At 37.1% G+C, this 133719-nt stretch overlaps 1 protein-coding gene across 1 annotated transcript; it reads left to right on the top strand.

Annotated features, from left to right (window-relative positions):
- Positions 1 to 16700: 16700 nt before the first annotated feature.
- Positions 16701 to 96141, top strand: LOC121856058 (choline kinase alpha-like). Its single transcript, XM_042351335.1, has 4 exons — positions 16701 to 17086; positions 44253 to 44350; positions 84550 to 84748; positions 94625 to 96141. The coding sequence occupies exons 1-4, from the start codon at positions 16820 to 16822 to the stop codon at positions 94727 to 94729; spliced, it is 669 nt and encodes a 222-aa protein (XP_042207269.1). The 5' UTR covers positions 16701 to 16819; the 3' UTR covers positions 94730 to 96141.
- The last annotated feature ends 37578 nt before the right edge of the window (positions 96142 to 133719 follow it).

The raw sequence follows: 133719 nt of genomic DNA, 5'->3' as shown, positions 1-133719 counted from the left end.
GGGAATTTTAACTGGGTGACTATTTGAATATAACAACATATTTTTTGAATTAAATACAATTTTTAGATAAAATGTTTTCTAGGTAATTATGAGTCTTTTTGTCCAAATATATATATTTATAGTTCAAAATATTCTGGTCTTACAAGGAATCCATAAATGCTTTATATTATCCAACTTTAGTTTGGAGGTATTATTTATTAAATTTAGTGGTTATCCTAATATCTCCTTGGGATGGTTGGTGGGGTGGGGGAGGAGGAATTCAAATCGACCTCGACCATCTGGTTACCCGGTGAAGAATTATTTTTTTAACTGAAGATATTTGTTTTAGCTCTTAAAATTCATACAATTACCCGGTCAGAATAGTAATTTACATTGCTGAAATTCTTATAATTTGGTGATCATTTTGAATATAAACAACATATTTTTTGCATTAAAACATACAATTTTTAGATAAAATGTTTAATCTGGAGTAAGTATGTTATCTTTGTCCAAAATATATGACATTTATTCAAAATATTCTGGTCTACATGAATCCAGCAATTATGATTATCTGAAAAAGGTTATTTTATACTGAATGGAGGATTGGTGGGGGTTAACTGACCACGGGTTGGAAGAGGGGGAGGCAAGGTGGTACTTTGATGACAGATAGTGTTGAAGAATATATTTTTTATTAACTGTAGATAGGTTTGTTTTAGCTTCATAAAATTCATATTAATTAGTTCCACAGAATATAATTTACATTGCTGGAATTTTTATATTTGTGATCATTTTGAATATAAACAACATATTTTTGCATTAAACATACAATTTTAGATAAAAATGTTTAATCTGAGTAAGTATAGTTATTTTGAAAATATATGACATTTATATTCAAAATATTCCTGGTCTTACAAGGAATCCAGCAATGTCAATTATATTTTCCTAACTTTAGTTTGAGGTTATCCCACACATCTCTTGGGATGGTTGGTGGGGTGGGGGAGGAGGGACCAACCGACCATCTGTTAGCTGGTTGTGTACTGTAGTGTGAGAGGGAGGAGTTGAGTCCATTATTTCATGGACATTAATTTATGATTGTGAGCTTTTTTACTACAACAGTTATTTGGTCGCTGCAAGTGGAGCTTGGGGGTCGGGCTGGTTTCTATTGGAATTAATCCCATATGTTCCTGGTATTCACTTAACACGTTTTTACTTAAAGCGTGATTCTTCTGTTCAATTGATCGCTAAGGGGGTACCACTGTATATATATATATATATATATATATATATATATATATATATATATATATATATATATATATATATATATATATATATATATATATATATATATATATATATATATATTTATATATATATATATATATATATATATATATATATATATATATATATATATATATATACACAGTGAACCTCACTTTACGTGGTCAATTGAACCTATCGGAGGTTCAAGGTAACGGTGAGAAACGCGTAGTGAACAACAATATATGGGATTAAATGAAATAAAGACCGGTTGACTCAAACTCATTTTTCCTAATACAATACTCTATGTTCTAGTAAAATATCTTAATTTTATGATGGTACATGCACACAATTAATACTTAAGAGAAATAGAGAAATACAGTCGTTAGTTAATGTCCATTCAAATAATGGACCTAACTCCTATCTTCACACTCCTGGCTCTTCCTCTCTGAGAAATGTTTGGGGAAAACCACTAGATTTTAAGGTATAGTAATAATAATACCTCAAACTAAAGTTAGGATAATATAATTGACATTGCTGATTCCTTGTAAGACCAGGAATATTTTGAATATAGAATGTCATATATTTTGGTAAAAAAGGTAACATATTTACTCAGAGTAAACAAAATACTTAAAGTAGATTCAAATTTGTATGTCTAATGCAAAAATCTATGATGTTTATATTCAAATGATCATCAAATTGTAAGAATTCCAGCAATGTAAATTATATTCTGGCCGGATAATTTGTATGAATTTTATGAGCTAAATAAAAATTATATCACTGTGAGGTATATCTATCGTGAATGTGAGCATTCAGCTCTGCAGGGCACCGTAACGCGATGTGGGATCATAGTGAGGGTTGACTGTATATATATATATATATATATATATACACAGTCAACTCACATTACGCTGTCCTCGGATTCCGCGTTCACTGCTAACGTGCGTTCTGCCGAACCTAACATGCTACATTCGCTGCGCGTACCCCTTTATGAGGAGAGGTGCTGGCAAGCCGCTGCCATTTTTGGATCCAAACTCCCGCCATCCGCCATGTTGTGTAAGAGGCTAAAATGGTGGCGCGCATAAGGTCGCCTATCAATAAAACATTACCAGTTTTTCACTCCGCCACCACTACAGCCGCCCAAGTCAGTGATAGTGATAATTATAGTGAGGATATGGACTTATATGAACTTTGGGGTTTGACAAAGAGGCCCTGCAAGCTCTGTGGTGATAGTGATACAATTGATACAAGTGATACAGGTGAGGCCAATAATCTGCCTCTGCCTCGGACCAACCGACCATCCTCGCATGCCCAGCCATTTTTCTACTAATGTAAGTGTTAAAACCTAATATTATTGATATTTCTTATTATTAATTGTGTGCATGCCATCATAGTTAAGATAATATTTTTACTACAAATATAGTTGTGTGTCGCCGTGGGGAGTTTGGGGCCTCGCCCGATTCCTCTATTTCACTAATCCCATATGTTATGTTATTCACTTGATGCTGCTCACTTTCCATGTACCGGTTGCCATTAGCAGCTTAGGTGACATTATCCAAGAATTGTGTATATATATATATATATATTTATATATATATTTATTTATATATATATATATATTATTATTATAGCATATATATATATATATATATATATATATATATATATATATATATGTATATATATATATATATATATATATATATATATATATATATATATATATATATATATATATATATATATATATATATATATATATATATATATATATATATATATATATATATATATATATATATATATATATATATATATATATATATATGCAAGCAAACAATGCAGGTGCTCGTTAGGTTTTGATAATCAGAAGCATCAGTTTTCGTTTTCTTTATTCAGTGAGTGCAGACCAGGTCTGTACCACCCCAAGATGAATTACACCTAGCATTCTGGGAACTTTCTTATCGCATACATACATACATATATATATATATATATATATATATATATATATATATATATATATATATATATATATATATATATATATATATATATATATATATATATATATATATATATATATATATATATATATATCAGACTAAAGTTAGCATAATATAATTTGCATTGCTGAAATCCTTACAAGACAGAGATTAATTTGAATATAAATGTCATATATTTTGCTGAAGAGATAAAAAATATAGTACATTAGTGTACAATACTGTAGTACATTTTATAAAAAGTTTTTCAACTGTATTTTTGAGTATATTTACATAAATTTCTTCATTTATTTTCACCCATATACATTCACACACCATACTAAAATAAATGTAAAATAAATTAGTGCAATGCAGGACTGCACATGTACTAATTTGATTACGGTACTAAAATTGTTATGTCTAGTGCGAAATACAACATGTTTATATTCAAATAAATCAGTATCTTACAAGAATCCCAGCTATGTTAAATATATTTTCGTAGGTCATATCACTGGCATTTTAAAATGAGAGAAGCTTAGTAGGACTGTTAAATAAACACACAGAGACCTTCGCCTCAAACTTATCACCTCAACCCCCCCACCACGCCCCCCCCCAGCCCCTCGCTGGGTGGTGGAGCCGTCAGTCCCCCCCCCCCCTCCAGCCAGGCTTTCAGGCTTACAGTTTTTATCTTATATAATATCTCAGACTAAAGTTAGGAGATTATAATTTGCATTGCTGGAATCCTTGCAAGGCAGCCAATAATATGAATATAAACGTCATATATTTTGCTCAAGAGATAAAAATTGTTGTACATTAGTGTACAGTACTGTAGTACATTTTATAAAAAAGTTTTCAACTGTATTTTTGGGTAGATTTACATAGATTTCTTAGTGCAAAGCTGGAGTGCACATGTACTAATTTGATTACTGTACTAAAATTGTTTTGTCTAGTGCAAATTATACCATGTTTATATTCAAATTAATCAGTATGTTACAAGAATCCCAGCTATGTTAATTATATTTACCCAGGTCATTTCACTGGCTTTTTATAAGAGAGAAGCTTAGTCACCTAAGAACTGATAAATATACACGCGTTAGACCTGGGCCTGTGCCAACTGTCAAACGTACTACCTCCCCTCCCCCCACGCCCCCTCGCTCGCTCCTTCCCTCTCTCTCCCATCTGCCCGGCGTTGCTGGAATCCTTGTAAAAGAGTGAATAATTTTAATATAAACGTCATGTATTTTGCACAAGAGATAAAAATTAATCACCTGTATCACATTACAGTAGTGATTTAAGAGTAAAAGTGTATATGTACGTATATAGTATTCCACATACACGTAAGTATAAATAAAAAGTTTATGTGATGATCGGACAACGTCCATTTTGGTTAACGTCACGTTTCCAAGAACGTATCTAGGACGTTAACCGGCGCATGACTATATATATATATATATATATATATATATATATATATATATATATATATATATATATATATATATATATATATATATATATATATATATATATATATGTGTGTGTAACCGGTCGGAATTTAATGGACTTTATTTTCTCACTTGACTTGGGGTTTATTAAAGATTATAAGATGGTAATGGCAGTGGAAGCGCCCCTTGAGAAAAATTCCGAACCAGCACAAGAACACTTAAATCTACTAAACAAAATGAATTGTCCGTGACCCGTGGAAGGATAGCGTCTGTGACTGGGATGAATGAGACACACTGTAAAATTTAGACACTTATATTCCCTCCAACACTACAAACACAATCAAATGATGGTACACCAATATGCGCACCTCTTAACTTAAACTTAAAACACTACTCTGGGGAATAAAAGTTATACATGATATAGAAATTATTAGAAACACAGGCAACAATAAATTTGAAGTATTAAGAAATGTTGCTTGCACACATGAAACAGGCCTTAAGGGCTTTCACAAAATAATATCAGTCATTTAGGAAATGGTATTAAAAATTAGAAATTAAATACTCTACAATGAATAGGCCTTAAGGGCACTCAACAAAATTATATCACCCCAACAGATGCACTCTTCCTAACCTAACTTAAACACTACTCTGGGGAACAAAAGTTATACCTGATATCAGAATTATGGAGAAAATTTAGATGCACTAAAAGAATCAAACCCCAGTATCACTCTGGTTCCACTAAATGACACAAACATTCAAAAAACACTACTATCAAAATTATTTAAGAAATATTAAACTACACACGTCAAGATAATATCAGTCTGAGAAATGGTATTAACTACACCCGTAATAAGGGAGATAAGATGTTCCTCTAGGTATCTCCTAGAGTCCTAGACTCGGGGTCTCAGTGTGTGACCATTAATTTACTCAGATAGCTTCAGTGTACTCCCAGTGCGTCCATGGGCAGGAAGAGAGAACGCCAGCAGGTGTCTATGGCCAGTAGGTAACACTTCTAGCTGACCGAGGACACGTGGTGTTGTGCACCCGAGTGGTAAGAACTGATCACCCACTGCTGATGCTGGTCCTGTGTCGTTTTAGTTGTCGGGAGCACTCGTTCACTCAAGAGATCCTTTGCTACCCCGCTAAACAGAGACAGGCCTACACTGATCGGTCCAATGGCGACAATCGCCACCCTCAATCATCAACGGCAGTCTCAGTCAACTCCGGTCAACTCCGGTCAACTCCAGTCAACTCCAGTCAAGTGGGTTCTGACGGAAACCCTGAAATGAACTCATTGTTAGTTCTAGTTTACTTTACCACTGCCCTATCTAACCCTGTCTGAGATCGAATGAGACTTACTTGTTATACTGCCATAGCGCAGCACAGGTGACTAGGCCACGTGACTATTTCTGTGACAGACGGGCAGGGACGTCTTGTCTGCCTAACTGCTCCCCGCGACTGAGGCCCAGCCAGCGTAGCGTCCTCTCAAGGCGTTAGCTTATGCCTACGTGACATATTTTCCGCCTAACTAATAACTCCTTGGGACACCCGTAACATTATTCAGACTGATAAACGATCTATAATAATTTCAAATTCAATAATAGTCCCTTACTTCATGAATCGCATCATTATTAATTCGGTAAATTACATTTAATATCATATAGGCCTAGTTCCGCAATCTCTCGCTATGAGCAGGCAGCGCTCTCTCCCCTCAGATGACCTTGAACGCTCAGTATCGCTAATGGCGGGGCATTTGAAATTACTCAGAAATTTCTGAATATTACATATATATATATATGCTGATAACCACAAGGAAAGAAGAAAACACGAAGTTCCCAAGCGCTTTCGTGTAATTCACATCTTCAGGGGTGAGTACAGACTAGAGAGAGTAATACAAATCAAGGTGTATATATACAGAGGAGGGTGAGACCAGGTCCACAATGGTCAGGTATTAGGTAATGACCCTACTAATCTTTGAATAGCACACAACGGTTGGTGGTCAGGTCAGATGGTCAAGTGACCCGGTCTTCTCACCTGATCACAAATCTTCTTAATTACAACATATTCTAAACTCATAAATAATCCTCTCAACACTGTCAACACCCAGTTCAACAAAAAACTGAAGTCCCTATTGAGAGGCAAAGCTACTCTCATTAAACATCTTACTTCAACGTCCCCTCCACTGCCATACATGTACGGTGTAATCAAGACCCACAAGCCCAATAACCCAGCAAGACCCATCATTAGCTCAGTTGGGTCAATCTCTTATAAACTATCTAAATGGTTAGTTTCTTTACTAAATCCCCTAGTTGGCAACATTTCTAACTCCAATATCAAGAATAATATAGATCTGGTTGATAAACTCAATAACTTACACATTAATCATGATTTTAAACTGGTCAGCTTTGATGTAACGTCACTCTTTACAAAGGTCCCAGTTGATGATTTACTAGAGTTCCTCATAGATTCCCTAGATAACATTTCACTGCCCGTCTCGAAAGACGACTTCATCGAACTCATCAAACTATGTATTAAGGATTGCAAATTCGAATTCAATGGGGAATATTATGCTCAAAAATTTGGTATGGCAATGGGTAATCCACTCTCACCTGTATTAAGCAACCTATATATGGAATTCTTTGAAAAGAAACTATTAAGTAATATTTTACCACCCTCAGCAGTCTGGTTTAGATATGTTGATGATGTATTATGTCTCTGGCCATGTAATGAGGACCTAAAAGCTTTCCTACCACAACTTAACAACTTAGCCTCCTCGATCAAATTCACTGTGGAATTTGAGCAAGACTGTAAATTGCCATTCCTAGACTGTCTGATACACAGAATAGGTAACACTTTTAAGTTCAGTATTTATAGAAAACCAACTAATGTGTGTTCATACATTCATTATTATTCTGCCCACTATAATAAAGTCAAACAGTCAGTATTTTCAACAATGTTTTTACGTGCCTTGAGAATTTGCAGTCCGGAATTCATCGATGAGGAATACAAATATATATATAATATTGGCTCAAACCTTAAATACCCTAGATCTTTCATAGACAAATGCCTAAACATTACTAAGAAAACTTTTTATAGAACTGATCCCAAGCCCACCCATGACCATAAGAATATCTTAATATTACCATTTCACAAAAATTTCTCACACATTCCTGCACAGCTAAAAACCTGGAACGTCAATGTGGCATTTAAAAACTCATGCACTGTTAAACAAATGTTAATCAAGAACTCCCCAACAACACAATTGGTTGCATTTATAAAGTTCCTTCCAAGGAATGTAATATGTTTTACTTAGGCCAGACAGGTAAAGATCTTGCAACTAGAATTAAACAACACAAATACAGTGTTAGGACAGGCCAGGAATCCAATGCTCTGTTTGTTCATTTGAGGGATAACAAGCATTGCATTGACTGGGATAATGCCTCCTCAATATTAACATGTAATTCAATTGATAGTAGGAACATCATAGAATCTAGTCTTATTAAACATACCGAAGCATTCAACATGAATTTGAGTAACGGCATGTACAAGCTGGACAATTTTGTAATTACGAAGATTTGTGATCAGGTGAGAAGGCCTGGTCACTTGACCATCTGACCTGACCACCAACCGCTGTGTGCTATTTAAAGATTAGTAGGGTCATTACCTAATACCTGACCATTGTGGACCTGGTCTCACCCTCCTCTGTATATATACACCTTGATTTGTATTGCTCTCTCTAGTCTGTACTCACCCCTGAAGATGTGAATTACACGAAAGCGCTTGGGAACTTCGTGTTTTCTTCTTTCCTTGCGGTTTTCAGCATATACCTAGATCACGCGCACCTACAGTGATTTACTTGCATATATATATATATATATATATATATATATATATATATATATATATATATATATATATATATATATATATATATATATATATATATATATATATATATATATATATATATATATATATATATATATATATATATATATATATATATATATATATACACAGAGCTAGACCCCGACTTACGACGGGGTTAGGGACCCAAATCTAGTTCAGAAGTCCATAAAAAATCTACAATGAAATACATTTCAGTAAAAGTAATAAATAATGTGGAATGGATACAGTACAGTGAAAGTAATAAATAATAAGGAATGGATACAGTGTGACTGAGCACTTACCTTTAATGTAGTCAGCTGAATGCACATGGGGCCCCATAATTTTCTAATTATACATGGAGACTACATTAACTGGAAACGTTTCAGGTATAAATATTAGTGCATATGTTTGAATTTAAATAAAATCTACTGATGCGTAAGTCCCGACCGGTCGTAAGTCCACGTAGTCGTAAGTCGGGGTCTAGGTGTATATATATATATATATATATATATATATATATATATATATATATATATATATATATATATATATATATATATATATATATATATATATATATATATAAGTAAATCACTGTAGGTGCGCGTGATCTAAGTATATGCTGATAACCACAAGGAAAGAAGAAAACATGAAGTTCCCAAGCACTTTTGTGTAATTCACATCTTCAGGGGTGAGTACAGACTAAAGAAAAGTACAAAACAAGGTGTATATATACAGAGGAGGGTGAGACCAGGTCCACAATGGTCAGGTATTAGGTAATGACCCTACTAATCTTTAAATAGCACCCCAATGGTCGGTAGTCAGGTCAGAGGGTAAGGTGACCCAACCTTCTCACCTGGTTACAAATCTTCTTAATTACAAAATTGTCCAGTTTGTACATGCCATTACTCAAATTCATGTTGAATGCTTCGGTATGTTTAATGAGACTAGATTCTATGACGTTCCTACTATCAATTGAATTGCAAGGTAATATTGAGGAGGCATTATCCCAGTCAATGCAATGCTTGTTATCCCTCAAATGAAGAAACAGAGCATTGGATTCCTGGCCTGTCCTAACACTATATTTATGTTGTTTAAGTCTAGTTACAAGATCTTTACCTGTCTGGCCTAAGTAAAACATATTACATTCCTTGCAAGGAACTTTATAAATGCAACCAATTGTGTTGCTGGGGGAGTTCTTGATTAACATTTGTTTAACAGTGCATGAGTTTTTAAGTGCCACATTGACGTTCCAGGTTTTTAGTTGTAAAGGAATGTGTGAGAAATTTTTGGTTGATAAACTCAATAACTTACACACTAATTTTGATTTTAAAATCGTCAGTTTTGATGTAACATCACTCTTTACAAAGGTCCCAGTTGATGATTTACTAGAGTTCCTCATAGATTCCCTGGATAATATTTCATTGCCCGTCTCGAAAAACGACTTCATCGAACTCATCAAACCATCCTCCTCCTTCGCTCCACTACCCACCACACACTCGCTCTATCACCTCTGCACATCGGTGAGTACCAATACAAACTTAGTACTGTAGTTCTATATACTATTTTATATAGAAAAGGCAATGATTTTCTGTATATGTAACTTTTTTCATAGGGCAAACGGAGGCTCAGGAACATAACTCCCATATTTATCTATTTCTTATGGGGAAAATTGATCCGCATAACGTTGTTTCGTATAACGTCGCGTTTTCAGGAACGTAACCCCGATGTTAAGCGAGGACGCCCCGTACCTCTTATGTATGTTTTAAGTAATGTTATTTAATGTTAATATATGGAACAATAGAAGTAGCTAACCACTAATGGTAAAGAAATACCCGGTAATGCAAGATGATTGGGAACGCCAACGTATGTATGTGTGTACATGTGAAAACATATCGTCAATTCTCTACAAGAGAATATGAAAGCAAAACTTATTTGCTGTTCATATATGTTTTAAATAATACTTATGAATGTAAAACCAAAATTCTACTCGCCAATGGTGAGTTATTACTCAGATGACGAAGTCATCGGGTTCAACTCTGGCTTAAGCTGTAGCTTTCCATAAAGCTGTTGCTGAAACTGTTACTGAACCTGAAGTTGTTGTTGAAGCTGCTTATGATGCTGAATTTGATGGTGTAGCTGAAGTTGATGGTTTATGCCTTCGAATAATAAAGCTGTTGAAAGAACCTTGCAGAGCTGCTTTCTTTTCTCATTATACATCTTTATGTAGAGGTCATTTGCATTTTTCATGTCCCTGTTAATTTTAATGCTTTGTTTTGTTAATGGATCCACTTCAGAAAATATGTTCATTGCTTGCTCCATATAGTATCCACAGACCTCTCACCTTTTTCATATCGTTTTAACACATCTAGTTTCTTGGCTAAGCTTATACACTTTCTATTAGCTTTTGAACCAACACTACCATCACTTGCTCTCTTGCTCATGTTGAATAGGGACTCAAAAATGCCGTAAGAAACCTGAGAAAGTTTTTCTCCTTTTCTGTCAGATGTGTGAAAACAAAGGGCCCGCCAGCTGCAATTAATTATACTAGTGATGCTGGCGTCACCACTAACAAGCCCGGCAGCCTCGTGCGCAAGGAGTGTTTTTTTTGTTTGTTATTTATTTGTCTACCGTATATCACGGCCTATAAGGCGGCGGGGTGCATAAGACGCCCCCCCCCAAATTTCCATTTAAAAAGTAGCTTTTGAGCTCTATTTGCTGTATAAGACCAGTACCCCAAATGTGACACTTACCCACTGACTCAGTAGTCCTTTACCAACCATCCTTGATTTTTTAAAATAAGGCCAATTCACTTCAAGTAATGTCATCAAATTATACCCGCTGGTGTAGTGTAAACACTAGTGACGTCACTGAAGCGTCTGCTATTTACCGATAACTGGAACTAATGTCGGTATCGAGTAAAATTTTTCCATTTACTTGAAATGGATTTACCGATTTATTTGTTTATTTATTTATTTATTTATAATATACTGTAACATATTAAACACACTGCAAGTATTTTCTTTCATTTATACGCTTGCTTCACACGAGACGATCGGTGGTGGGAGTGTTCCCTCGTCTCGGTGGTGTGGCTGTGTTCCGACTATTTATACAACAGGTGGTTCAACAGCAACCACCGTATTCTAATTGTGGTGTTTCATTAGGATTTGAGTGAAAAAGGTTACCAGTATGTACTTACTACATACATTTATTACACAAATATATATATATATATATATATATATATATATATATATATATATATATATATATATATATATATATATATATATATATATATATATATATATATATATATATATATATATATATATATATATATATATATATATATATATATATATATACTATGTACAAAAAATGAATGTTCAATGAATTATTTATGGTGCATTAGGGTACTGGCCACTTCAGACGGGCTATAAATAGCCTTGTTATCTCCCCTCCATCTCACCCTGAGCCAGAGGGATGCGTCTTGGTAAATAACATGTTTGCTTATTTTCCATTTACTTGAAATAGATTTACCGAATTATTTGTTTATTTATTTATTTATAATATACTGTAATATATTAAACACACTGTTGGTAATTAAATTTGATGTTTATTTTCAGTTTGTCTAATTTATCATGTATCAAATTAATATTACTAGAAATTGTGTAGGTAGTAGGCAGCTACCAAACAGGGAGGTACTACTGCCTGGGAAGATATTGGAAGCATAATGTGTTGTCTAATGGTAGACCCTGCTGCCATATGGCATCACGAAAATTGTGACCAAGTCCCAGGTTGCTGACCTGACTTTCTGCCTCATTTACACAATTGCAGTTTCAATTGTTCCTCTTACTTTGACAACACAACATACATACAGTATATTATTTCTCAGTTTTGATCTTTTTTTTAATTTTTGTATTTATTTATAGTTAGTTACTTAAAATAAGGCCAATTCACTTCAAGTAATGGCATCAAATATTACCAGCTGGTGTAGTGTAAACACTAGTGACGTCACTTGAGCGTCTGTAATTAACCGTCGATAGTTTCAAGAATTAATGCACTCATTTACTGAATATTCTTTGTAAAAAAATAAAATTTAAATCAATTATTTATAGGAGATAAATATTATTATGAGTAAATATACCGATACCGATATGCATTACTGACCACCTCCACGGCTAAAAATAGCGCAATCTCGCGGTCACTTTCCCTTTCTTGTCTCCTCACTGGCAAATGGGGGGGGGGGCGTGGGGAGGGGTGTGTGATGATAGCTGTGTTTATTACAGGGTATGTTAGACAGGTTTATAATAAATTTTTATTATTTTAATATACCGGTAATCTTAATTTGAATCCAGCTTGCCAAACGTAAGTTTCAATATAAAATAATTAGTGGTAAGACCTTGTGAGTGGCTTACGATGTTTTCATCACCACTCTTGACACACTAAACCACAATATTTAAGAGGTAAGAATTTTAAACTTGGTGGTTTAGACGACCCCCTAACTTTGGGCAGATTTTTTTAATGTTCAAATTTCGTCTTATAGGCCGTGATATATGGTATTTATTTTGTTTTTTATAATACAGTATTACCCCACTTTACGCGGTTTCACTTTACGCGATTTCTCATATACGCGGTGCCTCGCCAGAACCAACTTTCACTTTCCTCGGTTCATCTACCCATATATAAGCGCGAAGTATAATTTTTTTTTTATTGAGCTCATAAAATTCATACAAATTATCCGGCCAGAATATAATTTACATTGCTGGAATTCTTACAATTTGATGATCATTTTGAATGTAAACATCATAGATTTTGCATTAGACATACAAATTTTAGATCTAATGTTTACTCTGAGTAAATATGTTATATTTTGTGCAAAATATGACATTTGTATTCAAAATATTCCTGGTCTTGCAAGGAATCCAGCAATGTCAATTATATTATCCTAACTTTAGTCTGAGGTATTATTTATTACCAAAAAGGTGAATATTCTAGTTTTCCCACACATTTATCTGGTAGGGAGGGACGACCGACCATCTGGCACGGTGTGAAGAATATTTTTTTTTTTATTAACTGAAGATATTTGTTTTAGCTCATAAAATTCATACAAATTACCCGGCCAGAATATAATTTACATTGCTGGAATTCTTACAATTTGATGATCATTTTGAATATAAACATCATAGATTTTGCATTAGACATACAAATTTTAGATCTAATGTTTACTCTGAGTAAATATGTTATCTTTTGTGCAAAATATATGACATTTATATTCAAAATGTTCCTGGTCTTACAAGGAATCCAGCAATGTCAATTATATTATCCTAACTTTAGTCTGAGGTATTATTTGTTACTAAAAGTTAAAATTAGTTTTTTCACCCAACATTTCTCTGGTAGGGAGGGAAGGTGGGGGTGGGGGGGAGGGTTGGGACCGACCGACCATCTGGCGCGGTTGGAAGAGGGGGGAGGCAAGTTGGGGTACTTTGATTGACAGATAGTGTCGTGAAGAATATTTTTTTTTTTATTAACTGAAGATATTTGTTTTAGCTCATAAAATTCATACAAATTACTGGACCAGAATATAATTTACATTGCTGGAATTCTTACAATATGATGATCATTTTGAATATAAACATCATGGATTTTGCATTAGACATACAAATTTTAGATCTAATGTAATAATTTGGTTTACACAAAGCAAGTATTTTATCTTTTGTGCAAAATATATGAAGTTTACATTCAAAATATTCCCTGACCTGCAAGGAATCCAGAAATGTCAATTATATTATCCTAACTTTAGTCTGAGGTATTATTTATTACTAAACGTTAAAATCTAGTGTTTCACCCAATCATTTCTCAGAGAGGTAGGGGCCAGTGAGCTGGGAAGAGGGGGGGGGGATTTGAGTCTATTATTTGAATGGACATTAACCTGGCGACTGTATTTCTCTTAAATATTAATTGTGTGAGCATACCATCATAAAATTTAGCTGTTATTTTTACTACAACATAGGTATTGTGTCGGAAAAAGTGGAGTTTGGGGGTCGGGCCAGTCTCTATTGGAATTAATCCCATATGTTCTGTTGTTCCATTTACTCGGATTTCACTTTCCGCGGTACCCTGTGGGTTCAATTGACCGCATAAATCGGGGTACTACTGTACATATATTTATTTGAATTTGTTTTTTTTTCTTCTAATTTTGTCGTAAATATGAAGAAAATAATAGCGTAAATTGAATTGGGTCCTAAATTAACCAGGGTCTTAAATTTGAATCGTCGTTAGTAGAACCGCCGTAATCGGAGGCTTTACTGTAAAGGCAAAATCCTCTTACAAATAATTAGAAACAAATGTACAGTATATTTAAAATTTTCGAGTCTACCGTCAAGTCTACTCCGTGCTTTATTAATAAAAAAGCACGGAGTGGACTTGAGGGTAGACTCAATATTTGTAATACATTTCTTTCTGATTGTATATATGTACAGTATTGTATTGTATATATATGTGTGTGTGTGTGTGTGTGTGTGTGTGTGTGTGTGTGTGTGTGTGTATAGACACACACACACAAAAACATACAAATAATTAATAATGGGAAAATCCTCTCACAAATAATCACAAACAAATGTACACGTATATTTATATTGCTTAGTCTACCCTCAAATCTACTCCGTGCTTTGTTATTAATAAAGCACAGATTAAACTTGAGGGTAGACTCAACATTTTTAATATACATTTGTTGTGATTATTTGTGAGAGGATTTTCCCATTATTAATTTTTGTATGTTTTTGTGTGTGTGTGTGTCTACACAGACACACACACACACACACATATATACAATACAGGTAACAGAAATAATTGTCCTAAGGGCAAACACATATATGGAATATACATTTCTTTGTACAGTAGTAAAAAATACCCCCCCCCCCCTCTCCCCAATCAGCAAATGTTATTTGCTGATTTCGCGATTCACAGCCATTTTGAGAATCTAACCCACACCAATTTGAAGGGCCTACTGTATTACCCAAGCGTTTCGGTCTTCCCACCCACGCACCAACCATGTGAAGATGCGGCTAAACATGGTGCAATCTTTCATAACACTGGGAACCCTTGTCCCCCAGGCCCTGAGCAGAAAGGTTTGGAGTGATTTTCTTCCATTTTCTCAGATTTTCTGGTAATTGCTCATTATTTTGATATTTGCTCTCAGACCCAAAAATAAAAATTTGAGACAGATTTTCCATATTTATTTATTTTTATTTTTCAGAAAATGCTCCTAATTTTCAACCTCAGAATTTGTTCCCAAACCCGAAATTTAGGGAATTTTCCGGAAAAATTCCGAGCAAATTTCAATTCCGGCTATTGGAGAGTACCGGGTTTGAGGGATTCCAGCTAATGGAGATACTGTAATGGTCATACTGTACTGTACTTGTTAATAATATTTAAAGAAACTGTTAATTTTTCCAAGCCTAAATTGTTATTTCTTTCCTTGTGACTTTATTTCCCTTCATCCAAAATCCGAATCCCCTCACAAAATCCTGGATCCGCCACCCAAAATTGGAGGTCCTGGAATCTAAGATGTGTCAAACTGTCAACCAAGTCATGTTGATGCAGTATGAGAATTCCTAGGAAAGCTTTACTTGGTTATAAAATGGAATTTCAAGATGAGTCTCCCATTTTGCTGAGACCATAAAGAACTGTGGATGCAGTCTAGTTGTTGGAATCACTTCTTAAGTTTCTGGCTTTAATTGGACAGATTATGTAGGACATTTATGTAACAGCTTCCAAAAAAATTATTTTTCTTTTAGGCAACAGATTTTGTGAAATTCAAACACTAAGAAGAAACTATTTTTTTTTCTTTTGGCCCCTTCTTAATTCTTTGGGCCTTCATCCTAGTGTTAAATTTCTCAGCCCGGAAAACCAAATTTGGAAGACATCCTTCCCTCTGTCCAACTCATGATATCAATACTCATCCACTCTTATGTAGTAGTACAGTACAGTACTCTTTATCTGGACCTTTTATCATACAGTACAGTACAGTATATCTGAGCTTCACATTGTACAATTATGTTTTTAAATGTATAATGACAATAGTGTATAATTTGTATGCAATGTAAATAGTATTGAAAGAGTTTGGTTATTTATATATTATATCTTTCTTTCAGATGGCTGAAATCAGGTCAAGAATTTCTTTGCAAAACACCCAGTATTGATGGAGTTGATAGCAGCATAATTGAGGGACTGCAGAAGATTAATTACCATAATGAAATGGAGTATTTAAAACAAGTGGTGGCAAAGGTTCAATCTCCTGTGGTGTTTGCACATAATGACATGCAAGAGGGCAACATTTTATTGAAAACACATACCAAGTCTAATGAAGACCGTATATGCCTCATTGACTTTGAATATTGTTCGTACAATTACCGAGGATTTGATCTTGCAAACCATTTCTGTGAATGGATGTATAATTACAAGTTTCCCGTCCATCCATATTTCACTGTGGCAAAGGATAATTTCCCCCCAAAAGACAAACAGGTATTGTATGTGTGGTTTTTGATGATCCTTTGTCTTACAGCAATTGATTTGTATTTGACGTGATATCCTCTTTGCCACTTGTCAGTTGGGCTGGTGGTATGTGATCTGCTGTGCATTATTACAAAATATAATAGTTCCTGATCCAGCTCAAGGGATTCATTCCTGGAAGACCTAATTTTTGATAGATTCTTGTTCAACAGAGTTAAAAACCTTTGGGAAATAATTGGGATGGGGGTAGAAGGTAAATTCAGAACATTGTAACAGAAAATATTGTATAATCATATTGTCAATATCAACTTGAAAAATATCACATAATGAACTGAACAAAAATTAAAACACTAAACACTAATATAATATATAGGCAGACCCTGGGTATGAACGTCCAACTTACGAACATCCGCCAATACAAACAAGGTTAAAATTTAAATTTACAGTATTTTATTTACATGATGACTTATTTTTTACTATTATTTATTATAATTTGTCATTCTATTTCTTCTTTTCTCTTAAATTAAGTGATTTTTAGATGTATATAAGGACTTACGCTATGACTGCTCTACGAAACCTCAGTTACCCAGAGAGATTGGTGTGCCTGAAACTACCGAGCTTATACAGCAAGCCCTTCAAATTTGTGGGAGTTAGGTTTTCTAAATGGCCACAAATCGCCAAATCCGCGAATAACATTTGCTGACTGGGGGTGGGGGGGGTGGGTGTTACATTTTTTCTTGTGTACAGTGAACCCTCACTTTACGCGGTTAATTCAACCCACGGTGGCCCGCGTAAAGTGAGAAACGCGTAAAGTGAACAACATAACATATGGGATTAATTGAAATAGAGACCGGGCCGACCCCCAAACTCCACTTTTTCAGACACAATACCTACGTTGTAGTAAAAATAACTTCTTAATTTTATGATGGTATGCACACACAATTAATAATTAAGAGAAATATCAATAATATTAGGTTTTTTAACACTTACATTAGTAGAAAAGATGGCTGGGCACACGGGATGGGGGGTTGGTTCGAGGCAGAGGGCAGATTATTGGCCCTCACCTGTATCACTTGTATCAATTGTATCACTATCCACCACAGAGGCTTGCAGGGCCTCTTTGTCAAACCCCTCAAAGTCCATATAAGTCCATATCCTCACTATCATTATCACTATCACTGACTTGGGCCGGCTGTGGTGGGTGGCGGGTGAAGAACTCGGTAATGTTTTGATGACTGGGCGACCTCGTGCGCACCCTGCTCACGCCGCTTACACAACATGGCGAATGGTCGGGAGATGGCGGGAGGTTTGGATCCAAATATGGCGCGGCTCGCCAGCCGCTCTCCTCGTAAAGGGGTACACGCACCGCTGAATGTGAGCATTACGGTTTCGGCAGGGTACCGCGTAAACGTGGAAACGCGTAATGTGGGACCGCGTAAAGCGAGGGTTGACTGTACAAATAAATGTTTATTCCCTTATGTGTTTGCCCCTTGGACAATTATTTATTTTACTTGTATTGTACAGCTCCTCCCCGACTTATGACGGGGTTAGGGACCCAAATCCAGATCGTAAGTCGGAATGGTCGTAAGTCGGAAATGCAAAAAATAATACATATAAAATTCAAAATGAAATACAGTACAGTAAAAGTAATCAATAATGAAAAATGGATACAGTATTACTGTGCACTTACCTTTAATGTAGTCAGCTGAATGCACACGGGGCCCCCATAATTTTCTATTTACAGGTATACATGGAGACTTTATTAATTGGATGAAGCAGAGGAGGAGACAGGGCTGGGTGGGTCATCAATGTCGCTTTCTTCAGAAAGGTTTATGTACGAGGGAAACTTGCTGGTTGAAGGTATTGGATCATCTTTAGGGAGTGAAGAGGCAGCACTGGTGGGGTGTGAGGAGACAACAATGGGGGACTTCTTAAAATAGATGTCCAATTTAGACTACACAGTTTGCTTTTTCTTTTCATTATAAATCCCCCTGTAGCAAGCAAGTGCATCTTGGACCATTCTGTCAACTTTGGCAAAACGCTCAACATTTTGATCCATGCCGTCAAACATTTGCATCCCCTTATTAATTGTAGCAAATGCCTCTGCCATTTGCTTCACTGAAAAATTTTTGGGGGGTGGTTCTTCGTCTACATTTAGACTCTCTTCTTCCTCTGCATTTTTCTGTGCTTCCATTTCGATAAGATCCTCGTTACTTAGCTCTTCTGCTACACTTTCAACCAACTGCTCATCATCTTCATTATCAATTTCTAACTCAAGCTGTTTACCCAACTCCACTATCTTGTTACTAATCTCAGAAATTACTTAATTTTCATTAAATCCTCTGAAACTGTTCACATATCTTTAAAGGACTTTCTTCCATATTTCATTCATGCACTGTTCTGTAACCTCATCCCATGCTGCAATAATGTTGTTTATACAGTGGTCCCTCGGTTAACGAGCACAATCCGTTCCAGCAGGTTGCTCGTTAACCGAAAATCTCGTGAACCGAAACCATTGTTTCAATGGGTTTTTGGGTAATTGATTCCAGCTCACCAAAAATTGCCTAAATTCAACAAAAATGTTAGAAATTGACACTTACTTTGAGGTGTGTATGTAGGAGGCTCCTGGATGATGATGCTGATGTGAATTTGTAGTGGGAGGTGGAGAAGGAAGAAGAGAGGAAAGTGGAGGTGGAGGAGAAGCATTTTACTGCTTCTTGGAAGGTGAGTCACCTTCCATGAAAATGTCAGGAACCTCTGGACTGACAAATTCTCCACCATGAACATCCTCTCCTTCTTGAAGTGGAAGGTTGAGGGCTAGCATCATCCTCTCTCCTTCTTGAAGTGGAAGGCTGAGGGATAGCATCTTGTTCCCTCTGCCTTTTACTGAAGAAAGTGTCAATTGTGGTCTGTGGGGCATCTCTCCTCTCACCATTAACTTATGTTTAAAGGAGACCATTGAGTCCTCAACATGACACAAAGTTAGTTCAGTTTTTTCCACATCTGGGTGCTTTGAAGCCAGTTCCCTGAACTTCTCCCAGTAGTAAATCACATCTTTCAACTCTTTAGTTGACATATGGTCATCACTTTCAATTTCCTCCTCACCATTGTCAGCCTCTAACATCTCATCCAGTTGCTTCAAGTCATCAGAAGTAGGTTCCTGCTCATGAGACATCACAAGCTCTTCGACATCATCCTCTTCCACTTCAAGGCCCAATGACTGACCAGTGGACACAATCTCCTGGTCCAACTCTGTGTCATCTTGACATCCCTCAAAATCATGGACTACTGATGACCACAGTGCTTTCCATTGGCTGTATGATTGATGTAGTGTTGGGAGGCAAGTTCAGGGTCATGACCAGGAGCATTATCCATGAGGAGAAGAGCCTTTAAAGGGAGTTTATTGGTGGTTAGGTAGCTCTTGACAGAAGGGCAAAACACCTCAACTGCCCATTCATTAAAGAACTGTCTTGTCACCCATGCCTTACGGTTGGACTTCCAATAAACTCTAAGCTTTGCTCTTACTACTTTCTGTTGCTTGAACACCCTGGGGTTTTCAGAGTGGTAGACGAGCATAGGCTTCAGTCGGAAATCCCCTGAAGCATTGGCACCAAGCAATAGAGTGAGACGGTCTTTCATGGGTTTATGCCCAGGTAAAGAGGCTTCATCTCTGGTGATGAATGTTCTTTTGGGCATCTTTTTCAAGAACAGCCCAGTTTCGTCCACATTGAACACTTGCTGTGGAAGATAATTTTCTTCTTCCATCAGTTCTTTAAATTCCACTAAAAACTTTGCTGCCCCTTCCTTATCAGCACTAGCAGCTTCACCATGCCTAACAACACTGAAAATGTCACTTCTTTTCTTAAATTTTTTGAACCAGCCTCTGCTGGCCCAAAAATCTTCAAATTCTGTTCCTGAAGAACCAGGTTGATCTGTCTTTAAATGTTCGTAAATCTCCCTGGCTCTTTCACAAATGAATTCAGTAGAAACTGAATTACCTTTCATCTGTTATTCCCTAATTCAGATGAGAAGTAACCTCTCAGTTTCTGCAATTAGGGATCTACTTTTAAACACTCTGGTAGATTTGTCTCTCACTTTCACTTCTTTAAATTTGTCTTTCTGTGCAAGAATTGTCGACACAGTTGATGTTGACATGCCATGTTCTTTGCTTAGTGCATTTGTTCAAATGCCTTCTTCATGTTTTTTCATAATTTCCTGCATGGTTTGGATTGAAATCGCTTTTCTTGATCTCTTTGGCCCCATGCTGGATTCAAACAATTTCACCATGTGATTTTTAAGTTTAAACTAGCTGTAAATAAAGAATATTTTCTTTAAAATAACACTGCACTGCGCTATATATTGTCAATATGTAAAATAAATTTCAAAATGACCAATAATTTGCTTGGAAACACAGAAAAAAGCATTTAGTTGAAGAGAGTCTCAAGCAAGATGTTACCTCCACTGAAAACAGAGAGAGACTAACACTTGTTTGGTGTGTTAAGAGGATGGATGGCACGCCACAAACTAGTGACTTTACCTTCAATTATGTTCAATAATTGTTAAAATGACTAAAAAATTTAATATTAAACTTTTAAAATTATTGAATAGTATAAGCTTCTTGATATTTACTATCATCGTAAGGAATTGAAGCTCTAGAACCGATTACTGTATTGGCGGACTATACTGCAGCTGGTTGACCGCCAAGTGCAAGCGAAAACATGTTGAGGTCGGCTCGTAAGAAACTCCTTAATCAAGGGAATGCTCGTTAACCGAAGTTAAGAATCTTATGGGAGGTAACTCGTTAACCGAAATCTCGTTAACCGAGGCGCTCGTGAACCCGAGGGATCACTGTACATGTCAAAATGTTGTAGTCCTTCCAAACCTGTCTGAGCGTTTCCTCACCTTCAGTAGCAGCAACAGCCTGAGCGAAGGTCGTACATAAATAATTAGCTTTAAAAGCTGCAATAGCACCTTGATCCATGGGTTGGATGATAGAGGTAGTGTTAGGTGGAATGTACACTACCTTAACAGCAGGGTGCATGTCGTCCAGGTGTGGTTGATGGCCCGGAGTATTATCCAAAATTAACAAAATCTTGAATGCAATCCCTTGTTGCAGACAATACTCCTTGGCTCGAGGAATGAAACAATTCATGAACCAATCCTCAATCAGTACTTGGGTCATCCAGGCTCTCTTGTTACTGCGATAAAACACTGGCAGTGTGTGCTTGCTGACATGTTTAAAAGCCCTGGGGTTCTCTGAATGATAAATCATGAAGGGCTTTATCTTGAAACCAGCTACATCCCCCCCAACAGAAGTGTAATTCGGTCCTTGAATGCCTTGAATCCTGGAATTGTTTTCGCCTCTTTGTGGATGTATGTCCATTCAGGCATGCGCTTCCATAATAATCAAGTTTCATCCACATTGAATATTTGCTCAGACAAATAATTTCCTTCCACGATGACACGATCTATCTCCTTAAAAGCTTCGGCAGCAACAACATGAGCACTAGCTGCCTCTCCACTCACCTTAACATTATGTAAACTGTAGCAGTTCTTAAATCTGTTAAACCACCCATGACTTGCTGTGAAGGTTTGCTTGCACTCATCTCCTGCCTGTTCCTTCAGGCTTTTGAAAAGGCTTCTTGCCTTAGCCTGTAGGGTTAGAAGGCTTAAGGGTACATGCTTTTGTATCTGGTCTTCTATCCATATCACAAGTAATTTATCCTTTTCGTGAATGGGACCTTGTCTTTTCTTCGTTATTATAGTTCCCTTTATAGGTGCTGATCCTTTCACTACCTCACAAATACGTTTACGTTTCTTGTCCTTCAAAATAGTAGATATGGTTGAGTGAAATTGTCACTACAGTTTTTCCATTTTCATTCTGCATTATTATCTTCATTTTCATCTCAAAAGTAATTGCCTGTCTCCTTTTCTTCTGAGCACTACCAGCACTCTCACGTGTATGCTTTCCAGTCATTCTAAAGTCAATTAAATACAAAAATAATGTCAGTACACAGCGCGATCAGTTGCAGATACAACGACAGCCAAACACCAACTAAGCGCTCTACGGCGTGGGTGCTGTAGCTACGAGGCGACCCAAGCCACGCGACTCTGGTACAGGACGGAAACGTTTCGGTATAGAAAATGCACACGTCATTTGAAAAAGTTTTTGGTACCGACTGCGGCGGTCGTATGTGCGGATGGTCGTTACGGACTGAGGCAGGTCGTAAGTGCGGGTGGTCATAGGTCGAGTAGGTCGTAAGTCGGGTAGGAGCTGTGTATGTATATATATATATATATATATATATATATATATATATATATATATATATATATATATATATATAGTGGTATGCTATAACGAACGGATTCTACTACGAATATTCCTATAACGAACGGTTTTACCTATAAAATTGAGAATGCTATAACTAACGCAACTCCTACAACGAACGCGGATGAATACGGGACTATTTCGTCTGGCGCATGAATATTGTTGTACCACGGCTCACAGCAAGAGCGTCAAGCGCCATATTGGTTCATTGTGTAGTCAGTGCACCACTGAGCTTGTTGAAATTTCGACTTTTGATGTGGAAATTCGTGTTATTTTTATAACTACTTTGTTATACAAGTGTACAATTGTAACAATGAATCGTCAAAAGCGGGTGAGAAAGCTAATAACCCTTGAAACTAAGAAAGAAATTATAAATAAACAGACACAGTGCCTGTGAGACAGTCACCAAAGAGGGCTAGGAATGATGACTCCTCTTCCACCTCCTCCATAATTCTCTCCATAATTCTCTCCTTAATCCTACATAATAATATAAATATATATATTACAATATATATATATATATATATATATATATATATATATATATATATATATATATATATATATATATATACACACACATTGACACACACACACACATTAGTATTATTCTCTCGCTTAACGCGCTTTCACTTAACGCGTTTTCGCATATACGCGGTGCCTTGCCAAAGCTGAACTTTCACTTAATGCGGCGCAACGCATTTTTCACATAACGCGGTGAGTGTCCGGCTCGAGAGCTATTTTTAGATTCGCACCACCCCCCACCCGCCACCCTGCCTGACTGCCTGTTTTAGCTCATAAAATTCATACAAATTACCCAGCCAGAATATAATTTACATTGCTGGAATTCTTATAATTTGGTGATCATTTTGAATATAAACAACATATATTTTGCATTAAACATACAATTTTTAGATAAAAATTGTTCTCTAGGTAATTATGTTATCTTTTGTCCAAAATATATGACATTTATATTCAAAATATTCCTGGTCTTACAAGGAATCCAGCAATGTCAATTATATTATCCTAACTTTAGTTTGAGGTATTATTTATTAAAATTTAGTGGTTATCCCACACATCTCCTTGGGACGGTTGGTGGGGGGTGGGGGGGAGGGAGGGACCGACCGACCGACCATCTGTTACCCCGTGAAGAATTATTTTTTTTTTTATTAACTGAAGATATTTGTTTTAGCTCATAAAATTCATACAAATTACCCGGTCAGAATATAATTTACATTGCTGGAATTCTTATAATTTGGTGATCATTTTGAATATAAACAACATATATTTTGCATTAAACATACAATTTTTAGATAAAAATTGTTCTCTAGGTAATTATGTTATCTTTTGTCCAAAATATATGACATTTATATTCAAAATATTCCTGGTCTTACAAGGAATCCAGCAATGTCAATTATATTATCCTAACTTTAATCTGAGGTATTATTTAATACTAAATGTTAAAAACTCTTGAATGGAGGATTGGTGGGGGGTGGGGGGAGGGTTGGGACTGACCACGCGGTTGGAAGAGGGGGGGAAGGCAAGGTGGGGTACTTTGATTGACAGATAGTGTCGAAGAATATTTTTTTTTTTTTATTAACTGAAGATATTTGTTTTAGCTCATAAAATTCATACAAATTATCCGGCCAGAATATAATTTACATTGCTGGAATTCTTACAATTTGATGATCATTTTGAATATAAACATCATAGATTTTGCATTAGACATACAAATTTTAGATATAATGTTTACTCTTGAGTAAATATGTTATCTTTTGTGCAAAATATATGATATTTATATTCAAAATATTCCTGGTCTTACAAGGAATCCAGCAATGTCAATTATATTATCCTAACTTTAGTCTGATTTATTATTTATTACTAAAAAGGTAAACAGTCTGGTATTCCCACACATTTATCTAGTAGGGACGTTGGTGGGGGGTGTGGGGGAGGGAGGGAGGGACCTGCGACCGACCATCTGTTACCGTGTGAAGAATATTTTTTTTTTTATTAACTGAAGATTTTTATTTTAGCTCATAAAATTCATACAAATTACCCGGCCAGAATATAATTTACATTGCTGGAATTCTTACAATTTGGTGATCATTTTGAATATAAACATCATATATTTTGCATTAGACATAAAATTTTTAGATAAAATGTTTAATCTGAGTAAGTATGTTATCTTTTGTGCATAATATATGACGTTTATATTCAAAATATTCCTGGTCTTACAAGGAATCCAGCAATGTCAATTATATTATCCTAACTTTAATCTGAGGTATTATTTAATACAAAATGTTAAAATCTAAATTTTTCACCCAACATCTCTTGAAGGGAGGATTGGTGGGGGGTGGGGGGGAGGGTTGGGACTGACCGCGCGGTTGGAAGAGGGGGGGAGGCAAGGTGGGGTACTTTGATTGACAGATAGTGTCGTGAAGAATATATTTTTTTTTTTATTAACTGAAGATATTTGTTTTAGCTCATAAAATTCATACAAATTACCCGGCCAGAATATAATTTACATTGCTGGAATTCTTACAATTTGATGATCATTTTGAATATAAACATCATAGATTTTGCATTAGACATACAAATTTTAGATAAAATGTTTAATCTGAGTAAGTATGTTATCTTTTGTGAAAAATATGACATTTATATTCAAAATATTCCTGGTCTTACAAGGAATCCAGCAATGTCAATTATATTATTCTAACTTTAGTTTGAGGTATTATTAATTACTATACCTGGTTTTCCCCCCAAAATTTCTCAGAGAGGGAAGAGCCAGCAGTGTAGTGTGAGAGGGGGAGGGAGTCGTGTCCATTATTTGAATGGACATTAACTTGACTGTATTTCTCTATTTCTCTTAAGTATTAATTGTGTGCATGTACCATCATAAAATTAATATGTTATTTTTACTAGAACATAGGTATTGTGTTGGAAAAAGTGGAGTTTGGGGGTCAGCTGGTCTCTATTTCATTTAATCCCATATGTTATGTTATTCACTTTACGCGTTTCTCACTTTCCGCGGTACCCTGTGGGTTACATTAACCGCGTAAAGTGAGGGTTGACTGTATATATATATATATACACACACACATGTACATACACACACACAGTGGTCCCTCGGTTAACGAGCACAATTCGTTCCAGAAGGTTGCTCGTTAACCGAAACCATTGTTTCAATGGGTTTTTGGGTAATTGGTTCCAGCTCACCGAAAATTACATACAAACGAAAATTAATTGCAGTAAAGTACTTACATTGAGGTGTGCATGTAGAAGGTCTTGGTTGATGATGATGACGATGATGGGAATTAGAATGGGGGTGGAGGAGAAGGGAGAAGAGAAGTCATTGGGGTGGAAGAGAAGTCACCCCATGCTGCCATTTCACCCATAAAATTTTAGTTCACTTGGTGTAATTCAAGATTATTTTCTTTAAATCAACATTGCGCTATATATTATCAATTATGTAAAATATATTTCAAAATGACCAATAATTTGACTGGAAACACAAAAAAAAAGCATTTATGTTGAAGAGTCTCAAACAAGATGTTCCTTCCTCTGAACCTGTAAACAAACTGACGCCAAGCTTGGCGTGTTGAGTAGCTGTTTGGCGTGCATAAAACTAGTTTCCTGTACTTCAATTATGATCAATGATTGTTAAAATTACTAAAAAATTTAATATAAAACTTTTTAAATGATTGAATAGTACAACCTTCTTGATATTTACTAAAATGGTAAGGAATATAAGTCCTAGAACCGATTACTGTATTAGCGGACTAATACTACAGCTAGTTAGCAGGCGAAAACATGTTGTGGGGCGCTCATAAGGAATTCGTTAAGCGAAGTGAAGAATCTTATGAAAGGTAATTCGTGAACCGAAATTTTGTTAACCGAGGGATCACTGTACAGTAGAACTTCGATATAACACGAGATATGTTCCAAGAGAGGTCGCTTTAAACCGAATTCGCACTAAATCGAAGTGTTTTTTGAATGGAATAATTTAGTTTGGTTCTTGAGAGAATCACAAAATACTAAAAAGACTGAGAGTCTACCCAGATGCACCTCAGCCCATCTCCTAGACTAAACAAAACATTGTTTTTGTAGTATTATGTTAAAACAAACACTCATAAATCAACACAGCTAAAATTAAGGGATGCGAAATGGTCTGTTTGCTAGCGATCAGCTGATGGGCGGGGGGAAAGCGAGGTGATATGTTTGATAGTTGATGCCAAGGTCTAGTGCTTATTCATTTATCTGTCCTTAAGAGTGACTAAGTTTTTCTCTTATAAAAGGTCACATAACTGACCTGGGAGAATATAATTAACATTGCTGGAATTCTTATAAGATAGTGATTAGTTCGAATATAAACATGCTATAGTTTGCATTAGACATACAAATTTTAGTTCTAATGAAGAAACATATTACAAATGGCTAAAAAATTTCATCTCGTGCAAAATACATGTCATTTATATTCAAATTATTCGCTGTCGTGCAAGGATTCCAGCAATTTTAATTATATTCTCCGAACTTTAGTCTGTGATATTATATAAGATAAAAACTGTAAGCCTATAACTACTCAACCCTGGCTGGGAGGGAGGGGGGAGGTGGGAGGTTGACAGCAACACAGTTGACAGTTGGCGCCGAAGGTCTAGTGAAGTATTTATTTGTTTATTTAGGTCCTTTAGATTGAGTTTTTGTTTTTTTTATTATAAAATGTCACAGAAGTGACCAGGGAGAATATAATTTACATTGCTGGAATTCTTATAAGTTAGTGATTTATTTCAATATAAACGTGCTATAGTTTGCACTAGACAAAAATTTTAGTAATTATTTAGTACATTATTTTGAGTACATGTACAGTACAGCTTTGCCCTTAGGACAGTGTAGCGTGTCCAGAGAAACAGGCGTGAATTTTAAAATATGATACGCCAGATTGACTCGCACAAAATAGGAAAGATTTGCTTTAAATTAAAACATTGTCCTTAATTGTGGGTGTTGCCTCAAATCAATAATTTTAAATTGAATTGCTTTATATCGACGTTCTACTGTACTTAGAGATGACAAAAGGGTTTTTTATGTTGGGCAGAAAAAAAAATCCAGAAATATTTGGAATTTTCCTGTATTTTTGTCGCCTCTTGTAAATTTACTTTTTAAGTTGCTTCCAATGTAAGATATCATTATACTCTTGTAGTGTTTTTAGATAATTTACACATATATTTTCATTTATTTACAATAACTATTGTCAAAAGTAGTACTGGAAAGAACTGTACTCTGCAAAGGTGTTGTACAATCATTAGCAATATTTTCAGATATACATTTACTATACTCTTCAGTTAAGTCAACTGTATATCCTTTTTTTTCTTAATTTTCTACATTTACATTTGGTATCTATGAGAGCAAAGTTAGACATACAATCAAATGGACTTATGAACAAGCCTCAGGAATGTAACTTGTTTGTAACTGAGGAACAGCCGGTATAGTAATCAACCTTCAAACTTAGACATTTATTTATTGACATTTGAAAAAGAATGCAAATAATGTTTGTTGCATTGTATGCCATTATCCCCATTACTCTTAATGTAACCGAATTACCTAATAATTGATTCATTCACTATCAGTAACACAAACACATGATACCTCATAACATAATTATTATCATATACAGTTGGGTCTTCATTTACACGGTCAATTGAACCCCCGGAGTACCGCATAAAACGAGAAACGCGTAAACGAAATAACAGAACATATAGGATTAATTGAAATAGAGACTGGGCCGACCCCCAAACTCCACTTTTTCTGACACAATACGTACCTTGTAGTCAAAATAACATCTTAATTTTATGATGGTATGCACACACAATTAATAATTAAGAGAAATATCAATAATATTAGGTTTTTTAACGCTTACATTAATAGAAAAGATGGCTGGGCACACGGGGATGGGGGGGTGGTTCCGAGGCAGAGGGCAGATTATTGGCCCTCACCTGTATCACTTGTATCAATTGTATCACTATCCACCACAGAGGCTTGCAGGGCCTCTTTGTCAAACCCCTCAAAGTCCATATTAGTCCATATCCTCACTATCACTGACTTGGGCCGGCTGTGGTGGGTGGTGAGTGAAGAACTCGGTAATGTTTTGATGACTGGGCGACTTTGTGCGCACCCTGCCCGCGCGGCTTCCCGTGTAAATGACCAAATTTGCCGCGTAAGTCAAGCATTTCAATTCTGGCAAGGCACCGCGTAAATGACAAAACGCGCAAACCAAAACCGCGTAAATCCAGACTCAACTGTACAGTACAGTACTGGTATTCATATCTAAGTCAAGTTTGTATCATGGATGTGGTAGGATGCTGATCAAGTATGGTTAGGGGAATATATTGTAAATGTTTGAAAACAAATATATATACAGTCATGTTTATTTTTAATTACATGAAATTATTATCTTGTCCAGCCACAGTTATGGACAATCACTTCGCCTAGCCGCTCGGCGACAAACCACAAATGTCAGACATACAGTAGCATGTGTGATGGCTAGACAAAATATATGAGGTATTGCATGATGAATGACAAATTATTCACAGATTTTTAATGAGCACACATTGGGGAATACATAACCCCTCCCTTACATATTATTCTGTAATCACTCATGATCACATCACTAAGTGACTGACTCTCCAAACATGTCATCTGTTGGAAAACAAAGAAACTAATTTTAGTGATTCATACTCAAACTTTGAAGCTTCATTGGCATTGATGAGGAAACTTTACCCAAATTCTTCATTATAGGTTTTAGAACATAAGGCATGGTAAGTGTAACATTACTTTTCTTCGTACAATGACTCTTACATATTGCAGTTTTATATTTCATGATTTTGACTACTCTCGGGCAACTTCTCTGTACAGTACAGTACACCAATTTATATATGCATGGAGGATGATTTTGATCTTTCATAGTACACTGTACCCTCTTTAATTTGGATCATTATAATTTGGATTTTGGTTTAATTTGTATGTTTTTTAAAAATGGATTAAACGATTTGAATTCAGAATGAATCTGAAATAACCAAGCAGTTCTGATAAGTTGATTATTATTATAGGAATATATTATGAAATAGATTAAGATGAATGAATTATAGGAATATAATATGAATTATATTAAGATACTGTACAAAACTATGTTTGCTTGCGTAGCCCAGGAGAGGAGGTGCTGGGTGCCAGAGGGGGAGGAAGGAAAGGGCATCTCACCTCCCATGCTCGCTAGCCCGCAATCCCTTTACAGGTGCTCCCCGACTTACGACGGGGTTAGGGACCCAAATCCAGGTCGTAAGTCCGACATAGATAAAAAAAAAAAAAATTAAAAATCTACAATGAAATACAGTACACTAAATGTAATAAATAATGAGGAATGGATACAGTACAGTAAAAGTAATAAATAATGAGGAATGGATACAGTGTGACTGAGCACTTACCTTAAATGTAGTCAGCTGAATGCACACAGGGCCCCCATAATTTTCTATTTACAGGATACATGGAGACTATATTAATTGGAAGAAGCAGAAGAGGAGACAGGGCTGGGTGGGTCATCAATGTCGCTTTCTTCAGACAGGTTTATGTGCTGTGGAAACTTGCTGGTTGAAAGTATTGGATCATCTTGAGGGAGTGAAGAGGCAGCACTGGTGGGGCATGAGGAGACAGCACTGGGGGATTTCTTGAAATAGATGTCCAATTTAGACTGCACAGTTTGTTTTTTCTTTTCATTATAAATCTCCCTGTAGCAAGCTAGTGACTCGTGGACCATTCTATCAACTTTGGCATAACGCTCATACTTTTGATCCATGCCATCAAACATTTGCATTCCTTTATTAATTGGAGCAAATGCCTCTGCCATATGTTTCACTGAAAACTTTTTGGGGGATGCAGGTTCTTCTTCCTCTGCAATTTTCTGTGCATCTAGTTCAATAAGATCCTCGTTACTGAGCTCTTCTGCTACACTTTCAACCAACTGTCCAACATCTTCTTTATCAATTTCTAACTCCAGCTGTTTACCTAACTCCACTATCTTGTTACTAATATCCGAAATAACTTCATTTTCATTCACTCCTTTGAAACTGTATGACCAATCAGGCATGTGCTTCCACAATAATCCAGTCTCATCCACATTGAATATTTGCTCAGGGAAATAATTCCCTTCCACAATCACTTCATCTAACTCCTCCTTAAAAGCTTCAGCAGCACCACCATCGGCACTAGCTGCCTCTCCACTCACCTTAACATTGTGTAGACTGTAGTGTTTTTTAAATCTATCAAACCACCCATGACTTCCTGTAAAGGTTTGATCACATTCTTCTCCTGCCTGCTCTTTCAGGCTTTGGAACAGGCTTCTTGCTTTAGCCTGTATGGTTAGAAGGCTTAAGGGTACACGCTTCTGTATCTGGTCTTCTATCCATATCACCAATAATTTTTCCATATCGTGAATAGGACCTAGTCTTCTCTTTGATATTATAGTTCCCTTTATAGGTGTTGTTCCTTTCACTACTTCACGAATACGTTCCTTGTCCTTCAGAATAGTGGATATAGTCGATTGTGAGAAACCTAGGTCGCGTGAGATTGTTGCTACTGTTTTTTCATTCTCATGCTGTGTTATTATCTTCATTTTCATCTCAAAAGTAATTGCCTGTCTCCTTTTCTTTGGAACACCACCAGTACTCTCACTTTTACGCTTTCCAGTCATTATAAAGTCAATTAAATACGATAATAACGAAAGTTCACAGCATGATCAGTATAGGATACGATAGCCAAACACAAACTAAGCGCTCCACTGAGTGAGTGTACCCACGAGACGCGCCACCCTCTCGCCCGGGATGGAAACGTTTCGGTATAGAAAATGTGCAAGTCATTTGAAAATATTTTTGGTCACAACGGTCGCAGTCGTATGTCCCGACGGACGTATGGTCAGAGCAGGTCGTAAGTACCAATGGACTTAAGTCTATGTGGTCGTAAGTCGGGGACTACCTGTATCGTGATAGTGTGTAATTTTACCATAATTCCCATATTATTTAGGTTCATTTGGTACTGTGTTTATAAAACATTATCAAAAAATAATTAATTTTCCCCCCAAATCCCACACTCAGTCCCAGATGAGCTATTGCGCCATAGTATATTCCCAGTCACTTGTTTACAGAGTGGTAACAGCTGATCGTTCCTGCTTTCCCTAACAATGTTGCCAGCACTCACCATCTTTCAAGCACCATTGTTGTCACTGCTCAAATGGTTGGTGCTTTCCACAGCACTAAGTAAATAATATTGTTGTGTACAGTATTTATCAGAACTTAATACAGTCTCTCCTCGACTTACGACGGGGTTCCGGCCGACGACCAGGTCGTAAGTCAAATTGGTCATAAGTTGAAAAGGCAAAAATAATACATAGAAATTCTAAAATGGGTGTCTCTTTTTCTTCTCAGCACCACGAGAACTCTCACTTTTATGCTTGCCAGCCTTTTCAAAGGGAATTACAAAAAAAAAAAAATGTCGGTAAATAGGGCGATCACTAACGTCGGGACTCGAAAATACGTAAAGTGAAAAATATTTTATACGACCATAGCTGTCGTATGACCAGGTTGTCGTAAGTCAAGGAGAGACTGAAAATATTATTTTAGTGTATATGCCCTGGTTTATTCAATGATCTGTTGTCTAAGTGAAGAAGTAGCCATATCGAGCCATCATATATCAATAAATTTTAATATAGAAAGTAGAAATTAAATTGTTATAAGACAATGGTTTAGTAGTGCTGTTAATATGTGTGCTGTGGAAGTGCTTTGTCACACTACCGCACCTCCTGCTTCGTCACCTCAACCCTCACCCTGCCAGCTCACCTCGCAGTGTTACTTTTATTTATTACTGTATTTTTGTTCAACCTCAGAATGCGACGCTTAGCTTTTAACCTAGGTATATTAATGCCTAGCAATAACTCGCCAGGCCAACATACAGGCAATTAAAACATCTAATAATTACTAATAAGTAATATTAGGAGGATACGTCGCTACCTGGCATTTAATTGCAATTGTCGAAACCCCCTCCTTCACCCCCCATCGCACGCACTGCCACCGTCATCTCTTGCCTGGCGATTCAGCTGTAAATACACACGAAGGAGAGCTCCACGAATTTGTGTTGTAATTGCTGAAATACTAAGCTCCGCGAGGATTTTATATACGGTATTTGAACTTATTAGCACAGTGATGAAGTAGAGTGACTTTTATTTTGTTTATGTCTCTCAATTATTGTATTTGGGACAATTTCTTATACGATATCTGGTCAGCATCATGGCGACCACAACACGTCTTCTTTGTGAAGTCGTTTAGATCGTTGTGACTATCCCTTGCCTGTAAGTCACTCAGTGAATGTCGCTGCGCCCTCCCGGGCTCGTCTTCACTGAAAGAGAATATGTGAATATATCTATTTATATATACATATATATGTATACTGTTTACGGTTTTCTTTGTCCCAATTATTCACGTGCTAGTATGAATGCCATGTGACTGTCTTTCTTCCTACTCTTACGTTCGTTCACAAAGAACCTTTGGGCTTCCACCCTCGGTTTTCTAATTGCTCTCAGCATAAAGACCAGAGTTGAGTTTTTCTCTTCATTACTTTATTTTATTGATGTCCTCAGTAGCGGGTTCACCCTTTCCAGGCGAACTTTAGCGAGGCTGCTAAACTTAGCGTTCCTTCCGGAATGTTGACCTTCCGGTCTTCCTAGCAATCTAGAGTTATGTTGAAATGGACTTTGCACCTTCTATGGGTTATATGAGAACAATTCAGGGTGGAATTCTCAACCCAATAAATATTGCTAGAGTAATAGTGAACGCTGTTGCCAATAGAGCACTATGGAACTGTCCCTGAGGAGATAGTATTGAGTGATGAGCTACAAGGACGAGAAAGTTCAGCACAGGCACTACATACATGGAATTGTCTGTCAGTAGAGAAATTGAATTTAGTAGTACAGGTTGTACCTCTCTAGTCCGGCATTCTGTGGTCCGGAACGAATTTAGTTTGTCCAATAGGTAGATAGGCAGCTTTTTTTTTTTCACTTATCTGAATTATTATTATTATTACAGGAGTATTAAATTTTTGCCCCTCAGGCCCCAATGTGGGTCAGTGACTTATGCCCGGGTGGGCTAATCCCCTTAAAAAAAAAAAGCCGCGGGAAATTAAGGTTTGTTTACATCCGGCAGTTCGGCTGCTCTCTCTCTCTGCTTTTCTATACAGAGTACAACATTTAACCCTTCAATATATATGAGCAGTAAATAAGTGTTGCTTTCATATTCTTATGTAGAGTAATGACGATATGTTTTCACATGTGCACACTTACATACGCGCAGTCTCACTTTTTTTTTTTACCATTAATGGTTAGCTACTTATATTGTTCCATTTATTAACATTAAATAACATTACAGGTACTTCAAACAACCATATTAATTTTTTTACATTAATTTTACTACAGCTAAAATCAGGGTCTTATTTTCTTCAGTTTTATATGTAGAACCAATCAGTCACTGGTTTCGTAAGCTTTAACATAAACAATGCCGGCAGCCGTCTCGTCTCCTCTAATATTCCACGTATTATTAATAAATTGTATTGTTAATTTTGCACACACATACATTAATTCAATAAAAACAAATTCAGAAACATTAATTGAAATACAGTCGGCCCTTAACATACGCGGGGGTTACGTAACAGAGATAGCCGTGGATGTTAAAAATCCGCGTATATGTGCTGCCCCCCCCCCAAAAAAAAAACCCTGGCCTCCATGTCCTTGTTTACCGTATATACCTGTGTATAGTTCGAGTTTTTAAGACCAAATTATTTGGCAAAAAATTGGGGGTCAACCTCTAAAAGGGTAATAGTTTCGTTAGGTTGAATAATATTTACCAGTAACTACCAGTAAACAATGGAAACGATGCACCAACGCACCACCAGCTGTGAGTGTTGGTACAGTTGCCAGGGCAGATCTCTTGCGGCATCATAGCAAGCCCAAAATAGCCAAATCCATGGTATGGTAGCACAGGACAATGTAAAACATAAAGTATTCATTTATTAAAGTTTATTTATAGATACTGGACATAAATTTTTGTTCATTACATTTGAAACATCAATCTTTGTTAATTAAATTTGAAATAAAAGAAAACTATGATACCGTATTTTCATTAAAATATTACATCACAAGTATATTTTACCTTAACTGTGACTGAATGAATATACGTATTCTCAGAAATAAGTATAGAAATGTAATATTTTTGCTGGAATGACGAACATATTACAGTGGAAAGTGGGATAAAATCATGACAAAAACAATGACTTTCGCTTTCTTTCGTTAATCAAAAGATTTTACCGTAATCACTTTTTGAATGGTTTTCAGTTAAAAAACTGTTGTACTCGTACTGTATTACAATAATATTCTATCCTATCATTAGCCTTATAATCCCACAACTGAAAACCATTCGAAAAGCGATTACGGTAACATCTTTTGAACGAAAGAAAGAGAAAGTCATTGCTTTCGTCACAATTTTATCCCACTTTCCACTGTAATACGTACATCATTTCAGCAAAAATATTACATTTCCATGTTCTCAGAAATAAATGGTAGTTTTGTTGAAACGTAATGTACAGTATTTAATATTAAAATGCAAAAATAGCTATAAAAACAATTAATACACCCGAAATGTACTGGCTGGCATCTCCACTCGTCCCTGCTGCTGCGTCCAAGGTCACCTCACCACTCCTCCCAACTCGCTCCCTCCACACCGTCACTACTGCCGACAACAAACACAAATGTTTTGTGAATAACTGCACCTCCACTTCCTATGTACAGTACTTGTACTGGACTGTACTGTGCTGTGCATTTTTACAAACAATAAACATGGCAAGAAAAGCTATTAAAAAAAAAGAGATAAGAATTTCACTTTACTGTACCGTACCTCTCCTCGGCGACAGGGCGGGGGTCATCGGGCTCATCGTCACTCAATTCCATAACGGGTGGTGAAGTGGGGGCGACTGTGGATTCAGCTGCTTCCTCACTGCCGCCAGTGATTGATGGTGTTAAATCTCTCCTTCGGTGATCAAAGAACATGGTGATGGGGAGTTGTCGTCTCTTTCTTTCATTTCTTCCATGATGTTTTTGTATGGAGCGAAAACGTCATCCATCCCTCGCATGAATTTCAGGGCACGCACCATGGAGGGGTCCATACTATAGGCCAGGTTTTTCAGTGCCTCAATATTCCTGGTCATCTCCCCCAACTTCTCCAACGTTATTTCTTGGTGCTCTTCCTCATCCTCTTTCCCTTTCGCTTCCTCTTCCTTGCCTGAGTCTACTAACTCCTGTAGATCCTCCTCGGTCAGCTCAGTGTCGTGCTCTTCAATTAGCTCCCTAATCTCGTCCTCTGCCATGTCCCGGAAGCCTTCAGCAGCCACTTTCCTTGACAGTGCCAGGTCTTTCTGAATATTTTCATTAAAATCCATCAAAATCATTTTCCTTGTCATCGTCTTAAGCACCAAACAGCTCCTCCCAGTCTTCTCCTTGAACAGGGCTAGAGGGTACGTGTTTTTCGAATCGTTTTCAATTAAAAAAATGTTACAGCACATGTATATTTTACCTAAACTGTGCCTGAATGAATATATTCTCAGAAATAAATAGTAGTTTTGCTGAAACGTGATGTATTTCAATGTAAAATAGGATAAAATACATGACGAAAACAAAAGACTTTACCTAACCTTCCAATGTTCAAGAGATGTTACTCGTTTTTTTAATAGTTTTCGGTTAAAATACTGTTATATTACAATGATATTGTATTCATACTGTGCTTGATATACTACATTCACGGAAATGTAATATTTTTGCTGAAATGACGTACGTATTACAGTGGAAAGTGACGAAAACAATGACTTTCGCTTTCTTTCTTCAAAAGATGTTACCGTAATCGCTTTTCGAATGGTTTTCAGTTAAAAAAACTGTTGCATCACAAGTGAATTAGGATAGAATATTATTGTAATACAACAGTTTTTTAACTGAAAACCATTCGAAAAGCGATTACGGTAACATCTTTTGAACGAAAGAAAGCGAGTCATTGCTTTCGTCACTTTCCACTGTAATACGTACGTCATTTCAGCAAAATATTACATTTCCATATTCTCAGAAATAAATAGTAGTTTTGCTGAAACGTAATGCATTTCAATGTAAATTAGGATAAACTACATGAAAACAAAAGACTTTACCTAGCCTTCCGATGTTCAAGATATGTTACTCGTTTTTTTAGTAGTTTTCGGTTAAAATACTCTTATATTAGTGATATTCTATTCATACTGTGCTTGATATAATACATTCACGGAAATGTAATATTTTTGCAACTACAATGCTGATGTCAACACAAGCGTGGTTACAGCAAGACTGACTGAGTGAGGGAGAGCTATGCGTGTGTGAGGTTGCGGGAGCGGGCGGTGTCCCATGTTCGGTGCCGCGCGCGATTTGAATGTACTTCAATTACTTCAATGTACAGAATATTCCTCCGGCGGGGCAATCCGCGTATTTGCAAATCCGTGTATGCTAAACCCGCATATGTTAAGGGCCGACTGTACTGTACTACAGTAGTGAGTTAGGTAAAGTCTCTTATTTACATTTTGAGGATTTACACACAGTAATACCTGTACCACTAATTTTTGCGTTCCCATGTAACTTTAGTGTGGAAAAATGTAGTTTTCCCTTGAAGCTAACAAAAATTACCTTACATAAACACACAAAGTAGAGTAATAAAGGCAAGTTGGGCACCAATCACTGAGATGCATGTCAGCTGTGCAGTGCCTCTGCTGAACTACAGTAGGTCGTATATCAGAATTATACTGTAGTACTGTACTGTACTGTATAATCAAAACCCCTTACTCCAATGCATGGAACAATTAACTCGTCAAATTTTCCATATACAGTGTTCTTATAAAACTAATATTTCTTGGGTTTCCATTAAAATCTGATATACTATACCTTGTACTGTATATTTTATATAAAATCTGCTGGAGGGAATATGTATGTTTAATTTACAAAAGCTCGGGCGTAGCTATACGTGTCTCAAGACAAAGCGATCGCTCCAATTACTGTTAGTGTATAGATTTATATTTATATATCTTATTATCTGATGGGTTTGTACTGGAAATAATTATTTATGAAATATATTAAAATATTTTTTTATAAAACGTGCTGGAGGGAACATTAACGTGTTTCCCATACTTGAGCTCCAGAACACTCCATTTACCACTAGTTACTGGTATATACCGTTGCTACTGTATATATATATATATATATATATATATATATATATATATATATATATATATATATATATATATATATATATATATATATATATATATATATATATATATATATATATATATATATATACACACTGTATACACACTGTAATTATAAAAAATGTAAAGCAACTTGGATTACTAAGATAGATCCTCATGTGGCTTGCATAATTCATGGCAGCTGTGTCTCAAATAACCTATTTTCACGAATGGAATGTGCAGTTTGTTATGATCAAATTTTTCAATTTCATCAAGCTACAGGTGATAAGAAAGATTTATTGCAATTACAAATTAAAAATAGGAGGAATAAGGCCTTGAAGAATAAGTTTTTCAATGTACAACAATGGAAAGATCCCAAGTTGGCAGAAAGTTTAGGTTTATTGGTGTTAGGTAAAAGACTTAATCCCCATTTAGACAAGACTGCTCCTGCTAAGAAAAATAAGTTATTGGACCTTCCAGACAATGGGTCAGTAGGAAGTCTACAAAAACCTCTATCTACTCAATCTGATTTCAGTGGATTCCAGGATCAGGACGATGAGCCTGGTTCTAATCATAGTATCCAGTCTCTTGAGCAGGAAGAACCTGTTGAGACTGACTTCATCCTATCCACATCTTGGCAACCACTTCCACCTGGGGCAAAAGTGTTGGTTACTGCGAATGGAAACAGGCTGCTGTCGACTGACACGCAGCTGCTGGATAATATTGAGTGTAAGGTTGATTCTAACAGGCCATGGATAACATTGGTAAGAGCTAAGTCTTCTTTGTTCACTAATCCATCTGAATCTGTGGATTCCTTATTCAAGATATTTTATGAAACTGTCTCTAAGCTTCCTGATATCTCAGCAACTACAAAGAGAGAGGAAGGACATGCAACTTTGGGTCATCATTCTTTGTTTTTGGAGGGTGATACTACACTTTCTTGGCCTGATATTTGCCCAAAGATGATCTCTGAAATAGACGAAGTCTGGGCTAATTTATTGAAAGATTTGACATTCATTCCCGCTGACAGGAATGCTCATAAGTTTAGTTTTTTTAAGTTCCAATTTAATAACAAAAAGAGTTCCTTATATGATCTTTCCCAATATTTGTTGGCTTCAAAATATGTTGATATGTTATCAAAAAAATTTGAAACCAGTTGCCCCTGCACTGCTGCTTGAAGAATTTAAAATTAGGAAAATGGCAGCAGATGTTTGGTCTGCAATTATGATGTGTCAGTTGTTAACTAAGTTTGTGCTGGACTATGAAGAAAATTCAGAAGTGGACAAATGTTTTGCTGCTGCTCTACAAGAAATCCCATATTCCCTGTACAACTCACTTTTAGATCATTTGTTGAAAGCCCTAAGACTGAAAGTCCAGCTAAGGAAACAAGCCACAAATAATGCTTCAAGCGGTAGCGCTTATTTGTTGATACGTTCTTCTCCTCTTTCTCCTGCTTTGTTTGGTGAGCAATCATTGATTAATTATAGATCATCTTTGGAGAATACTATTAATATTAATGTCCCCAGGAGTCCTCAGACCTTTTGGAAACCTAGGAGAGGAAGGTTTTACAGGGGAACAGGACCAGCTGCCTGGGTCAGTTATCAACCAAGGGGAAATTTTAGAGGAGGAAATAATCAAAGACATAATAGAGGTGGCCGTTTATTCAGAAACGGAAGGAGACCTTATTCCACCACCTCAGCAACTTCCCCCTTCCAATGAAGCCAGACAGCTGGGTCGTCTAGGTGGTTGGGAGAACAGATGGACTTCTTCCATATGGGCTTGCAAGACAATCAAAGGGGTCTCACATGGACTTGGTTGAGGCACCCTCCCCTAGCATCCCCAAAGAAGGGTCAAAAACCAACCCCATTACTTACAAAATTTGTAAGTCAACTACTTAACAGAGGTGTCATAGAACCGTTGCAGTCAGAGAAATGTTTCATGTCTCGCCTATTCCCAGTCCACAAGAAAGGCAGCGACAAATTAAGATGGATTTTGGATCTTTCAATCCTAAACAAATTTATTCCCAAAAGAAGTTTCAAGATGCTCACTTACGACCATCTGAGGCATCTACTTCCGCCCAATGCTTGGATTTCAAAAGTGGATCTCGAAGATGCCTATTATCACGTTCCTGTTGCTTCCAGGTACAGAAAATTTCTGGTGTTCAAAGTAGGGGAATTAAGTTATCAATTCACAGTGATGCCATTCGGTCTGACAATTGCACCAAAAGTCTTTACAAAACTGGCAAATATTCCCAGAAAGATCCTTGCAAAGGAGGGCACAAGAACCTTTGCTTATCTAGACGATTGGCTGATAATGGGAAACTCTTTCGAAGATTGTCAAAGGGCGACCCAACGTACACTAGTACTATTTCAAAACCTTGGTTTAAAGATAAACCAGGTCAAATCAAAATTAGTACCATATCAAAAGTTGGATTGGTTAGGTCTCCACTGGGATACAAATCAGCAGTCAGTCAGTTTACCAGGAACAAAAATAACAGATTTGATAAACAAAGTAGAAGCCTTTTGTGTAAAGCACAAGGTTTCTTGGCACGATTGGGAAAACTTCTGGGTCTGTTGAATTTTGCCACAATAGTGGTTCCATTGGGAAAGTTAAGGAAAAAGCAACTATCTCATCTGGGCTCGAAGTTGCTTCGCAGAAACAGAAACGTTGCTTCTTCTCTCCCTATTCAGATAAAGAATCATCTGTTATGGTGGACAAACTGGGACAATCTAATCGGTCCCTCTCCCTGGGTTCCACCTCAAACATGTCTGGTCGTTTGTACGGATGCATCCAAAATAGGATGGGGATACCATTCTTCAAAAGGGGAATTCAATCAAGGAAAGTGGAGCAACTTCCTTTGGGACAAACACATAAATATAAAAGAATTAGCAGTGGTTCTATTCTTTTTGTCGGCAAACCCAAATTTACAAAATATGACGATCCTGTTTGCCATGGACAACAAAACGGCAGTGTTTTGTCTCAATCATCAAGGGTCAACAAGGTCTTGGCCCCTTCTACAACTATCAGAAAATTTGTTCAGTATTTGTGCAACACAAACACTTTTCCTCAAAGCAACTTATATACTGGGAGTGCAAAACAATTGGGCAGATGCGCTGTCCCGTCTCCGGCCAGTATCGACAGAAACAGAATGGTCCCTAAAGGTATCAGAGTTCAAGAGTCTAGTAAAGAAGTTTGGAACTCCACAGATAGATCTGTTTGCCTCCCTAACAAATCACAAGATGCAATTTTATGCATCTCTGGAGAGGTCGAATCTTTTAGGAAATGCTCTACTCTTAGATTGGAACCTTTGGAGTTCAATCTATCTGTTCCCACCTGTGAAAATATTGCCCAAAGTGGTTCACAAACTCAGATCCTTCCAATACACAAGGTCCTCTTAATTGCACCACATTGGATCCTACAACCTTGGTGCCTGGATCTGCTGGACTGGTGCCCGAATCTGCTACAATTGCAACAAGGATGTCTAGACCAGTTACTACATTCTCAGTTCGAGATATCCTTGGCACTTCACGCTTGGAGTTTCTCAAAAGGAGTTTAAATAGGTTGTTGGGTAATCCCAATATAGCTAACCATATATTAGCAGGTCATAGACCCCAAACTTATATTCAATATGAGAAAGCTTGGAATCTTTTTCAACAATTTATCAAGTTAACAACTCCAGAATCATTGTCGGAAACAGTTGTGTTAGAATTTTTAGAATTTCTGTTCAGAGTTAAAGGCCTTCAAGGATCGACAATTGCATCTTATAAATCAGCATTGGTTGACCCTCTGGCTTGGGGTTTTAATATTACTTTGAACCCAAGGATATATTAAATGCTAAGATCGTCCTTTTTCATTCAGAGACCCCTCGGCCTAAGAGAATCCCACCTTGGTCTCTGGAAAAAGTTACTAAATTTCTTATGGGGCCTAATTACAATAAAAATCTGAACAGGGATAAATTACTACAGAAGGCAGCCTTCCTTCTAGCAATAGCAACAGGTATGAGAATAAGTGAACTGATTTCAATTTCCAATAATCCATCATTATTGGTATTTTCTAAGTAGGATGTTACCCTTTTTCCTACGGAGATCCTAAGAAAAAATGAAAGGGAAGATTTCCAAGCTCAACCTATTGGGATTAAAATGCCTAATGGATGAGACAAGGGTTCCTCATATATTGTGCCCAGTTAAAAATCTTCAGGAATGGTTATCCAGATTCCCTAATCGAGGCCCCTATGTTTTCTCATCCAGGGATGGTAAGAAATTGTCTTCTAGTTAAATGATAATATCTTTATCTCAATTAGTGAATCAAGCAGACCCTGGCAAGAAATTTTTGGCACATGACACTAGGAAATGCGCAGGGTCTGTGTCCTTTCTGCGGCATACAGTATGAGCTTCAGTCAGATCAAGGAAATGGGCTTTTGGAGATCTTCAAAAACTTTCAAAGACAACTTCTTCATCACCATAATAAAGTGAGTATCCTAATTGAGATCTGTAAATTAACATTTTACCTTCCGGTAATTGTTCCTAATTTTGGAAATATTCTACACGGTTTATAATCATAATCTGGACCTAAGTTAGCGGAGCCTTGTATGCAAAGTCACCTCCCTCTCCACCTCCTGCTCGGGTATTCAAAGCTAAGCGTCGCATTCTGAGGTTGAACAAAAAGCCATTTTTTTTTCTAAAAACCAGTTTTTGTGATATAACCCAGAATGCTACGCCGATAACCCACCCATCTCCACCTCTCGAGAGTTGACTTTTGTTTACTGCTTGCTCTAAGGCAAGAGATGATGGTGGCAGTGCGTGCGATGGGATGTAAGGGGGGGGGGTTTCGACAGTTGCAATTAAATGCCAGGCAGCGACGTGTCCTCCTAATATTGCTTATTAAGTAATTATTAGATGTTTTAATTGCTTGTATGTTGTCCTGGCGAGTTATTGCTAGGCATTAACATACCTAGGTTAAAGGCTAAGAGTCGCATTCTGGGTTATATCACAAAATCTGGTTTTTAGAAAAAAATGGCTCATTTACTTTATTATTACAGTACTGTACTGTATATACAGTACATTGAAAAAAAAATTATGCTTGCACAGTGATTATAAATAGATTATCTTATAAAGCAGCCAAGACAAGGCACAAAAACTGAACAGAAAATGAATGAATATTTGATAATATAAATTCAGAAATTGCTGAATGAAGTCAAAATATTTCAAACTCGGTTAGTTTCGATTTTTCAAACATTCAAATGACCCAGTGACTTTTTTATCCAATAAATGAGGGTATAGTGTACTCTTTGTTTACCGGTATTTCTATACTGAGTCTTGTTTGGATTCTTTTTCATTGTTAAAGCTTCTTGGCAGTTGGAGTGGTTAGCATGTTGGCACTCCATTTTATGGTTAACTGTTCTATTACAAGGTATACAGTTGATGTTGGGTGGGTGGGAGGGAGGGATTGACCATTGGATAGGAAGACAGGCAGAAAGATACTCTGTCATCTTCAGATTTTTCTCTCTTACAGCTTCACTTCATCCGATCCTATCTGGAAGCTTATGGGGCATCACGAAGAGGAAAGCTCGCGCCATCCACTGGTGGATATTCAGGGGAAGCATTACGCACGTAAGTAATGATGACAGAACATAAACCATGTAGGATTTGTTCAGTTTATTTGTTATGTAGATAATAATGAAGAATTTTGTGACTGTTTTCATGGCTGACCTTAAAGACACACAGGTTTCATGCTTCAGGGGCCCTTCATGGTCACTAAATGTGTATGTAAGGCCAGAGGATAAAAGTACTGTATAAGAGCATTCTGTCCAAATTGTTGATATTTTTGGTACTTAATCTCAGTCAGATCCATGGAGGTCAGATTGGTAAGAAGGCAAATTTTAATCACCTTATTGTGGAGAGTTAAACTTTGAGATGTTGATTTATTTTGAAAATTATATTTACAATCTGGTTGTCTAATTAATTGTACAAAGTACAGTACAAGGTGTATTTATCATAAATGAGTATTATTTTGAAATACAGCCAGTCCCCGACTTACGGCGGGGTTAGGGACCGACGACCAGGTCGTAAGTCGAATTGGTCGTAAGTCGAAAATGCAAAAATAATACAGTGGTCCCTCGATTTACAAACACAATTGGTTACAACTCACAGGAAAAGTACATACAAAGTAAAGCCAAAAAATGCATACAGTCAGAAACACTCCTACAAATTTCCCGAAATCGCCCTTAAATCACTATATATATATCATATATATACACTAGAACTCTTAAGTCACTACTGTAATGTGATACAGGTGATTAAATTTTATCTCTTGTGCAAAATATATGACGTTTATATTCAAATTATTCACTGTCTTGCAAGGATCCCAGCAATGCAAATTATATTCTCCTAACTTTAGTCTGTGATATTATATAAGATGAAAACTGTAAGCCTAAAACCCTGGCTGGGCAGATGGGGGAGAGGGAGGGAGTGGGGGGGGAGGTGAGGTGATATGTTTGACAGTTGGCGCTGAAGGTCTAATGTGTGTTTATTTATCAGTCCTTAAGAGTGACTAAGCTTTTCTCTTATAATTTGCCACTGAAATGACCTGGGAGAATATAATTTACATTGCTGGGATTCTTGTAAGATAGTGATTAATTTGAATATAAACAAGCTTTAATTTGCACTAGACAAAAATTTTAGTACCCTAATCATTTAGTAAATGTACAGTACAGGTTTGCACTTGGGTCATTTATTTCTTTTACGTTTCTTTTAGTATGGTGTGTGCATGTGAATGAATAAAAATAAATGAAGAAATTTATATAAATCTACCCAAAATACAGTTGAAAATTTTTTACATTATTAAAATGTACTAATGTATTGAAGTTTTTATCTCTTGTGCAAAATACAGTTGTACCCCACTTAACGCGGTCAATAGAACCCAGAGGGTCCCGTGTTAAGTGAAATCCGCGTTAAGTGAACAACAGAACATATGGGATTAATTCCAATAGAAACCAGCCCGACCCCCAAACTCCACTTTTTGAAGACACATAACTATGTTGTAGTAAAAATAACATCTTAATTTTATGATGGTACATGCACACAATTAATACTTAAGAGAAATAGAGAAATACAGTCGCCAAGTTAATGTCCATTCAAATAATGGACTCAACTCCCTCCCACTCTCACACTACACTGCCGGCTCTTCCCTCTCTGAGAAATTTTTGGGGGAAAACCACTAAATTTTAATAAATAATACCTCAAACTAAAGTTAGGATAATACAATTGACATTGCTGGATTCCTTGTAAGACCAGGAATATTTTGAATATAAATGTCATATATTTTGCACAAAAGATAACATAGTTACCCAGAGAAAAAATTTTATCTAAAATTTGTATGTCTAATGCAAAATATATGATGTTTATATTCAAAATGATCACCAAATTATAAGAATTCCAGCAATGTAAATTATATTCTGACCGGGTAATTTGTATGAATTTTATGAGCTAAAACAAATATCTTCAGTTAATAAAAAAAAAAATAATCTTCACGACACTATCTGTCAATCAAAGTACCCCACCTTGCCTCCCCCCCTCTTCCAACCATGCAGTCAGTCCCAACCCTCCCCCCCACCCCCCACCAATCCTCCCTTCAAGAGATGTGGGGTGAAAAAAATAAATTTTAACATTTTGTATTAAATAATACCTCAGATTAAAGTTAGGATAATATAATTGACATTGCTGGATTCCTTGTAAGACCAGGAATATTTTGAATATAAATGTCATATATTTTGCACAAAAGATAACATATTTACTCAGAAAACATTTTATCTAAAATTTGTATGTCTAATGCAAAATATATGATGTTTATATTCAAAATGATCACCAAATTATAAGAATTCCAGCAATGTAAATTATATTCTGGCCGGGTAATTTGTATGAATTTTATGAGCTAAAACAGGCAGTCAGGCAGGGTGGCGGGTGGGGCAAATCTAAAAATAGCGTCTCGAGCCGGACACTCACCGCGTATATGTGGAAAAAATCCGTGTTAAGTGAAAGTTCAGCTCTGGCGAGGCACCGCGTATATGATAAAACGCATTAAGTGAAACCGCGTTAGGCGGGGTAATACTGTATATGATGTTTATATTCAAATTATTCACTGTCTTGCAAGGATTCCAGCAATGCAAATTATATTCTCCTAACTTTAGTCTGTGATATTATATAAGATAAAAACTTAAAGCCTAAATCCACCAAACCCTGGAGAGGGGAAGGGGAGGTGACAGTAACATGTTTGACAGTTGGCGCCAAAGATCTAGTGAAGTATTTATTTGTTTATTTATGTCCTTCAGCTTTAGTTTTTGTTTTTTGCTTATAAAATGTCACAGAAGTGACCGGGGAGAATATAATTTTCATTGCTGGAATTCTTATACGATTGTGATTAATTTGAATATAAACATCATATATTTTGCACAAGAGATAAAATTTTTAGTACATAGTACATATTAATAAAAATGCATTCAACTGTATTTTGGGTAGATTTACATAAATTTCTGGGTCTCTTTTTCTTCTCAGCACCGTAAAAACTCTCACTTTTACGCTTGCCAGCCGTTTTAGAGAGAATTACAAACAAAAATTTTGTCAGTACACAGCTCGATCACTAACGTTGGGACTCGAAAATACGTTCCAGAAAATCTTTCGTTAACGGAAAATTTTGTTAACCGAATCTATTGTTTCAATGGGATATTGGATAATTGGTTCCAGCTCACAGAAAAATACATACAAAGTAAAATAAAATGAGGTAAAGTACACTTACTCTGAGGTGTGTAGGTAGAAGGTTCCTGGTTGATGATGATGATGATGGGAATTAGAAGTGGGGGTGGAGGAGAAGGGAGAAAAGAAGGAAGTGGGGAAGGAGGAGAAAGCACCTTTCTGGGGACCTATGCTTGATGCCGTCATTTCACCAATAAAATTTTAAGATCACTAGGTGTAATTCAAGATTATTTTCTTTAAATCAACACTGCACTACACTATATATTATCAATATGTTAACTAAGGTTCAGAATGACCAATAATTTCGATGAAATATGCAAAAATATTCAAGACACCAACAAAATGGCTGCTCTCTCTCATTAAACAAGCCAGACTGAGAGGGTACAGGGATAATTCATATAATGTCCAGATAATACATGTATTGCCAATATGTTAAATAAATGTTAAAATAACTAATTATTTTAATATAAAACATTAAAAAATATTAAAAAAGCTCAACTTAAATGATATTTACTCAATTGGAAACGAATTTAAACATAGAACAGATTACTGAATTGGCAGATTGGGCCATCAGCTGACCAGCTATTGCTCACAACAAAACGTGATTTTCGTAAGGATTTTGTTAATCAAATTTTTGTTCGTTAACCGAATTGAAGATCCTTATGGGAGGTAATTCGTTAACCGAAATTTCGTTACCCGAGGCATTCGTTAACCGAGAGACCACTGTATAGATATATATATGTATATATATATACTATATATAAATTTTTTCTTTGTCTCAATTATACACGTGCAAGTATGAAAACCATGATACTGTATATGTGGCCATCCCTCTCCTCATGTTCGTTCACAAAACTTTTCGGGCTTCCGCCCTGGGTTATCTAATTACTCTCAGCATGCAGGCCAGAGTTAAGTTTTTCTCTTCATAACTCTATTTTATTCATGTCCTCAGTAGCGGGTTCAGCCTTTCCAGGCGAACTTTAGCGAGGCTGCTAGTCTTAGTGTTCCTTCCGGACGCTAATCTTCCGGTCTTACTAGCAATCTAGAGTTATCTTGAGATGGACTTTGTATCCTTAGTATGGGTTATATGAGAACCATTTAGGGTGGAATTCTCAACCCAATACATATTGCTAAAGTAATGGTGAACAATGTTAGCCAGTTGAGTGCTATGGTAGCAGCTCAGCACTGTCAACCCTTCTGGGTGACTTGATGCTCACTCAGGCATCATCGCTCAAGCATGATTAGTTGAAGCGGTGATGTCTGTGCACCCTGATTGGCAACAAATAGAGAACTTGGTGATTCCTCAAAATATTAATGCTCTAAAATGAAGTTAGCTTGATTAAGAAACAAAGTTCATTGAGCTGAGGGATAATTGAGATAAGAGAAGGGCGAGGTGTATGATATAGTGAGTTAGTTGTTTATGATTGTCACACTGGTGACTTATATAACAATAAGAGATATTAATGAAATAACTTACTAAAGTATCACAGTTAGGAGTCATATTGATTATGTTTGGGAGAAAATGTTGTCTCCCTTGTATTATTATGATGATACAGTGTGGCTCATAGTGTTCCTCCTAGTTTAGATGAATGATGTGCAACTGGAAGATGAAGGACACTTGTCTGGACTGCTAGAGGATGGAGACCACAGAACTGTCCCTGGGGATCTAGTGTTGAGTGAGGAGATACAATGACTGGAAAGTTCAGCTCATACACTACATACAAGGAAATGTCCGTCAGTAGAGGATGTGAATTCAGTACAGGTGGCCTATCAAAAATCCGGCAACCTCGGGACCTGAGGAGTGCTGGATTTTCGAAAATGCCGGAAAACTGATGGTTATATTTGCTGTACAGTTTTACCCCGCCTAACGCGGTTTCACTTAACGCGTTTTCGCATATAAGCGGTGCCTTGCCAAAGCTGAACTTTCACTTAACGCGGATTTTTTCCACATATACGCGGTGAGTGTCCGAGACGCTATTTTTAGATTTGCCCCACCCGCCACCCTGCCTGACTGCCTGTTTTAGCTCATAAAATTCATACAAATTACCAGGCCAGAATATAATTTACATTGCTGGAATTCTTATAATTTGGTGATCATTTTGAATATAAACATCATATATTTTGCTTTAAACTTACAATTTTTAGATAAAAATTTTTCTCTAGGTAACTATGGTATCTTTTGTGCAAAATATGACATTTATATTCAAAATATTCCTGGTCTTACAAGGAATCCAGCAATGTCAATTATATTATCCTAACTTTAGTTTGAGGTATTATTTATTAAAATTTAGTGGTTATCCCACACATCTCCTTGGGACGGTTGGTGGGGGGTGGGGGGGAGGGAGGGACCGACCGACCATCTGTTACCCTGTGAAGAATTATTATTTTTTTTTATTAACTGAAGATATTTGTTTTAGCTCATAAAATTCATACAAATTACCCGGTCAGAATATAATTTACATTGCTGGAATTCTTATAATTTGGCGATCATTTTGAATATAAACATCATATATTTTGCTTTAAACTAACAATTTTTAGATAAAAATTTTTCTCTAGGTAACTATGGTATCTTTTGTCCAAAATATATGACATTTATATTCAAAATATTCCTGGTCTTACAAGGAATCCAGCAATGTCAATTATATTATCCTAACTTTAATCTGAGGTATTATTTAATACTAAATGTTAAAAACTCTGGAAGGGAGGATTGGTGGGGGGTGGGGGGAGGGTTGGGACTGACCGCGCGGTTGGAAGAGGGGGGGAGGCAAGGTGGGGTACTTTGATTGACAGATAGTGTCGTGAAGATTATTTTTTTTTTATTAACTGAAGATATTTGTTTTAGCTCATAAAATTCATACAAATTACCCGGTCAGAATATAATTTACATTGCTGGAATTCTTATAATTTGGTGATCATTTTGAATATAAACATCATATATTTTGCTTTAAACTTACAATTTTTAGATAAAAATTTTTCTCTAGGTAACTATGTTATCTTTTGTGCAAAATATATGACATTTATATTCAAAATATTCCTGGTCTTACAAGGAATCCAGCAATGTCAATTATATTTTCCTAACTTTAGTTTGAGGTTATCCCACACATCTCCTTGGGACGGTTGGTGGGGGGTGGGGGGGGGAGGGAGGGACCGACCGACCATCTGTTAGCCGGCTGTGTAGTGTGAGAGGGGGAGGGAGTTGAGTCCATTATTTGAATGGACATTAACTTGGTGACTGTATTTCTCTATTTCTCTTAAGTATTAATTGTGTGCATGTACCATCATAAAATTCAGATGTTATTTTTACTACAACATAGGTATGTGCCTTCAAAAAGTGGAGTTTGGGGGTCGGGCCGGTTTCTATTGGAATTAATCCCATATGTTCTGTTGTTCACTTAACGCGGGACCCTCTGGGTTCAATTGACCGCGTTAAGTGGGGTACAACTGTATAAGTTTAACAGAAAATGACTACCTGTACAGTCCTTTAAACAAAGAAAATTAAACACTTAAGTTAGGATAATATAATTGACATTGCTGGATTCCTTGTAAGACCAGGAATATTTTGAATATAAATGTCATATATTTTGCACAAAAGAAAACATATTTATTCAGAGTAAACATTATATCTAAAATTTTTATGTCTAATGCAAAATCTATGATGTTTATATTCAAAATGATCATCAAATTGTAAGAATTCCAGCAATGTAAATTATATTCTGGCCGGGTAATTTGTATGAATTTTATGAGCTAAAACAAATATCTTCAGTTAATAAAAAAAAAAAATATTCTTCACACCGTGCCAGATGGTCGGACGGTCCCTCCCTCCCCCCATCCCCCACCAACCCTCCCTACCAGATAAATGTGTGGGAAAACCAGACTATTTACCTTTTTAGTAATAAATAATACCTCAGACTGAAGTTAGGATAATATAATTGACATTGCTGGATTCCTTGTAAGACCAGGAATATTTTGAATATAAATTTCATATATTTTGCACAAAAGATAACATATTTACTCAGAGTAAACATTATATCTAAAATTTGTATGTCTAATGCAAAATCTATGATGTTTATATTCAAAATGATCATCAAATTGTAAGAATTCCAGCAATGTAAATTATATTCTGGCCGGGTAATTTGTATGAATTTTATGAGCTAAAACATATATCTTCATTAAATAAACATAGAAATATTTGAAAATGCGCTCTGAAATCCATGCCGGAAAACTGAAGGTTCCGGTTTATCGGTTGCCGGATTTTTGATAGGCCACCTGTAGTAGTAGTTTCACCCAGGACCCAAGGGGGCCATACTACATGTAATTGTCAAGGATGTATAGCCACTTGGATTACCAAGTTAGATCCTCATTTGGCTTGCATAATTCACAGCAGCTGTGTCTCAGACAACCTGTTTTCACCATTGAATTGTGCAGTTTGTTATGATAAAATTTTATAAATTAATCAAGCTGCAGGAGATAAGAAAGAATTATTGTTGATCCAAATTAAAAATACCGTATATACCCGTGTATAGCACGAGTTCTTAAGACCAAATTTTTTGGCAAAAAGTTGGGGGTCGACCTCTATACGGGTAATAGTTTCGTTAGGTTGAAAAATATTTACCAGTAACTACCAGTAAACAATGGAAACGACGCACCAACGCACCACCCGCTGTGAGTGTCGGTACAGTTGCCAGGGCAGATCTCTTGCGTCATCATAGCAAGCCCAAAGTAGCCAAATGCATGGTATGGTATGCACAGGAGTATGTAAAACATAAAGTATTCATTTTTAAAAGTTTATTTATAGATACATAAATTTTTGTTAATTAAATTTGAAACACCAATCTTTGTTAATTAAATTTGAAACAAAAGAAAAATACGATACCTTATTTATAAATATTTTCATTAAAATATTACATCACAAGTATATTTTACCTTAACTGTGCCTGAATGAATATATTCTCAGAAATAAATAGGGAAATGTAATATTTTTGCTGAAATGACGTACGTATTACAGTGGAAAGTGGGATAAAATTGTGACGAAAACAATGACTTTCACTTTCTTTCGTCGTTCAAAAGATTTTACCGCAATCGCTTTTCGAATGGTTTTCAGTTAAAAAACTGTTGTATTACAATAATATTCTATCCTAATTGACTTGAATAAATACTACGATACCATATTTCTGAATATTTTCATTAAAATCCATCAAAATCATTTACCTTGTCATCATCTGCAGCACCAAATAGCTCCTCCCAGTCCTGTCCTTGAACAGCATCGTCATATGGATCACACCATCATCAGCCATAGGATCATCAATATCTTCATCCTCATTCACGCTCTCATTAGCCTCATAATCCCACAAGTCGTCGTCTTCTGTTCCATCAAGAGCATTCGAAATTCCACATTTCTTAAAAGATTTCACCACAATTTCTGGTCTGATTGCATCCCAGGCCTCTACAATCCATTCACATAATATTGCTAGTGATGGAGCTTGGATGTTGCCTCCCTTTGTGTATGTCTTATCGCCTTCTATCATCCAGTTGTTCCACTTCACTCTTACCGCATCTTCAAATGGTTTGTTTATGGAAACATCCAGTGGTTGGACAAGACTTGTTAATCCACCAGGAATCACAGCTGTATCAGTGTTTTCCTTCCTAATCCCAGCAGTAACACTGTCAACAAGATGTGACCGAAACATATCCCACACAAGAAGACTTTTTTCTTTGCGCAGTCCTCCTGGTCTAAAGTTCCAGACTTTTTTAAGCCATATTTGTATGCCGCCTTCATCCATCCATCCTTTCTCGTGCACATGGATAATTAAAAAAATGCTGTCTGACTTGCAACACTGTTGGTAGGGTCAGGTGGTTCTAACGGCACCTGCCAGGACCTGGTAATCAAATTTATAACAGTGTCTAACCTCAATTACTGTAGTTTATCTGATGTAGGCAATATGAAGTAAAAAATACCAGTTAAAGTGAGAAATTGGAAGAGAATCTACAAGAAAGATGTCGTTGGGCTATTTTTGGTAGGGCTGAGGGAGAGAGTACCAGCTGTTTGGTCTTTTTTGGCGGGAGAGTCACGCAAATAACCATAGTACTGGTATTTGTTTGGTGTCTTCTGTATTTTTAAAAATGAATACTTGTTAATTAAAAGTACCGTAACATTGTATTATATACAAACTTGTCATATTTCTGGAAAATAAGAAGCAAGAAAATAAAAATATACCGGTAAACACAATTTCAACGTACGCTAAAATTAAAAGCTGCTTAAGAAGGGCCGATGCAAACACAAAGCCTCCGCGACCAGGGCTCTGCCGTATCAGCTAGACGGTACACGTGTTTTTCGAATCGTTTTCAGTTAAAAAAATGTTACATCACAAGTGAATTAGGAGAGAATATTAATGTAATACAACAGTTTTTAAATGAAAACCATTCGAAAAGCGATTACGGTAACATCTTTTCAACGAAAGAAAGCGAAAGTCATTGTTTTTGTCGCGATTTTATCCCACTTTCCACTATAATACGTACGTCATTTCAGCAAAAATATTACATTTCCATATTCTCAGAAATAAAAAGTAGTTTTGCTGAAACGTGATGTATTTCAATGTAAATTAGGATAAACTACATGACGAAAACAAAAGACTTTACCAAACCTTCCGATGTTCAAGATATGTTACTCGTTTTTTTTAATATTTTTCTGTTAAAATACTGTTATATTAGTGATATTCTATTCATACTGTGGTTGATATAATACATTCAAGGAAATGTAATATTTTTTGCTGAAATGACGTACGTATTACAGTGGAAAGTGGGATAAAATTGTGACGAAAACAATGACTTTTGCTTTCTTTCGTTCAAAATATGTTACCGTAATCGCTTTTCGAATGGTTTAGTTAGAAAACTGTTGTATTACAATAATATTCCCTCCTAATTGACTTGAATAAATACTTGAATGGAAATATACAATATTTTTGTTGAAACTACCCGCGTTTCAGTGTAAAGTGTCGTAATAATAAATGGTAAACAAGTTTATAGGACTTAGTGTTTTTCTGATGGTTTTTTTGTTCCTTTACCCTCAAAAACTTGGGTCGACCTATAAACGAGGAATATCATAAATTAACGATTTCTTGGTCATAAAATCGGGGTCGACCTATATACGAAGGGGGAGTTATAGACGAGTATATACGGTAGATGGAACAAAGCCTTGAAGAGTAAATTTCTAAATGTAAAACACAGGAAAGATCCCAAGTTGGCAGAAGGTTTAGAATTATGGATGATAGGTAACAGACTTAATTCCTGATTAGACCAACCTGCTTCTGCTAAAAAAAGTAGGTTATTGGATATTATGGATAATGAGGCAGTAAGAAGATTACAAGAACTACTACCTAGTCAGTTTGATTTTAGTGGATTCCAGGGTCAGGATGAGGAAGTTGGCTCTAATCATAGGGTTCAGTCTCTAGAGGAGGGAGAACCTGTTGAGACTGACTTCATCCTGTCCCCATTTTGGCAACCACTTCCACCTGGGGCAAAAGTGTTGGTTACTATGGGCGGAAACAGGCTACTGTCGACTGCCATGCAGCTGATGGGTAACATTGAGTGTAAGGACGATCCCAACAGGCCTTCGGTAACATTGGTAAGATCTAAGTCTTCTTTGTTTTCGACCACATCTGAGTCTGTGATTCCGTATTCAAGGTATTTTATGAAAATGTTTCTAAACTTGCTGATCTATCAGCACTTACAATGACAAAGGAAGGCCAGGTAACTGTAGGTTTTTAGAAGGTGATACTACAATTTCTTGGCCTGATATTTGCCGCAAAATGATCTCTCAGACTTAACATTTATTCCCGCAGACAGGAATGCTCACAAGTTTAGTTTTTTGAAGTTCCAATTTAATGACAAAAAGAGTTCCTTATATGAACTTTCCCAGTATTTGTCGGCTCCAAAATATGCCGATATAAGTTATGAAAGAAATTTGAAACCAGTTGCTTCTGCACTGTTTCTTAAAGAATTTAAATTTAGGAAGTTGGCAGCAGATATTTGGTCTGCAATCATGATGTGTCAGTTATTGACTAAGTTTGTTCTAAACTATGAGGACAGTTCAGAAGAAGACAGATGTTTTGCTACTGCTATACAAGTGATTCCATATTCCTTGTACAACTCATTTATGGAAATGTTGTTGAAAGCCCTTACACTAAATGCCTAGCTAAGGAAGCAAGCCACAAATAATGTTTCAAGTGGTAGTGCTTATTTATTGCTACGTTCTTCCCCTCTTTCTGCTGCTTTGTTTGATGAACAAACATTAGTTAAGTCTGGACCAGCTGCTAGGTTCAGTTATCAACCTAGGGGTCACTTTAGAGGAGGAAACAATCCAAGACGTAGTAGGGTGGCCGTTTGTTGAGAAGTGGAAGGAGACCTTATTCCACCAAAATAGCGACCACTCCCTCCCAATGAAGCCAGACAGCTGGGTCGTCTAGGGGGTTGGGAAAACAGGTGGACTTCTTCCATATGGGCTTACATGACAATCAAAGGGGGCCTCACACGGACTTGGTTGAGGCGCCCTCCACTAGTGTAATTCAACTGTTAAACAGATGTGTCATAGAACTGTTGCAGTCAGAGAAATGTTTCATGTCTCGCCTATTCCCAGTCTCCAAGAAAGGCAGCAACAAATTGAGTTTTAAGATGCCTATTATCAAGTGCTGTTGCTCCCAGGTACAGAAAGTTTCTAGTGTTTGCAGTGGGGGATGTAACTTATCAATTCAAAGTGATGCCATTCGGCCTGAAAACTGCACCAAAAGTGATTACAAAATTGGCAAACATCCCCAGAGAGATCCTTGTGAAGGAGGGCATAAGAACTTTTGCTTATCTAGATGATTGGCTGATAGTGGGAAACTCTTTCAAAGATTGTCAGAGGATGACCCAACATACACTAGTACTATTTCAAAACCTTGGTTTAAAGATAAACCAGGTCAAATCAAATCTCATACCATGTCAGAAATTGGATTGGTTAGGTCTCCATTGGGATACCATTCAGCAGTCAGCCAGTCTACCAGAAGCAAAAGTAACAGATGTGATAAACCAAGTAGAAGCCTTTGGCATGATTAAAAAAAAAATAATAATAATAAAAAATTACTGGGCACGTTAAGGAAGAAGCAATTAACTCATCTGGGGTCGAAATTGCTTTACAGAAACAGACATACTGCTTCTTCTCTCCCTATTCAGATCAAGAATCATCTGTCATGGTTGACAAATTTGGATAATCTAATCGGTTCATATCACAGAGTTCCCCCTCAAACAGACTTAGTCGTTTGTACCGACGCGTCCGAAATAGAACGGGGATACCATTCCTCAAAAGGAGAGTTCTGTCAAGGGAAGTGGAGCAACTCCCTTTGGGACAAACACATAAATGCAAAAGAATTAGCAGTAGTCCTATTCTTTTTGTTGGTAAACACAAATTTCAAAAACATAACGATTCTGTTTGCCATGGTAACAGAACGGCAGTGTTTTCTCAATTATCAAGGCTCAACCAGATCTTGGCCTCTTCTTAAACTATTACAAATACAGTCAACCCTCGCTTTACGCGGTCCCACATTCCGCGTTTCCACGTTTACGCGGTACCCTGCCGAAACCGGAATGCTCACATTCCGCGGTGCGTGTACCCCTTTACGCGGAGAGCGGCTGGCGAGCCGCGCCATTTTTGGATCCAAACCTCCCGCCATCTCTCCCGCCCTCTCCCGCCATCTGCCATGTTGTGTAAGCGGCGCGAGTAGGTTGCGCAGTAGGGTGTGTCATACGGAGGCGAATTTTTTTTTTTTGAGTTTGAAAAATCGGCCCATGGTATTAATGATGTAGTTCTTTGTGCAGAATCATGTGATATCTTCAGATTTGAAAAGTTTTCATTTTTTGCTAGGTAAATTTTAACTTGAAATCTTATGAAAATTCAGTATTCCCACCCTTTTACCAACACCACTAAATAGCTTATTTAAAGTAAAGTAAATGTATCAGGTTAATTTATTAGGATGAAAATGATCCAGAATAGTGAAACGAATGATCTTGACACATTTATTAAATTTAATATTCCTTTAGAAAACAAAATCATCAAATACAAAAACCGGTTTTACTACTACGACCCGGTGTTGCTGCACACCATAGAGAACATGTCTTTCTTGCTTCTGTTTCTACTCATCACCTCCCTGCTGACCACCTGAGCTCAGATGTAGCCTTCCCTCCTCTCCTGGCTGTACACGTGACTGCTGGCCTCGCTCACTTGCTGTACACAACGCTCTATACTCTGGGTGTGCGAGGGCCAGGCAGGGACATGCATGGGGTTGTCCAGGAAAGCTCTGACTTGAACATTGGTGAGGCTGCAGGTAAGAGGGGGCTCACTGCCAGCCTGGATGTTATCCAGATCTATGAGATCAGTGAGGGTCTTGGCACCTAGATTGACTCCAGGAGTCTTCCTGACCCTGAAGGAATCGTCACCAACTGATTCGTCATGCCCAGATCCTCTCATAAGTCTCATATCCAAGATCTTTTTGACTGCCACTCTTCTCTCCTCCTCATCCTTACTGCAGAGCATTGTCTGCAGAACTGCCTCGGGATGAGCATACAGGAAGATCTCCTCACAGTCTGCTCCACAATCTGAACAACCTTCCTTGGCTGACTCCTCAGGAGCTCAAGCTGGAAGAGAACATGCCTCGGACCTTCGAGAACGATGACTTGACCTTGGTGTTGAACCAATTTGGCAAGTAGACACTCACGATGAATTGGACAATAAGTCTCAGGTTGTGAAGCTGGTTCCCTTTCAGTTTATGATGAGCGACCCAAATTCTGCAGAACCTGAGAGCCGTTGTGAGCCACCTAGAATGTGAGACGGGACCTATCTGCAGGTAAGCAAGTCTATCAGGCATGACCCCAATTTTGATGGCACTGCAAATCATGTAACCATAGTACTGGTCAGTACTCAGGTCGTCAATGACAGTATGTGCAAGCTCAACGAGTGGAGGGCCAACTGTGATTTTTTCAAAGCTTGGATTTATTTCTAACTCAGTGGCAGAGTGCCAAGAGGACCAGACCATCTGTTGTTTGAAAGAGTCTTGCCATCCAGCTCCTGGATCAGATGTCTGAGTGGCAACTCGTTGGTGTGGAGGTCACAAACAATCCAGACCAGCTTCCTCCCAATCTTCCGCTCTATCCACTGTATGACCCCCCTTGCCACCCTGTGTTCGTGTTGGTGCTGTCCCCTCCAATGGCCACGGGGTCTGGTCTCACGTTCTCTCTCTGAGCCAGTTCACAATGTTATCTGCCACTATCTCAGCTGGTTTCCTGATGTATGCACCTCTGGAGTGAAATGCTGCAAATACTTCCCTCCTGGTTCACTGCAGCAGGAGTAGTGTTCCTCCTTCACCGTGGCAGGGAACAACTTGTCAGAATCTCCAACTTTCATGAACACTTTAGTGTCATCCCTTCTCCCATCAAAGAACAAACAATTGATTCCATTTTCTCTTATCCCCTTATCAAACTCCTCTTCTAGGTTACTGACAAGTTTCTCCTGAGCTCTCCTTACTTTATGATCTATCACCAGGTGAACATCATCAGGTGTTATCAAACCACCGTCAATCCAGGCAGCTGTTGCTATCTCTGCAGTTCTCTGAGACCAGTGTGGTGTCATGCTGGCCAGAGTATACTTGGGATATCTTTTCCTATTTGAATCTTATGCCTGGAAGGTTTGGGATCATTATTTTCTGGAGTTAGGGACAAAGTCACCATTCTCCTGGTCAGCACTTTCGGATCAGCCATGGAAGTCATTAAACTCTGAATCAGCTTGACTCCAGGCTCATCGGCCTTTTTACCTCACCTGGGCCTTCTCAAGTCTCGCGCCACCGGCAACTCTTCTCCTCTTCTGTCTCTCTGTGGCAGCCTCCTGTCTCTTGGACTCGAATATCTTGGCTAGAAATCATGAGAGCCCCTATACTGCCAGTCTTCTCTCTCTGTGCTTTGACAAATGCCAGTTCGATCACAGGAATCTTCAGTTCACGCTTGCAAATACAGGAGATGTGGGCCTCGGTTTTACAGTCACGATCGCATCCAAACTCAGGACAGAGAACAATTGGGCACTTGCAAGTAATTATATCAAATAACTGGTCCAGTTGCTTGGCAAAGCTGTCCTTAACTGCAAGTTTTCCTCTCCCAAGAGAGATATCTCTTGCCTTTTCCCAACTGGCTAGCAGTCTCTCACTAATCTTCTTCTGACTTGTTATGACTGGAGGCTTGAACTGAGCGTTAGCCAGAGTGTACTGTGCCAAGACAGCTTTGGTCATATCACTGGCAATGTCTTTGTTTGTGTAAGTTCTTTGGTTCTTTTCACTGATTTGCCTGATTAAAACACCGTATCTCAAAGCATCTCTCAATGTAGGCAACTCCGACTTCAGGAGCTCTCTCCCAGACCCAAGATAGTGACTGAGATGGCTGGATTTTTGGTTCCTCGTCCTGACACAAGCAGCCATCGCAAATATTATCAACTTATAAATGCATCAGAATCTGAAACAGAAAAAAATATTGTTAGTTGGGTTGTTAAAGAATGAAGTCAGAAAGCAATGTTCACTATTTAATTGTAATGCACTAATGCAGCTGTACGTTAGATTTTCGATAAATTTCACGCTAAAAATTACCTAGCAAAAGGTTGCAAAATATTGAAACTGAAATTATTTTCTGTTTATATACACTAAAATCTACCAAAAAAAGTGATGGGCCATTAGTTTTAGCTGATCTTCCCTCCTATGACACACGCTATTGCGCAGTGTGTGTCTTTGTTGTGTTATCAGTGACGTCATATGACTTATCGGACTGTAATTGGGCCATGCATCCTTACCTCCCTCCGCTGCTAGCTGTGATTGGTTTAAAGTAATATGACGTGTCCACCCGCGGGAGGGAGGGAGGGAGGAAAGACTACGCTTGACCTAGCTGCGGCAGTTTCATCCCTCCAGGCCACACCGAGTAATCGTGCATCCATTATTCTGTAAAATGGCTTCCGCTGGACCACCGCCCCCAGAGAGAAACCTTTCCTTACATGGACCTAGCCGCCCTAAGCCAAAGAAGACACGATGTTCCTTAAGCTACGAAATTAAGTATAAGATCATACAAGAGTTGGAGAAAGGAACAAGACAGGTTGATCTCGCGCGCCAGCATGGTGTTAACGAGTCTATGATCAGGACAATTAAGAAGGATGCAGCCAAGATAAAGGAGCACATGAACATCACAAAGTCTACAGGTGCTTCTATGATCAAGTATTTCCACAACCAGGTGCTTCTCAAGACGGAAAAATTACTTGTGAGCTACTTGTTGCGTCAGGCGCGACGGAACATGGCGGTGGACACGCGCTCAGTTAAGGAGTACGCACGTGAACTGTATGCTGCTGTGTCACGAAGGATGGGAATTACAGAGCCCAAACCCTTTAATGCTTCCTCTGGGTGGTTACAGAGGTTTACCACCAATGCCTCCGGTGCCTGTAAGCTCAAGTTATCGGTGATCCACACAGCACGCAAGCTGCACGCCTACAAGAGCATGGACATGACCAAGCTAAATGTCCACTGGCTGACCGCACGTAAGGCGTGGATGTTCTCTACACTGTCCCTCTCCTGGTTTGATGACTGTTTCGTTCCCGATGTGAAGAAATTCTGTGAGCAACAGAATGTGCCATTCAAGATTTTGTTGCTGCTGGACAACGCACCAGGACACTCGCCTCTACTGTTAGATTGTCACCCCAACGTAAAAGTGGTCTTCCTTCCTCCCAACACTACGTCTATATTACAGCCCATGGACCAAGAGTTAATCTGTAATGTAAAAGCTGCATTCTCTACTAAAAAATTCAAGCTCCTGACCGACTACACCAACACCAGGGAAGAGTTGCGTAACCTGAGTGACACCACCACCGATAGCAAGAGCGAAGACGACGAGGATCAACAGTTGGCAGAGCAACAAGTACTTTTAAAACAATTCTGGAGAATATTCAATATCAAGAAAGCTGTGGACTTCTTGGTGGAGGCATGGGATCAGCTGTCTGTAGCAACTGTTCGTCACGCATGGAGACATGTGTAGCAAGGCATTCCGGCCGTTAGGCAGAGTCAATCTGTGACTGGTGAGGTTCAGACTGTTGCAGTAGTAGTGGACCTTGCCAGAGAAGCTGCGCAGAGTGTTACAGCTGCAGGCTTCTCCGAGACAACCAACGACGACATCCTGGAGGTGATAAGGGATCCTGATGTGACTACCGACGACATGGTAGATGATGATGACGTCAGTGAAGAGGCAGGTGGTGCGTCATCCCAAGAAGAACTCTGCTTAGTGCTTATCCCATAGTAATGTTAGGGGTGCCATCGAGTGTATCGAGAAAGTCAAGCCCCTCCTTTCCGACGACCCTGACGCAAACAGGTATGAAATCTTCACTACCCAGCTGTTGCAGACTATGGAGCCCTACATCAAGGTTTATCACGACAACATAAACACCAGCTGTCAGCAAAGCATAACAGAATTCTTCGCCCGCAACCCACCACAGCCAGCCCAAGCCAGTGATAGTGACAGAGGTAGAGACAGTGATGATGACTTTGAGGGATTTGTCATGGAGGCCCTGACAAGTGTGGATGACAGTGATGGTGACTCACCTGAGGGCCAGTAGCCTGCCCTCTGCCTCGGAACCAGCCTCCATTCCCGTACGCCGACCCATCTCTTCTACTAACGTAAGTGTTAACCCCAACCTTGTTTTTTTCTAACCTAACCTTCAGTTTATTGACTGTTCCTTTCTATATTATGTGTGGGTGAATACCATCATAAAGTTAAGATGTTATTTTTAGTAAAACGTACGTATTGTGTCGGGAAAAAGTGGAGTTTGGGGGTCGGCCCGGTCTCTATTTCAATTAATCCCATATGTTATGTTGTTCACTTTACGCGTTTTTCACTTTACGCGGGCCGCCGTGGGTTGAATTAACCGCGTAAAGTGAGGGTTCACTGTATATCATTATAACACAAAGTAATAATAATAATTAATAAGGGAGAAAGCATTTTCTCCCAAACTTAATCAATATGACTCATAAATGTTATATTATTTGTAAGTTAGTGTTATACAAGTCATTCCTATGACTAATATAAACAATAACTCACTATTTCGTATCTGTCTCCCGACTCTTATTTATCAAGTATCCCTTAGCTCGATGAAACTTATTTATTTAAATTTGTTTTTATAAAATAATTTCATTCAGAACATTTATTGAGAGGGATCATCAAGATCTTTATTTGTTGCCAATCAAGGGCACAGACATTATCCCCAAATAAACACTTGAGGGAAAATTCCTACGTGCGCACTATCACCCGGCAGGGTTGACAGTGCCGAGCCGCTAACATAGCGCTCTATTGGCAGCAACGTTCACTGTTACTCTAGCAATATTTATTGGGTTGAGAATTCCACCCTGAATTGGTCTCATATAACCCATAGAAGGTGTAAAGTTCATTTCAACATAACTCTAGATTGCTAGTAAGACCGGAAGGTCAACATTCCGGAAGGAACGCTAAGTCTAGCAGCCTCGCTAAAGTTCGCTTGAACCCGCTACCAAGGACATCAAAGTTATGAAGAGACAAACTCAACTCCGGCCTTTTAGCTGAGAACAAATAGAAACCCAAGGGCGGAAGCCCAAAGGTTTTTGTGAACGAACATAAGAGTATGGAGACAGACAGTCATAGTATTCATATTAGCACGTGAATAATTGGGACAAAGATCGTACGTAATATACATATACAGTGGGGTATGCTATAGCGAATCTAATTGGTTCTAGAACCTCGTTCGTTATAGGGGTAATCCATTCTAGGCCCCCAAATACAACCACTTAACAAAGAAAAATATAATATAAAATTGTAAAAATTGTAAAAAAGTGCATAAATGTGCATTTAAACTCCTGAAATATAGAATATCATTAATACTTGTAATAAAAAATAATAAATTAGTACAAAAAATGATAAAAAATACTCTTCGTTTTCGGAGTTTCGTTCGTTATAGCATTCTCAATTATATAGGTAAAACCGTTCGTTATGGGAATATTCGTAGTAGAATCCGTTCGTTATAGCATACCCCACTGTTATATGTATACAGTATATATAAATAGATATATTCACATATTCTCTTTTAGTGAAGACGAGCCCGGGAGGGCGCAGCGACATTCACTGAGTGACTTAAAGGCAAGGAATAGTCACAACGATCTAAACGACTCACAAAGAAAATGTGTTTTGGTCGCCATGCTGATCCAAAGTCGTATAAGAGAATGTCCCAAATACAATAAATGAGAGACATAACAAAATAAAAGTCACTCTTCTTCATCACTGTGCTATTAAGTACAAATACCGAATATAATATCATTGCGGAGGTGAGTATTTCAGCAATTAGAACACAAATTCACGGAGCTTCCCTTTGTGTGTATTATAGCTGAATCGGCAGGCAAGAGATGAGGTTCTCGATGCGCATACCGTATATCTCGGCTTATAAGATGGAATTTGAACATTAAAAAAATCTGCCCAAGGTTAGGGGGTCGTCTTAATCTCCAAGTATAAAATTCTTACCTCTTAAATATTGTGGTTTAGTGTGTCAAGAGTGGTGATGGAAACATCGTAAGCCACTCACAATGTCCTACCACTAATTATTTTATACTGAAACTTACGTTTGGCAAGCTGGATTCAAATTAAGATTACCGGTATATTAAAATAATAAAAATGTATTATAAACCTGTCTAACATACCGTAAAAGAACATTATACCCCTGTAATAAACACAGCTATCATCACACACCCCTCCCCACCCCCCACCCCCATTTGCCAGTGAGGAGACAAGAAAGGGAAAGTGACCGCGAGATTGGGCTATTTTTAGCCGTGGAGGTGGTCAGTAATGCATATCGGTATATTTACTGATAATAAAACTTATCTCCTATAAATAATTAATTTAAAATTTATTTTTTTACAAGGAATATTCAGTAAGTGACTGCATTAATTCTTGAAACTACCGACAGTTAAATACAGACGCTTAAGTGACGTCACTAGTGTTTACACTACACCAGCTGGTAACATTTGATGCCATTACTTGAAGTGAATTGGCCTTATTTTAAGTAACTAACCATAAATAAATACAAAAAGTAAAAAAAAAGATCAAAAGTGAGAAATAATATACTGTATGTATGTTGTGTTGTCAAAGTTAGAGGAACAATTGAAACTGCAATTGTGTGTAAATGAGGCAGAAAGTCAGGTCAGCGCTGAACCTGGGACTTGGTCACAATTTTCGTGATGCCATATGGCAGCAGGGTCTACCATTAGACAACACATTATGCTTCCAATATCTTCCCAGGCGGTAGTATCTACCTGTTTGGTAGCTGCCTACTACCTACACAATTTTTAGTAATATTACTTTGATACATGATAAATTAGACAAACAATGAAAATAAACATCAAATTTAATTACCAAGACGCTTCCCATTGGCAGCTGTAAGAAGAGGGGGAGATGGGCTATTTTTATCCCGTCTTTGTGTCTGAAGTGGCCAGTAATACCATATATTTACTGATCATAATACTTATCTCCTATAAATAATTAATTTAAAATTTATTTTTTACATAGAATATTCAGTAAATGACTTTTAAATAAATAAACAAATAATTCGGTAAATCTATTTCAAGTAAATGGAAAATAAGCAAACAAATGTTATTTACCACCACCCCTTCCCTCTGGCTCAGAGTGAGATGGAGGGGAGATAAAGAAGGCTATTTATAGCCCGTCTTTGTGTCTGAAGTCACCAGTACTCTAATGCACCATAAATAATTCATTTAACATTTATTTTTGTCTGACTAGTGAGTACTCATATTATGACCTAATATCATATATAATATGTATATATTTAAGGTACATGATATATATATATATGTATATATATATATATATATATATATATATATATATATATATATATATATATATATATATATATATATATATATATATATATATATATATATATATATATATATATATATATATATATATTACACCTAGACCCCGACTTACGACTACGTGGACTTACGACCGTCGGGACTTACGACCACCTCAGATATAGATAAAAAAAAAATTTTTTTAAATGACACACGCATTTTCTATACCGAAACGTTTCCAGTTAATGTAGTCTCCATGTATAATTAGAAAATTATGGGGGCCCCATGTGCATTCAGCTGACTACATTAAAGGTTAAGTGCTCAGTCACACTGTATCCATTCCTTATTATTTATTACTTTCACTGTACTGTATCCATTCATCATTATTCATTACTTTTACTGTACTGTATTTCATTGTAGATTTTTTATTTTTTTTTTTTTATCTATGTCGGACTTACGACCATGTCGGACTTACGACCTGGATTTGGGTCCCTAACCCCGTCGTAAGTCGGGGTCTAGGTGTGTATATATATATATATATATATATATATATATATATATATATATATATATATATATATATATATATATATATATATATATATATATATATATATATATATATATATATATATATATATATCAGAACTGAAATCATGATATATACCGTATATACTCGTGTATAGTTCGAGTTTTTAAGACCAAATTTTTAGGCAAAAAATTGGGGGTCGTCCTATACATGCATAATAGTTTTGTTAGGTTGAACCCGTGCATGATGGGAAGGGCGAGGAGCAACTTTTAGCTTCAGACATGAAAAATATTTACCATTTACTGCCAGTAAACAATGGAAACGTAAAATATGTACCAATTAGTAATGAAAAGTTGTGCAGTTCCTTCAGTAAATGAAGCTCACCAAGTTACAATAGGCTAAATTACCTTACAACGTGCTTTCAGTAGTCTATGTTGAAGTTCTTAGCACAGGCTAACTTATCATATCATATACGGTATCACAGTTTTCATTGATCTACAAAAAATACCGGTATTAAAAACCTTTTCGATATTTCACACTTAATATAATACCCGGTAATCTACTTCAACCTCCTATTGTTTACAACGACGCATCACGCACCATGCACCACCAGCTGTATCAGCTAGACGGTACACGTGTTTTTCGAATCGTTTTCAGTTAAAAAACTGTTACATCACATGTATATTTTACCTTAACTGTGCCTGAATGAATATATTCTCGGAAATAAATAGTAGTTTTGCTGAAACGTGATGTATTTTAATGTAAAATAGGATAAAATACATGACGAAAACAAAAGATTTTACCTAATCTTCCGATGTTCAAGAGAAGTTACTCGTTTTTTTAATAGTTTTTGGTTAATATATTGTTATATTACAATGGTATTGTATTCATACTGTGCTTGATATAATGCATTCACGGAAATGTAATATTTTTGCTGAAATGACTTACGTTTTACAGTGGAAAGTGGGATCAAATCGTGACGAAAGCAATGACTTTCGCTTTCTTTCGTTCAAAGGATGTTACCGTAATCGCTTTTCGAATGGTTTTCAGTTAAAAAACTGTTGTATTACAATAATATTCTATCCTAATTGACTTGAATAAATACTACGATACCATATTTCTGAATATTTTCATTAAAATCCATCAAAATCATTTTCCTTGTCATCGTCTGCAGCACCAAACAGCTTCTCCCAGTCCTCTCCTTGAACAGGGCTAGACGGTACACGTGTTTTTCGAATCGTTTTCAGTTAAAAAACTATTACATCACACGTATATTTTACCTAAACTGCGCTTGAACTAATATATTCTCGGAAATAAAAACTAGTTTTGCTGAAACGTGCTGTATTTCAATGTAAAATAGGATAAAATACATGACGAAAACAAAAGACTTTACCTAACCTTCTGTTCTTGAGATGTTACTCGTTTTTTTAAGTGTTTTCGGTTAAAATTCTGTTATATTACAATGATATTCTATTCATACTGTGCTTGATATAATACATTCACGGAAATGTAATATTTTTGCTGAAATTACGTACGTATTACAGTGGAAAGTGGGAGAAAAGCGTGACGAAAGCAATGACTTTCGCTTTCTTTCGTTCAAAAGATGTTACCGTAATCGCTTTTTGAATGGTTTAGTTAAAAGACTGTTGTATTACAATAATATTCCCTCCTAATTGACTTGAATAAATACTTGAATGGAAATATACAATATTTTTTTTTAAACTACCCGCGTTTCAGTGTAAAGTGTCGTAATAATAAATGGTAAACAATTTGCATTCGGCACTCGTATTTCATGCACGGCGAGCCTCAGTTTATAGGACGTAGAGCGTTTTTAGTGAAGGTTTTGTTGTTCCATTACCCTCAAAAACGTGGGTCGAACTATAAACGAGGAATATCGTAAATTAACAATTTCTTGGTCAAAAAACCAGGGTCGACCTATAAACGAGGGGGGGTTATAGACGAGTATATACGGTATGTTGTAGTAAAAATATTATCTTAACTTTATGATGGCATGCACACACAATTAATAATTAAGAGAAATATCAATAATATTAGGTTTTTTAACACTTACATTAGTAGAAAAGATGGCTGGGCACACGGGGATGGGGGGTTGGTTCCGAGGCAGAGGGCAGATTATTGGCCCTCACCTCTATCACTGGTATCAATTGTATCACTATCCACCACAGAGGCTTGCAGGGCCTCTTTGTTAAACCCCTCAAAGTCCATATAAGTCCATATCCTCACTATAATTATCACTATCACTGACTTGGGCCGGTTGTGGTGGGTGGCGGGTAAAGAACTCGGTAATGTTTTGATGACTGGGCGGCCTTGTGCGCACCATTTTCGCGCCTCTTACACAACATGGCGGATGGCGGGAGGTTTGGATCCAAAAATGGCGAGGCTTGCCAGCCGCTCTCTGCGTAATGGGGTTCACGACTGCAGAATGTGAGCATGTTAGGTTCTGGCAAGGCACCGCGTTAACGGTGAAACGCGGAATGCGGGACCGCGTAATGTGAGGATTGACTGTGTATATATATATATATATATATATATATATATATATATATATATATATATATATATATATATATATATATATATATATATATATATATATACAGCTAGACCCCGACTTACGACGGGGTTAGGGACCCAAATCCAGGTCGTAAGTCCAAATGGTCGTAAGTCCGACATAGATAAAAAAAAAAATTAATAAAAAAAAATTAATAAAAAATCTACAATGAAATTCAGTACAGTAAAAGTAATAAATAATGAGGAATGGATACAGTGTGAGTGAGCACTTACCTTTAATGTAGTCAGCTGAATGCACATAGGGCCCCCATAATTTTCTAATTATACATGGAGACTACATTAACTGGAAACGTTTCAGTAGGAAACAAGGCTATTTAAATTTTTTTTTTTTTTTTTTTTTTTTATCTATATCTGAGGCGGTCGTGAAAAGTCCCGACGGTGGTCGTAGTCCACGTAGTCGTAAGTCGGGGTCTAGGTGTATATATATATATATATATATATATATATATATATATATATATATATATATATATATATATATATATACAGTATTACCCCGCCTAACGCGGTTTCACTTAACGCGTTTTATCATATACGCGGTGCCTCGCCAGAGCTGAACTTTCACTTAACACGGATTTTTTCCACATATACGCGGTGAGTGTCCGGCTCGAGACGCTATTTTTAGATTTGCCCCACCCGCCACCCTGCCTGACTGCCTGTTTTAGCTCATAAAATTCATACAAATTACCCGGCCAGAATATAATTTACATTGCTGGAATTCTTATAATTTGGTGATCATTTTGAATATAAACATCATATATTTTGCATTAGACATACAAATTTTAGATAAAATTTTTTCTCTGAGTAACTATGTTATCTTTTGTGCAAAATATATGACATTTATATTCAAAATATTCCTGGTCTTACAAGGAATCCAGCAATGTCAATTATATTATCCTAACTTTAGTTTGAGGTATTATTTATTACAAAAAAGTTAAGTATTCTGGTTTTCCCACACATCTCCTTGGGACGGTTGGTGGAGGGTGGGGGGAGGGAGGGACCGACCGACCATCTGTTACCCTGTGAAGAATATTTTTTTTTTTTATTAACTGAAGATATTTGTTTTAGCTCATAAAATTCATACAAATTACCCGGTCAGAATATAATTTACATTGCTGGAATTCTTATAATTTGATGATCATTTTGAATAGAAACATCATATATTTTGCATTAGACAAAATTTTTAGATAAAATGTTTAATCTGAGTAAGAATGTTATCTTTTGTGCAAAATATATGATGTTTATATTCAAAATATTCCTGGTCTTACAAGGAATCCAGCAATGTCAATTATATTATCCTAACTTTAATCTGAGGTATTATTTAATACAAAATGTTAAAATCTAAATTTTTCACCCACTCTTCTCTTGAAGGGATGATTGGTGGGGGGGTGGGGGGGAGGGTTGGGACTGACCGCGCGGTTGGAAGAGGGGGGAAGGCAAGGTGGGGTACTTTGATTGACAGATAGTGTCCTGAAGATTATTTTTTTTTTATTAACTGAAGATATTTGTTTTAGCTCATAAAATTCATACAAATTACCCGGCCAGAATATAATTTACATTGCTGGAATTCTTATAATTTGGTGATCATTTTGAATATAAACATCATATATTTTGCATTAGACATACAAATTTTAGATAAAAAAATTTTCTGAGTAACTATGTTATCTTTTGTGCAAAATATATGACATTTATATTCAAAATATTCCTGGTCTTACAAGGAATCCAGCAATGTCAATTGTATTATCCTAACTTTAGTTTGAGGTATTATTTATTAAAATTTAGTGGTTTTCCCCCCAAAAATTCTCAGAGAGGGAAGAGCCGGCAGTGTAGTGTGAGAGGGGGAGGGAGTTGAGTCCATTATTTGAATGGACATTAACTTGGCGACTGTATTTCTCTATTTCTCTTAAGTATTAATTGTGTGCATGTACCATCATAAAATTAAGATGTTATTTTTACTACAACATAGTTATGTGTCTTCAAAAAGTGGAGTTTGGGGGTCGGGCCGGTTTCTATTGGAATTAATCCCATATGTTCTGTTGTTCACTTAACGCGGATTTCACTTAACACGGGACCCTCTGGGTTCTATTGACCGCGTTAAGTGGGGTACAACTGTGTATATATATATATATATATATATATATATATATATATATATATATATATATATATATATATATTGTTACGCCGTCTCTTAATTTACTTAAATATCCAGGTTCTAGGCGTAACCAAACAAAAATGTGAAGTAAATTAAAAGGGAATAAAAATAAAGTAAACCTTTAAGAATTTAATTAATTAAATATTACCACAATAAAGAGCCTCGTAGGCTGTCACAACAAATTGATTCACCATCGAGACTTTTAAGACACAAATGATACTAAACATCGAAACATCAAAAGAATAAAAATATAGCATTGGATTACGTTAACACTGCATAAACATATAAAAACTAACACTGAAATTAACTAACGTGAAACAACAGTGAATTACTTAAATGTAACGAAGCAAATACTGATGGACATAAATAGAGACATAAATAGGTACTCACATAGATATACCACATTGGTGGCGACAGGAACAACACAAATAAATTAAGTATAAGTAACAGGTGACGAGTGTCACTCAAAGGATGTGGACTGTATGACAAGAAGACTGAACTAACTCCGTCAGTTGGTGGGTCCTATATATAAGGTCGGTTCCCGCCACGCGACCCGCCGGTGGGTCGTTTAACGATGCAGATGGTCGTTAGAGAACAAAGAATGCTGGTTACAATACAAAATGGGTTTGAACAAATAATAACAGTTAAAACCTGAACAGCACAGGGTTAAGGTGACTAGATTATATAATAGTAAATACAACACATCATTACAGGAATAATAAGGAACATGGAAGCATGTTACATAAAAAAAAAATAGAAAAATACGACACGGTCGTAACACTTCCCCCCATAAAATAAAATTTTGCTTGCACAAATTTTGATATGACATAAGTGTTCATTCAGTGGGTCTAGATAACAGATCACTAGCATCACAGGCTAGCTTGAAAGGCTTAGAAAAATTAGGGCTCTCAAAAAGGATATAAGCATAATACATTTTCCAAGTTTTAAAAAGAATCCTGACACCTTGAAGTCCAACAAAAATATATTACCCTTCTTCAACAAATCAGTAAGGGGTAGTGCCAACTCAACAAAATGACAAATATATCTCTGGTAATAGCCCACACAACCCAAAAATCTACGGACTTGTCGTTTGTTACATGGAACAGGTGTCTGAGAAATTGTGTCACACCTTGCTGTGGGAGGAGCAAGTTTCCAACCCAATTACATGTCCAGATACAAAAGTTGAGCACAAACAAATTCTGACGTAGCAAAGTTTATAACAAGTCCTACATTTTCTAACTCAGTGAAGAGAGCATCTAGCTGACATAAATGGTCCGACTAAGTGTCAGAAAAAATTACATCATCATCTAAATATACTACACAACCAGGCCAATGGGCCGTGACTTGTGACATCAGCCTTTAAAAGGTAGCAGGGGCATTGCAAAGCCCGAAAGGCATAACATTAAATTTATAGGTTTTACCTAATGTTACAAAACTGGAGATGTCTTTAACACGACGGGTCAATGGTACTTGCCAAAACCCTCGAAGGCAATCAATCTTAGAGAGGAACTTGGCGTTCCCGATTGCTTCGATGCAGTCGTCGACTCTTGGTAGAGGGAAGCTGTCCTTGCTGATGACGGCGTTGACCGTGCGGAAGTCGATGCAGAATCGAAGAGTGCCGTCCTTCTTTGGTACTAGAGTGACTGGTAGGGAGCCTGCTTGATAGGCTTAGCAGAACCAACAACATCATGCACCACGGCAGTGGTACAGCCAGGCCTGTCTTGGAAGACAAGAGGATGTTGTTGGATGGCGGCCAGCACGTCAGCCCTCTGGTGTCCCGGTAGACGCTGTAGCTTCCCCTGCAATTCCACGGAGTTGGACTGCCAAATCCTGACTGATGACAGGGCGAGTGGACTTGCCCCTTCTCTTTCCTCTTCTTTCTCACCATCTACCCAGAAAGTGTCAACGGCACACATGGGAACTGGATCATCAGCAACAAATGGGGGTGCTGGGCGTGTGTGGTACAGCTTGATGGTGTTGACGTGACATAAGCACTGTAGTCGGCGCCTGTCAGGGGTAGAGATAGTATAATTCGTGGGGCTTACCTTCTTCACCACTCTATATGGCCCACTGAACTTCGCATGGAGCGGCTGTCCGTGTCTCGGCAAGAGATTGAGTACTTGATCTATCTGGAACTCTCTGTGTCTGGCATGCTTGTCGTACCATGTCTTGGTCTTGGACTGTGACTGCTGTAAATGGTCTGTGGCAAGGCTCCAACAATTTAGAAGCTCCTCTTTAACATCTCCAACTAAACTTAATACATTAATGCTCTCTTCACTACTACCTAACAATCTATCTCTAGCTATGTACAAAGGACCTCTTACTGGATGAGCGAACAGCAGAAGTAAGAGAAACAAAATGGATGATATAGGGCCCTAGCAGTAACTTTCCTAAGAGGTACAGCATGCAAGTACCTAGTGGAGGTATCAATGACTGTAAATAAATATTTAAACCCACTAGAAGTTTTAGGCAGAGGGCCTACAATGTCACACTGTACTGTTGTAAAGGGCTCAGGTATGTGAGGTACTCTTACAAGTGGAAAAGGTGGAATAGCCTGATTGGCTTTGCCTACCTCTTGACAAAAATGACAGTACTTACAATATATAGTGACATCTCTCCTCATACCTGGCCAATAGAACTTTCTGGCCAGCCTGTTGAACGTCTTTCGGACACCTTGATGTCCAGAAAAGTGACCGTCATGGGCCAGAGCTAGAACATGTTGTCTGTAAGTGTGTGGGATAACTATTTGAGTGACAGACGCCCAGTCCGCGTCTTCCTCTGACATAGTTGGTGGGAGCCAGCGGCGGCACAAAACACCGTCTTGACTGAAATATCTCGTGGTATGGCCTGAATCATTGGCAGAATCAAACAAGAGCCGTAATGAATCGTCTTGCTCTTGCGCAGCTATTAAAGCAACTCTCCCGGTCACAGCATTAACTGCGGAAGAAATGTCTTGGGGAGCAATTGGGTTAGCAAAAAGTCCTTCTAAGGAAAGTGAATCGTCTACAACAGGAGTTACATTATGATCATAAGTCATTGACATAGAACGAGTCACAGCACACAAAGGCGAAACACCGGGCATATCATCTTCAAGTTGTTGCCGCTCTGCTGTAGACTCTGGTTTTTCCCGCAGCACAGGAGGTGGGGTTACGTTCCCCATTTGACCTCCCGCCAAATCGTTACCGAGTATGAGGTCCACTCCAGCAACAAGCAGCTCGTGCACTCAGGCTATGGTAGCTATCCCTGAAAAACAAGAAGACTTGACACGTACTAAAACCAATGGAGCTACACCTTGACCCCAAAGGGATCCCAAAACGACGTAAGTGTCGGTCTTCCTCGCCGCAACAACACTCTCTTTGATGAGAGTTTGGAGACAACCCGAGTCTCTCAAAATAGTGACTGGTGTTTCGACACTATCAACTTCTACCGTGCCTTGTGACAAAAAGGGACGAAAGGTACCAACTTCTGGGTCCTTCGCAAAACTCTCCTGGAAAGGATCAAAATCTTGTGAGGCGAGAACTGAAACTGCACTCTCTCGTACTTCACCTTTTGTGAAAACCAACCCAATTGGCATGCTGTCAGCCTTACTCAAATGAGCCATCACTCCGACTGGTGACGTACTAGTCTCTTCAGTCACAATCATAGCTGGTTTGCCCGTATTTAGCTGCAGCCTTGTCCAACAAACCTCTGTCTTGTGACCTGGCTTTCCACAGTAACTACAAGGGTATGTAGAAAATTTGGACGCCCTATTAGGTGGCGAACGCGTCCAGTTCCTCCTGTCATGCGCAAAATTACTATTGTTAATATTCCCTTGTCTCGCTCAGTGGAGAGAGGGATTAAAAGTCCTTTGAACCTTTGGGGGCATAACATCTTTGTTAGTCCTACCATGCCTCAAAACATATCCATCAGCATGCTTAACAGCCTCTTCAATAGTACTAAATTCCCTATCTAATAAGTATAAGGTAACCTCTTCGTCGATGGTTCTCAGAAATTCCTCTGTGAGCATTAACTCAATCAGGGAGTCAAAATCACTCACTTCCTTGGAGTGTAACCACTTTGAGAATACCTCTCTTTTACTCCTAGCAAATTCAAGGTGGGTCTGCTCTGCCTTCTTACGGAGGCCACGAAAGCGTTGTCTGTACGCTTCAGGAACAAGGGCATAAGCCTTTAAAACTTCCTCCTTAATACACAAGTAATCCTTAGCATCACTGTCTGTAAGAGACGAAAAAACACACAGAGCCTTACCTGTAAATGCCTGCTGAAGCAAAATGGGCCAAAACTCTATAGGCCACTTTAAAGTGGTAGCAAGTCTCTCGAAAGCAATGAAAAACTCATCAACTGTTTCCTCTGAAAACGTGGGCATTAGCCTAGCAGCACGTGCTGGATCGAAATGAGGAAAACTAGATCTGGGGGTGAGGCCATCGGTGCTAGAAGGGTTACTCTGACCGAGCTGTATACGCAGTCGCAAGTTTTTTGAATCTGATTCTTACGCTTTAGCTTCAGCTACTTTCTCTATAGCTTCAGCTTCCGCCTGACGTATTCCAACCTCTTTCGCCTTAGCTTCAGCCTCCGCCTGACGTATTTCAATTCTTCTCGCTATAGCTTCGGTCTCTTTCAATTTTATTTGTGACTCGAGAAGGCGTAATTCATCAGTCACTGACCGTGACTCAACTACATTAATTTGACTAGCTTCACCGTGGTCTTCTCTTAAACTAACATCAACACTATCTCCTAACGGCTGACTACTTACCGCGTTAAACAATTTTACCTTACTGGCGCTGCTAGAAATTTCCATACCATAATACCCGCAAATTAATCTTAATTCATGTGCACTTAATTTTGAAATTTCCTCAACGGAGGGACTACCTGATATAAATGCAGCCACATCATCTTGGGTAATGATAACCATGATGGCTAGTTAATAAAAAAAATATATATATAAAACAAAAGAATATCGCAAGTGTCAAAAGGTCGTTAGTGAATCCTGGCAAGGTCGCCAAAACTGTTACGCCGTCTCTTAATTTACTTAAATATGCAGGTTCTAGGCGTAACCAAACAAAAATGTGAAGTAAATTAAAAGGGAATAAAAATAAATAAAGTAAACCTTTAAGAATTTAATTAATTAAATATTAACACAATAAAGAGCCTCGTAGGCTGTCACAACAAATTGATTCACCATTGAGACTTTTAAGACACAAATGATACTGAACATCGAAACATCAAAAGAATAAAAATAAAGCATTGGATTACGTTAACACTGCATAAACATATAAAAACTAACACTGAAATTAACTAACGTGAAACAATACTGAATTACTTAAATGTAACGAAGCAAATACTGATGGACATAAATAGGTACTCACATAGATATACCACATTGGTGGCGACAGGAACAACACATGATGCATGTATATATCTGGTATACAGTCAACTCACTATCACGCGGTCCCACATTCCGCGTTTCCCGTTCTTAACGTTGCCCTGCCAGAACCCAGGATGCTCATTCTGCGGTGGGTGTACCCTTTCTTGGGTGAAGTATAATTTTTATTTAGCTCATAAAATTCATACAAATTATCCGGCCAGAATATAATTTACATTGCTGGAATTCTTACAATTTGATGATCATTTTGAATATAAACATCATAGATTTTGCATTAGACATACAAATTTTAGATATAATGTTTACTCTGAGTAAATATGTTATCTTTTTGTGCAAAATATGACATTTATATTCAAAATATTCCTGTCTTAAAGGAATCCAGCAATGTCAATTATATTATCTAACTTTAGTCTGATTTATTATTTATTACTAAAAGGTAACAGTCTAGTACTCCCACATTTATCTGGTAGGGGGTTGGTGGGGGGAGGAGGGGCACCACCACCGTGTGAAGAATATTTTTTTTTTATTAACTGAAGATTTTTATTTTAGCTCATAAAATTCATACAAATTACCCAGCCAGAATATAATTTACATTGCTGGAATTCTTACAATTTGATGATCATTTTGAATATAAACATCATATATTTTGCATTAGACATAAAATTTTTAGATATAATGTTCACTCTGAGTAAATATGTTATCTTTTGTGCAAAATATATGACATTTATATTCAAAATATTCCTGGTCTTACAAGGAATCCAGCAATGTCAATTATATTATCCTAACTTTAGTCTGATTTATTATTTATTACTAAAAAGGTAACCAGTCTAGTACTCCCACACATTTATCTGGTAGGGAGGGTTGGTGGGGGGGAGGGAGGGACGGGCGACCGACCACCTGGCATGTGTGAAGAATATTTTTATTTTTTATTAACTGAAGATATTTGTTTTAGCTCATAAAATTCATACAAATTACCCGGCCAGAATATAATTTACATTGCTGGAATTCTTACAATTTGATGATCATTTTGAATATAAACATCATATATTTTGCATTAGACATAAAATTTTTAGGTATAATGTTTACTCTGAGTAAATATGTTATCTTTTGTGCAAAATATATGACATTTATATTCAAAATATTCCTGGTCTTACAAGGAATCCAGCAATGTCAATTGTATTATCCTAACTTTAGTTTGAGGTATTATTTATTAAAATTTAGTGGTTTTCCCCCCAAAATTTCTCAGAGGGAAGAGCCAGTGAGTGTAGTGTGAGAAGAGGGGGAGGGAGTTGAGTCCATTATTTGAATGGACATTAACTTGGCGACTGTATTTCTCTATTTCTCTTAAGTATTAATTGTGTGCATGTACCATCATAAAATTAAGATGTTATTTTTACTAGAACATAGGTATTGTGTTGGAAAAAGTGGAGTTTGGGGATCGGAGCCAGTTTCTACTATTGGAATTAATCCCTTATGTTCTGTTGTTCATAAGCAGCAGTTTTTCACTTAACTGCGGTACCCTGTAGGTTTTATTGACAGCGTTAAGCGGTACTACTAATAATGTATATATATATATATATATATATATATATATATATATATATATATATATATATATATATATATATATATATATATATATATATATATATATATATATATATATATATACAATCAACCTAAACTTTCTGTGATGCATTCATGGTTTCACGTTTCCACGGTGCCCTGCCAGAACCCAGGATGCTCACATTCCGCGGTGGGTGTACCCCTTTACACGGGTGAAGTATAATTTTTTTATTTAGCTCATAAAATTCATACAAATTATCTGGCCAGAATATAATTTACATTGCTGGAATTCTTACAATTTGATGATCATTTTGAATATAAACATCATAGATTTTGCATTAGACATGCAAATTTTAGATATAATGTTTACTCTGAGTAAATATGTTATCTCTTGTGCAAAATATATGACATTTATATTCAAAATATTCCTGGTCTTACAAGGAATCAAGCAATGTCAATTATATTATCCTAACTTTAGTCTGATTTATTATTTATTACTAAAAAGGTAAACAGTCTGGTATTCCCACACATTCATCTGGTAGGGAGGGAGGGACCGGCGACTGACCACCTGGCATCAGGGTGTGAAGAATATTTATTTATTTTTTTATTAACTGAAGATATTTGTTTTAGCTCATAAAATTCATACAAATTACCCGGCCAGAATATAATTTACATTGCTGGAATTCTTACAATTTGATGATCATTTTGAATATAAACATCATAGATTTTGCATTAGACATAAAAATTTTAGATATAATGTTTATTCTGAGTAAATATGTTATCTTTTGTGCAAAATATATGACATTTATATTCAAAATATTCCTGGTCTTACAAGGAATCCAGCAATGTCAATTATATTATCCTAACTTTAGTTTGAGGTATTATTTATTAAAATTTAGTGGTTTCTCCCCAATTTCTCCAGGCCTAGAGCCAGTGGTGTAGTGTGAGGAGTTGAATCCATTATTTGAATGGACATTCCTTGGCGACTGTATTTCTCTATTTCTCTTAAGTATTAATTGTGTATTATAGCATTATAAAAATTAAGATGTTATTTTAGTAGAACATAGGTATTGTGTCGGAAAAAGTGGGAGTTGAGATCGGGCCAGTTTCTGTGGAATTAATCCCACTTATGTTCTGTTGTTGTTCACTGTGAGTTTCACTTAACACAGTACCTGTAGGTTTTATTGACCACGTTAGCGAGGGTACTACTATATATATATATATATATATATATATATATATATATATATATATATATATATATATATATATATATATATATATATATATATATATATATATATATATATATATATATATATATATATATATATATATATATATATATATACAGTCAACCCTCACTTTACGCGGTCCCACATTCCGCGTTTCCATGCGGTGCCCTGCCAGAACCCAGGATGCTCACATTCCGCGGTGGGTGTACCCCTTTACGCGGGTGAAGTATAATTTTTTTATTTAGCTCATAAAATTCATACAAATTATCCGGCCAGAATATAATTTACATTGCTGGAATTCTTACAATTTGATGATCATTTTGAATATAAACATCATAGATTTTGCATTAGACATACAAATTTTAGATATAACGTTTACTCTGATTAAATATGTTATCTTTTGTGCAAAATATATGACATTTATATTCAAAATATTCCTGGTCTTACAAGGAATCCAGCAATGTCAATTATATTATCTTAATTTTAGTCTGATTTATTATTTATTACTAAAAAGGTAAACAGTCTGGTATTCCCACACATTTATCTAGTAAGGACAGTTGGTGGGGGGTGGGGGGAGGGAGGGACCGGCGACCGACCACCTGGCATGTGTGAAGAATATTTTTTTTTTATTAACTGAAGATATTTGTTTTAGCTCAAAAAATTCATACAAATTACCCGGCCAGAATATAATTTACATTGCTGGAATTCTTACAATTTGATGATCATTTTGAATATAAACATCATATATTTTGCATTAGACATAAAATTTTTAGATATAATGTTTACTCTGAGTAAATATGTTGTTATCTTTTGTGCAAATATATGACATTTATATTCAAAATATTCCTGGTCTTACAAAGGGAATCCGGCAATGTCAATTGCTGTTATCCACAAACTTTAGTTTGAAATTATTTATTAAAATTTAGTGGTTTTCCCCCCAAAATTTCTCAGAGGGAAGAGCCAGTGAGTGTAGTGTGAGAAGAGGGGGAGGGAGTTGAGTCCATTATTTGAATGGACATTAACTTGGCGACTGTATTTCTCTATTTCTCTTAAGTATTAATTGTGTGCATGTACCATCATAAAATTAAGATGTTATTTTTACTAGAACATAGGTATTGTGTGGGAAAAAGTGGAGTTTGGGGATCGGGCCAGTTTCTATTGGAATTAATCCCATATGTTCTGTTTTACATTCCACTTAAGCGCGGTTTCACTTAACACAGTACCCTGTGGGTTTTTTTATTGACGCGTTAAAAGCGAAATACTACTATATATATATATATATATATATATATATATATATATATATATATATATATATATATATATATATATATATATATATATATATATATATATATATATATATATATATATATATATATATATATATATATATATATATATATATATATATATATATATATATATATATATACATACATACATATACAGTCTACGCGGAAGGTTAAGGCACACCGTGGGAAAAAAATAAAAAAGTCATGTTAAGGCAATAAAAAAATGAAAATAACACTCACCCACCCCTCTTAGTATTTTGTTGTGTTTCCCTTCCTCTTCAGCACCTCTTTCAGTCGTTGTGGAACACTCTCTGCAAGGTTTTGCAGGTGCTGTGGGGTGAAATTGGCCCACAGTTGCTTAATTGCTGTGGTGGGCAGGAACGGACGGTGTAGAGTCCGTGGCGGGTTCTCAATAGGGTTGATGTCGAGTGCCAGGCCCTTAAAATATGAAACCTGGCAATCCTCCAACCACTGAGTAACCGACTTGGCTGTGTGGCAGGGGCACCGTCCTGCATGAACACGACAGGCGTGTTTTCTCAAAGCAGGTCAGGCAGAAGGTCACAAAAGCTCAGTACACACCCTGGTTAACTTTAATGTTTTTTCAAGCACAACCAACTTGACCGTCTTGACGGTGTACCTGGGGTCGAGCGGGTCAGAGTCTGGCCGGCGGTACACCCTATCGTGACCACAACCACTCACTGTAAACGTGGCTTCATCACTCCACAGGACGTTCCTCCAATCCTGAAGGGACCAGACACTGTACTTCTTCTTCTTCTGGGCAGCAGTCAGCAGGGGCTTACGGCGTGGTCGGTAGGCGCGATAACCGAGATCGTCATAAAGAAGCTGCTGCACCGACCTTAAGGAGACGTGACCAAAGAGTCCGGGGTTAGCTTCCTTTAATTCCCGGGCCGTGAGCTTAGGATTAGCATTAACTTGCCTAGCAATCACCTTCCTGGTTCTAGGAGACGTAAGCCGTGGTCGCCCAGACCTGGGTTTAGGGGTAGGCAACTCTTCCTGGCTGTTTGCCTCAAACTCTGAGATGAATCGGTACACTGACCGGCGGCACACACCGGTTAATTCAACTATTTCAGTAACTTTATGATTAGCCTTGTATAAACCAATCACCTGTGCAATATCCTCATGCTTAGTAACTCTCCTGGACATCTTAAAGACCCAGAAATCACACGATAAAGCACTGTAACTTAGTTTTAAGTAACGTTATTTAATGTTAATAAATGGAACAATAGAAGTAGCTAATCACTAATAGCAAAGAAAAAATAGAGATGGATTGGGAACGCCAACATACACTGTACGTGTGCATTTAAGGATACCGCGTCATTTATCTTTTTAAGAATATATACAAAAGATTCATTATTGTTTGTTACTGAATATGTATTTGTTTGAATTAATATTTATATATGCGAAATGAACAATACAATTTGTTAATAATATGTAGAATATTAAAACACACAAGAGGAAAAGAGACGACATTATTGTCAGTGTTTACACCCAATTTATACGTGCGCACTCAAGGAAACAGTCATTTATCTTAAGAATATGTACAAAAGATTCAATATTGTTTATTACTGAATATGTATTTGATTGAATTGATGTTTATGCATGTGAAATGAACAATGTAATTCATTAATAATACGTAGAATATTAAAACACACACGAGGAGACAAGACGGCATTGTTTTCGTGAGTGACGATGGTTCTACATAAGAAACTGAAGAAAATAAGACCCTGGTTGTAGCTGTAGTGAACTTAATTTTAAAAAATTGAATACCTGTATGTATGTTTTAAGTAATGTTATTTAATGTTAATAAATGGAACACTGGAAGTAGCTACCGGTAACCCCTAATGGCAAAGAAATATAGTGAGACGATTGGGAACGCCATCGTATGAACAGTAAGTGTGTACATGTGAAAACATATCGTCATTTCTCTACATATGAATATGAAAGCAACACTTATTTACTGTTCATATATGTTTTAAATAATATTTATGAATGTAAAACAAAAATTCTACGCGCCAGTGGTGGTAAAGTCTAAAACATAAGGACAGCCAATGAATATTGTGCGAGTTTTTACTCAGATGACGAAGTCATAAGGTTCAACATGGCCGAAGCTGTAGCTTTCCATAAAACTGTTGCTGAAACTGTTACTGAACCTGAAGTTGATGTTGAAGCTTCTTATGATGCTGAATTTGATGGTGTAGCTGAAGTTGATGGTTTAGGCCTTCGAATAATAAAGCTGTCGAAAGAACCTTGCACAGCTGCTTTCTTTTCTCATTATACATCTTTATGTAGAGGTCATTTGCATTTATTTAAATTTTAATGCTTTGTTCTGTTAATGGATCCACTTCAGAAAATTTTTTATTGCTTGCTCCATATAATATCCACAGACCTCTCACCTATTTCATATCGTTTTAACACTTCTAGTTTCTCGGCTAATCTTGTACACTTTATATTGGTTTTGAAACAACACTACCATCACTTACTCTCTTGCTCATGTTGAATAGGGATGCAAAAATGCTGTATGAAACTTGAGAAAGTTTTTCTCCCTGTTCCAGATGCGTGAAAACGAAAGGCCCGCCAAGCTCCGACTGTTGTTTACCACTCATTAGCCAGGCAGCTTCTTTGCGCAAGGAGCTCTTCATTTTCTTTACAGTAATTTTTATTTTTTTTTTATAATTCATATCGGGATTTAGTTATTATTTATATGAAAATGTAATTTTATTTAAAAAAAAAATTCCACAAAATATCCTTGTAAATTAGGGGTGTCGTCTTATGCGGTGATGCGTCTTATATGCCTGCAAATACGGTAATTATTTTATAAAAATTATGTAAAATCCAAGTAAGATATACTGTACACTGTAGTGTGCTGATGTTGCTATATTTATAGCACATATAGCATAAAGTATGGTATACAGATTGTCGTTAGTACTAACTTATTTTAATTTTACTTACTTTTATACTCTTCACCACTGATCGGCTCGTTAGCCTCTTGGGCGATCGGTCACGTCTCTGTTACGCACTGTTGGCAAGTACTGGGCATGCACCGGTTCCTGAATATACCTGAACCTGCTCCAGTGTTGGACAAGTCTGTTCTTGAAAGAGCTCACACTCGGTGCCGTCACAACACTTTCAGGCAGATTGTTCCAAGAGTTCACAACTCTCACTCTGAAAAAGTTACCCCTCACAGTTTTCTGTACCTGCGGCTTCTTCAATCTTGAGCTGTGACCCCTTGTGGGGCGAGCGTCTGCCCGCTCCAAGTAAGGACTCTCGACTGAGTAGTGCCCCTTGAGATGCTTGTACACCTCAATTAGGTCACTCCTTGCTCGTCTGTAGTATAAGCTAGGCTAGTTCAGGCGCTCCAATCTCTCAGGGTAGTTGAGGTGCCGAAGTGCAGACACCAGTCTGGTGGCCCTCCTTTGAACATTTTCAACCAACTGACAGTCGCTAGCATATCTCGGGGACCAGACGGGGTGACAGTACTCCAGATGGGGAAGCACCTCTCTCTTGAAGATCGTTATGAGGGAACGATCGTCTAGATATCTGAATGACCTTCTTATAAGACCTTATAATTTATTTGCCTGATTGTTCCAAAAACTTTAGCTCATTGTCAACATACACACCTAGGTCCTTCTCACATTTAGTCTCAAATAGTGCAGTTTCTTCAACCTGTTGGGACATATGATACGCCTCCTTACCGTTGGTATGCCCCAGGTGCTTCTTTTTACACTTCGTGACATTGAATCTCAGCAGCCATTTCTTTGACCATTCTTGGAGCTCACAGAGATCCTTCAGCAGCTCTTCACAGTCTGCTTGGTTCTTGATTTCCCGAAATAACTTGGCGTCATCTGCAAACTTTTGTATGGAGGAGTGTACCACTTCAGGCATGTCATTTATGAAACAAACAAACAAACAACAGCGGGCCCAATACACTGCACTGTGGTACCCCGCTTGTGACAGGTACAGATGATGATTTCGTGCCATTAATCACCACACACTGCTTGCGGTCATGTAGAAAGTCTTCTATCCACGCAAGGACATTTACTCGAATTCCGTACCCTTCCAGTTTGATTTTCAGCCTTTCATGGGGTACAGTGTTGAAAGCCTTGGCAAAATATAGGTACTATATTGTTGATATTACCACCCTGTTCCAGAATATGGGTCCAAATAATGACTGCTCATATGTCTTGATACAGAAAGCTAACATCCAGTATTGTGTTCTGCACATCACATGGACATGCAACCCCTAGAGAAGTGACTGACATGATGGCTCTGCACACACACACACTAAAAAGTTAACCCACATTTTTTGGCCGGCTTTAGAGCATTACAACCATGCTTTGTTATATTTTTTTTTTCAGGAGCAGTTGCTTTGACAGTAGAACTGCCATCAGTAGCATGAAGGTTTCATCACCAATCAGCAATTGCACTGCTCCCAGCCATCCAGTTGAAGACAAACTCCTACAAGAAGTACAAACGTTCATGTTGGCTTCTCACCTGTTTTGGGCTCTGTGGTCTATTGTGCAGGGACAAGTCTCAAGCATTCCCTTTGGCTATATGGTAAGTGCTGCAACAACTATTGTGATAAATATTAAGAATTTTTAGGTGTCAGATGGGCATGGTTTTAAGGATTGCCTGCATTTACAGAAGTATTGTAGGAATAGTAAAGCCTTGCTAAGGCGGACTAATTGGGGGAGAAGGAGAGTCCAGGATAAGATGCCCACCTTAGAATAAATTTTTCCAAAAAGATGCCATTTTAAACAAAAAATGAGTACAACACCAATGTATCCAATTTTAACAAAATAAATAAATGGTTTTAAATCAAAATTAATTTGAAAAATTAATGTCCACAAAGTACTGTACACCTACCTGTAGTTCACTGATAAGGTTTTAGGCTTAACCTTCTCACCACCCTTACAGGTACCAAACACTTTCTTAGGGGGCCATGGTTATTGTTCAGTTTTTTCAATAATACAGTTAACCCTCACTTTACGCGGTCCCGCATTCCGCGTTTCCACGTTTACGCGGTGCCTTGCCAGAACCTCACGTGCTCACATTACGCGGTACGTGAACCCCATTACGTGGAGAGTGTCCGGCGCGACGCTATTTTTAGATTCGCCCCACCCGCCACCCGCCCGCCTGCCTGCCTGCCTCTCCCTCCTCCTCCCTCCGCTTGGGCAAGCGGCGCGGTAAGGTTGCGCAGTGTGTGTCTTTGTTGCGTTATCACTGACGTCATATGACGTATCAGACCTGTGATTGGCCATGCATCCCTACCCCCCTCTGCTGCTAGCTGTAATTGGCTTAAAGTATTATGACGTGTCCACCCGGAGGAGGGAGGGAGGGAGGAAAGACGACGCTTGACCTAGCCGCGGCAGTTTCATCCCTCAAGGCCACTCCGTGTAAACACGCATCCATTGTTCCGTAAAATGGCTTCCGCCGGACCACCACCCCCAGAGAGAAACCTTTCCTTACCTGGACCCAGCGGCACTAAACCAAAGAAGACACGACGTTCCTTAAGCTACGAGGTGAAGTATAGCATCATCCAAGAGTTGGAGAAAGGAACAAGGCAGGTTGATTTGGCGCGCCAGCATGGCGTGAACGAATCTACGATCCGGACTATAAAGAAGGATTCAGCCAAGATAAAGGAGCACATGAAGATCACAAAGTCTACAGGTGCTTCTATGATCAAGTATTTTCACAACCAGGTGCTTCTCAAGACAGAAAAATTACTTGTGAGGTACTTGGTGCGTCAGGCGCGACGGAACATGGCGGTCGACACGCGCTCTGTTAAGGACTACGCACTTGAACTGTACATGGCAGTGGCACGAAAGATGGGAACTTCAGAGCCCAAACCCTTTAATGCTTCCTCTGGGTAGTTACAGAGGTTTAAGATCCGGAACAAGATCACCAATATAAACATTGGTGGTGAAGAAGCGAGTGCTGATCGTGCTGCGGCTCGGGAATTTCCTCCGTTTTTACGTGAGATTATGGAGGAAGGACAGTACAGTGACGACCAGGTGTTTAACATGGACGAATCTGGTCTTTTCTGGAAAAACTACCTTCCAAGTCCTTCGTTGTGAAGAATGCCAGCAGGATTCGGGGCCGGAAAATGCAGAAGGAACGCATCACCGTCCTGTTTACCACCAATGCCTCCGGTACCTGTAAGCTCAAGTTATCGGTGATTCACACAGCCCGCAAGCCGCACGCCTACAAGAGCATGGACATGACCAAGCTAAATGTCCACTGGCTGACCGCACGTAAGGCATGGATGTTCTCTACACTGTCCCTCTCCTGGTTTGATGACTGTTTTGTTCCCGATGCAAAGAAATTCTGTGAGCGACAGAATGTCCCATTTAATATTTTGTTGCTGCTGGACAACGCACCAGGACACTCGCCCCTACTGTTAGATCGTCACCCCAACGTAAAAGTGGTCTTCCTTCCTCCCAACACTACGTCTTTAATCCAGCCCATGGACCAGGAGTTGATTTGCAATGTGAAAGCTGTATTCTCAACAAAAAAATTCCAGCTCCTGAACGACTACACCAACACCAGGGAAGAGTTGCGTAACCTGAGTGACACCACCACCGATAGCAAGAGCGAAGATGAGGATCAACAGTTAGAACAGCAAAAAATACTCTTCAAACAATTCTGGAGAGTATTTAACATCAAGAAAGCTGTGGACTTCTTGGTGGAGTCATGGGATCAGCTGTCTATTGCTACAATTCGTCACGCATGGAGACATGTGTTGCATGGAATACCAGGTGACAGGAGGAGTCAATCTGTGACTGGTGAGGTTCAGAATGTTGCAGTAGCAGTGGACCTTGCCAGAGAAGCTGCGCAGACTGTTACGGTTCCAGGCTTCTCCGAGACCACCAACGACGACATCCTGGAGGTGATCAGAGATCCTGAAGTGACTGCCGACGAGATGTTGGAAGAAGAACACGTCAGTGAAGAGGAGGAAGAAGGTGCGTCATTCTCCCAAGAACACAATTTAAGTCATAGTGATATTAAGGGTGCCATGCAGTGTGCAAAGAAGATGAAGTCCTTCCTTTCCCGCGACAATGACGATGACCGCTATGAAGTCTTCCATACCCGGCTGGTGCAGGCTATGGAGTCGTACATCAAGGTGTATCACGACAACATCAACGCCAGCCGTCAGCAAAGCATAACAGATTTCTTCGCCCGCAACCCACCACAGCCAGCCCAAGCCAGTGATAGTGGCAGTGAAGATGACTTTGAGGGATTTGTCAGGGAAGCCCTGACAACTGTAAGTGACAGTGATGGTGATTCACCTAGTAATGGTGATTCACCTGAGGGCCAGTAATCTGCCCTCTGCCTCGGAACCAGCCTCCATCCCCGTATGCCGACCCATCTCTTCTACTACCGTGAGTGTTACACCTAATTTTTAGTTTTCTAACCTAACCTTTATTTTTCCTATGTTAACCTTTATCTTTCCTAACCTAACCTCTTCTATATTACTTGTTTTTTCATACCATCATAAAGTTAAGATAAAATTTTTACTACAACATAGTTGTGTGTCGTCAAAAAGTGGAGTTTGGGGATCGGCCCGGACTCCATTTCAATTAATCCCATATGTTATGTTATTCACTTTACGCGTTCCTCACTTTACGCGTTCCTCACTTTACGCGGGACCCTCCGGGTAACATTAACCGTGTAAAGTGAGGGTTAACTGTACAGTAGAACCTCAAAAAGCGAATATGAGATAACATATGGAGATAACATTGTTTATCTGAACTGTTTAAAGAAAATCAGTTGTTGTTATGTTATTATTGTGCTTGAACAACTAAGATCTTTAAGTGTACAGTTGTACCCCACTTAACGCGGTCAATTGAACCCAGAGGGTCCCGCGTTAAGTGAAATCCGCGTTAAGTGAACAACAGAACATATGGGATTAATTCCAATAGAAACCGGCCTGACCCCCAAACTCCACTTTTTGAAAGCACATACCTATGTTGTAGTAAAAATAACATCTTAATTTTATGATGGTACATGCACACAATTAATACTTAAGAGAAATACAGTCGCCAAGTTAATGTCCATTCAAATAATGGACTCAACTCCCTCCCTCTCTCACACTACACTCGCTGGCTCTTCCCTCTCAGAGAAATTTTTGGGGGAAAACCACTAAATTTTAATAAATAATACCTCAAACTAAAGTTAGGATAATACAATTGACATTGCTGGATTCCTTGTAAGACCAGGAATATTTTGAATATAAATGTCATATATTTTGCACAAAAGATAACATAGTTAATTTGAGAAAATTTTTTATCTAAAATTTGTATGTCTAATGCAAAAATATGATGTTTATATTCAAAATGATCACCAAATTATAAGAATTCCAGCAATGTAAATTATATTCTGGCCGGGTAATTTGTATGAATTTTATGAGCTAAAACAGGCAGTCAGGCAGGGTGGGGCAAATCTAAAAATAGCGTCGCGAGCCGGACACTCACCGCGTATATGTGGAAAAAATCCGTGTTAAGTGAAAGTTCAGCTCTGGTGAGGCACCGCGTATATGCGAAAACGCGTTAAGTGAAACCGCGTTAGGCGGGGTAATACTGTATAACAAGGTTATTAATAGAATATTACATCAACAATAAAAAAAAAAATTTAAACGGAACTCTCTGGGTTGAAAATCAGACATAAGAGTCTGGTTGTCAACAAGATGATTGTTATTTACTGTAAAGTGTTATATGTAAGTAACCACAGAATTTGTCTTATGAACCGCGGAAAGTGAAAGTTCGGTTCTAGCGAGGCACCGCTTATATGAGGAATCGCGTAAAGTGAAACCGCGTAAAGCGGGGTAATACTGTATACTGTATTATAAAATGTACTACAGTATTGTACACTAATGTACTACAATTTTTATATCTTGAGCAAAATATATGACGTTTATATTCAAATTATTGGCTGTCTTGCAAGGATTCCAGCAATGCAAATTATAATCTCCTAACTTTAGTCTGAGATATTATATAAAATAAACACCTTAAAACATAAAGTTGTCACCAATCTTTTGTCTGGGAACACAAGGAGGGAGGTAGCCAGCGAGCGTGGGAAGAGGGGGGGAGGGCGAGGTGACAGAGTGTGGTGTTTGTTTATTTATTTGAGATAAAATGTGACAGTTGGCGCTGAAGGCCTGCGTGTTTATTTATCATTACTTAAGAGTGACTAAGCTCTTCTCATAATTTGCCACCCAAGCGACCTGGGTGAATATAACTTACATTGCTGGGAATCTTGTAAGATAGTGATTTATTTGAATTCCTGTATAAACAATCTATATTTGCAATAGACATAACAATTTAAGAACCGTAATCATTTAGTACATGTACAGTGCAGGTTTGTTCCATTGTTAACCGAGGGACCACTGTATTGAAGTGTACTTGTACTGTACAATAGTGACTAAATTCACTAGATAACATACACAACTAATGGTTGGTAAAACTTGTCTAGTAAGTGAGTGTCATGTCTGTCAGTATGAGTGGCACGTGTGAGTGCTTGTGTACCCCATCATAGAAGTCTGTTTTCTCTCGCTTCAGGACGCTTGATTCCATTTTCTCTTAATCTTAGAGTGCAGTGCACCAGAGACTTCGTTATTCCTTAGTAATGACACAGAATTTGAAATTGCAACCCCAATTGCAACTGGGGTTGCAATTGGGGTTGCAATTGTTGAGGCAACTAGATATGTCTGATTACAGCAAATGTGTTATTGTCAATTTGTAGGTGAAAGATTTTATCCTCAATAGATGTAGGTTAACATTACACCTGTAGGCAAATGCTTGCTAAAGCCTAAGGAAGGATATTCCTTTAACACTTAATATCTGGCCAGTATGGGAAGGATCATCGTGTCTCCGTCAGGGTGTCGTGGAGTGGTGGTCCAGCAGGCGTCACGGAAGTGTTTTTTTTTGGAGGGGGTGGGGAGCCACGGACGTATATGCGATCGGACGTTGTTCGGTTGGACCTTAACCGGCGCATGACTGTATAGTGTGTATAGTGATGTAAGGTCGATTTTGGGGATTTTTAAGAGTGTTTCTGACTTTATGCATATTTTGGCTTTACTTTGTATGTACTTTTTCTGTGAGTTGGAACCAATTGTGCTTGTTAATCAAGGGACCACTGTATTATTTTCGACTTACAATCTGGATTTGGGTCCCTAACCCCGTCGTAAGCCGGGGAGGAGCTGTATTAAAATAATAATGATAACAATAATAATAATAATAACAACAACAACAACAACACTGCAATAATAATAATAATAATAATAATAATAATAATAATAATAATAACAACAACACTGCATTAATAATAATAATAATAATAATAACAACAACAACAATAACAACACTGCAATAATAATAATAAAGAACCATAAAGAAATAAAATAAAAAAATATCAAGAGTGAGAAAAAAATATATGTATGTTGTGTTGTCAATGTTAAGAGAAACAATTGAGACCCTGCAATTGTGTGTAAATGAGGCAGAAAGTCATATCAGCAACCTGGGACTTGGTCACAATTTTCGTGATGCCATATGGCAGCAGGGTTTACCATTAGACAACACATTATGCTTCCAATATCTTCCCAGGCAGTAGTACAGAGGATCATTCCAATGCAGATGCTTTGTCCAGGTTGCCAAGTTGTGGATCAAATGATGGAGTAGAACCTAAGGTTTATACTGTAACCATGTTAGCAGAAGATTTTCCAGTCACCTCCAGAATGATTGCTCATGAAACTAGGAAAGATGTTGTGTTAGGAAGAGTCCTGGAATATACACTAAATGGATGGCCAGAGATTTGTCCATCCTTAGACCTTCAACCGTATCATTTAAGGAGATGTCAATTATCAGTAGAACAGGGATGTGTGTTGTGGGGTATGAGAGTGTTAATTCCACAGTGTTTTAGAGGGCAAATTTTGAATGAACTGCATTTTGAACATCCAGGTATACTGTATGTGCTATGAAAGCATTGGCCAGAAGTTTTGTATGGTGGTCTAAACTGGATGATGAAATAGAAATGATGGTACGTGAGTGCTCTGCTTGTCAGAATGTTAGGAGTATGCCACCCAGCACACCTTTGAATACCTGGAAATGGCCTACCCGTCCCTTCCAAAGAGTACACATTGACTTCTGTGATAAGGGAACAGACAATTTTCTTGTATTAATTGACTGTACATGCAAAGTGATAACTTGTTTCAATGACAAGGTATGTGGATCTTGGACATATTTAGTGAACTCTTTGAGATATGTTCATGTGGATCACATCATTCAGGCACATGACGAAATGAATGTAGCACCAGAACATGATGATAAACTTGATACATTTGCAGATCATCATGGTGATGAGGTCAAAGATGATGTTTCCCAGCATCCACTCACTGTGTCAGCTGACTGTAGTGATGACACGTCTGTCACTGATAATGCACAGAGTGCAAGTGAAACTCCTGTAAAACTTGATGGCGGGAATATTCCTAGAAGATCAAACAGAATTAGGAGACCTGTAATGAAATTAGACCTCAAATTATCTGAATTGTGAACAGGCCTTTCAAAACTGTTTAGTTAGGAAGTTATATTTGTTGTGTTCTATTCTCTTCTTCCCTGCCATATGTAATTCTGTAAATTTTGTTTATTTAGGATTTGTAGCAGCCATGCTTTCTTTTTGAAAGGGAGAAATAGTGTTATATATGTGTATGTTTATTTGCTGCCTTTATTGATTATATGTACTTGTACATTATATATTATGTTACTTCTTACCAAAGTTAGAATGTGTTTAGGCCTGTGTAATCACGAATGTGTTAGGCACGTGGTACGACAACAACAACAATAAACCACCTGAGTAAGAGTCAGCATGAGGCTTCTCATTCTCCCATTAAATCAAGTAAGATACTACACCAATTAGCCGTTAAAGTGAAGCGTGGCCTATATAGACTTTCTATAAAGTACAGGGAGTATAGTGGTCATGAAAGACCATCAAAATTATCTAAAAATAGTCATGGTAAGAGAGTTAGAATTCTAAAAGGTGAAAATGTGGATACAGTGGTCCCTCGGTTAACGCACACAATTCATTCCAGAAGTTTGTTCGTTAACCAAAAATTTCGTTAACCGAAACCATTGTTTCAATGGGATTTTGGGTAATTGGTTCCAGCTCACCAAAAATATCATACAAAGTAAAAATAAATTCAGTTAAGTACACTTACTTTGAGGTGTGTATGTAGAAAACTCCTGGTTGATGATGATGATTATGGGAATTAGAAGTGGGAGTGGAGGAGAAGGGAGAAGAGAAGGAAGTGGGGGTGGAAGAGAAATCACCCCATGCTTCATGCCGTCATTTCACCCATAAAATTTTAAGTTCACTGGGTGTAATTCAAGATTATTTTCTTTAAATCAACACTGCACTGCAGTATATATTGTCAATATGTAAAATAAATTTCAGAATGACCAATAATTGTACTGTAAAAACGTAAAAATAGTTTATGTTCAAGAGAGTCTCAAGCAAGATGTTACCTCTACGGACCAGAGATACTGTAGTGGATTTCTCCCCTACAAACGCTGTTTGTCGCTGAGTAGCCGACCCCGCGATTTCCTCAGTGTATGCCTCGTGGTCTGGGTCAACCAGCGCCGCCATACATCACAGAGGTCAACTACTAAGCCACGCCTACCCCCGCTATTTAAGACCTGACCTCGTGGTGACCTCTCTCTTTTCTACCTACACCAACCAGCAAGCAACACCACCTCCTCCGCTTCTGCCTGGCGGCCCTCGCTCCCGCCGGCGAACATGGCGACCCACAAGCTGGTCCTCCTCTGAGCATCCTCACCAACCAGCTCTCTCTCTACATCACACTTGTAACCACGCTGCCACTTCCCAGCACCAAGCTGCATTGTACATCCAATACAACATGTATACAGAGAGCACATTGTGAGTTTCCTTTCTCCATCCCATCCTGAGTACGAACCAAACAACCGGTTCCCCACAATATAAACTGACGCCTGTTTGGTGAGTTGAGTGGCTGTTTGGCGCACTAAAAACTAGTTTCCTGTACTTCAATTATGTTAAATAATTGTTAAAATTACTAAAAAATGTAATATAAAACTTAGACAATTATTGAATAGTACAACTTTCTTGATATTTACTCAAATGGGAATGAATTTAAGGCGTAGAACCGATTACTGTATTGGCGGACTAATATTCCAGCTAGTGAGCAAGCGAAAACATGTTGAGAGGAAGTCGTAGGGAATTCGTTAACCAAATTTTTTTTGTTAACCGAATTGAATATTCTTATGGAAGGTAATTCGTTAACCGAAATTTCGTTAACCGAGGGACCACTGTACAAATAAAGGTAAGGTTTTAAGACAACAGTAAGGGAATGGAGCATACTGCACTAGGGAAGCATGTGTACTATTGCTATAGATTGGCCTAGGCACCAGGGACATAGTCAGAGATACAGTGGTCCCTCGGTTAACGAGCACAATCCGTTCCAGCAGGTTGCTCGTAAACCGAAAAACTCGTTAACCGAAACCATTGTTTCAATGGGTTTTTGGGTAATTGGTTCCAGCTCACCGAAAATTGCCTAAATTCAACAAAAAAGGTAGAAAAGTACACTTACTTTGAGGTGTGTATGTAGAAGGCTCCTGGATGATGATGATGATGATGATGATGATGATGATGATGATGATGATGGGAATTAGAATGGGGGTGGAGGAGAAGGAAGAAGAGAAGGCATTCGGGTGGAAGAGAAGTCACCCCATGGCGCCATTTCACCCATAAAATTTTAGCTCTCTTGGTGTAATTCAAGATTATTTTCTTTAAATCAACACTGCACTGCATTATATATTGTCAATATGTAAAATATATTTCAAAATGACCAATAATTTGCTTGGAAACACAGAAAAAAAGCGTTTAGTTGAAGAGAGTCTCAAGCAAGATGTTACCTCCTCTGAAAACAGAGAGACTAACGCCTGTCTGGTGTGTTAACAGGCTGGATGGCACCCCAGAAACTAGTTTCTTTACCTTCAATTATGTTCAATACTTATTAAAATGACTAAAAAAGTTAATATTAAACTTTTAAAATTATTGAATAGTATAAACTTCTTGATATTTACTATAATAGTAAGGAATTTAAGGCCTTAAACCGATTACTGTATTGGCGGACTAATACTACAGCTGGTGGACCGCCAAATGCAAGCGAAAACATGTTGTAGTCGGCTCGTAAAAAACTCGTTAATCGAGGGATTGCTCGTTAACCGAAGTTAAGAATCTTATGGAAGTTAAATCGTTAACCGAAATCTCGTTAAGCGAGGCGCTCGTTAACCGAGGGACCACTGTACAGTTGACACATTTTAAAGGCATACTGCTGTCTACAGAAGAGCACCGATTTAATTTGCAAGAAGAATTTCCCCGTTTAATGTAAGGTTTCTCTTTCAGGAATATGCTGCAGTGAGGATGGATCACTATTTTGAAGACAAAGCAAAACTTAGAGTGGACCACATCAATAAACGTAAGTCTGAGGCAATTACAGATGAAATGTAGAAGAAAAATGTAATATTAATCAAAGATATTCATGTTGGTATGACTTTCAGTATTCTTCCTGTGAATAATGTTTATAAAATTTTAATATTAAGTTTTCTTAACTATGATAAGGATGGTGCTAAAACTAGTTATCATAAAATGTGGGAATTTGTAACACTTAACATTATGGAAAAATCAACTCACCTTGAAAATGGGAATCGGCATTTGACTGCAGATATATAATTTGTTCCACTGAAGTACAGAATGATGTATTACAAGTGCCTGTTAAGTAATAGTCTCGTTTTTCTCATTGTTACCTTAGGCATCTAATAATTGACTCTACATTATTTAGTTAATATTCTTTTTGTTTATACTAAGTCTATATACTGTAAATGATAACAAAAGAGATGAGCTGTATGTGGCAGTAACAGATGACTTTGATGTAATTTTAGTTGTCAGTGTATATATTAGCTGATATATTTTATATTACATGTTCATTTTTGTAAGTTTCACATATTCAATAGTATGGTGTAATTATGGTATTTTCCTACTACTCAAGGACTGGTACAAGAAGTACTTTACAGGTAGTATATTTTGACAATCTTGTCTGAAGGTATGTCAGTGATGTGAGATTTGTGCTGTGATGTACACTCATGTTCTGTGATGTAATGTAATGTACTGTGCTTGTTATTAACTTTTTATGGTATAAGGACCACTTGTCATTTTTTATTGACCTGCAGATTACATATACCATTAAGTGGTTGTGTAAGCTGAAGGGTTTTAACATGAACACTATCATTCATCTTGCTCATGCATTATTAAAGGGACCCATTAATGTAGTTGGGTACAATATATTTATATGGATGGGATTTACTTGAAAGAAGTATTGTACAGAATGAAAACCTGTGCTGTGCAAGCAATCAACAGAACCAGGGATATATTAGTTTTATCTCATCTTACTATGGAGATTGTTCCCAGGAGTTTCAGTGCTATTAAATGTAAAGTCACTTGTTGTGATGAGTTTTCTTATTATGTTAGTACAGTACAGTACAGTACATAAATAAATTATTATGTTAGTACAGTACAGTACAGTACATAACTTATTATGTTAGTACAGTACAGTACAGTACATAAATAACTTATTATGTTAGTACAGTGCAGTACATAAATAACTTATTTTGTTAGTACAGTACAAAGATAAGTTATTATGTTGGTGTACATAAATTTAGGTTTGTATTGTATTTCATCTTAGTAAGAATTCTTAACCAAACTATCTGTACTACATAATTAGAGTATAATTACTGCAGATTTTGATAAGATTGAGCCATTTTAAGAAAATTTTCAACCTTTGGCCATCTAACTAAATATAAGCACTCACCTTACAGACATATGTTTATACAGTCATAAAACATTTAATAAATTGTAAAAGAGAACCCAGTTACTAATTGGCAAAACTGTTACCTTATCTGTTTTCACCACGCACTGTAACAGTGTGTAGTAGTGGCCAAGTGGATACAGTATTCACCTCTTGTAGTCACTGGTTCATGACTGGAGCAGTCCTAGTCAACCCACCTGGGAAAGTGAAGATGGTAGAGTGCAGTGCCAGCCATACTGCTGCCTTCTATATTAAAGGCTTAGTATTTTAAATGCTGTATCTGCACTGCCCTCAACAAGCTGTCTTGCCTTTGGGACCCACTTTTCATTAAGATAGTAACTGATATCCTCTAGCACTTGAGGCACTTGTTACAATTTAAAAGAAATGTTTTAAAGCACCTATGCACTGAAAACTTTTTTTATATTTTCTTGATAAAAGGATTACAGGCAGACCTCAACATTCATGGACTTGACATCTGTGATTTCACCCATTCATGATGACCTAATATATACCATTTTAACATCTGTAGTAGCAATTTCAACAAGTTCCATTCCAGGGACTTTTTTAAGGAATTTTTACAAGTGGACCACTTAAAAAAAGGGCACATATATCTAAAAAGGGCAGACTCCAAGTACTATACCTGGCATTTATATTAAAAGATAGTTAGATAGCTGATAATTATATAAAAATCAAAGGAATTTAAGGAATGCAGTACAGTAGATGCAATAATAGTAATTTCTGTTAAGTAAAAGTAGTACCATACAATATTTGTTGAAAATATAAGAGCAAATAAGTACAAAACATTTTGTGGAATGTAGATGATAGAAGCATGTGGCAGTTATGTAATATTTCATACTAGAAAATAACTATCTTAAAATGAACCACCGGTGAAGAATTTGACAGCAAATTTTCTTGTTTGATAGGCTTCTGTTGGCTCTCTATATCTGCATTCTCTCTTCTTCAGAAATTCTGCCACTGAAAATCATGGATCGTATTCTGCTATGCCACAACTGTTGAGTGCCACAATTAAGCGTGCTTTCATTGTAGATTCTTTCATGTTTGATCGTCTGTCATCATATATAGTGTTGTGATGTGAAACTATCTGCTCTGTTTGCATACTGTGTGGAAACAGAGATAGTATTGCTGCAAGGGTCTTTTGTATGGTTCTTACTGCTGCACTAGCTGGTAAAAGTCTCTTCAGTGTGTTTGACAGACTTGCACCAGAATCACTCCCTGGAGGAAGGGGTGTTTCCAAGATGCTAGAAATATCACTCCATGCTTCACCGACCTGTTCTGCAAAGTCACATTTGAGACAATGTGAGAAGGACCTAGGTGTGTATGTTGACTATGAGCTGAAGTTGTCAGGCCATTGCGAGAAGAAGGTAAATCAGGCAAATAAATTATTGGGTCTTATGAGAAGGTCATTCAGATATCTAGACGGTCCATCCCTCGTAACGATCTTCAAGAGTGAAGTGCTTCCCCATCTGGAGTACTGTCACCCCGTCTGGTCCCCGAGATATGCTAGGGACTGTCAGTTGGTTGAAAATATTCAAAGGAGGGCCACCAGACTGATGCCTGCACTTCGACACCTCCGCTACCCTGAGAGATTGGAGTGCCTGAACTTGCCTAGCTTAATACAGATGGGCAAGGGGTGACCTAATTGAGGTGTATAAGCATCTCAAGGGGCACTACTCAGTCGAGTGTCCTTACTTGGAGCTGGCGGACGCTCGCCCCACAAAGGGTCACAGCTCAAGATTGAAGAAGCAGCAGGTCCAGAAAACTGTGAGGGCAAATTTTTTCGGAGTGAGAGTTGTGAATTCCTGGAACAATCTACCAAAAAGTGTTCTGACGGCACCGAGTGTGAGTTCTTTCAAGACAAGACTTAACCCACACTGGAGCAGGTTCAGGTACATTCAGGAGCCGGTGCAAGCCCAGTACTTGCCAACAGTGCATAACAGAGACGTGACCGATCGCCCAAGCGGCAACGAGCCAATCAGTGGTGAAAAGGATAAAAGTAATTAACCACCCCCAGATTCTCAGGAAAAAAGTCCAATTGCGAGTGTAGGAGGTGGACTTTCAGGGACATCCTGCCTCCTAAGTTTTTGTAGTTTTTAAGAGTTCCTCTACAAGTTGGCAATAGTTTTCTTGCTTCCAAGAAACCCCTTGACTACAGATGTGAAGTATTTCCATGCAGCTAGCTCATTTTTATTCAGTTTGTTTTCAAAGGCATCATCACGAAGTAACTTTCTTATGTGGGCCAACAAAGATACCCTCTTTGACTTTAGTGTCACTGAGCTGTGAGAATTTTCCCCTCAAGTACACAAACCCATCACCTTGTTTGTCCATAGCCTTCACAGAATTCTTCATTAGTCCCAGCTTGATGTGTAAAGGAGGTAAAAGTACATCGTTTGGGTCTACCAAGGGAGTATATTTAACATTGCTTTTTCCTGGAACAAACTCTTCTCTCTTTGGCCAGTCCTTTGTGTTATAGTATTTGTCTGTTGCTCTGCTGTCCTAAAAACACAGAAAACAGCATTATTTCATGAACCCTCCTTGAAGGCCGAGTAGAAGGGCTATAACCTTCAAATCTTTGCAGATCTACCATCTATTGTATACTCCTTGTATTTAATAGTGCTCAGTATTTCCTTCAAACCTTCAGAATGTGCTACTGGAACTAAGGGCTTCTGGTTCACATTATGCAACAATACTGCTTTCAAACTAAACTTGAAGGAATCTATGAAAAGCCGCCATTCCTTTGGGTCATGTTTTTCTCCCAACTCGAACATGAGTCCATTTACATCAGTACACACACAGGGAATCCTGCATACTGTAGAATGTAGATTATGTAATATATAGAATGTAGATTATGTAATATTTCTTTTCCTAAAAACAGAAATTCTTGCCTGTTTCGCTAGAAAGTTCCATTCCTGCAGTCTTGATGTTAATTGTTCCACCTGCTGTTTTGACAGACGGAGATCACGTACAAGATCATTAATGTAACCGCCATCCGGGCGGTTATAGGATTTAATGAAACTTGTGGCTTTGAACTCGAATATTATAATTTGATCAAACCTGTTGGATACAATTCATTTCGTATTTAAACTAAATCATACATGACAATCATAGCTATGTAATTAGTCTAATCTTAACACTTATAATGAGTACTTAATTTGCCATATTTTATGTTGTCACAATGATAAACGATGCAATGGACACAGTCTACCTGTGTACACAATAAGTACCAGTTAAACTTACGTGTTGAAAGTCTCAAGAGAAACCAGGTTAGGTGTTGCCTCTGTGGCCTGAATAGCTACAGTGCCGATACACCCTGCCGCCTCCCCAACCCTCTCTCGATGGGTGAGGGCTGCTGAGTCAGGTGATTATACACAAACAAGCTCCCTTAATACCACCCAACACCTCACCTCCTCTAGGTCTCTCATCTTCAACCATCTCAACACACTACATACAGTGAGTTCTGCTATAACGCGTGTTTTGATAACGCGAATTTGCTCTAACGCGATTTATGAATTAGGAACGATATTTGTATAACGCGAACGCTTGTTTGCTATAACGCGATTTTTGCTTACTATTTCTCCAATTTTGTGGTACAGTGGGGTGTGCTATAACGAATCTAATTGGTTCTAGAACCTTGTTCGTTATAGCATTCGTTTGTTATAGGATTAATCCGTTCCAGGCCCCCAAATACAACCACTTAACACTGAAAAATATAATATAAAATTGTAAAAATTGTAAAAAAGTGCATAAATATGCATCTAAACCCCTGAAATAAAGAATATCATTAATATTTGTAATAATAAAACAATAAATTAGAAAAAAAAAATTAAATTATGTTCGTTGTAGGAGTTTCGTTCGTTATAGCATTCTCAATTTTATAGGTAAAACCGTTCGTTATAGGAATATTCGTAGTAGGATCCGTTCGTTATAGCATACCCCACTGTATTAACTGTGAATATAGTAAAGAAGAATATCAACAAGAAGCGTTCTGGTGATAGAATTCCCGGTGATGATCGTAAAAGAAAGGATATAACACTTGAAGAGAAGCTCGATTTTATCAACCTCAAAATCACCCTTCTCCCCCATCAAGTAAAGTGTTACATTTACTGTATGATTTCATTATTAGATATGTATGTAACATTTATTTAGACTGTGCTATCCTTTGTGTTAGGCTAACTACTAAATTTTTTCGATTTCGAGTAATCTGCACCTAACCCTATTTTCTCCCTAAGCCCTGTTATTTCTATTACGCGATTTTCTATAACACGATACTTTACAAGAACACAATTATCGCGTTATAGCAGAACTACCTGTACTGTATCACGGGCAGGCACACCCAATAAACATGACATGACTTACAGCCTGACATAATGTTTGTTTATGTGTCATCCTACTCATTACTGCTTGCGGTAACAATTAAGTTCACTTTGTTCTATAAGATGTGGTTCATTGGAAGTCTGGTTAATGAGAGAAGGATCATGGGATGATTCTGGGATTTCTTCTTCAATTTCCTCATCCGAAGTTGAGAGCTCTTCCAAATTAGCCGGTGGTGTATGTATAAAGAGGTCTTCTCCGTGAGGAATAGGCCTTATTGCCGAAGGTACATTTGGATACTTAATTATGTATTTTTTCTTCTTGGAGAAGCCTTCAGTTTTGGTAAGGCAAAAGTAACAGTCATCAAAATGACTGGTAGGTTCATGCTAAACACTGGAACAGCAAAAGGCATGATCTTTTTCTTTCCTTTAATCCATTCAGTTAGGTTAACGTAGCAGCTTATCCAGCACACATGAGGTGCCCACTTTTTATCTTGATCACCCACATCTCACCCAAAATAGGAATGATATGCTTACTTCACGATTTTTGTTATGGAACGACACTGAGATTTGATGACAAACTGTCCACACACCTAGCAAAACTATTTGGTGAATTGACACAGCCTCAGCATTGTAATCTCTCCATTGTCCTGTCTTCATTAATTTCCACAACCTATCTGATAAAAAGACACATTAGTAAGAGCATTGTTGTCGGATCGCCCGTCGGCTGGCCGGAAAACTTTGTGGTCCACTGTCACACGCTATATTATGTACACACTAAAACAATAAAGAAACACAAAACGACGCAACGCTAACAAAAAACTAACCAATGCAACAGAACTCAACGCAATTATAACTACAAAACACCACCACACGAGCAGACGTTGTCAACTCCACGGTAAAACCTCAAAAACCCACCTTCTGTGCTCGCAACTTGTACCTGACTCTCACATTACTGTCCCTCACCCGCCATGTGCAAAATAAGGGGTGAGGGACCAACTAGATGGTGTGCCGGCACGCAGGTATGCGGGATCGCAGGGCCAGAAGTAACGGTAGTTAATCGCCAATTTCGCACCAGGAGATGCTAACCAAAAGAATTTCAGCCACAGCGAATATAGTCACAGCTGTGTACACAACTAGAGTGAGGTTAGGGACAGCATTTCCTCCTACTTGCTGTTCAGTATTGCTAACCTTGCATTTAATATATCCCTACCAACACAAGTACGTATCTTATATTCCTACACCACATAAGCACATATATAATAAAAATGTTATGTGACTGCCATTTTTTATTGCCTTATTTGAAATCAGCACCCCAAAATTAGTAAAGTGCAGCGTATTTGATCCATGTTACCGAACCCTTGTCAATTCGTGAATTTATTAAATAAATTAAGGCACCATCTTCATAAGATCCCATTATCACTGGTTAACTCCATTAAAGTTTTTATATTGACATGTACGTACTGTACATATAAATTTACTTTTGTATTATTTATGTACAGTAATACCCCGATTTACGCGGTCAATTGAACCTGCAGAGGTCCGCGTAAAACGAGAAACGCGTAAATGGAATAACAGAACATATGGGATTAATTGAAATAGAGACTGGGCCGACTCCCAAACCCCACTTTTTCCGACACAATACCTATGTTGTAGTAAAAATAACATCTTAATTTTATGATGGTATGCACACACAATTAATATTTAAGAGAAATAGAGAAATACAGTTGCCAAGTTAATGTCCATTCAAATAATGGACTCGACTCCCCCCTCTTCCCACGCTCGCTGGCTCCTCCCTCTCTGAGAAATGTTTGGGTGGAAACACTAGATTTTAAGGTATAGTAATAAATAATACCTCAGACTAAAGTTAGGATAATATAATTGACATTGCTGGATTCCTTGCAAGACCAGGAATATTTTAAATATACACGTCATATATTTTGTACAAAAGATAACATATTTGCTCTGTGTAAAAAAAATTCTTACATTAGATCTAAAATTTGTATGTCTAATGCAAAATCCATGATGTTTATATTTAAAATGATCATCATATTGTAAGAATTCCAGCAATGTAAATTATATTCTGGCCGGGTAATTTGTATGAATTTTATGAGCTAAATAAAAAAATTATACTTCACCCGCGTATATGAGTAGATGCACTGCGTAAATTGGGCATTCCGGTTCTGGCGGGGACCGCGTAAATGTGGAAACGCGTAAACGAGAACCGCGTAAACCGAAGTATTACTGTACACTATTCTGTTATACTGTCCCTTAATTTATTTTAAATTTGTTTTCAGTTTTCCCCCTTCATCATCAGTGTTGTCCCTAACTTAATTTTTCCCTTCAGGTTTAAGTATAAACAACTGCACTTTTGATATTCATGTCAACTTTCATGCAAGTGTTGAGGTCCATCTGTCTATTTCCTACGGGCAAAATTAGTAATGCTCGATCATGTGTGCAGGTATAATGTATATATGTTTTAATGGTGCTGGTCTTTGGCTCAGCATGTATGCAAGCCAACTTCATATTGCCAACACCTGTGCAAACCTTTCTTCAGATATGTTTGGATAATTTTTTTGTATAATAGAGTATATTTTTTATAAATTATTTCATATGTATAACCAAACTTATTAGCTAATGGTTAGGTTGATAATTTTCTTGACATGATAATTTTACTTGCAGAAACTATTTTGTTTTTATTGTGTAAAAAAATTTTGAGGTACTGTACTCTGTTCATAATATAATGCAGTAGAACCCCACCTATCTGAAACTCTTGAGACCAAGAGCCCTTCAAGAAAGCGATTTTCCAAATCCTGAGGAAATCTTATTTTATGGTTTCAATGTACACACAGTACAGCAGGTAACTTTACACTTATGGTGTCATACAGTATGGCACAATGGACGAAATATTCTGAACATAGGTCTTTGATGGGGTGTTTTGTTGGTAGCCCTGATTACCTATTTTATGGCTTATATGGGAAAAACTCACATTTCTCTGTTTGCCTATTTATATATAAGGATAATTACTATAATCTCATTTTGACTATTATTATATTGATAAATTATGGAACTAAAGGGTGGTTATAGTGGTGTGACAGGAAACATAAATAAATATTTCATAGAGTATATGAGAATGTTGTGCATATAAAATTACCTTGCAGCTCAGATTTAAGACTTATATTCTGTGAATCGAATGCATAGGATATTATAACAAAAATAAGCTAATCATATATGTTCTTAATTATTTGCTTCGTGGGTAGATTGGGTAGACTGCCCCTCCAATGGTGCATGGTGGCACCAGTACCTTGATAACGCTTAACCCATAGCAATATAGTGGGCGTCAACACATCAGCCCACTGTGTATAATTTCCTGAAAGCTAAGGCCCTCACTGTAAAGTGATAATGGTTGTTCACAGAGCTTTGGAACTCACCATGGTGAATACCAAGATCATTACAGGAATTTACATTATCAGTTCAGATGGTGTTTCAGTTGTAGAAATAATAATAATAAAAAGGAACACTTTGTAATCAGTAAAAGTTGACCTCTCAAACATATGAACACGACTGAGGTTTGCATATTATTAAAAGTGGAGTTGACGCATTTTCTAGTTGAGCTCATCATATGTTTGAAAACATGATTCATATGTTTGTAACATCAAGTATAAGGACAAATAACATGTGTACATAAGCTGTTTAGGATCACATAAGTGCTATATTGTAAACATTGACATATGCCAATTAAATCAATAAATTTCTATTGCTTTTAAAAGTAGAACTAGATTCTATAAGTCTGCATTACAGATAGACAAATACAGTTGTAATGTATATCAACTATTTTGCTGTAGCCACACTTCCTTCCTTTAATATGCAATATTCCTATGTCGTAACTCGCTTCCTTTCATATGCAATATTCTTATATTGTAACTTGGCCCTTTCATATGCTGTATTTTTATATGGCAACATATGTCCTGAGTTGGATGTTTCTAAATGTGCATAAGCAAAGCAAACTGGCATCTTGGTTTAAAGAGATTGAATTGCAACTTATTCATTTCATTCCAAAGGTAACATACAAATGCAACAACTAGTGAATACATATTTTGTAAATGTAACATAAAAACACTTTATATATACATATATATATCAACAGTCCATATACACGTGAACTTACATATAACAAAAAATACCTCACGAGTCGGGAATTGAACCCTGGACTTCTGCGTGTGAATGGGGATTGCTACTACCGCACCACAAGAATAACAAAAGCAACCTTAAGCTTTGTTTTATTTCACACAAAGCCTGCTCATTCATCTTATTCTTAACCAATATGAACCTCTATTGTGGATTGCCCTTGCCAACTATGTGGTCGTAGTAGGATTTTACCAATTCCAGCTCGGAAACATGAGGCTACATATATATCTCAACAATCCATATACATGCGGACTTCCATATACATTACTATTTACAGTACAGAAGATTTAAATTAGAAGATGTGAATAAGGAACTTTATTGTATTTTGCCTTATGTATTTGAGTGTATATATATATATATATATATATATATATATATATATATATATATATATATATATATATATATATATATATATATATATATATATATATATATATATATATATATATATATATATACATACATACATACATACATACATACATACATACATACATACATACATACATACACATTACATACATACATACATACATATATACATACATACATACATACATACATACATACATACATTACATACATACATACATACATGTACATACATACATACATACATACATACATACATACATACATACATACATACATACATACATACATACATACATACATACATACATACATACATACATACATACATATATATATATATATATATATATATATATATATATATATATATATATATATATATATATATATATATATATATACATACATACATACATACAGTAGTACCCCGATTTACGCGATTTACGCGGTCAATTGAACCCACATGGTACCGTGGAAAGTGAAAACCGTGTAATGTGAACAACAGAACATATGGGATTAATTCCAATAGAGGCTGGCCCGACCCCCAAACTCCACTTTTTCCGACACAATACCTATGTTGTAGTAAAAATAACATCTTAATATATAAGAGAAATACAGTCCAGGTTAATGTCCATTCAAATAATGGACTCAACTCCCTCCCCCCCCGCCTCTCTCTCTCTCTCTCTCTCTTCCCAAGCTCGCTGGCTCCTCCCTCTCTGAGAAATGGTTGGGTGAAAACACTAGATTTTAAGGTATAGTAATAAATAATACCTCAGACTAAAGTTAGGATAATATAATTGACATTTCTGGATTCCTTGCAGGTCAGGGAATATTTTGAATGCAAACTTCATATATTTTGCACAAAAGATAAAATATTTGCTTTGTGTAAACCAAATTATTACATTAGATCTAAAATTTGTATGTCTAATGCAAAATCCATGATGTTTATATTCAAAATGATCATCATATTGTAAGAATTCCAGCAATGTAAATTATATTCTAGCCGGGTAATTTGTATGAATTTTATGAGCTAAATAAAAAAATGATACTTCACCTGCGTATATGAGTAGATGCACCGCGTAAAATGAAATTCGGGTTCTGGCGAGGTACCGCGTAAATGTAGAATCGCGTAAAGCGATACCGCGTAAATCGGGGTATACTGTATATATATATATAAACACAGTGGTTCCTCGGTTAACGAACGGTTCGATTAACGAAATTTTGGTTAACGAATTACCTCCCATAAGCATCTTCAATTCGGTTAACGAACAAAACTTCGATTAACGAAATCCTTATGAACAACACGTTTTGTTGTGAGCATCAGCTGATCAGCTGATGGGCTAGTCTGCCATTTCAGTAATCTGTTCTATGTTTACATTCGTTTCCAGTGGAGTAAATATCAAGAAAGTTGTGCTCTTTAATATTTTTGCATTTTTTATATTAAAATTATTAGTCATTTTAAAATTTAGTTAACATATTGATAATATATGCAATACAGGGAACTAGTTTTTTGTGCGCCCATCAGCCGCTTGACTCATCCACCAGGCTTCAGTTTGGCTTTGTTGACAGTGGAGTGAACATCTATTATTGGTCATTCTGAAATTTAGTTAACATATTGATAATATATAGCGCAGTGCAGTGTTGATTTAAATAAAATAATCTTGAATTACACCTAGTGAACTTAAAATTTTATTGGGGAAATGACTGCATCAAGCATGGGTCCCCTGAAAGGAGATTTCTCCTCCACCCCCTCCTCTAATTCCCATCATCATCATCATCCAGGAACCTTCTACCTACACACCTCAAAGTAAGTGTACTTTACTGCATTTTTTTTTTACTTTGTATGTACTTTTCTGTGAGCTGGAACCAATTACCCAATATCCCAGTGAAACAATGGATTCCCTTAACGAACTTCCGTGACGCCTGCTGGACCACCACTCCACAACCCCCTGACGGAGACACGATGATCCTTCCCATACTGGCCAGATATTATGTGTAAAAGGAATATCCTTCCTTAGGCTTTAGTAAGCATTTGCCTCCAGGTGTAATGTTAACCTTTATCTATTGAGGATAAAATCTTTCACCTACAAATTGACAATGACACATTTGCTGTAATCAGACATATTTAGTTGCCTCAACAATTGTAACCCAGTTGCAATTGGGGTTGCAATTTCAAATTCTGTGTCATTACTAAGGAATAACGAAGTCTCTGGTGCACTCTAAGATTAACAGAGAAAACGGAGGACTCAGGCGTCCTGAAGCAAGAGAAAATGGACTCCTATGATGGGGGACACAAGCACTCGCACGTGCCACTCATACTGACAGACTTGACACTCACTTACTTGACAAGTTTTACCAACCATTAGCTGTGTACGTTATCTAGTGAATTTAGTCACTATTGTACAGTACAAGTACACTGCAATACAGTGGTCCCTCGGTTAACAATGGACCTAAGTGCAAACCTGTACTGTACATGTACTAAATGATTACGGTACTAAAATTGTTATGTTTATTGCAAATATAGATTGTTTATACAGGTATTCAAATGAATCACTATCTTACAAGAATCCCAGCATTGTAAGTTATATTCACCCAGGTCGTTTGGGTGGCAAATTATGAGAAGAGCTTCGTCACTCTTAAGTAATGATAAATAAACACGCAGGCCTTCACCGCCAACTGTCAAATCATATCTCAAATCAAAAAACAAACACCAGACACTCTGTCACCTCACCTCCCGCTCCTCCCCTCCTCCCCCCCTCTTCCCACGCTCGCTGGCTACCTCCCTCCTTGTGTTCCCAGACAAAAGATTGGTGATTTCTTTATGCTTTAAGGTGTTTATTTTATATAATATCTCAGACTAAAGTTAGGATAATATAATTTGCATTGCTGAAATCCTTGCAAGACAGAGATTAATTTGAATATAAACGTCATATATTTTGCTCAAGAGATAAAAATTGTAGTACATTAGTGTACATATAATATAAAGTTTTTAAACTGTATTTGTGGGTAGATTTACATAAATTTCTTCATTAATTTCATCCATTTACATGCACACACCATACTAAAAGAAACGCAAAAGAAATAAATGACCTTAGTGCAAAGCTGGAGTGTACATGTACTAATTTGATTATGGTACTAAAATTGTTATGTCTAGTGCAAATTATAGCATGTTTATATTCAAATTAATCAGTATCTTACAAGAATCCCAGCAATGTAAATTATATTCACCCAGGTCATTTCACTGGCTTTTTATAAGAGAAAAGCTTAGTCACTTAAGAACTGATAAATATACGCGCATTAGACCTGGGCCTGTGCCAACTGTAAAACCGCTCCCCTCCCCCCCACGCCCCCTTGCTCGTTCCCTCCCTCTTCCTCCCCCATCTGCCCAGTTTTGCTGGAATCTTTGTAAGACAGTGAATAATTTTAATATAAACATAATATATTTTGCACAAGAGATAAAAAAAGTTCATGTGATGATCGAACAACGTCCATTTCGGTTAACCTCACGTTTCCAAGAACGTATCTAGGATGTTAACCGGTGCATGACTGTATATATACAGTGGGGTATGCTATAACGAATCTAATTGGTTCTAGAACCTCGTTCGTTATAGCATTCGTTTGTTATAGGATTAATCCGTTCCAGGCCCCCAAATACAACCACTTAACACTGAAAAATTTCTGTGGAAATTGTAAAAAATACGGTACTTTATCTTACCTTAGTGTTGTTCAGCGTGCAGGACAGGAGGCAGAGGAGGAGGGGGGAGGAGAGAATTATGGAGAAGAGGTGGAAGGAGAGGAGTCATCCTTCCTAGCCCTCTTTGGTGACTGTCTTACAGGCACTGTGTCTGTTTATTTATAATTTCTTTCTTAGTTTCAAGGGTTATTAGCTTTCTCACTCGCTTTTGACGATTCATTGTTACAATTGTACACTTGTATAACAAAGTAGTTATAAAAAAAACACGAATTTCCACATCAAAAGACGAAATTTCAACAATTTCAGTGGTGCACTGACTACACAATGAACCAATATGGCGCCTGACGCTCTTGCTGTGAGCCGCGGTACAACAATATTCATGCGCCAGATGAAATAGTCCCGTATTCATCCGCGTTCGTTGTAGGAGTTGCGTTTGTTATAGCCTTCTCAATTTTATAGGTAAAACCGTTCGTTATAGGAATATTCGTAGTAGAATCCGTTCATAGCATACCCCACTATGTATGTGTATGTATATATATATATATATATATATATATATATATATATATATATATATATATATATATATATATATATATATATATATATATATATATATATATATATATATATATATATATACATACAGTAGTACCCCGATTTACGCGGTCAATTGAACCCACAGGGTACCGCGGAAAGTGAAATCCACGTAAATGGAACAACAGAACATATGGGATTAATTCCAATAGAGACTGGCCCGACCCCCAAACTCCACTATTTCCGACACAATACCTATGTTGTAGTAAAAATAACATCTAAATTTTATGATGGTATGCTCACACAATTAATATTTAAGAGAAATACAGTCACCAGGTTAATGTCCATTCAAATAATAGACTCAAATCCCCCCCCCCCTCTTCCCAGCTCACTGGCCCCTACCTCTCTGAGAAATGATTGGGTGAAACACTAGATTTTAACGTTTAGTAATAAATAATACCTCAGACTAAAGTTAGGATAATATAATTGACATTTCAGGTTTCCTTGCAGGTCAGGGAATATTTTGAATGTAAACTTCATATATTTTGCACAAAAGATAAAATACTTGCTTTGTGTAAACCAAATGATTACATTAGATCTAAATTTTGTATGTCTAATGCAAAATCCATGATGTTTATATTCAAAATGATCATCATATTGTAAGAATTCCAGCAATGTAAATTATATTCTGGTCCAGTAATTTGTATGAATTTTATGAGCTAAAACACATATCTTCAGTTAATAAAAAAAAAATATTCTTCACGACACTATCTGTCAATCAGAATACCCCAACTTGCCTCCCCCCCCTCTTCCAACCGCGCCAGATGGTCGGTCGGTCCCAACCCTCCCCCCCCACCCCCCACCTTCCCTCCCTACCAGAGAAATGGGTGAAAAAACTAATTTTAACTTTTAGTAACAAATAATACCTCAGACTAAAGTTAGTATAATATAATTGACATTGCTGGATTCCTTGTAAGACCAGGAACATTTTGAATATAAATGTCATATATTTTGCACAAAAGATAACATATTTACTCAGAGTAAACATTAGATCTAAAATTTGTATGTCTAATGCAAAATCTATGATGTTTAAATTCAAAATGATCATCAAATTGTAAGAATTCCAGCAATGTAAATTATATTTGGGCCGGATAATTTGTATGAATTTTATGAGCTAAAACAAATATCTTCAGTTAATAAAAAAAAAAAAATATTCTTCACACCCTGCCAGATGGTCGGTCGGTCCCTCCCTACCAGATAAATGTGTGGGAAAACCAGAATATTTACCTTTTTAGTAATAAATAATACCTCAGACTAAAGTTAGGATAATATAATTGACATTGTTGGATTCCTTGTAAGACCAGGAATATTTTGAATACAAATGTCATATATTTTGCACAAAAGATAACATATTTACTCAGAGTAAACATTATATCTAAAATGTGTATGTCTAATGCAAAATCTATAATGTTTATATTCAAAATGATCATCAAATTGTAAGAATTCCAGCAATGTAAATTATATTCTGGCCGGATAATTTGTATGAATTTTATGAGCTAAAACAAATATCTTCAGTTAATAAAAAAAAAAAATATTCTTCACGACACTATCTGTCAATCAAAGTACCCGGTACCCCACCTTGCCTCCCCCCCTCTTCCAACCGGGCCCAAAGTTAGGGGGTCGTCTTAATCACCAAGTATAAAATTCTTACCTCTTAAATATTGTGGTTTAATGTGTCAAGAGTGGTGATAGAAACATCGTAAGCCACTCACAAGCTCCTACCACTAATTATTTTATACTGAAACTTACGTTTGGCAAGCTGGATTCAAATTAAGATTACCGGTATATTAAAATAATAAAAATGTATTATAAACCTGTCTAACATACCGTAAAAGAACATTATACCCCTGTAATAAACACAGCTATCATCACACGCCCCCCCCCCATTTGCCAGTGAGGAGACAAGAAAGGGAAAGTGACCGCGAGATTGGGCTATTTATAGCCGTGGAGGTGGTCAGTAATGCATATCGGTATATTTACTGATAATAATACTTATCTCCTATAAATAATTAATTTAAAATTTATTTTTTTACAAGGAATATTCAGTAAATGACTGCATTAATTCTTGAAACTACCGACAGTTAAATACAGACGCTTAAGTGACGTCACTAGTGTTTGCACTACACCAGCTGGTAACATTTGATGCCATTACTTGAAGTGAATTGGCCTTATTTTAAGTAACTAACCATAAATAAATACAAAAAGTAAAAAAAAAAGATCAAAAGTGAGAAATAATATACTGTATGTATGTTGTGTTGTCAAAGTTAGAGGAACAATTGAAACTGCAATTGTGTGTAAATGAGGCAGAAAGTCAGGTCAGCGCTGAACCTGGGACTTGGTCACAATTTTCGTGATGCCATATGGCAGCAGGGTCTACCATTAGACAACACATTATGCTTCCAATATCTTCCCAGGTGGTAGTATTTACCTGTTTGGTAGCTGCCTACTACCTACACAATTTTTAGTAATATTACTTTGATACATGATAAATTAGACAAACAATGAAAATAAACATCAAATTTAATTACCAAGACGCTTCCCATTGGCAGCTGTAAGAAGAGGGGGAGATGGGCTATTTTTATCCCGTCTTTGTCTCTGAAGTGGTCAGTAATACCATATATTTACTGATCATAATACTTATCTCCTATAAATAATTAATTTAAAATTTATTTTTTACATAGAATATTCAGTAAATGACTTTTAAATAAATAAACAAATAATTCGGTAAATCTATTTCAAGTAAATGGAAAATAAGCAAACAAATGTTATTTACCACCACCCTTCCCTCTGGCTCAGGGTGAGATGGAGGGGAGATAAAGAAGGCTATTTATAGCCCGTCTTTGTGTCTGAAGTGACCAGTACCCTAATGCACCATAAATAATTCATTTAACATTTATTTTTTGTACATATATTTTGTTGTATATATATATATATATATATATATATATATATATACATATATATATATATATATATATATATATATATATATATATATATATATATATATATATATATATATATATATATATATATATATATATATAGTACGTACCGTAATCTTTTTCACTCAAATCCTAATGAAACACCACAATTAGAATACGGTGGTAGCTGTTGTATAAACAGTGGGAACACAGTCCCACCACCGAGACGAGGGAACACTCCCACCACCGATCGTCTCGTGCGAAGCAAGCGTATAAATTAAAGAAAATACTTGCAGTGTGTTTAATATGTTACAGTATATTATAAATAAATAAATAAACAAATAAATCGGTAAATCCATTTCAAGTAAATGGAAAAATTTTACTCGACACCGACATTAGTTCCAGTTACCGGTAAATAGCAGACGCTTCAGTGACGTCACTAGTGTTTACACTACACCAGCGGGTAACATTTGATGACATTACTTGAAGTGAATTGGCCTTATTTTAAAAAACCAAGGATGGTTGGTAAAGGACTACTGAGTCAGTGGGTAAGTGTCACATTTGAGGTACTGGTCTTATACAGCGAATAGAGCTCAAAAGCTACTTTTTAAATGGAAATTTGGGGGGCTGTCTTATGCACCCCGACGCCTTATAGGCCGAGATATACGGTATATATATATGCAAGTAAATCACTGTGGGTGCGCGTAATCCAGGTATATGCTGATAACCACAAGGGAGGAAGAAAACACGAAGTTCCCAAGCGCTTTCGTGTAATTCACATCTTCAGGGGTGAGTACAGACTAAGGAGAAGTACAAAACAAGGTAGATATATATACAGAGGAGGGTGAGATCAAGTCCACAATGGTCAGGTATTAGGTAATATATATATATATATATATTGATAAAATCACATGGGAAAATGGAAACAACGGAGTACCTTAGTTTTCGTCTTTATTTAAGACATCTTCAGAGGCATCTGGATTACATGGACAGAGAGAGGCTGACTCAACCATTACCAATATGTAAATAAGAAATATCCCAAGTTTGAATGTAAATGGAAGTGTTTATTGTATTCCATGTAGCAAATGTAATTGTAATTATGTAGGACAGACAGGAAAAACACTGCAGCTCAGAATCAAACAACATAAGTATAATATCAGAACTGCATCTGAAAGCAGTGCCTTGTTCGTTCATGTTAGGAATAATAATCACCCCATTGCTTGGGAAAAAAGCTTAGAAGTATTCAAATCATCTTGTGTCACAGAAAGACTTCTGGTTGAAGCTAGTTTGATTAAGGTATTAAAATCAATAAACCTTAGTGATGGTCAGTTCAAAACTGATAATATGTTACATAAATTTATTTGTCAGTGGCCCAAGGTTAAAAATGCTTTGAAAACCTTTGATCTAGATGTATGATAGTTATTTTGTGGGTCCCTTATTTCTGACCTGACCTGGCTAGTCACGTCACCACCCTTCTCTTAAGCTCCTCTACGTGTGTGTTGGTGTGGGGATTAGTGGATGACATCATTATGACCTGACCTCATGTTTTTAAGGTCACCCTGTATATTTAAGCCTCTCTCTGTCCATGTAATCCAGATGCCTCTGAAGATGTCTTGAATAAAGACGAAAGCTAAGGTACTCCGTTGTTTCCATTTTCCCGTGTGATTTTATCAAGATTTATCTTATCCACGTTTTCATTGTGTATTTACATGAAATATATATATATATATATATATATATATATATATATATATATATATATATATATATATATATATATATATATATATATATATATATATATATATATATATATATATATATATATATATATACATACATACATACATACATACATACATACATACATACATACATACATATATATATATACACACACACAGGGTGTCCCATAAGTTTCCATACGTATGGTTTTTAACATTGGATTGGTCGGCGTGGTCCTGTGGAGTGGCCTCCCAGATCCCCAGACCTTACCCCACTTGATTTTTACCTTTGGGGGCATTTGAAGGCCATGGTGTATCAGGAAAAGATACAAAACATAAATCATCTCAAGCAACGTATCACCAACGCCATTACAAGCATAACTCCAGCTGTGCTTGAACGTGTTCTTCAGCAGTGGAGGACACGCATTGAAGAGTGTTTTCAACAGAATGGTAGTCATGTAGAACATATTATATAAATAAAAATGGATTTTCATATAAAAAGGTTTATTTTTCCTATGTATGGAAATTTATGGGACACCCTGTATATACACACACACACAGTAGGCTCTCCAATAACTTCTAATAGGTGCCTGAAAAACGCCGTTATTAGCGAAAACGTTATTTGTGTGACATTGAAATACATGTAAAAGGCGTTTATTGGTGCCACCGCTCCAAGAATTTCACCCATTTGTTCCCCTTTGAAGCCCTGCCTAACACTTTTTGTTAGCTGAAATAAAAAGATATGTTATTCAATCATCAGAATTTGAGTAATATAACATTTACCCGTAGCTTGGGGGAGTTTTTGAGGTGCTTGGTGTGTTTATTGTTCTGTGGCTGGGCATGGAGGCTACTGCGTCGAACCTCCGTCCCCGTGCTGGTCTCTCGCACCCGGTTCACCCATTTCTGCGAACACTTCATCAAACCCAGCAAAGTCAAAATCTTCAGGCATTTCCCCAATGTCATCAATGTCTTCATCAACTTCAATCTCTCCAATCTCTCTCTGTTGGTCTTCCTCGGCTGGCCGGCGTTGTGAAAGAAAGTGAGTGATGAGTTACTGCTGCCGGGCATTCACTCGCTCGTTGTAATGTGTCTGGTATTTCCTTGAAATAGATTCTATAACTCCAATCACTTGCTCCCTTTCACCTGATTCACTCTCAATGTCTTGGATCATTTCTTGAAGGCTGGTACAGACACCCAATAAGAGTGACAGCTTCTGTGTCGTCACTTTCCTCTGCTCGGTGTCCCCTGCATCACCACTCTCACCACCTTCTTCATCCTCCAGGAGATCCTCGACGTCATTTGTGTTACCTTCTTGCATCATTTCTTCTAAATCTTCCCGAGTCACTTCTTGAAATCCTGGGGCTGGGATACTACGGACAGTTTCCAACACTTGCTTCATTAGCTCTGCTGGCTGCAGTCTCTTCGTCTCAGCAGACTTGAGTTGTGGCAGGAGTGCCGACCAGGCATGCCTAACGGTTGCTTTCGTAGTATTTCCCCAGGCTTTTACAAAGAAATTGACTGCCTGGCGAATGTTATAATTTTTCCAGAAGGCAGTAACAGTCATTGTGGAGGTTGAAGGTACACCAGGAGGAGGAGTGGAGGCGGAAGCTGTGAGTGAGCCAGGCGGAGTAACGGAGGTGGCGGGTGAGTAATGTGGAGCAGCGGAGGCGGTGTGTGAGCCAGGCGGAGTAGCGGAGGCGGCGAGGGGTGGACCCTCCTCCTCCTCGCTACTGCTCACAGTTTCAGCAATTTCCTTCACTTCTTCTTGCTTATCAGTTTCCTTCCTCATCTTGTCATGGACATATTTGTAGTACAGCAACTTTACATTCGCTATGATTTCTTGGTCTAGTGGCTGTATTTTGGAGGTTGTATTTGGTGGTAGAAACACAACCTCAACGCTAGGTTGACGTCCTACTAGAAATCATGCATGACTGGGGGCATTGTCTAGAAAACACCCTGTTCTTCTTTGACATTATTCTTTGGCATGTAAAACAATCATCAACCCTTCTTTGACCCATTGGACATCAGCCTTTATTTACATGTCTTTCCCAGTGGACATTCAGTTTGGACACTATCACATCCTTATAGCTCTTGGTCTTTTATATTTTGCTTAGATCACAAGGCTTCTGGGGCAGTCACCTGAAGCATTACAGGTTAGAGGACACTAAAGCTATCTTTGCCATTTCACACCTTTTGCCTATATTTTTTCTTTCTTAGAGATTAATGTTGCTTTAGGGGAGTTTTTCCAACTACCGGTCTCGTCTGATTAAATCTGATCAGGGTATAACCTCCTTGAATGATTTGATTTGGCGTTCAGGAAGGTCTGCAGCCACTAAGTCAGCAGATGAAACCTCTTGTTCACTTTGCATACTGTGCCACTTCTAATCTTAAACATGCAGCCACCCTACTGGGAGCATTAGGACGGGGCTTAATGTTTTCTTCGAGCCACAGCAGTACAATACCATAGCGATCTAGTATCTGAGGGCGCTAACACTTACTGTACTTTTCATTCTACAAGCTAACCATTTCTGAAAATGCTCTGTTATCACCTATCAACCTGTTTCTATCCTTTTATCATTCATAGCTCTTACATTTCCATCCCCTACTGAAATATTTCTTGCTTAGCGCAATACTCTTCTTGAATTCTCCTCTAAGTTCTCTTAATATTTCGCACTGTACACTCCCAAGGCAGTTCAATTTCTTCCGATATCAATGTTCAAATTACCACTTTAATGAAACTCAACAATCTGTTCTTTATCCGTGACCGGTAAATGCGGCAGCGCTTCTTAATGTTGTCTCCTGAGCTTGGGGTCCTTTTTCTCATTCACTTTAAAGTTCCGGGCATTCGGTAAATCCTCCCTCCACCACCTCCCCCTAACCCCCACAGGCAAAACTGCAAATATTGTTGTTGATCTATAGAGCCCTCATAACCACTATGGATTATAGGCGAAAATCTCTACGTGGGCTAACTGTGTTCACAGGCGGTATTGTGAAGTGGTGAGAAAGGATGATGCATCAACATGTGACCAAACAAATGCTATCATTGATGCGCTGGGGCCTTCCGTGAAATCAATCTCCGTTATTCAGAATCCAGGCCGTTGTGTGAAAATGGGTATCTATTAGCAACTTACTGTTAATGTTGAAACGTTGTAGAGTAGTTATTGGCAAAGATCCTATATATATGAAAATGGGTATCTATTGTAACTTACTGTTAATGTTGAAAACGTTATTGTGGAAGTAGTTATTGGCAAGATCCTACTATCTATATATATATATATATATATATATATATATATATATATATATATATATATATATATATATATATATATATATATATATATATATATATATATATATATATCTTGTGTGTGTGTATGTGTGTATGTATGTGTGTATGGCAACCAGCAATGGCAATGTATGTATGTATGTATGTATGTATGTATGTGTGTGTGTATGTATGTATGTGTGTGTGTGTGTGTGTGTGTGTGTGTGTGTGGCAATGTGTGTGTGTGTGTGTGTGTACAGTCAGCCTCGCTACTGGCGGTTAATGTAGCCACAGGGGTACCGCGGAGAGTGAAGCGTAAAAGTGAATAACGCCAACATGTGGGATTAAATGAAATAGAGACCAGCTGACCCCCAAACTCCACTTTTTCCAACACAATACCTATGTTCTAGTAAAAATAACATCTTAATTTTATGATGGTACATGCACACAATTAATACTTAAAAGAAATAGAGAAATACAGTCGCCAAGCTAATGTCCATTCAAATAATGGACTCAACTCCCTCCTCCTCTTCTCACACTACACTCGCTGGCTCTTCCCTCTGAGAAATTTTGGGGGGAAAACCAGGTATAGTAATAAATAATACCTCAAACTAAAGTTAGGATAATATAATTGACATTGCTGGATTCCTTGTAAGACCAGGAATATTTTGAATATAAATGTCATATATTTTTCACAAAAGATAACATATTTACTCAGAGTTAACATTACATCTAAAATTTGTATGTCTAATGCAAAATCTATGATGTTTATATTCAAAATGATCAGCAAATTGTAAGAATTCCAGCAATGTAAATTATATTCTGGCCGGATAATTTGTATGAATTTTATGAGCTAAAACAAATATCTTCAGTTAATAAAAAAAAAAAAATATTCTTCGACACTATCTGTCAATCAAAGTACCCATTTTCCCACCTTGCCTCCCCTTCCAACCGCGTTGGTCCAACCCTCCCCCACCCCCTAGCCCTCCCTTCAAAGAAAGAGTAGGTGAAAAAATAAATTTTAACATTTTGTATTAAATAATACCTCAGATTAAAGTTAGGATAATATAATTGACATTGCTGGATTCCTTGTAAGACCAGGAATATTTTGAATATAAACGTCATATATTTTGCACAAAAGATAACATACTTACTCAGAGTGAACATTATATCTAAAAATTTTATGTCTAATGCAAAATATATGATATTTATATTCAAAATGATCATCAAATTGTAAGAATTCCAGCAATGTAAATTATATTCTGGCCGGGTAATTTGTATGAATTTTATGAGCTAAAATAAAAATCTTCAGTTAATAAAAAAAAATATTCTTCACACGGTAACAGATGGTCGGTCGCCGGTCCCTCCCTCCCTCCCCCCACCCCCCACCAACGTCCCTACTAGATAAATGTGTGGGAATACCAGACTGTTTACCTTTTTAGTAATAAATAATAAATCAGACTAAAGTTAGGATAATATAATTGACATTGCTGGATTCCTTGTAAGACTAGGAATATTTTGAATATAAATGTCATATATTTTGCACAAAAGATAACATATTTACTCAAGAGTAAACATTATATCTAAAATTTGTATGTCTAATGCAAAATCTATGATGTTTATATTCAAAATGATCATCAAATTGTAAGAATTCCAGCAATGTAAATTATATTCTGGCCGGATAATTTGTATGAATTTTATGAGCTAAATTAAAAAAAATTATACTTCACCGTGTAAAGGGGTACACCCACCGCGGAATGTGAGCATCCTGGGTTCTGGCAGGGCACCGCGTAAACGTGGAAACGCGGAATGTGGGACCGCGTAAAGTGAGGGTTGACTGTATATATATATATATATATATATATATATATATATATATATATATATATATATATATATATATATATATATATATATATATATATATATATATATATATATATATATATATATATATATATATATATATATTTATTGTTATTTATTTATTTATTTATTTATTTTTTTTTTTTATTATTTTTTTTTTTTCCTCATACTCATCACTCAAATTCCTCTAAAATTAATTCAATTCACTGGTCATATCTTGAAGAAAGTTAGTCTTCACTTCTCTCACTGTCACTGCATGAGAGGGTCATTCTTGTCTCCAGAATCACATGTAATGTTGTCAATTTCCTCCTGCATGAGGCACCGCACACGATGAGATGCAGTACATGTTGACTCCATCAGGCTTCATACGTTACTAATGAGTGAGAGACCTAAACTGCCTCAGGTTGCCAGAAGATTTCACAACGATGGGAGATTTACATTAGGCCTACAAGAAATATATCACAACAGTACATTTTAAGAAAAAATGTGGTACTTTAACTAAAAGAAAATTTTACCCAATCATCTGGAAAATTTTCATGATAAAGCAACCAAGCACAGCATGCAGAATTACTTGGTCTTCAAGTAGCCTATCATGTAAATGGTTACAAATGATATTGCTTGTGTATAAATACATTAAGAATCATATACTGTTGTGTGTAAAGGCTACAAAATAAAGACTAAGATATTATCACTTTTAAATGTCTAGTCAAGGATTGTTTACATTGTGTAAAATCAGTTGTAACTACTGTAGTCGCTAATTTATGTAAAAGCAGAAGGGGAAATTGCCCCAGGGGCCCCAATCCCAACAATACTAATTAAATGTATATTCCAATACTTTGTCCCAGTAAGCATTATGATTTCTGAGACCTAGCATACTCCTTACCATCAGTTATAAGCATCATTTGACAAGATATGGGAGTGGGGGAATTTTGGTACATGCAGAAATTTAAGATTATATTTACTTTTGCCTTTATCCTCTTTGCCACTGATCGACTCATTAGCCACATGGCAAGTACTAGGTATGTGCTGGCTTCAGAATGTATATGTACCTTCACCAGTGTTGGTCAAGTCTGATTTTGCATGAGCTCATACTCAGTGCCGTCACAACACTGGTAGATTGTTCTAAGTTTATACAATTCTCACTCAGTAAAGTTTGCCCTGACAATTTTCCAAACTTGTGTCTTCTTCAACCTTGGGCTGTGACCCTTAAATTCTCCAATTCAACAGAAGTTGAGCCCCTAGCTTGATAAATTATAAGAGTTTTGGTATACAGTGTAAGACACTACTTTTTATTTTACTTCTTGAGTAGACTACTTTGAACTGCAGTACAGTATATATTTTTTTTTTAACTCAAATTTAAGTACTATTTAGAAATACTATAGTACTATTACTTTACCTTAGGTATATTTTTTGCAGAGTTTTTTTACTTATGTTAAGTAAGAAAAAAAGAAGCACCTTTTATACCTCTCAATAAATTACAGTACAGTATTTAAATTTTACATTTTGTTTTAGTTTTCTTTAAGAGAAATGCATATTACATTTGAATATCATGGTGGCAGCTGTGGAATGAGGATTAGTGGGGATGGGAATTGCTGCTTCACCATTGATCTTCCCTGAGAAAGTTGGCTCATCATTACTCAAGATTATATTTTTATTAATTTTCTGCTTTGATGGGAAAAGGAAGCTAGTAGCTTGTTTAATCTCTTCATTGTTCCTGATGAGTTTGCCTGGTGTTAGGGCAGGAGGAAACAGTAATATCCAGAGAAAACCTGCAGTGTTGGGTAGGGCCACCCTGAATAATACCCTTCTCACATCTGACTTGGGACATAGTTGTGAGAGGCAAGCAAGCTACCATTGTACTGTACTGTACTACCAAAACAGACCTTCTACCACCACATGGTAGGGTTACAAATAAACAAAATACAAACGCTAAATGAATTTGACAAAACTGACGTTGTCAGAAATTTGTTGGTTGTGGGGAAACTTTTTGGGTGAGCTCACAGGGACGGGATACAGAGCTTGGGCTTATATGAGGACTGTATTTTCCTCTTTTTCTAATGTAGCAGCACTTGTTTGTCAAGATTAATGCTAGTTTTTCTGACTTCATTACCCTTGTATTTTTAAAATTGAGAATTTAAAATGAAGAATTTTCAGTTACCGTATATCTCGGCCTACAAGGCGACGGGGTGTATAAGAAGACCCCAAAAATGTCCATTTAAAAAGTAGCTTTTGAGCCCTATTTGCTGTATAAATCCGGTACCCAAAATGTGACACTTACCATTGGGAGCTTACTGACCCCTTAATCCTTTACCAACCATCCCATTGACCAGTGCTGTTTACACATCCTTGGTTTTTTAAAATAAGGCCAATTCACTTCAAGTAATGGCATCAAATGTTACCGGTTGGTGTAGTGTAAACACTAGTGACTCACTTAAGCGTCTGTTATTTAACTGGAACTAATGTCGGTGTCGAGTAAAATTTTCCCATTTACATGAAATGGATTTACCTATTTATTTGTTTATTTATTTATTTATAACATACCGTAATATATTAAACACACTGCAAGTATTTTCTTTAATTTATAAGCTTGCTTCATGAGAGACAATCGGTGGTGGGACTGTTCCCACTGTTTACACCAGCTACAGTATTCTAATTCATTAGTGTTTCATTAGGATTTGAGTGAAAAAGATTACTGTACATACTTACTACATACATTTATTACACAAATATATATAGGCCCTATATATATATATATATATATATATATATATATATATATATATATATATATATATATATATATATATATATATATATATATATATATATATATATATATATATATATTAAAGATTATAAGATGGTATGTGAATGAGCACCCTTGAAAATCTAGAACCATTGAAACATTAAATCTACTGTAAATGAATTGTCCTGACCCATGGAAGGATAGCGTCTGTGACTGGGATGAATGAGACCTGTAAAATTTAGACATATATTCCTCCCACTCTACAAACACAATCAAATAATGGTACCAATATGCTCTTAACTGAACTTAAAACACTACTCTGGGGATAAAGTTATACATGATATAGAAATTATTAGAAACTCAGGCAACAATAAATTTGAAGTATTAAGAAATGTTGGCACATGAAACAGGCCTTAGGGCTTTCAAAATAATATCAGTCACTTAGGAAATGGTATTAAAAATAAGAAATTAAATACTCTACCATGAATAGGGGGCACTCAACAAAATTATATCAGTCACTGAAATGGTAATAAAAATAAGAAATTAAATACTCTACAATGAATAGGCCTTAAGGGCTTTCAACAAAATAATATCAGTCACTGAAATGGTAATAAAAATAAGAAATTAAATACTCTCAATGAATAGGCCTAGGGCTTTCAACAACATAATATCAGCCCAACAGATGCACTCTTCTTCTTAAACACTCTCTGGGGAACAAAGGTTATACCCAAGATCAGAATTATGGAAAAATTGATGCATCAAAAGAATCAAATCACAGTATCACTCTGGCTCCATAATGACACAAACATTAAAACACTACTATCAAATTATTTAAGAAATATTAAACTACCACGTCAAGATAATATCAGTAACTGAAATGGTATTTACTACACGTAATATGGGAGATAAAATGTTCCTATAGTATCTCTAAGTCCTAGACTCATGGTCTCAGTGTGTGACCATTAATTTACTCAGATAGCCTCAGTGTACTCCCAGTCGTCCATGGGCAGGAAGAAGAAGCAGCAGGTGTCTGGCCAGTTGGTAACACTTTCTAAACGAGACGTGTGTATGCACCGAGTGGTAGAATTGATCACCTGCTGATGCTGGTCCTTGTCCGTTTGGTTGTCGGGAGCACTCGTTCCTCAAAGGATCTTTGCTACCTAAACAGTGACAGGCCTACACTGATCGGTCCAGCCAAACATTCGCCCCTCAATCATCAGCGGCAGTCTCAAGCGGCGTCAACCTCTAAGTCAAACTCGGGCAGGAAGAGAGAACGCCAGCAGGTGTTTGCGGCCAGTTGGTAAATACCTCTAGCTGACCCCAGGACACGCGGGTAATTGTGCACCCCGAGTGGGGCACTGATCACCCACTGCTGATGCTGGTCCTGGTCATGAAGCACGGAGCACTCGCTCACTAAGAGATCCTTTGCTACCCCGGCTTAAACAGTGACAGGCCTACACTGATCGGGTCCAATGGCGCATAATCGCCACCCTCAATCATCAACGGTAAAGTCTCAAACGCAGTCACCTCGCAGCCGTTCCCGTCAATTCCGGGTCAAGTGGGTTCTGACGGAAAACCCTGAAATGAACTCACTGTTAGCTCTAGTTTCATTTTATCACTGCCCTATCTAACCCCTGTCTGAGATCGAATGAGACTACTTGTTATACTGCAATAGCGCAGCACAGGTGACTAGGCCACGGACTATTTCTTGCAGACTGACGCTAAGAGGGGACGCCTTCTTGTGGCGTCTGGAGTGCTCCCCAGACTGAGGGAGAGCCAGCGTCAAGGCCTCTCAAGGCGCGTTAGCTTTTAGCTCACGGACATATTTTCCGGCTGAACTAATAACCTCTTGGGACACTCAGAATATTGTTCAGACTGATCAACGATCTATAATAATTTCAAATTCAATAATAGTCCCTTAACTTCATGAACGACTAATATTAATACAGCAAATTACATTTAATATCACATAGGCCTAGTTCCACAATCTTCGCTATGTGGTAGGAGCGCCTCTTCCTCCGACGACCTTGAACGCTCAGTATCGCCACGATGGGCATTCAAATTACTCTGAAATTTCTGAAATTTATTGTAATCGACCCCCTAAAAAAAGACAGCACTGTCCTCATGTGCTGAGAAACATACATACGACTCTAAAATTTGTTCTAAGGACTGCATCTTCACCCTTTAACGCAAGCAACGCAGGCTTGTCTTCTTCTCTCTCCCGCTAACATCTCGACTCTAAAAAACAAAGACTGTCCTCATGTGCTGAGAACAACTTTAGAAGCTAATTCTTCAACTCTGGCTTGCCTTCCAAACTCACAGCCAGCAACTCCATTTCTTCCAAGCCCAACTCAAAACCAACCAGAACATCACGCCCCGCTTGCTCGGCCCTTAACTAGAGAACCAATGTCAAAAATTAATACCAGCCCAAAACAAACATATGTTTCCTTTGGCTCTGGCCCTGAACTAAGAGAACCAGTGTCAAAACAATACTATCCATTTCTTTAAACATGCTCTCCTTTGTCAGTCTTGAGCTAAGAGGAACCAGTGTCAAAAATACTCCAGTCCATCGCCTCCCAACCTCATGCCGGGCAGACCAATCCTCTGACAATGTACCACAGTCCATATTAGTGAGGCCCTGACATTACAACTGCATTCTCAATCCCGCCATGACAGCAACTCCAATCCCGCCATGACAGCAACCACTACTCAAGGCACATCTCTGACCCAATCCATCTCTCCAATCCCCTCTGTTCTACTCACGACCCTCCAACTCACCCCTCGATAACCTGGCTTTTCTCATTACCATGCACCCTAAACTGTAATCGGTCGCTTGGCTTGTCTTCAGCTGAGACTCTGGACAACTTCTCCAACTACTTACGCACTTATATTTCAATTTGGACCTCACACTCTTGACTGCTGGACGGTGCCTGACATTCACCCCCCTTGTTTCTCCCTGAACCGCTGCTGGAATGTGTGCCTGAAACTCCCACTTGAACCTGCTTACCTGTGCTTGATAATCCCTCTTTAGGGTCTCCTCGGTCCCCTCTCTCAGCTGGTACCAAGGTCCTTACGTCATTTCTCTTCCTCCTCATACATATCTCTACTGTCAAGCCTAACCAACTCAGTCCGGCACAAGGATGAGCATCAGTGCTAGTTCAATCCTACCATTACTAACTAACATAAGTTTTATTATCCCAACCACAGTACTATCAGTCATTTACATTAAAAAAACTACGCTTCTGCTACCATTTGTAACCGGTCGGAATTTACTGGACTTGGGGTTTATTAAAGATTATAAGATGGTAATAGCAGGGAAGCGCTCTTGAGAAAATCCCGAACCAGCACAAGAACACTTAAATCTACTAAACGTAAATGAATTGTCCCAGGACCTGCGGAAGGATAGCGCTCAGACTGGGATGAATGAGACACTGTAAAAATTTAGACACTTATATTCCCCTCCAACACTACAAACACAATCAAATAATGGTACACCAATATGCTGCACTTTAACTTGAACTTAAAACACTACTCTGGGGAATAAAGTTATATTATGATATAGAAATTATAGAAACTCCGTAGGCAACAATAAATTTAGAAGTATTAAGAAAATGTTGTTTGCACACATGAAACAGGGGCCTTAAGGGCTTTCACAAATAATATCAGTCACTTAGAAATGGTATTAAAAATAAGAAATTAAATACTTACCATGAATAGGCCTTAAGGGCACCCAACAAAATTATATCAGTCACTGAGGAAATGTGGTGGTAATAAAAAATAAGAAATTAAATATTCTGGCAATGAATAGGCCTTAAGGGCTTTCAACAAAATAATATCAGTCACTGAGGAAAATGGTGGCTAAAATAAGAAATTAAATACTTACAATGAATAAATTTTCAGGGCTTTCAACATAATATCAGCCCAACAGATGCACTCTTCCTAACTCAACTTAAACACTACTCTGGGGAACAAAGGTTATACCTGAGATCAGAATTATGGAGAAAAAATTAGATGCATCAAAAGAATCAAAATCACAGAGTATCACCTGGCTCCACTCACGACATAATAAACATTCAAAAAAACACTACTATCAAAAATTATTTAAGAAATATTAAAACTACACACGCCAAGATAATATCAGTAATCAGAAATGGTATTAACTACACCCGTGAATAAGGGAGATAAAATGTTCTCTAGGTATCATTCCTAGAGTTGTGACCATGGCCCTGGTGTGTGACCATTAATTTACTCTCAGATAGCCTCAGTGTACTCCCCAGTGCGCTCCATGGGCAGGGAAGAGAGAACGCCAGCAGGTGTCTATGGCCAGTAGGTAACACTTAGCTGACCGAGATTATCGCGGTATTGTGCACCCGAAAGTGGTAAGAATTGATCACCCACTGCCAGATGCTGGTCCTGTCGTTTTAGTTGTCGGGAGCACTCATTCACCAAGAGATCCTTTTGCTACCCCCGCTAAACAGTGACAGGCCTACACTGATCGGGTCCAATGGCGCATAATCGCCAATTCTCAATCATCAACGGCAGCCCAAACGGCAGTCAATCTCTCGCTGCAGAAGTCAAACTCCGCCGTCAATTCGTCAAGTGGGTTCTGAATGGAAACCCCTGAAATGAACTCACTGGCAGTTCTAGTTTACTTTATCACTGCTCAATCTAACCCTGTCTGGAGAGATCGGTCGAGACTTACTTGTTATACTGCACAGCGCAGCACAGGTGACTAGGCCACGCGGACTATTTTGTGACTGACGCCAAGTAGGACGCCTTTGTATGTCTGAGTGCCCTCGTGACTAGGAGAGCCAATGTCAAGGCCTCCCTCTCATGCTAGCTTAGGCCTACGTGACATATTTGCCGAACTAATAACTCCTGGGACACTCGTAACATTATTCAGACTGATCAACGATCTATAATAATTTCAAATTCAATAATAGTCCTTAACTTCATGAATCGCATCATTATTAATACGGCAAATTACATTTAATATCATATAGGCCTAGTTCCACAACCTCCCACTATGTGCAGGAGCGCTTCTCTTCCCTCCGACGACCTTGAACGCTCCAATTATCGCCAATGGCGGGCATTCAAATTACTCTGAAATTTCTGAATATTATATATATATATATATATATATATATATATATATATATATATATATATATATATATATATATATATATATATATATATATATATATATATATATATATATATATATATATATATATATATATATATATATATATATATATATATATATATATATATATATATATATATATATATATATATATATATATATATATATATATATATATATATATATATATATATATATATATATATATATATATATATATATATATATATACAGTTGTACCTCTCTAGTCCGGCAACCTCGGGACCTGACCGTGCCGGACCATGTCACCCTTTTCCTGGATAGATAGTGACTTGTATGCTTGGAAGCACTAGAACCACTTTCTCTGCATCATGGTCTCTTTGAGAAGACATATTGAAGGGTTAAATGTCGTATAGTAGCTTCTCAAATTTCGGTTTTTAATTCTTAATATTATATTGGAACACACAAAAAATAAATAAATAAAATTTTGACGGCGGAAACTTGAATTTCGACGGGTTTGAACGGCCGCCAACGTGCAAACGACGTGCATAATCGTGTAAACAGCGTCATTTCTCTTATGTACAAAAGATTCAGTATTGTTTATTACTGAATGTCTCTTTTATTGAACTAATGTTTATGTGTGCAAAATGAGCAATACAATTCATTAATAATATGTGGAATATTAAACACATGAGGAAATGACAGCATTGTTTTCGTTGATTACAAAACCAGTGACTGACTGGTTCTACATATAAAACTGAAGAAAATAAGACCTTGGCTGTAGCTGTAGTAAAATTAATATAGTTGTTTTAGGTAATGTTATTTAATGTTAATAAATGTAACAATAGAAGTAGCTAAAGATAATGGTAAAGAAAAAGAGATCACGTATATAGTGCGCATGCACGTGAAAAATATCGTCATTACATTACATAGAATATGAAAGCAACACTTATTTACTGTTCATATATATTTTAATTAATGTTTCTGAATTTGTTTTCATTGAATTAAAATGTTTGTGCGTGCAAAATTAATACAATTTATTAATAATACATGGAATAGAGACGAGGTGACTGTCGGCATTGTTTATGTTAAAGCTTACAAAACCAGTGACTGATTGGTTCTATATAAAACTGAAGAAAATGTGACCCTGATTTTAGCTGTAGTAAAATAATTGTAAAAAAAATAATATGGTTGTTTGAAGTACCTGTAATGTTATTTAATGTTAATAAATGGAACAATATAAGTAGCTAACCATTAATGGTAAAAAAAGTGAGACTGCGCGTATGTAAGTGCATATGTAAAACATATCGTCATTACTCTACATAAGAATATAAGCAACACTTATTTACTACTCATATATATTGAAGGGTTAAATGTTGTACTCTGTATAGACAAGCAGAGAGAAGAGCAGCCACTGCGGATATTAAACAAACCTTAATTTCCATATTTTTTTTTTTTTGAGGATTATTGCAGGCATGGGTCACCGGCATTGGGACCTGAGGCAAAATTTAATACTCACTGTAATATGTAATAATAATTCAGATAAGGGAAAAAAAAAAAAAAAAAAAGCTGCCTATCTACCTATTGGACAAACTAAAATCGTTCAGGACCTGGGGTTTCGGACCTGAAATGCCAGGATTACAGAAATTTACCAACCTGTATATACTGTTAGATTGGCAGATACCAGTACAAGTAGATAAAACAGGCAGAATGGGTATTGATAGATATGCTGAGCACGAAAGACAGACAGACACATACATAAACAGTTAAGTGGATAGAAAGATATAAAACAGAAGACAGACAGGGAGACAAGCTAGCTCCTTTGGTTTACACTTGCCATATGTGGTGGTGGTTGAGAATTGCTGTGGTAGTAATTGTGGTGTTATGAATGTTTGTTGGAATTAAATTCTTAAAATGTCAGCTCTTTGTGTCTCAGCCTGCAGTTATCATTTTCAGTTGTGATGGTGCTGCTCCAATTTCTAAGGTTTTAGTCGTTAACTCATATATAACAAAAAAAATAATACATTATTATACTACACAATACATAGTTTATAGAAAAAATATATCCATAAATTAATAGTCATCAGTTTGAAGTTGTTTGTTTATGCATTTGGTTTATGTGAACTTTCTAGGACTATGGCCTTGCATGTGACATAATCTGTTATTTTTGCATGTATTAGCTAATTGGTGATATATTATACAGTGTGTTACCTAGACAGGTAGATATGCAATGGGATGCCTAGTTATCCGCTTTCTGGTCTCTTTTAGTCTTAGTCCTGACTCCAAATTCGTGTCTCAGAAAAAAAACACTTTTAACATATTAAACTCCATATAAATGACGTAAGCTTATAAATAAAGAAAATATAATAAAACTACACAGGTACTACTTTATATACTTTGAAATTAAGGATCTTGGTTTCTTAGTTAAAAAATTCATGTAATTATGTTAATTAATGACCTTTGAAATAATTCAGATATTTAGGAATATCTAAAAAATCCAATTATGTACTGTGAATGCAAGTTTTAAATCACCTTTATATACATTCTCCTAAATAATAAATAAATACTTGAAGCAGATATTGGTAAGCCATATGGATGAACATACAGTACATAGATTGACAGACCTAACAAATACTTATATTGATAAATAGATTGACAAATATGATAAACTGGCTAGAGATAAGTACTGGCAGATAATGGATAAATAAATTGATATAGATATACTGAAAGGCACAGAAGACAGACACACACAAACATACATATGCAATTAGATCAGTGGTTTAACCTCAACAAACTCCTGCTGACCCTAGATAAAGATAACAATACTTCCCGTTGCCCAGTCTAAATCTTTCTTCGATGAAATTCTGACTAAACGTCGCTGGAAATGAGCAGTTGGGTGTGATAACTAATATTTTATTATTATTAGTGGTATATACAGAGTGCAGTAGCTACAGGGACAATATAAATAGAACTTTATACACAATAAAATATTCCAAGTCATGCATAGTTTATATGAACAATATAAACCTCTATTGTAATCGCAATAAATGCTGTGTGTACAATCTCATAAATAAACTCAGCTCACAACAATTTTGGGTACTCAAAACTATGGATGCTGTGCAGGTGTGCATAATTAGAGGGTCCAAGAACATTAAAAAGTTATTTAAAACTCGGTGATTTGGCTGACATTGGTTTTGTCTGCCAATTGTATTGGCATCAGTGGTTTTAGTCTGATCAGGGCACAGTGGAAGCTATCTTCCGCATTGAGTCGACTCTTGCTGTTTTATTTGATGCTCAACAGCGTGAAAATACCGCTTCTGAGAGACAGGTAGACGAAGTGTAAACACCAGGATAACCAGTTTACTGTTGATAATGGAATGACGGACCATTTACTTTTTAGAATATATCCAAGTGTCATTAGCTCAGATGGTTTAAACGTGGTCAGTAACCTTTATAGTGCACTAAATTATTACATTGTAAACAAAATTAGCCACACACAGTGTATCAGTAATGCATTAAATAAACTGAAATTGGGCATTAAGAAATATAGAGCTAAACTTTTGCCGCAATTGTATTCGGGCAAATACTGTATTAATTTATGCAAAAGTTGTTGAGTATCCTGTTAAGGTGTGTAAATATATTCTGCTGAAATTATGTTTCACATAGAACAATACAAGAGAAATAGTTACTATGACACATTCAATTCAATTGAATAGAATATCTTTCTGCAATTTTGTAGAAATCTGCAGTTTCCGTTCAATAAAAGCTACCTAATTACCACAATTGCCTTTTATGACTGTGTTGAAGCTTTAAGAATTTTAGTACGAGTACTTATCTTTACAAGTCAACTTAGTGTTACCTGATTCACATTTATTTTCTCTAAAGTCTATAATGACTCTTGCAGTTTTGTGAATATGTTTCAGGATAATAATCACAGTCAGATCTGCAACTGTGCATCACCAAAGATAACAATTACTTTCACGTTAGGCTACTTCTTGTCCAGATAATGAAGTTAAGCTTAACGTTAGTACTGTACCTAGATGAGAGACTGCCTGGCTAAAATTTTCCATGCTCTTCGTATAAAACTCTACACAAATAAGTATCTCATGGCTTTGTCTGCTTATAAACAAAAGGATTTGAAACAGATTTCAACATTAATTGATATAAATGTTTTATGTACTTGATGTCAAGGTATAATTTACCAGTTTGCTCAAAAGTATCAGATTGGGTGTTAACATCATATCTTACCTTATCAACAATAAGCCACTCATCATATATCTTAGATGTTTTAAATGCCATTACAAATATAATTAGCAGACTGGTTTAAACTCTGTCTGCTGGAGGGTCCAAGCCATGTTGGTTTTATTATAGACTCTTGTGGTTCCAAATTACTCCACGGTCAACAGGCTGAACCACTGGCCGTAATATAGATTGAAAATATAAGGAAGACCGACCAGACAGATGATGACTTTTGTATTTACAACCAACTTGTCTTAGGGTTTGGGTAGGCTAAGACTTCTATATGGGCTATAGAGGCTGTTGTTCCTATCATTTACCTTCTGCTATAGGTGGTAGTGCTTTCCAATGGTAGTGGCTTGGTGGTGGTGCCATGGTGGTGGTAGTGGTGGTGGTAGTGCAGGTGGCAGCTCTTGATCCATGCTCCATTATCATTTTCATCTGTTATGGAGCAGTTCTATTCCCAGAGTTTTGTTGGCAACATCTCCTGTAACAAACAAAAATTATATTTATAAAAAACTTGGGGAGTTAGGTTAGAGTTAGGCCCAGACAGCTGCTGCAGTCTATTATCTTCCCAAACTTACTTGCTGATCAACATTACAACACACAGCAGTTAATATGAATGATTATTGGACTGAGTTATTTGTTTTACTGTTTATTTTCTTACTTTATTTCATTAGTGAGTTTATGATATGATAACATTTCTTGTACAAATGTTTAATTTTGCTTGAATAGATTAGGCGCTTAAGCCTTTACTAATTATCTTCCCAGCTTTCAATACTCTGCTGCTTTTCAGGCTCATAGCAATTTCATTTTCAACATGACGTGTGAGGGATTGTCCTTACTGTCTTATATGGACGTAATTTGAAATTTAGGGATAAAAACAAGGGGCCCTTCAATTGTTCAAGACACAGCATTGTTCAACTGTGAGACTATCACCTACGGAATCCTGTGCTGGTGGAAAAATTTTCATCACTTCCCTCAACACTGTAGCCTGACATTCCACTGCTGTAATAAATCACTCCGCCCCCCGAGCTGCATAAGTGCCAATGCGGCCGCATGATCTCACGGGGGCACTCGGGTGCAGAGTCCCCCGGTAAGGAAGTTAGGTAAGGTTAGGTAGGTTTGTTTGGCGAGGTTGGTTAGGTCTGTATTTCATACCCACAACGGTTAAGTTAATTAAATTTTAGTAATATCCATTTTTTAACTCATATGCACAAACTACAACAGAGTCCACTACAAAAAACAGTTAAAATCTGGAGTTTTTAAAATCGTTTTCTATCAATTTAGGCCGCGGGTTAGTTATGAATAATTACCCATATATAATATACCAGTATATTACACATAAAATATATCAGTATATACATATATAAAATATGCCTGTGTATACATATACGGTATATTAATGCAGTTTCGGCCAACACACGGCGACTGTTTTAACCATCCCCAACCTTTAAATCTCCTTTTATTTGGAGTATTTCTAAACCCATTTCAACCAGGGGGGCAAAGTATAATAACTTCAGAAATTAATTTTAAAGTTTTTCCATACTTTTTTGGGGGGTATAACTCTAAAACGGGTACTTTCCCCCGGAAATAAAGGTCAAATTCGATTAAATCCCCCCAAAATATACACTTGGATAAACTAAATTCTATACTCTAGGCCTAGGGCAAACTGTAATGTTACCCGGCATACATCAGTATTCATTTACCAGGTGGAAATAAGATACATAAGACAATTACGGATACTTACAAAATGTTACCACAAGGTCCACAGACACCACACCACAGCTCACGCCGAGAACGACTTTGTTGTGTGAGTTGGCAGAGACTGGTGACCAAGAGTAGCGGAAACAGACCTTAAGAGTAGCGGACCTCAATGAAAGTATCTCTCTCTCTCTCTCTAATATATATATATATATATATATATATATATATATATATATATATATATATATATATATATATATATATATATATATATATATATATATATATATTAGAGAGAGAGAGAGAGAGATACATACTGTAGATAGAAAAATATGTAGATAGATGTAGATCATTTTTATTTTATCCTCTTCACCACTGATCGGCTCGTTAGCCGCTCTTCTTCTTCGTATCTTGTTCCTTTTTGTTCTAACTGAAAGAGTTTTCTTCTTGTCTCTTGTTTCAATTAAATTAACATACCTTTTTTTGTTACTTGCTTTTATTAAATTAACATAACTTTCTTCTTGTTACTTGTTTCAATTAAATTAGCATATTCTTCTTGTTACTTGTTTTAATTAAATTAACATAATTCTTCTCGTGTCATGTTATAATTAAATTAACACAACTTTTCTTCTATTTAATCTTACTTACATTAACACAATTTTAAGTCTTTTGTAAACACACATCACTTATAGGCAGATTGAAGTTTCTACTTTATAGACCTACACTGTTCAGTAGGTCTTCCTCTTCTCTATAGATTGGTGAGTCATAGTTCAGGGTGGACATTAGAGGCTCAAATGACGAACAACAAGTTCCATTTAGTTCAAAACTTCGTTTTATTCTTAATATTGATGC

The sequence above is a fragment of the Homarus americanus genome, unplaced genomic scaffold, assembly GCF_018991925.1.
Source record: "Homarus americanus isolate GMGI-L3 unplaced genomic scaffold, GMGI_Hamer_2.0 scaffold11628, whole genome shotgun sequence".
NCBI lineage: Eukaryota > Metazoa > Arthropoda > Malacostraca > Decapoda > Nephropidae > Homarus > Homarus americanus.
Note: the sequence above shows the minus strand (reverse complement) of the source record. Positions and strands in the feature narration are given on the sequence as shown.

Bases quoted from the DNA above. Each gene is read 5' to 3' on its own strand.
- LOC121856058 (XM_042351335.1), top strand. From the start codon at position 16,820: ATGGAGTATTTAAAACAAGTGGTGGCAAAGGTTCAATCTCCTGTGGTG. The intron at 17,087-44,252 runs GTATTGTATGTG...TCTCTCTTACAG, and splicing joins TCCCCCCAAAAGACAAACAG to CTTCACTTCATCCGATCCTA. The intron at 44,351-84,549 runs GTAAGTAATGAT...TTTTTTTTTCAG, and splicing joins TCAGGGGAAGCATTACGCAC to GAGCAGTTGCTTTGACAGTA.